This window comes from Sinohyriopsis cumingii, chromosome 1, assembly GCF_028554795.1.
Source record: "Sinohyriopsis cumingii isolate HCF-2022 chromosome 1, ASM2855479v2, whole genome shotgun sequence".
Taxonomy (NCBI): Eukaryota; Metazoa; Mollusca; class Bivalvia; order Unionida; family Unionidae; genus Sinohyriopsis; species Sinohyriopsis cumingii.
In genome coordinates, this window is record NC_142961.1 from 103189079 (window position 1) to 103333257 (window position 144179).

At 35.4% G+C, this 144179-nt stretch overlaps 4 protein-coding genes across 5 annotated transcripts; 3 read left to right on the forward strand and 1 right to left on the reverse strand.

Moving 5' to 3' along the window:
- The first annotated feature begins 12538 nt into the window (after nt 1-12538).
- On the forward strand, nt 12539-81999 carry LOC149807467 (dolichyl pyrophosphate Man9GlcNAc2 alpha-1,3-glucosyltransferase-like). Its single transcript, XM_089966903.1, has 14 exons — nt 12539-12923; nt 37735-37819; nt 40676-40765; nt 44838-44926; nt 47206-47288; nt 51664-51728; nt 55046-55228; nt 55622-55757; nt 63840-63925; nt 65601-65685; nt 71101-71171; nt 73112-73180; nt 73954-74095; nt 80810-81999. The coding sequence occupies exons 1-14, from the start codon at nt 12830-12832 to the stop codon at nt 81089-81091; spliced, it is 1560 nt and encodes a 519-aa protein (XP_089823029.1). The 5' UTR covers nt 12539-12829; the 3' UTR covers nt 81092-81999.
- A 5601-nt stretch (nt 82000-87600) lies between these two features.
- On the reverse strand, nt 87601-97862 carry LOC149807468 (cryptic protein-like). The gene is made up of 5 exons (XM_089966926.1): nt 97767-97862; nt 97408-97466; nt 90221-90296; nt 89640-89788; nt 87601-87925 (listed from the first exon to the last, which is right to left on the reverse strand). Exons 1-5 carry the CDS (start codon nt 97787-97789, stop codon nt 87723-87725), a joined length of 510 nt encoding a protein of 169 aa, XP_089823052.1. The 5' UTR covers nt 97790-97862; the 3' UTR covers nt 87601-87722.
- LOC149807469 (uncharacterized) lies at nt 91867-111198 on the forward strand. The gene is made up of 5 exons (XM_089966915.1): nt 91867-91967; nt 93942-93964; nt 104830-106286; nt 106687-106822; nt 107388-111198. The coding sequence occupies exons 3-5, from the start codon at nt 105645-105647 to the stop codon at nt 107474-107476; spliced, it is 867 nt and encodes a 288-aa protein (XP_089823041.1). The 5' UTR covers nt 91867-91967; nt 93942-93964; nt 104830-105644; the 3' UTR covers nt 107477-111198.
- A 6587-nt stretch (nt 111199-117785) lies between these two features.
- On the forward strand, nt 117786-124734 carry LOC149807470 (uncharacterized). 2 transcript variants are annotated; one of them, XR_016415544.1, is made up of 3 exons: nt 117786-117914; nt 123798-123897; nt 124556-124734. XR_016415544.1 is itself a non-coding variant. In XM_089939452.1 (3 exons), exons 1-3 carry the CDS (start codon nt 122744-122746, stop codon nt 124627-124629), a joined length of 705 nt encoding a protein of 234 aa, XP_089795578.1. In that variant the 5' UTR covers nt 122549-122743; the 3' UTR covers nt 124630-124734. The 2 variants fall into 2 exon arrangements, 1 of the variants encoding a protein (XP_089795578.1); XM_089939452.1 differs by lacking the exon at nt 117786-117914 and adding an exon at nt 122549-123274.
- Nucleotides 124735-144179: the final 19445 nt, after the last annotated feature.

A 144179-nucleotide genomic window follows, 5' to 3' on the forward strand; every position in this document is an offset into this window, starting at 1 on the left:
TTTATGCATTTATTGTATATGTACACAAGGTTAAGAGATAATGGTCCTGGACTTTTTTTTGCAATTTACTCTGGCAAGACTACTGACCCGAATGAATCATGCAATAATATCAACAAAAGGGATCAATATCTCCAACCGGGACGTTAAACTGCACAATAAATATGTTGCTTTCTGTCTGATTACATATGTATTATATAAAATATATGTCTGGAGTTCATGTCTAAAAGTGTATACCTCTGCGTGCGCGACACGCATGCAAATTAGCTAAGCCTACCTCAACCACAATTTTAGATGTGATCTACCAGTATTGTTCATGGGCGCTATTTTGCCAGCAATAATATAATAAGAAAATAAAAGTGACGTGGGTGGAAACAGAGCAGCACAGATGTAATTCTCCTAGCAATTTTGTATTTTGACCATGCCAGCGACTATGGGACAGCATAACTTGTGCCTTTAAATCAATCTTCGTGTCGTTAGTAATGTCGATGACAAAAGTCGTGTGCAATGAAGCTGGTTATTAAAAAAGCAAGTGTATTATGTGGGCGGATAAATCGTATAAATCGTACTATACTTGCATACATAGTTGCTCATGAATGTGAATATCATATACTTGTATGCTCTTATGGTAAATACAATTGCGGGCAAGATCACATAAATATGATGCGTAAATAAGGAGTGTCATATGGATCCATACCCACTGCACACAGTACAGCACGGCGTGTCTATAACAATGCCAGAAGGGTTCCGGCTCAGTCGAATCAGTTAGAACAGAAATTGCCAAGTTTAAGCAAAGAACAACCGTGCCCACACCAACACCGCCTCTCATGCACAAGTCATATAGAAAACAAAACTACTGGATCCGCCCGCTTATTAGTGTGTGTGTGTGTGTGAGAGAGAGAGAGAGAGAGAGAGAGAGAGAGAGAGAGAATTTCTGGAAAAAAATTTATTTGTATACCCATCTGTTGCTACAGGGGCCATCCATTTGGTACGTACGCAAAAATCAGGGTAAGCTTGACCCCTCCCCCCTCCCTGTACACATGCATATTTTTTACACACACACACCTGCGTACGTAAACTCCCCCCCCCCCAATTCTATAGAACGGCCTATATTTAATCCAAGCAGAAACCATAAAGGATTAATAATATTAACATGTTTAATAAAACAGATAGTCCACCGACGTTGAATGTCTGGCTGCATCAAAGAAATAAGCTGCGTAACTTTAAACAGTTTGTCTAGTGTCCGCTAAAATTCAACGCCGACAGGTTACGGATTAGAAAAATTATTATCGAGGTTTCACCCCCACCCCCACCCCTATGCGTACGTACGTTATCAGTAGACCCATCCCTCCATACGCTTGCATATGCATTTGGGTTACTCCCTTTCCCTCTCCATGCGTACGTACTAAATGGACGGCCCCATACGTGCAAGGTAAAGAAAATTACTGCTCAAGGTATCACGGTACCAATTGTTTTTCCATATACCTCAATGCTAATGTTTTGTGAAATAAATATACTTTCTGTCCTACTTGGGCATGCATGTCACACGCTGTCATATAGAACAATGCTAGATTGTCAATTTGACAATGACATAACCAGGTACTCCATTGCATTTAAGAGAGATAACTCTACTGGAACTAGACAGGGGTAAGAGTTATCTAGTCACAACAAGCACATTTTCAGTCATGTGTACCATATTTTAAAAAAATCATAAAAAATACAAAATATGATCTAGATAGAAATTAACACAAACTCACATGTTGCCAAGAGGCTCAACTTTTTTTTAAGCCAAACAGAAAGTACAAGTCTTACATAATGCACCAATTACAGCTAGTTTTGTTCTTTAATTCTGAATACAATGTTCCATACACCTTAAGCTCCGCCCACCTAGACTTGCGCAATTGGTACCGTTATACCTCAAGAGAGCGATACCAAGTCAATACGTATGGTGCACTAACTCACTCAATTTCATTTCCTTTTTATTTCTGTATTAATACTTCTGAGACTGCATATCATGTATGTATATATGTATGTATGTATGTATGTATGTATGTATGTATGTATGTATGTATGTATGTATGGAGAGAGAGAGAGAGAGAGAGAGACAGAGACAGAGAGAGAGACAGAGACAGACAGACAGACAGAGACAGAGAGAAGAAGAAGAAGAAAGGCAGGTATCATCTTTTTCTTCTGTGTTATGTGGCTTTCACAGAAAAAATAATACAAATAAGAGTACAGGTATGATGTGAGCCGAGTCACCAGTGCAAGATATGCTTTTTTCTTTCTTCTCCTGTATGTGCCACTTGTCGAGTGGGATTGATGGTGCAGTTCTGAAATCCAGTGGTTGTGCGCAACTCTTTATTTTTTCGCCTTGCCTTATTAAAAGAAACTGGCCCCAACATCAATGACAGCAACATTATCATTAACAAGAAAAACAAGCCTTCGGTTTCAGATATCTTTGTGATCACAAGTAAAAAAGAATATAAATGTGATATTTCACTTATACCGATCAAGGCATGTTTTTGAAGAACGGAATCAAATTAATCAAGATGGACAGAACATAAGATCTATTTTTTAGCTTGGAAAAGTTGACAGCAGCTGACAACAAGAATTGCAGATTATCTGCCCTATTATGGTAAGTCCCTATCCTTATATGTATTATCTAAACATTGTGCAAACATATCACCCCTGTCGCTTACCCCACTGCACATTCTTCCCGCTTCTTCAACATGAAAAATCTACACACAACTCACCATTAATACATATCAGTTGCCATCTTCACTGGCCAAGGTTCCGATATGTTAATCTTATCTACACCTTGGCATATCGATCAGTTATTTCAGTGCTTCGGATCCTTGACCGCATCTAATCAATACTTGTTAAAAGTTGAACTGTTCCTGCATGATAGAGAGAAGGGGAGTACCGAAGTGGGATGGACTCATTAGTAAGCACTTTTACCCTGCCGGTCCGTATTTGTACAAATACATCCTTTCCCTCAAATAACCCGTAATGGCTTCTGTCTGGTATGTAGTCACACTTTCGAGATTAAATTTACAACGTATCCTTTTAAAATCAATTGCCTCTACCATTTTCGGCCGATGTACAAGCACTGCTGTTTCACGACGATGGTTGATTGACATTACATACTAAGGGAAGCAACTAAGAAATCCAAAAGATGTCTAGGACTTTAAGCACCGAAATATCTGATCCGATCCGTCCGCCAAGGTGTAGATAGGGTTAACATATCGGAACCTTTGCTAGCGAAGATGTCCACTTGCAAATTTCATTTATACTTGTGAAAAGTGATTTGTAGGACATAACGTGGATACATACAGACAGATAGGTAGATAGACGAACAAACAAATGGATAAATAGATACAGTCCATGTAAAGTACGCTGGATTCACCCTTGACGCAACACAAATATAGCCGTCCTCACTGATTCAACATCTACAAATACATACATTAAATTAATCTGCAAGTGTCCACAAAAAAAATACATTAGAAAAGGTTAGGGCTTACTTATGTACTTTCATATTACGAATGACTGACTTTCAGTTTTTAGATGGAAATCCCAAAATAACATAAATTATATTGCTTCTTATAGTATGCCCAACATGTTGTTGTTTGAGGTAATAAACATTAGTCGATGTACTTAAACTGTATGTTAATCTTTTAATTATTCCACTTGTATTTATTTATATATTTTATTGATTTTTTTCTTCATATGTGTTGATGTGGGTAAATCTGACGTCATATATACATGTATCAATAAAGCATTTGTTAATACGATATAGTAAAATAAACAAACAAACAAACAACAGTTACCATTTATTGACCATATTCATGTATTTTATAATACGGTAAGATATAGTTTTGATTAGTGTCAAAGCTACGACCCGTATAATTGGTTAAGTTTACAGTTTCTATTAAGTCTTTGTATCACACATACAAACAGCACGCAAATGCTGTCACACTGTGTGATCGTTATGCCCAAATATATAAAGTACTGATGCACAGAAGGCACGATATAGGTGTAATTTTAAGTTTTGTCGATTGTATTTAAAGAAATGTGTGAATTAAGGCATACCTACATGAGTTAATTTGAAAATCTTAACTTATCGCAGGTGTAAGCTCCAGTATAGGACAAAAGTCACACACTTCTGATTTATAATTCCAATAATTAATTTATTTGCAGTTTGCTTGACAAGCGCGTTTACGTCGCTAATCTGAATATATAATTTGGTACATTTTCCATAGTAAAGGAAGGAATTTGCTATACAACTTTATATGTACACGAACAATTTTCTCGGTCATCAACGCCGTTTATGATGCATCTCAAGATTACAACAAGTAAAACCAGGTGAGATCGGATCCTGGGAAGACAAAATACAAAAACACTGAATGTGCTGCTTATGTTTAGCACAAATTAATGATGATGGAACCTCTATCGCCTTACTTTCTGCTCTCACAACTGACATAAAATGCCTGCATTATGTAATTGCAAAGTTTCTTAGTTTTTTGTTTAATTTTTTGCATTTGATTATATGCCATGGAAAATTATATGTTGGACCTGGCCTTATCCGAAATTGAGCCCATTTTCTACTTTATCTGTATCGCTGATTTTGTTAATTCTGTAAGCAACTAATACATATCAGATAGTTTCCTATAAGTATGGCTTAATTATTATTATTAATGTCTTGTCCTGCATCAAGGACATTGTGTTTACCACATTTTATATTCCAATTGTAACAAAGGTTTTATTTTTATAAACATTAGTAATCTTCTAGAAGGTTAATTTCCATGAGACAATATTGTTTTGCTTAGAAAATGCTAATTGTAACTTGAGGTCAAGTAGAGGACTATATAATCTTGTTTTTTCTTTTAAAAGTTGGTCATTCGTGCTTTAAGATGTGAACATCATCAATTGTATTACTGCTGTGTCCAGTAGTTCATTTGGGATGGAATTTTATTTATTCAGATTATTTACTCGCCGGAAATACAAAGTGCTCATAAAAATAACAGTCTTGGAAATAGAGACCTGAATTTACAGCGAAATTTCAAGTATGGATATATTCTTGGATAATATAAGATAAGATAAGAATTCTTTATTTCAGACTACATAGTCCATACATCTAAATTAAAATATAGATATAAAATAAAACATTGTACACATGAAGGATGTTTTAATTTGGATTTCCACTAAAGTTTATTCAGAACTTTAATCATTAGGACTAACGTTTGTAATTCTACGAGTATCTGCGATTCAGTTCGCAATACCGCTACCATCAATGAATGCATTTATCAACAAGTATGGCTATAAATAGATTTACCAACATATGGGTTGGGTATTTTCAATAGACTAGATATACCGGGGTATCCAAAAATCATGGTTGTATTACAATTAGCCCTACGCACATGAACTCGTGCATTTACTTTTTTAATACCCTGCGGTTAAGCAGTTATAGTGTTTGTTTCTTACATAGTTTCTCACGTATGGCGTGTGAATCATTAGAAAAAATGGTTTTCTGTTTAGGGAAAGCAATTCACAAGTGTTAGTATGGTCATATATATTCGTGGCTTTTTTTTACTCAGTGCATCGGAAACGATTTTGAGCAGAACTGCCCGTAGTATTGACATACCCTCCCGTTTGATTGTATCTCTTAACGGTTTTAAAAACAACCCAAAAATTAAAGAATATACAAAATGCACAAAACTTTGTAATTTTGTTCATTGATTTGTACATTCTAACCGGATTGTAGAGACGAGGTTTTAAGCATTGTCAGCTTGTTGGCATTTCGAATCAAATGGGAGTTACTGTAGTACCATTGTCGCCATGTTTGTTTAGGCGAGTCAGTGTTAACCGTTTTTGATACTCTCAATAATTCCGAACATTTTGAGTTACATATCTTTGAATGCGTATATCAGTTTGTTTTATAAATTTTAAAACTAGACATTACAATTATTGGAAGCAGACGTCACGGTTTTGATTTAAACGGACTGGCCTAGAAACCAGAAAAGGACAGTGAGCAGTTGGACTGCTTGTTTACTTGAAGAATCTGAAACGTAAACAAATTGTCACCGACCTCCTGACGTCATTCGGGTTAGAAATTATAAATTGATGAATGAAATTACTAACTTTGTGCATTTTTTTCTTCTTCATATCTTTGATACTATTCCTTTTCAACGTCGATTGGCGGGTATATACAAACGAGAAGTCTGCGACTATTATAGTTTATTTTCCTCGTGAGATTTTATCAAATAGTACAAATCTATATGTTGCAGTGAATGGCGCACACGCATCAACAACAAAACAACCAGAACAATATGTTTATAAGATTTTTATACAATTTATTTTTGTTTGCCTTCAAATTCCATATATTCTGTGGTGGTTTGTTTTTATTAATAGTTCTGAATGTCACTTAACTAGCACTCGGTGCAGATAGGGGCTATTCGAACTTTAATACCCAAAAAATCGGACATAGTGTCTTAAAACATTTAATGTCATATAAGCATTTAGTGCATTCAGTGAATTCAGGTTATCTATTGAAAGAAAATCTGATAACTAGTGATGCCACAGCGTACATCAGTGTACAGTGAACATCTGACCATAACGATTTGGACGTTTTTGCAGTTCTGGCAGTTCCATAGACTTTCCATGTTTACTTGGGTTGATTGTCGTCCATCTGTTCCAACATTTATTTGTTTGTATGTTCCATTTACAATAATTATCTTCAGTTACTATTTGTACTCTCCACATTCTGTTAATATGAATGTATTGTTATTTTTGTCTTCGATGCTTCAATGACCGGATATTGCTTGAGGGCAGTGTCCGATAAAGTTTATAATTCAATTGAAATTACTTTGCATGAAGGTGATAATAGACTGTGTGTGTGATTTGGATTTTTAACGTAGCTTTAACAATTTTGTCAGTCATATCGCTACGATGTCTGCAGTGTGGCAGTTTATAGTGATGTCTAGCAATGGGGCATCATGCCGCAGGCATTTACCGCAGAAATTTAGCATGATGTCCCACCCAGTCAAATTATCCTAACAGCAGGACGACCAGTCCTAACACTAACCTCTTAATGCTGAGCGCCAAGCGAGGCAGCTGTTAGTACCATTTTTAGAAGCCTTTGGTATGACTCAGCCGGGGATCGAACCCACGACCTCCCGCATCCGAGGCGTACGCTCTAACCACTAGGTCACTGGATCGGTGGAAATGGAAATAATGTACCAGATCAAATAAAAGTTGTCATTACCGTATATCACCCAAGTTGTTGCTCAGATTAAAGTATAGGACTTTCTGAAGATGTTGACCAATCTAAAGGTTTCTACTGGTTAACGACAGGTTCTCGGCTTGTACGAGGAGTACATACGTCAGGGCACTGAGTTGAGTGAAATGCGATATGAATAGGAAAGAAATAATTGTACAATTTTATTAAAAAACAAAAATTAAGAAACAAAAAACAAAAACAAACAAGCATTGCAATATTCCTTCGTAAACCAGCACAATTTCTGTAAAAGTCAACATAAAATTAACGGTAGTACTAAACACTGTAGGAAACAAAAATTACAAGAGTTCTGAGATGCATTGTGTTGGACTAAACAGGGCGATACATGGCGACAGACAATCTGATTAAAATCATATCTCCACAATCTTTCGTGGAGATCGGATGGACTAAAATAAGAGGTCATGTTTTGTTGACTTTGTGGTTCACCAATTAAATCACAACTTTAAAATGTCTGAAAGTGATGCACGTCATTCGGAACATATAAATACTGACGTTAACTCTTCCTAGCACATATTTGCAATGCTTTATCTGATAGGATATTACAAATAAGTGGACCGGAAATTCCAAAGGTCACCAAAACATGAACGTTTATCGGTGTCTGTCAGATCTACACGAATGACTGTGGAGATCTGGTTTTAATCAAATTGGGCGAGAGAAAACATAAATATCCGATTGAACTTACTGCTGTACAGAGACGACTAAAAAATCACAATAAGGGGTAGCTATGCAAACAGCAAGCTTGTACGAGTCGTTATAAAAACCATTAAGATAAGTAGAAAATGTAATAGATCATTTACCACTGATCAATACAACACAGTGGACTTCGACTTGCATTGAAAAGTGCTATTTTTTTTAACACGATAAAAGGGAATTAGGATCATGTAAATTTGTAGAAATTATTAATTAGAACATGAAATCGATAAGCTATAACGTTTATGCTATGAAAAACAGCCTGGTGAGTTAACAAAAGACACCAGCAAAGAACATGACAAACCCAATAAAAAAAATCAAACTTTGTTGCAAAAGCAGCGGGAAAAGTTGAAAACATAAAAGCAGAATTAGTTAGACACGTTATACAGTTGGAGAGAATTTACAGGCAAAGCATGAAAAAATAATTTTGGAAGTTAAAAAAAAATTATTGTTAGGTGAAAGGTGAAACAACTGTTCAAAGAATAGCTTGCAACAATAACTATTGTCCGTAGTTATGACAATATCAACGGTTGCTACAGTTACTGCCGTAGATATTAATATATCAACTGTTGCAACAGTTACTGTCCGTAGTTATTAACTGTTGCTATAATTACCGCGTTTTGTCAAGGATTATTTATGAGCCTTTGAAATTTAACTTCATCATTAATGGCACGGTTTAGAGGAAATTTAAACGAGTCGTTGAATTTCTTAAAATTTTTATCCTTGTCGAGCAATTATGTGTATGTGTGTGTGTGATTTGGAATTTTACGTAGCTTTAAAAAAAATTCAGTCATATCGCTACGATGTCTACAGTGCGACAGTTCATAGTGATGTCTAGCACTGGGGCATCATGCCGCAGACATGTAGCATAACGTCCCACCCAGTCACATTATCATGACACCAGGCCGACCACTCCTAACACTAACCTCTTAATTCTGAGCGCCAAGCGAGGCAGCTGTTAGTACCATGTTTGTAAGTTTTTGGCATGACTCGGCTGGGGATCGAACCCACGACCTCCCGCATCCCAGGTGGTCGCTCTAACCACATGGCCACCGGAGTGGTCAACGAGCAGTTATGTAAAGATAGGAAATACAAACATATATTAAAGAGAAAGTACAAAACCCGAATAGTTATTTCTGCATAAAAGTCACAGCTGAGCTCAAACATCAAGTACATTTTATTGGTGTTCATCATCACTATTTTGGTCTGGTTACGCTAAGCCCACTTTAGGGCAAATAATAATAATAATAATAATAATAATAATAATAATAATAATAATAATCAGTAGAAGAAAGAGCTTATTCAATATAATAACATTTTGTAAAACAAAATGCCTTTTTGTCTATCATCGACTATAAAATTGAAGATAAATTGATTGTTTAAAATATTTTAACGTTCCAGAGTATTAAAAAATACTGTTTAACAATAAAACAAACTACGTAGTGAAAACTTTGTAGGACTTACAGTACTAATATTATATGAAAGGATATGAACCAGAATCGAGATGGGTGCTAAAGATAAAATAGTGTATATACGAGTTTGGCCATGAACAGCTGATAATGAAGAGTACAATGTTAGTTGAAAGAATCTTTGATAGTTCATCTTATTTGTAACTGACAAAAAGAGAGACACTGTTTTATCGACGGGATTGCAGTCCGTTTACAGACGACTTTGGAACACTCATTAATAACATTAGCACCTAATTCTCTATACGTGCGGAATTGAAAACACGTGCAGATCTTTTTTTAATTAGAAAAGAAACATGACGCGGGAGCTATGCCTTTCTCTACACAGAAGCTTGCATCAAGCTTGGTCGCCCTCAGCATAGGTCAAGGGTGGGTGGGGTTGTTTAACGTGACCCCCTCTGGAAATCATACTGCAAATATATATATATATATATATATATATATATATATATATATATATATATATATATATATATATACATAATAAACTGACTACGAACAGTGCAAAACTAGTATCTAACTAGCCTAAGCGCTTTCGACTCTTAATGAGTCTTTTTCAAAGGAAAATACAAAACATAGAAAAGACAAACATATAAAATAGAAAAATCGTTGTCTTTGCAAAACTTTCCATGACTATGGCTTGTTGCGGATGCTGGGAGATATTTTACAGTGACCTAGAAACCGATGAGCCATTGCGACATCTGTTATTTTATGTTAATTTATGTAGGCGCAAATTATATCCCGGATACTTCATTATTATAGTTGTACTTATAGGCCAATGGGTGACTAATAAACAAATTTAGAGAATTATTAAAAAGAAAACATGTCGGCTGTAAAAAGATAACTTTATTTGTGAATGTCTGTCTTTTTCAGGTCTTCTTGGTTCAAATCGCTTGGTTTCAATGTTCTAAGGCGGCCTATCCAGTAAGATTAATTTTCTTTCCTGGTTTCGGAACTCCATTTGGGGTTGTGAGCAATTGCTGTAAGTGTTATATCACTGAAAGTGTGGTCACGGGAGGAGAAATGTTCTGCGACTGGGCTTCTGTACAACTTCTTTGTCATCCAATCAGTTCTATAAATGTTGATCCTTTTGTGTAGTTTTTCAGTTTCTCCGACATACTGGATGCAACAGATCTTACATGTGATGAGATAAATTACATTATCTGTTTTGCACGTTTTGTTTGGACTATGTGAGTGTCAGTTTTTCTCTAGTCACTGTGCTAGAAAATGTCCTGGTTTCTATCATATGTTGGCAGGTTTTGCACCTTTTATCGCCACAGCGGCCAGGTTGACTAGTGTGGTCTTGGATAGTGACTGACATTAGCTTCGCCCTGACACTGACAAGGATGTCCTTGAGGTTTTTTGGTTTCCGGTAGGCTACTATAGGTTTGTTCGGGAGTATTAACTTTAGTGCGTCGCACGATTCCACGATGGGCCAGTGTTTCCCAATGATTTTACCTACTTTGGGGTTGTCCGGATGGTAGGTCAGGATAAATGGTATCCTATCAGCCGTTTCCTTCTCTCTAGATTTTAGTAGGTCATTGCGGTTTGTTTGTTTCGCCCTTTTGGGTTGCCTCAGGTCTTTGTCATAGCCTCGGTAAGTCAAAAGTTTAGATAACTCTTCAGTCCTTTTTTTTTTGGGGGGGGGATATTTCATCGTCGGAGCAAATTCTGCGTATCCTCAGTGCCTGACTATATAGGATGTTCCTAATTACGTGTTTTGGATGGCAGCTGGTTGGGAGAAGATACTGGTGTTTGTCGGTTGGTTTATAGTATATGTCTATATGGAGTTTTTTCTACCAGTCTGGTTGTTGTGTCCAGGAAAAACGTGGTTTGAGTTAGAGACTTCTGCCGTGATTATTTTTGAAGGATGGAAGTTATTTGCCTTCGATATGAAATCATTCAGATTTTCTCTTCCATATTGTCACTTCATTTCTATATCATCGATGAAGCGCATCCACTGGTATGGTGCAAGTTCCACGGATGCTAAGAGTTGACCTTCCAGTTTTCCCATAACAAATATTTGCATACGAAGGGCCATTTTTGTACCCATTGCGGTTCCACTGATTTGGAGGTAGTTTTCGTCATTAAATTCAAAGTTATTGAGTTTTAGGACACGCTCCAGGAGATGGACTAGGAAGTGAGTTTGTGGATAGTCTATAGTTCTTGTTTCTCATGTTTCTCTACACGCCTGTATACCTTCGTTGTGTGGTATGTTAGTATACAAAGATGTGACGTCTAAGGAAACAAGCAATGTATCTGGCAATAATGGTTCGCTTGCTTTGCTTTTTACGAGGTAATCTGTCGTGTCCCGAAGATACGATTGTAAATAGTGGACATGTGGTCTCATGAAATGATCCAAATATTTTGATACCCTTTCTGTGGGATGCCCGTTACCGGAGATTATAGGTCTGCCCGAGTTTCCTTGTTTGTGGATTTTAGGTAGAAGATAAAATCTACCTGCCCTTGGGTTTTCTGGGCTTAAGTAGATTTTCGTTTGCTGGTCTATGTGCCCGATTTGGTACGCCTCGTCAATAATATTTGTGATGGTTTTTGCATATTCCAGTGTTGGATCATGGTCTAGTTTTTGGTAGAACGTACTGTCACTTAGTTGTCTACCTGCTTCACTGATGTAGTCTTCCCTATTCATAACGACCGCAGCGGAACCCTTATCTGCGGGCTTAATTATGATGTCTGTTGTTCTTTTCAGTGATTGTAGGGCACCTTTTTGTCAAGTTAGAGTATCTGTTAGTATGGTTGAAGTGTTGGGAAGTGTCGTTTTCAACTGAGTTGATAAAGGCATCTAGATTTGGAATTTAACTTTTTGGCGGGGTCCAATTATTTTTCTTTCTGAATATGGGTTGGTCGAAGCTTAGCTTTTCCTCGGATTCATTTATTGGCTGCAATGCATATATATTCCAAGTTTAATCACGCAAATGACGCTGAAAGTATGTCACAAGATTCTGTTCAAAACGCTTAGTAAATATTAGCTTCAGTTTCAGGCTGCTTACGTACAGAACAACGCAACTAACTCTCCTGGCCGTGACTGACTGACCCCCTCCCCCCACCCGCAAAAAAATCCTGCGGGCGCCCATGACATCAAGGATGGGTCTATACTGAGGAATATAGGTTTGATCACGAACATTCAGAAGTATTAAATGCTGAAATTGGTAATATCATGGTGTTTCCATAGGTTTACAATGGAAACTGAATTAATACAGTGAGTCTGCAACTGTGAAGGGAGGTAAACAAATTCGAAATGCTTAAACGATTCAGCGTTATAGAGACGCAATGGAGTTGAAATGATAAAAGAAGAGCGTCTTCATCCATGTGCTGGTAATTGTGAACGTGGCCGGCAAGCGCACGTTCTCTTCTCTATCGAATGGCAGCAATGACGGATAAGTTCTTGATCTGCATACTAATTGCATTGATAAATATACTTATAAGGTGGTGTGTCTCCCTAAATGACTACTCGGGTATGTGTACGCTAATAAATGTTCGCTTTGCATGTACAATTAAGTACAGTTAAGAAGGTCAACCCAAATTCCGATTATAGTTCACGGGAAAATTAAGGGTAGATGGCCCAGTGAGAGAAATTCGCATGCGGAATTCTTGTGACAGCTATGAAAAGCATGGCTACAGTAGCTAAGTACACATGTGAAATAAACTGAGATGGTCTTAACGTAATATGTATATTGACGTGAAATAAACTGAGATGGTCTTAACGTAATATGTATATTGACATGTGAAATAAACTAAGATGGTCTTAACGTAATATGTATCTTGTGTTCTACACTCTAGTTTCTCCAGATCATGACCACATCGTTTGTTTACAGCACAGAAGTCTGACGTTTTATCAGTAAAGTACGGCAAAATCTCTGACAACATTAAATCACCCTTTCGGTAATATAAATGAACACAAGGAGTGCAATGGTGACCACAACTCTCCGATCGATTCGACTTTTCTCACACGTCTTTTATTGCTTCAGAATCGCAAGAAGACTGAAAAACTACACATATACATTCAAAAGGCAGTGACGTACCAATGCATAACACTCTGACGACCATCACATGAATCTAATCTGGCGAATTAACCTTTATTTTCATCATTAAGGTCACAAACCCTTCCTATTAGAGTCCACCAGACAGAAGTAGACCATTCTACCCAGCAGTAAATATGCATTAGGGTCTAATAATTGTACCAAACACGGCGCAGAATCTGTGTTATTTTTTAATACTAGGGAAATTTAATAATGCGGTATCAATAGATTAGTTGAATTTGCTCAGAATAATGAATGCATCGTGTAAATGTTGTTTATAGTATTATATTACTACTATTTTCAGAAGTTGTAAATAAAATGCTTTCATTCTGCACATGCATACATTCATACATACGTACATGCATATAGCTGCTGATAGAGTTCAGACTGTCCTTGCATTGTATACACATTAATCCTGATAATTTTAGTATTTTGTGTTACCTGCCTCATCTCTTTCTCTCTCGTGTGCATGGTCTCGTGTGTGTGTTCGTGTGTGTGCCACTGTGACCCAGTTGGTATAGAGTCTGATAAGTAATGCACGGGTTCCTGATGTCTCAAGGCCACCCTCATCCAGCTTGTATGCATTCCATTGGAAAAGCACTTATCTATCATTTTTAAAGATAATGTCGTAGTCCATTTATCTTTTTCAGTTTGCACTTCTTCACTAATGTTTCTTGTTCTTCAATCACCGCTCTGCCTCTCACACACACACACACATCACCATCATAATCAATGGTTAATCAGTGGTATAAAGTAACAGCTATTCTCCTTCCTGCTTTTTTTTTCTCAATCATTATCATCATCTTCATAATAAATAGTACATCTCTCATACAAGTATCATATTTTCTTCTCCACTATTATTTTCTGTTATGAAAAGATATAAATACAAACAACTGATGATCTTACCAGGTGGCAACCTCTAGAAAATCAAACACAATTTTTTAATCTACCAGGTCCATCATCCATCTTTAATATTTGAAGTGTGATGACATCATCAACTGTTATTTCTACTATCCGAACTTTAATTACATATTTCTGTTCTGGAAATTTTTATAAAATTATAAAATGATACAATCTCAAATAAAAAGCAAGCTAAACATTTTATCGTGTGAAATTACTTTCATCATGTTATTCAGCTTGTGGTAGAATGGGCTACTTCTGTCCGGTGGATTCTGATAGCAAGGGTTTGTGACCATAATGGTGAAAATAAAGGTTAATTCGCCGGATTGGATTCATGCGATGGTCATCTGAGAGGTATGCATTGGTACGTCACTGTCTTTTGAATGTGTGTGTGTAGTTTTTCAGTCTTGCGACTCTGAAGCAATAAAAGACACATGAGAAAAGTCGAATCGAATGTAGGGTTGTTTTCACCGTTGCACTCCTTGTGTTCATTTATATTACCTATAAGGTGATTTCATGTTGTCAGAGATTTTGATTTCTTTATTGATAAAACGTCACACTCTTGTGGTTTACAGTTGTCGGCATTACTGATAGACGTGGATACTTGTGTTGGAAATCCTACCATAAATACTTGTGAATTTAATCAAAGATGCATACCATGAAAATAGTCCAACAGTGTAAAACATTAGTTGACTTTGATATACCATGGTCTACCATATTCTCGCGTGTTCAGCAACAATCAAAACGTGAATAAAAGACAATAATTTCCTTGCTAAAGAATGTTTGTTTATTTGTTATCTTTCTCAGATGCTGTATTCAGTAAATATTGTTAATTATTGTAAATAATGATTTTTTAAAATTAACATTGACCAACAAAACAAGTTGACCACATACTGAACAAGGCATTAATATTCTCATGGCAAATAATGTAAGTTCTTTAATCAACACCATGTCACTGATGACATGCATAATCATCCAATTTACCAGTGTTATGATTCTTAGGTCTTAAATTAAGTAACAGAAGAGAACAAGTTCTTAAAATTCTACAAATTATTTATTTCCTTTGACTGCAAAGGAAAAGTTTTAAAAGAACTTACAGTATTGTGAATTAAATTCCAGGTAGTCCTAAGAGTTCTATCACAAGTCCAAAAGCAAAGATTGTTCTAAAGGAGTTTCATTGGTGTTCTGAATGCCAGGATTGAATTTGCTGATGTGCCAGTAGTCGTGCATGTGTTAATGTGCCAAAATTCTTGATGTATATAATGATATAATCCAGAATGTCTTTGAATGAATTCACAGCAATTCCAAAATAGCGGTTTGGTCCTAAATCAATAAGCACTTTGTAATTCTACTAAATTTAAATAAATAAATACATCTTCTCAACTGAACACAATTAAAATTGGTTACACCAAGACTGATGTCAGGAGTAATTTTGAAGAAAACAACATTTATATAAAAAGCTAAGACACAATAATAGAACCAGGATAAGGGTAATTTTCCCATCGAATTTGTGACAACTTGCTTCTAGAACTAGAAAGCCTATGGTTGACATGGAACTCAACATCTTGGACCATGTTTACCTCCAAGTAATAATGATCTTAAAATATAATCTAAACTCATAGACAAATATTATCTGTGTAATATGTTGTTTATAAAATAACAAGGCATTAGTCGAGTAGGCCTAACTCCTACGCTCAATGATGGACACTGGTCAATTCACAATACAAATTAAATATATATGACAACCAAAAAGCTAGAAATTGCAAATTTGTAAAGTATTTACACCTGTTAATCAATGTATCATTAATTTGATATAAAGTTATTCTTGGAAGAGGTCATATGAGTTACTGAAATCATGATTTCTCCTTGACGTCCAAATTTATGAGCAGGAATAATAATTCCATTGAGGTCAGAGATCACATTTGACCCATATTAACATTTAAAAAGCTCCTATTAATCAGCAACTTTAGACACTTTTATTTGTCTGATTTTATGCAAATTATTGATGTTCTGTCAAAAGGAACATGCTTTTTTATAGACTTTGATTGTCTTTTGTCTTTTTGTTAAACAAATATTAAGACTTGCAGAGATTTAAAAATTGTATAAAAGTCTGCTTGCTGCTGATGGAAAATTGCACTTGCCGTTGGGAAATTTGAGCAAACATAATATTCCATCATGAGGAAAAAAATGAGACAAAATATGAGATATTTGAAAGAAATTTGCATTATATTTATTTTAACTTGTGTTTTCTTTTTATCTTTGTTGGCACGTTAAAGACATGTGCCAATGATTAAAGTTATAAAAATATGTATGTAAAAAATATATGTATTGAGATATGTAGACAAGAAAGAGTTAGAATGAAGATACAGTTTGACAAGCAAAAACAAACAAATTATAATGTCACCCTCTTAGTAACAGGGGTTGTTAATTGAATTTGGCTGGCGTTATCTATTGGATGACCTCCCTCGATATGATAGCCCAACGGGAGTGGAAAGATAGAATTTCAACAGAGAATTGGGCAAGACTATTGGGAAGAAATAATGCAATATGAGCCCTCTTAGACAAGAAAAATAACAAAATTTAATCAGTAACAAATAATAGCAGCAACTCCAATTCAATCTAGGTTATGTCAACAGAATTTAATAGCAGTGCCTAATTTGGATTTATTTCATCATAACGAGTGGTCAACGACTGATTGCATCACCTTCCTCCATTGAATGTGTATCAATGTCTTCCTATTCCCTTGAGCCTTCCTATTCTCTACGCTTCATCCATTCCTGGACTTCCTAGTCCTTTATTCTGAACTCGTCACTTCTTTTCTTTCGACTTTCATCTTGGGGCTCCGAGTGGCTGATGGATTACTGCCATCTCACCTCTGTCTGCGTGGGTTTGAGTCTCGGATTCAGCCAATGTGGGTATGTGAGAAAGCTTGCCAGTAGCTTCTCGTGGGTCGGTGGTTCTTTCCGGGGTTTTCCCCGGGTTCTTCCTGCACCATTAATACTGGCCGCCATGTATAGCCTATCATGTGCTGAAAAATGGCGTTAAACCCTAAAACATCAACAACAACAACAACATCGACTTCCATCTTCAGACTGCCCCGTCATGGTCTCTCCCTGGAAAGCTGTTCCTTAAAGGAAAAAATTACTTCTAAATCTCTATATGTACCACTTTCTACCCATACATAAAATTCCCTCACTTACGTTACTCAGAAGCATACTAGCCATCCACACTGCATAAATTCTGAACTGATCCAATACAACATTACCCTTGCTTCACGGCGACCAGCCATGATTAACATGTTAGCAGTATATCTAACATTATCTTATCTCATTACCTATGCTATCACATGCTCTATTACTGTTACATAAAATTCTCAAAATTCTAGCTCACAGGAGTCCCTAACTAACAAGACTATTTAAACATTACAAAATCAGATATAAATATGTCATTATCGTTAACTCATGATAATCAATATTGTCTTAACAGACAAAGGAAATTATTTCATATAACCCTATGAAATCCTACACATATGAAAACTTGGATAGCATGCAATTGTCAATTCTATCAGTAAACTAGTAACTGTAAAATTAAATAGATAAATTGCATAACAACTCTAGCATCAAGAGATCTCCATGAAATTGAATAAATGAAACATAATATGGAATCTAGTCATATCAAACACATTTGCAAAACAAACAAAAATAGAAGATTACATGGAAAAATTAAAATTGTGTACCTTAATGCTGTTCTCTTTCAGAAATTGCGTGTCCTAGCACTAAACCCTGTCTTTTTTTTAAAAGACAGCCACCTGGTCCCCTTTTCTTGTTTAACGAGGAAAGCACTATTCTTTTTAGGCTTCCACGGAGACAGACTATTCTCTCGCTCTCAGGAATTTTAAAACTAAAGAATTTCAGCTAAGGTCATCACTTTAAATTCACATTACTTCTAAAGTGTATGCCTTAATTTACTCTGCCTGATCATAAGCAGCGGTTCCTAAATTATCCCAAGATAATCATTTCTTTTGTCAGATTTTAGACAGACTAGAATCTGTGAACTTTGGTGCATATCAATTTCCCTTTGAAAATGATAATTTGACATGGGTTCCTCTCAAGTGGTTACGGTTGGTAGCTCAAATGTTTACTTTATCAAGACAGTGTAGCAATGCCCTGGTTGAATCTCAACGAGTCATAATTGCTGGCCTTTCAAGTTTTAACACTGATATGGGGTGGGTGGGAGATAAGAAGAAAGGTCTTAGTGACCCTTCACAATGACTTTTCTGGTTTAAATGTGATAATATTTTAATACTCAATGCATTCAACTTTTAAGTTCAATACAATTAAAAATTCGACACTTTACACAAATATATGCATAAAGACAGTTAAATGGATAAGTTGAAAGGTGTTTGGAAATAGCTAGCTTCTTGAGTGTGAAAGAGAGAGGTTTGGATTAATAACCTTGAGCTGAAAAGTTAAACAACCAGTAATAGAACTAAATTGAATTTTAATCGTGTTTTAATATATAACATTTTTCTTGATCTACTCTTCCACTTCACTTTAAATGATCATGCAGATATAAGTATCCATCCAGTAAAATAAAAAGGCAAATATAAGCCCATCACTATATTCCATATATGTATTCCATCACTATGTTCCATATATGTATATCCCATCACTATATTCCATATATATCCCACCGCTATATTCCATATATGTATATCCCATCACTATATTCCATATATGTATCCCATCACTATATTCCATATATGTATCCCATCACTATATTCCATATACACCACTCCCTCAATAACTCGCGCACATCGGGGTCCAGAAACATCGACCGCACTATAAGTGAGGCGCAAGTTATCGAGGGACCTATAAAATAAGCCCAAAACCAATAAAGTGATTGACGACATAACGGAGAAATAAGGGGGGGGTAGGCAGATTATACTGTTGAATACTCACTTTATAATCATTCTGAGATTAACTGTTAATAAATATCTCTTCATAACGGTGTACTTTATTATTTCCTCATAGGACAACATTAATTTCAGGATAAATTACAGTATATTGAGGCGATCATTGAAAACATTATTCCACGTGGTTTCTGTTCGCTTAACATGTGTACCGCTTCACACATTGTGTACTACCTCACTAATTTTTATGTTGAATTGGATACATTCTAATTTTATTGTTTGATCCAAATTAGACGTTTTTTTATATAAAAAGATCGACTCTTTTCGAGAAACAGTGTTGATCGAACGATAGATAGATTTGAATGCGATAGAAGTAAAATGGAAAACAAAAAAAAACAAGGGTTAATCAGTACTAACATATTTAATTGGTCTACAAATTTAAAACAACGTAAATTAGAACAAGTTAATACTTGCCGTTTGTGCCACGCTTGACAAATATCAATTCACTTTTTGAAAAAATCAGTTATTTTTTTTGCGTGTGTGTTAAGTTTCTCTGCCGCCGAGCAAAATCCCTCAGATTTCTCAACTGCATGAGCTTTACGTAGTCAACATTTTGGGTCTCCAGCCACCCTATGGCAATATCAAAATATTTGATTGCTTCCTGTGCAGAGGGGTGGGGGGTGCAACATCTGCGTCTACATCACTTTCAACATTTGTGTTACTCCAGTTAGAATCATCTTTTGCTGCAAATTTGTTCGCTATAGAAATAATTATAGTTTCATCTGACATGTATTCGGCTGTGGGGCAATCATTGTCAGCACAAATCCACTCCTCCATATCATCAAGAGAAACGCCCATCTCAGGACCATGAGTCTGTACAAATTTCTCCCAAACAGCCTCAGCATTAATGACATCAGTTTCACTGAAACATTCGAAGTCACCATCATCGTCGTTGTCTCTGTTACTGTTTTGCTTTACGTCAAAGGCAGCTCCAAGACCCTTAATCCAGCACCCGAGGTCTCTTGTAATCGATTTTTTTTTGTAATGCAACAAACACTTCCCCAAGTTGTTGATCAAAACAAAGCTGGCATGTACATGTAATTAGGTTCTCACAGAAGTACTGATGGGTTTCGATGTGACGGTCGATTGACTCTTTTCATGTTTTCAATGAACAGAATATGTTGGATTATAATGTTTACACTGAAACGGAATTAAAGGATTAGAATATGACTTTCACACAGGAAGATGTTTAATTGGTGTTTATTTCACTCTCTGTTGCCACCTGTTAGCATTTACCAGAAGTTTTCATTGATCGCTATTTCACCAGACTGTTTATTTACAGTATACTGACAACTATTTATCATAAAAACTTACATAATATATGATATCTTTAAACAGAGGTCTCGCTAGGATTTTAAAACTGGGTCTTTCTGCCTCTGAATTCAATCACTAAATATCAGCACATTTTCTCACTCGGCCACCAGTCAAAGCCTTTGAACTAGCCACCTAGCGTTGCATCATGTTTTTTTTTTTTAAATGTACTCTTTTAAAATGGCAACAGTACATCAAAGAGTCTTTCACTCACTGAATTCTGTCATTGTAAATATCAGCACAGTTAACTGATCAACACATTTTCCCACAAAGCAGGTGGCTGAAACAGGACTGGCAAATCTTTGAATTTTCCTGCGCACCTATTACATGCGTACGGAGGACTCCCGCCTCAGTGATTTTCTGCATCCCAGATCAAAAATTGGCATCCAAATACACGTAATTAAGCGTTTTCGAGATCTCTGAAATTAATTCTTCTTTAGAACTTGCAAATTTCAAAATATGGATTATATTTTTACTGGCATTAATCACCATTTTCGATGATAAAACGAGCAATGTATCAAGGTTTAATTTATCAATTCTTATCGTAAATTTTTCATGTTCAGCATATTTTAAAGATATTTTAAATACATTTTCTCTGGAAAAAATTGGGAGCCAAGACGGACACCGCGTTATAAGCGGGATCGCGAGTTATCGAGGGAGCAGTGTATGTATATCCCTTCACTATATTCCTTATATGTATATCCCATCACTATATTCCATATATGTATATCCCATCACTATATTCCGTCTATGTATATCCCATCACTATATTCAATATATGTATATCCCATCACTATATTCCATATATGTATCCCATCACTATATTTCATATATGTATATCCCATCACTATATTCCATATATGTATATCCCATCACTATATTCCATATATGTATATCCCATCACTATATTCCATGTATGTATTTATAGGTTACTGCATTTGTATGTGAAAATATGAACGAGTTTTGGGATGGAATACTGCATGAATTTGTGAGTGTGGTATATCCTTCCGACAAAATGAATTCATATTTTTCCATACGAACGCAGTAACCTTTTTATTATATGCTCATTTTTTTATTCTACCTAAGGTTTAATTATATAAACAAAATACACTACAAGAAACAACGTAAATGAATGAATGCCATATTCCAAACTAAATACACAAGCGCAGATTTGTCATTACACAATGACATCATTATTAATGCACACATAACTCCGCCAAGATAAATTTGAACTTAGTCTCGCGCTCGATATAACTTTCGAAAGAAAATGGCATGTCTAGTTAAAATTGAAATTTGCCGTCATATTGTGAATGAATGCGCATTGCAACAACGTTTCCATTTGATCTGGAATGAATATAATTTGATATTTTGTTTCGATTCAATGAAAGTTTGTGATTTTGGACTGGATTCATCTGTGCAAATTATACATGAAATACATCGGATTGAAGTGGCGCAGGAGAAGCGTGTTTTCGTCTGCAGATGTGTTTCTGTTTCTGTCATTAAATGTTTGAAATCATAATGTGGGAAAAATATTAAGTCTTTCAATTGCAATTTTCAAAAAGACGCTATGGAATTTAATGCTTATTTCATTTTGAGTGCAGTAAGGAGGATGCAGTTGCACTTATCATCGAAGTTACAGCACAATTTCAAAATGTGTAATCCAGATTGAAAACCTATGAAATGGCTCATGTAATTCGGATTTGCAGAATTAAGAAAAAACATTTTGAGGAAATTGAGGATGTAAAACTGTAAGTATATTTTATTTTGCCATTCTTATCACCAGATAAAGAAGACAGTATATCCCTTGTTACTTGTATGTTATTTGTAAGGACCTAATCTTCCGTCTTTCATATAATGTAGCTAGCCTAAATCTGTAACATTGTATTAACGCGCAATGTGCCAAAACAGCTGGTTTTTTTTGCAGTCCACGAAACATGTTTTAGTTCATTCAGAAACAAATTTAAACAACCACAATGTAAAGAGCCTCTTACGTGAGTGTATATGATTTGTTTACAAATCAAAAGTGCTGGTGTCTGCATCATTGTTTGTTTACAATAGAAAATAGTTCCTTTATTCACGTGAATGCTATATGTGTATTGTCACGTGCGTTCAGTATCGGGGAATATTGAACGATTCTGACAATGTAAAGTTAACGGGGGAAAAAAATGAGCATATAATAAATCCCATTACTATATTCCATGTATATCCCATCATTGTATTCCATATATATCCCATCGCTATATTCCACATATGTGTAAGATTTCATTTTGTGTCCACTCACATCTGCTTCCACTTCCACATTAACAATTATCATCTAGTCATATTGAACTTTGTGACATACATCAAAAGCTGACTTTTGAGAATTATTTGAAAACACTTATTTTTATCTCCTTTAAGTCAAAGTTGCTGAGTTTGTATTGTGTATTTCATTCAAAGTGGATTTTAGGCTACTATGGGTGATGAAACGTTATCACCAGGTATATGCAGACATAATCACACAAGGGAAATCTGGATCATAAAACTATTTATAATCTGTTAAGTGTGAAACATAATAATCACAGTGAATATTAGTGGATACCAGGCAGTAACTTGTGAAGAAAACTAAAGATGCATTTCATCATTTAAAAAATATCTTTGTAGTGAATGGAGATATGTGTACATGATTGTGTTTAAATATTAAGAGGAGTTTGCGGTGTATGATTATTATTATTATTATTATTATTATTATTAATTGAAATTTTTATATATTTTGTATAGTCCCATAGGAGAATTACGTGGAAATACATTGGCAGGACAATCTGATCCCAAAGATGCTCAGACAATGTCTTAAGAATAACAGCAAACCTAATAACAGCATTATATAATAATAATTATAATAATAATAATAAATTATTATTATTATTAATTTAAATTTTTATATATTTTGTATAGGATGAATAAACTAATGTGGATGCAGAAAATATTTAGAGTGCATACATTTTAGTATTTACCCTGGAAATTGCTTTTTGTGGATAATAATAATAATAATGATAATAATTTTATTTTCTGAGAATAGTTTGTGTCAGAATCAGCCAGTCTTACATGTAGTCATCACTGGTCATAAAATTTGGAAAAATACATGTATGTAGACTTCCAAAGAACAGCACCAGAGTAAGCAAATGTTTTTTGTCTTTGTTTCTGACAGGAGAATTCTGAAATTGTCACATGCGATTGGTCATATATTAAGTCATTGCTATTGTACCCAAAAAAGAAATATATGATGTTGATATTGTGGACAAAGTTCATTCTTTACTTTAATAATACCACAGACTTGTGGTAGGCAAAACTTTTTTGAGATTTCAGACGTTTCAAATCAGAAAATGGAAAGTGTCCTGTGTATCTGATGGTAAATGTAGAATAAGTCCATCTGATGGTAAATGTCGGACAAGTCCATCTGATGGTAAATATAGGACAAGTCTGTCTGTTCTTTAACTATTACTTAAGTCATATTTACCAAAATTTTGCACCACTAGTCCAAAGGAGGAAGAATGAATACATTTAATTTAAAGTTGCTGAATGGTATTTAACTTGTATCCATTGTAAAAAAAATAATTATGGCACTTACTGTAGAACAAACATGATTCATTTGCTTAAATCAGCATAGGTTTGAATCAACCAGTACTTCCAACAGTTGGAACCAGTATGTCCAACAGTTAGAACCAATCTAGATTTGCATCAACCATGCTTCCAACAGCTAGAACCAATCTAGATTTGCATCAACCATGCTTCCAACAGTTAGAACCAATCTAGATTTGCATCAACAATACTTCCAGTACCAGTACTTCCAACAATTAGAACCAGTACTTTCAACAGTTGGAACCAATCTAGATTTGCATCAACCATGCTTCCAACAGTTAGAAGCAATCTAGATTTGCATCAACCATACTTCCAGCAGATAGAACCAATCTAGATTTGCATCAGCCATACTTCCAATACCAGTACTTCCAACAATTAGAACCAGTACTTTCAGCAGTTGGAACCAATCTAGACTTGCATCAACCATGCTTCCAACAGTTAGAATCAATCTAGATTTGCATCAGCCATACTTCCAATACCAGTACTTCCAACAATTAGAACCAGTACTTTCAACAGTTGGAACCAATCTAGACTTGCATCAACTATGCTTCCAACAGTTAGAAGCAATCTAGATTTGCATCAGCCATGCTTCCAACAGTTAGAACCAATCTAGATTTGCATCAGCCATACTTCCAATACCAGTACTTCCAACAATTAGAACCAGTACTTTCAGCAGTTGGAACCAATCTAGACTTGCATCAACCATGCTTTCAACAGTTAGAATCAATCTAGATTTGCATCAGCCATACTTCCAATACCAGTACTTCCAACAATTAGAACCAGTACTTTCAACAGTTGGAACCAATCTAGACTTGCATCAACTATGCTTCCAACAGTTAGAAGCAATCTAGATTTGCATCAACCATGCTTCCAACAGTTAGAACCAATCTAGATTTGCATCAGCCATACTTCCAATACCAGTACTTCCAACAATTAGAACCAGTACTTTCAACAGTTAGAACCAATCTAGATTTGCATCAACCGTACTTCCAACAGATAGAACCAATCTAGATTTGCATCAACCATACTTCCAACAGATAGAACCAATCTAGATTTGCATCAACCATACTTCCAACAATTAGAACCAATCTAGATTTGCATCAGCCATGCTTCCAACAGTTAGAACCAATCTAGATTTGCATCAACCATACTGCCAACAGATAGAGCCAATCTAGATTTGCATCAACCATACTTCCAACAGATAGAACCAATCTAGATTTGCATCAACCATACTTCCAACAATTAGAAGCAATCTAGATTTGCATCAACCATGCTTCCAACAGTTAGAACCAATCTAGATTTGCATCAACCATACTTCCAACAATTAGAACCAATCTAGATTTGCATCAACCATGCTTCCAACAGTTAGAAGCAATCTAGATTTGCATCAACCATACTTCCAACAGATTGAACCAATCTAGATTTGCATCAGCCATACTTCCAATACCAGTACTTCCAACAATTAGAACCAGTACTTTCAACAGTTGGAACCAATCTAGATTTGCTTCAACCATACTTCCAACAGTTAGAACGAATCTAGATTTGCATTAGCCGTACTTCCAACAGATAGAACCAATCAAGATTTGCATCAACCATACTTCCAACAGATAGAACCAATCAAGATTTGCATCAACCATACTTCCAACAGATAGAACCAATCTAGATTTGCATCAACCGTACTGCCAGCAGATAGAGCCAATCTAGATTTGCATCAACCATACTTCCAACAGATAGAACCAATCTAGATTTGCATGAACCATACTTCCAACAGATAGAACCAATCTAGATTTGCATCAACCATACTTCCAATACCAGTACTTCCAACAATTAGAACCAGTACTTTCAGCAGTTGGAACCAATCTAGACTTGCATCAACCATGCTTCCAACAGTTAGAATCAATCTAGATTTGCATCAGCCATACTTCCAATACCAGTACTTCCAACAATTAGAACCAGTACTTTCAACAGTTGGAACCAATCTAGACTTGCATCAACTATGCTTCCAACAGTTAGAAGCAATCTAGATTTGCATCAGCCATGCTTCCAACAGTTAGAACCAATCTAGATTTGCATCAGCCATATTTCCAATACCAGTACATTCCAACAATTAGAACCAGTACTTTCAACAGTTGGAACCAATCTAGATTTGCATCAACCGTACTTCCAACAGATAGAACCAATCTAGATTTGCATCAACCATACTTCCAACAGATAGAACCAATCTAGATTTGCATCAACCATACTTCCAACAATTAGAACCAATCTAGATTTGCATCAGCCATGCTTCCAACAGTTAGAACCAATCTAGATTTGCATCAACCATACTGCCAACAGATAGAGCCAATCTAGATTTGCATCAACCATACTTCCAACAGATAGAACCAATCTAGATTTGCATCAACCATACTTCCAACAATTAGAACCAATCTAGATTTGTATCAACCATGCTTCCAACAGTTAGAACCAATCTAGATTTGCATCAACCATACTTCCAACAATTAGAACCAATCTAGATTTGCATCAACCATGCTTCCAACAGTTAGAACCAATCTAGACTTGCATCAACCATGCTTCCAACAGTTAGAAGCAATCTAGATTTGCATCAACCATACTTCCAACAGATTGAACCAATCTAGATTTGCATCAGCCATACTTCCAATACCAGTACTTCCAACAATTAGAACCAGTACTTTCAACAGTTGGAACCAATCTAGATTTGCTTCAACCATACTTCCAACAGTTAGAACCAATCTAGATTTGCATTAGCCGTACTTCCAACAGATAGAACCAATCAAGATTTGCATCAACCATACTTCCAACAGATAGAACCAATCAAGATTTGCATCAACCATACTTCCAACAGATAGAACCAATCTAGATTTGCATCAACCATACTGCCAGCAGATAGAGCCAATCTAGATTTGCATCAACCATACTTCCAACAGATAGAACCAATCTAGATTTGCATCAACCATACTTCCAACAGATAGAACCAATCTAGATTTGCATCAACCATACTTCCAACAATTAGAACCAATCTAGATTTGCATCAACCATGCTTCCAACAGTTACAGCCAATCTAGATTTGCATCAACCGTACTTCCAACAGATAGAACCAATCTAGATTTGCATCAACCATAATTCCAACAGATAGAACGAATCTAGATGTGCATCAACCATACTTCCAACAGATAGAACCAATCTAGATTTGCATCAACCATGCTTCCAACAGTTAGAACCAATCTAGATTTGCATCAACCATGCTTCCAACAGTTAGAACCAATCTAGATTTGCATCAACCATACTGCCAACAGATAGAGCCAATCTAGATTTGCATCAACCATACTTCCAACTGATCTAGATTTGCATCAACCATACTTCCAGAACCAATCTAGATTTGCATCAGCGATGCTTCCAACAGTTAGAACCAATCTAGATTTGCATCAACCATGCTTCCAACAGTTAGAACCAATCTAGATTTGCATCAACAATACTTCCAGTACCAGTGCTTCCAACAATTAGAACCAGTACTTTCAACAGTTGGAACCAATCTAGATTTGCATCAACCATGCTTCCAACAGTTAGAAGCAATCTAGATTTGCATCAACCATACTTCCAGCAGATAGAACCAATCTAGATTTGCATCAGCCATACTTCCAATACCAGTACTTCCAACAATTAGAATCAGTACTTTCAGCAGTTGGAACCAATCTAGACTTGCATCAACCATGCTTCCAACAGTTAGAACCAATCTAGATTTGCATCAGCCGTGCTTCCAATACCATTACTTCCAACAATTAGAACCAGTACTTTCAACAGTTGGAACCAATCTAGACTTGCATCAACTATGCTTCCAACAGTTAGAAGCAATCTAGATTTGCATCAACCATGCTTCCAACAGTTAGATCCAATCTAGATTTGCATCAGCCATACTTCCAATACCAGTACTTCCAACAATTAGAACCAGTACTTTCAACAGTTGGAACCAATCTAGATTTGCATCAACCATACTTCCAACAGTTAGAAGCAATCTAGATTTGCATCAGCCATACTTCCAACAGTTAGAACCAATCTAGATTTGCATCAGCCATACTGCCAACAGTTAGAAGCAATCTAGATTTGCATCAACCATGCTTCCAACAGTTAGAACCAATCTAGACTTGCATCAACCATACTTCCAACAGTTAGAACCAATCTAGATTTGCATCAGCCATACTTCCAACAGTTGGAACCAATCTAGATTTGCATCAGCCATACTGCCAACAGTTAGAACCAATCTAGATTTGCATCAGCCATACTTCCAATACCAGAACTTCCAACAATTAGAACCAGTACTTTCAACAGTTGGAACCAATCTAGATTTGCATCAACCATACTTCCAACAGATAGAACCAATCTAGATTTGCATCAACCATACTTCCAACAATTAGAACCAATCTAGATTTGCATCAACCATACTTCCAACAGTTAGAACCAATCTAGATTTGCATCAACCATGCTTTCAACAGTTAGAACCAATCTAGATTTGCATCAACCATACTGCCAACAGATAGAGCCAATCTAGATTTGCATCAACCATACTTCCAACAGATAGAACCAATCTAGATTTGCATCAACCATACTTCCAACAATTAGAACCAATCTAGATTTGCATCAACCATGCTTCCAACAGTTAGAACCAATCTAGACTTGCATCAACCATGCTTCCAACAGTTAGAAGCAGTCTAGATTTGCATCAACCATACTTCCAACAGATTGAACCAATCTAGATTTGCATCAGCCATAGTTCCAATACCAGTACTTCCAACAATTAGAACCAGTACTTTCAACAGTTGGAACCAATCTAGATTTGCTTCAACCATACTTCCAACAGTTAGAACCAATCTAGATTTGCATCAACCGTACTTCCAACAGATAGAACCAATCAAGATTTGCATCAGCCATACTTCCAACAGATAGAACCAATCAAGATTTGCATCAACCATACTTCCAACAGATAGAACCAATCTAGATTTGCATCAACCATACTGCCAACAGATAGAGCCAATCTAGATTTGCATGAACCATACTTCCAACAGATAGAACCAATCTAGATTTGCATCAACCATACTTCCAACAGATAGAACCAATCTAGATTTGCATCAACCATACTTCCAACAATTAGAACCAATCTAGATTTGCATGAGCCATGCTTCCAACAGTTAGAGCCAATCTAGATTTGCATCAACCGTACTTCCAACAGATAGAACCAATCTAGATTTGCATCAACCATAATTCCAACAGATAGAACCAATCTAGATTTGCATCAACCATACTTCCAACAGATAGAACCAATCTAGATTTGCATCAACCATGCTTCCAACAGTTAGAACCAATCTAGATTTGCATCAACCATGCTTCCAACAGTTAGAACCAATCTATATTTGCATCAACCATACTGCCAATAGATAGAGCCAATCTAGATTTGCATCAACCATACTTCCAACTGATCTAGATTTGCATCAACCATACTGCCAACAGATAGAGCCAATCTAGATTTGCATCAACCATACTTCCAACTGATCTAGATTTGCATCAACAATACTTCCAGTACCAGTACTTCCAACAATTAGAACCAGTACTTTCAACAGTTGGAACCAATCTAGATTTACATCAACCATGCTTCCAACAGTTAGAAGCAATCTAGATTTGCATCAACCATACTTCCAGCAGATAGAACCAATCTAGATTTGCATCAGCCATACTTCCAATACCAGTACTTCCAACAATTAGAACCAGTACTTTCAGCAGTTGGAACCAATCTAGACTTGCATCAACCATGCTTCCAACAGTTAGAACCAATCTAGATTTGCATCAGCCATGCTTCCAATACCATTACTTCCAACAATTAGAACCAGTACTTTCAACAGTTGGAACCAATCTAGACTTGCATCAACTATGCTTCCAACAGTTAGAAGCAATCTAGATTTGCATCAACCATGCTTCCAACAGTTAGAACCAATCTAGATTTGCATCAGCCATACTTCCAATACCAGTACTTCCAACAATTAGAACCAGTACTTTCAACAGTTGGAACCAATCTAGATTTGCATCAGCCATACTTCCAACAGATAGAACCAATCCAGATTTGCATCAACCATACTTCCAACAATTAGAACCAATCTAGATTTGCATCAACCATGCTTCCAACAGTTAGAACCAATCTAGATTTGCATCAACCATGCTTCCAACAGTTAGAAGCAATCAAGATTTGCATCAACCATACTGTCAACAGTTAGAACCAATCTAGATTTGCATCAGCCATACTTCCAATACCAGTACTTCCAAAAATTAGAACCAGTACTTTCAGCAGTTGGAACCAATCTAGATTTGCATCAACCATGCTTCCAACAGTTAGAAGCAATCTAGATTTGCATTAGCCATACTTCCAACAGTTAGAACCAATCTAGATTTGCATCAGCCATACTGCCAACAGTTAGAACCAATCTAGATTTGCATCAACCATGCTTCCAACAGTTAGAACCAATCTAGACTTGCATCAACCATAGTTCCAACAGTTAGAACCAATCTAGATTTGCATCAGCCATACTTCCAACATTTGGAACCAATCTAGATTTGCATCAGCCATAATGCCAACAGTTAGAACCAATCTAGATTTGCATCAACCATACTTCCAATACCAGTACTTCCAACAATTAGAACCAGTACTTTCAGCAGTTGGAACCAATCTAGACTTGCATCAACCATGCTTCCAACAGTTAGAATCAATCTAGATTTGCATCAGCCATACTTCCAATACCAGTACTTCCAACAATTAGAACCAGTACTTTCAACAGTTGGAACCAATCTAGACTTGCATCAACTATGCTTCCAACAGTTAGAAGCAATCTAGATTTGCATCAGCCATGCTTCCAACAGTTAGAACCAATCTAGATTTGCATCAGCCATATTTCCAATACCAGTACTTCCAACAATTAGAACCAGTACTTTCAACAGTTGGAACCAATCTAGATTTGCATCAACCGTACTTCCAACAGATAGAACCAATCTAGATTTGCATCAACCATACTTCCAACAGATAGAACCAATCTAGATTTGCATCAACCATACTTCCAACAATTAGAACCAATCTAGATTTGCATCAGCCATGCTTCCAACAGTTAGAACCAATCTAGATTTGCATCAACCATACTGCCAACAGATAGAGCCAATCTAGATTTGCATCAACCATACTTCCAACAGATAGAACCAATCTAGATTTGCATCAACCATACTTCCAACAATTAGAACCAATCTAGATTTGTATCAACCATGCTTCCAACAGTTAGAACCAATCTAGATTTGCATCAACCATACTTCCAACAATTAGAACCAATCTAGATTTGCATCAACCATGCTTCCAACAGTTAGAACCAATCTAGACTTGCATCAACCATGCTTCCAACAGTTAGAAGCAATCTAGATTTGCATCAACCATACTTCCAACAGATTGAACCAATCTAGATTTGCATCAGCCATAGTTCCAATACCAGTACTTCCAACAATTAGAACCAGTACTTTCAACAGTTGGAACCAATCTAGATTTGCTTCAACCATACTTCCAACAGTTAGAACCAATCTAGATTTGCATTAGCCGTACTTCCAACAGATAGAACCAATCAAGATTTGCATCAACCATACTTCCAACAGATAGAACCAATCAAGATTTGCATCAACCATACTTCCAACAGATAGAACCAATCTAGATTTGCATCAACCATACTGCCAGCAGATAGAGCCAATCTAGATTTGCATCAACCATACTTCCAACAGATAGAACCAATCTAGATTTGCATCAACCATACTTCCAACAGATAGAACCAATCTAGATTTGCATCAACCATACTTCCAACAATTAGAACCAATCTAGATTTGCATCAACCATGCTTCCAACAGTTACAGCCAATCTAGATTTGCATCAACCGTACTTCCAACAGATAGAACCAATCTAGATTTGCATCAACCATAATTCCAACAGATAGAACGAATCTAGATGTGCATCAACCATACTTCCAACAGATAGAACCAATCTAGATTTGCATCAACCATGCTTCCAACAGTTAGAACCAATCTAGATTTGCATCAACCATGCTTCCAACAGTTAGAACCAATCTAGATTTGCATCAACCATACTGCCAACAGATAGAGCCAATCTAGATTTGCATCAACCATACTTCCAACTGATCTAGATTTGCATCAACCATACTTCCAGAACCAATCTAGATTTGCATCAGCGATGCTTCCAACAGTTAGAACCAATCTAGATTTGCATCAACCATGCTTCCAACAGTTAGAACCAATCTAGATTTGCATCAACAATACTTCCAGTACCAGTGCTTCCAACAATTAGAACCAGTACTTTCAACAGTTGGAACCAATCTAGGTTTGCATCAACCATGCTTCCAACAGTTAGAAGCAATCTAGATTTGCATCAACCATACTTCCAGCAGATAGAACCAATCTAGATTTGCATCAGCCATACTTCCAATACCAGTACTTCCAACAATTAGAATCAGTACTTTCAGCAGTTGGAACCAATCTAGACTTGCATCAACCATGCTTCCAACAGTTAGAACCAATCTAGATTTGCATCAGCCGTGCTTCCAATACCATTACTTCCAACAATTAGAACCAGTACTTTCAACAGTTGGAACCAATCTAGACTTGCATCAACTATGCTTCCAACAGTTAGAAGCAATCTAGATTTGCATCAACCATGCTTCCAACAGTTAGATCCAATCTAGATTTGCATCAGCCATACTTCCAATACCAGTACTTCCAACAATTAGAACCAGTACTTTCAACAGTTGGAACCAATCTAGATTTGCATCAACCATACTTCCAACAGTTAGAAGCAATCTAGATTTGCATCAGCCATACTTCCAACAGTTAGAACCAATCTAGATTTGCATCAGCCATACTGCCAACAGTTAGAAGCAATCTAGATTTGCATCAACCATGCTTCCAACAGTTAGAACCAATCTAGACTTGCATCAACCATACTTCCAACAGTTAGAACCAATCTAGATTTGCATCAGCCATACTTCCAACAGTTGGAACCAATCTAGATTTGCATCAGCCATACTGCCAACAGTTAGAACCAATCTAGATTTGCATCAGCCATACTTCCAATGCCAGAACTTCCAACAATTAGAACCAGTACTTTCAACAGTTGGAACCAATCTAGATTTGCATCAACCATACTTCCAACAGATAGAACCAATCTAGATTTGCATCAACCATACTTCCAACAATTAGAACCAATCTAGATTTGCATCAACCATACTTCCAACAGTTAGAACCAATCTAGATTTGCATCAACCATGCTTTCAACAGTTAGAACCAATCTAGATTTGCATCAACCATACTGCCAACAGATAGAGCCAATCTAGATTTGCATCAACCATACTTCCAACAGATAGAACCAATCTAGATTTGCATCAACCATACTTCCAACAATTAGAACCAATCTAGATTTGCATCAACCATGCTTCCAACAGTTAGAACCAATCTAGACTTGCATCAACCATGCTTCCAACAGTTAGAAGCAGTCTAGATTTGCATCAACCATACTTCCAACAGATTGAACCAATCTAGATTTGCATCAGCCATAGTTCCAATACCAGTACTTCCAACAATTAGAACCAGTACTTTCAACAGTTGGAACCAATCTAGATTTGCTTCAACCATACTTCCAACAGTTAGAACCAATCTAGATTTGCATCAACCGTACTTCCAACAGATAGAACCAATCAAGATTTGCATCAGCCATACTTCCAACAGATAGAACCAATCAAGATTTGCATCAACCATACTTCCAACAGATAGAACCAATCTAGATTTGCATCAACCATACTGCCAACAGATAGAGCCAATCTAGATTTGCATGAACCATACTTCCAACAGATAGAACCAATCTAGATTTGCATCAACCATACTTCCAACAGATAGAACCAATCTAGATTTGCATCAACCATACTTCCAACAATTAGAACCAATCTAGATTTGCATGAGCCATGCTTCCAACAGTTAGAGCCAATCTAGATTTGCATCAACCGTACTTCCAACAGATAGAACCAATCTAGATTTGCATCAACCATAATTCCAACAGATAGAACCAATCTAGATTTGCATCAACCATACTTCCAACAGATAGAACCAATCTAGATTTGCATCAACCATGCTTCCAACAGTTAGAACCAATCTAGATTTGCATCAACCATGCTTCCAACAGTTAGAACCAATCTATATTTGCATCAACCATACTGCCAATAGATAGAGCCAATCTAGATTTGCATCAACCATACTTCCAACTGATCTAGATTTGCATCAACCATACTGCCAACAGATAGAGCCAATCTAGATTTGCATCAACCATACTTCCAACTGATCTAGATTTGCATCAACAATACTTCCAGTACCAGTACTTCCAACAATTAGAACCAGTACTTTCAACAGTTGGAACCAATCTAGATTTACATCAACCATGCTTCCAACAGTTAGAAGCAATCTAGATTTGCATCAACCATACTTCCAGCAGATAGAACCAATCTAGATTTGCATCAGCCATACTTCCAATACCAGTACTTCCAACAATTAGAACCAGTACTTTCAGCAGTTGGAACCAATCTAGACTTGCATCAACCATGCTTCCAACAGTTAGAACCAATCTAGATTTGCATCAGCCATGCTTCCAATACCATTACTTCCAACAATTAGAACCAGTACTTTCAACAGTTGGAACCAATCTAGACTTGCATCAACTATGCTTCCAACAGTTAGAAGCAATCTAGATTTGCATCAACCATGCTTCCAACAGTTAGAACCAATCTAGATTTGCATCAGCCATACTTCCAATACCAGTACTTCCAACAATTAGAACCAGTACTTTCAACAGTTGGAACCAATCTAGATTTGCATCAGCCATACTTCCAACAGATAGAACCAATCCAGATTTGCATCAACCATACTTCCAACAATTAGAACCAATCTAGATTTGCATCAACCATGCTTCCAACAGTTAGAACCAATCTAGATTTGCATCAACCATGCTTCCAACAGTTAGAAGCAATCAAGATTTGCATCAACCATACTGTCAACAGTTAGAACCAATCTAGATTTGCATCAGCCATACTTCCAATACCAGTACTTCCAAAAATTAGAACCAGTACTTTCAGCAGTTGGAACCAATCTAGATTTGCATCAACCATGCTTCCAACAGTTAGAAGCAATCTAGATTTGCATTAGCCATACTTCCAACAGTTAGAACCAATCTAGATTTGCATCAGCCATACTGCCAACAGTTAGAACCAATCTAGATTTGCATCAACCATGCTTCCAACAGTTAGAACCAATCTAGACTTGCATCAACCATAGTTCCAACAGTTAGAACCAATCTAGATTTGCATCAGCCATACTTCCAACATTTGGAACCAATCTAGATTTGCATCAGCCATAATGCCAACAGTTAGAACCAATCTAGATTTGCATCAACCATTCTTCCAACAGTTAGAACCAATCTAGACTTGCATCAACCATACTTCCAACAGTTAGAACCAATCTGGATTTGCATCAGGCATACTTCCAACATTTGGAACCAATCTAGATTTGCATCAGCCATACTGCCAACAGTTAGAACCAATCTAGATTTGCATCAGCCATACTTCCAATACCAGTACTTCCAACAATTAGAACCAGTACTTTCAACAGTTGGAACCAATCTAGATTTGCATCAACCATACTTCCAACAGATAGAACCAATCTAGATTTGCATCAACCATACTTCCAACAATTAGAACCAATGTAGATTTGCATCAACCATGCTTCCAACAGTTAGAACCAATCTAGATTTGCATCAACCATGCTTCCAACAGTTAGAACCAATCTAGATTTGCATCAACCATGCTTCCAACAGTTAGAACCAATCTAGATTTGCATGAACCATACTTCCAACAGATAGAGCCAATCTAGGTTTGCATCAACCATACTTCCAACAGATAGAACCAATCTAGATTTGCATCAACCATACTTCCAACAATTAGAACCAATCTAGATTTGCATCAACCATGCTTCCAACAGTTAGAACCAATCTAGATTTGCATCAACCATGCTTCCAACAGTTAGAAGCAGTCTAGATTTGCATCAACCATACTGCCAACAGATAGAGCCAATCTACATTTGCATCAACCATACTTCCAACAGATAGAACCAATCTAGATTTGCATCAACCATACTTCCAACAATTAGAACCAATCTAGATTTGCATCAACCATGCTTCCAACACTTAGAACCAATCTAGATTTGCATCAACCATGCTTCCAACAGTTAGAACCAATCTAGACTTGCATCAACCATGCTTCCGACAGTTAGAAGCAATCTAGATTTGCATCAGCCATACTTCCAACAGTTAGAACGAATCTAGATTTGCATCAACCATACTGCCAACAGATAGAGCCAATCTAGATTTGCATCAACCATACATCCAACTAATCTAGATTTGCATCAACCATACTTCCAACAGTTAGAACCAATCTAGATTTGCATCAGCCATACTTCCAACAGTTAGAACCAATCTAGATTTGCATCAACCATGCTTCCAACAGTTAGAACCAATCTAGATTTGCATCAACCATGCTTCCAACAGTTAGAAGCAATCAAGATTTGCATCAACCATACTGCCAACAGTTAGAACCAATCTAGATTTGCATCAGCCATACTTCTAATACCAGTACTTCCAACAATTAGAACCAGTACTTTCAGCAGTTGGAACCAATCTAGATTTGCATCGACCATGCTTCCAACGGTTAGAAGCAATCTAGATTTGCATCAGCCATACTTCCAGCAGTATCTAGATTTGCATCAGCCATACTTCCAACAAATAGAACCAATCTAGATTTGCATCAACCATACTTCCAACAGATAGAACCAGTCTAGATTTGCATCAACCATGCTTCCAACAGTTAGAACCAATCTAGATTTGCATCAACCATACTTCCAACAATTAGAACCAATCTAGATTTGCATCAGCCATACTTCCAACAGATAGAATATCTTTAATATGCAGCAACAAATTTGGATTTCATTGTAACGATGGTCTTTGGCTTCTTCCAAGGAACTTTCTTCCTTAATTTATTGAGCACCAATATTGAATTTTATGCAGATTTTCACATAATTTTTACATATTTTTCTATTTCACATGATTTGTTTCATATTTCTGTTATTTCACATAATTGCTACGCATTTCTTTTTTCTAGATGATTGTTACATTTCTATTATTTCACATGACTGTTACACATTTCTATTATTTCACATGACTGTTACACATTTCTGTTATTTCACATGACTGTTACACGTTTCTGTTATTTCACATGACTTTTACACATTTCTGTTATTTCTACTTTCCTCATGTAGGTGCTGGTAAACCTCCCATGTTTGGTGACTATGAAGCTCAAAGGCACTGGTCAGAAATAACTTACAACATACCTGTGAAGGAATGGTAAGTCTTGATGGCATGCCATCATCAAACAACGATATTTTGTGGATGGACAAATAATGCAGAGCTTTTAAACCATAATAAAAATTAGATTGTCCCTAAAAAGTGGTGTTTTCTTATAAGAAAGGATAAAATTTCTGAGTAATGGTACTTCTACATGCAGTCAATGTAAATCACAATTTTATGATCATACAGATTTTAACAAAACACAAGACAATTAAATTCACAACCATTTTCATGTTAATAGAATTGTGGTTATAGGTCAAATATATTGCCAATTGGAAAATCATGATGTTTATTAAAACTTATAAATTAACATGATGAACTTAATCCATTGTAAAAAAAGAGTAATTTCACAGAAATATTTTAGTTCCTGAGTTTATATATATGTATATATATATGTGTATGTATATATATATATATATATATATATATATATATATATATATATATATATATATATATATATATACAAGGGGGCCCCAAGTGGCTGAGTGGTCTAAAGCTTTCACCGTTACAGATCACTGCCATCTCACCTCTGCGTGGGTTCAAGTCCAAGGCTCGGCTAGCGTGGGTATGTGGGAAAGCCTGCCATTAGCTTCTCGTGGGTCGGTTGTTCTTCCCTGGGTTTTCCAGGGTTCTTCCTCCACCATTAATACTGGCCGCCATGTATAGCCTATCTTGTGCTGAAAATGGCGTTAAACCCTAGAACAACAACAACATACATACATACATACAGTGTGACCCCGCTATAACACGGTAGTTGGGAGCCATAAAACCTGACCGCGTTATATACTGAACTGTGTTATATGCAACCAAGTCAGTTAGCTGAAGAAAATACCCCTCCCCCCACAACAAAAAAATTGTGTGTGGGGGGTGGGTAATAAATGCGGGCAGTAAAATACTTGCTTCGTCGGCACAGTTACCTTCTTGAATTGATGTAGTGAAAACAGAGAAGACATAATATAATAGTTTACTTTATTTAGAGAACCATGAATTGGTACATATACATCAATTCTGTTCATATATTAATGTTTAATGTATAGCATGAATAGAGTATCAATACTGTGTACTCGCCCGCGAACCTCATCATAAACATTGAATCCACAATACAAGTGATTCCATCGAAAATATGCATACACAGCTTTAAAATATTCATTAATTTTGTAACAGGTCATATTGGTCTGAATTCAGTGGAAAAACAGCACAATCACGTAACGAATGACGAAGCACATTTACTTTAAAGTACGTTCCAAGTCGGTAAAAGTTAGTTTGTGTTTTAAGCTGCACTTTACTTTTTGCATACAAAAAGTAAACTTTCACAGCTCAGTTAACGTGTTCCAGTCAAGTTGAAAAATGCAAAAATCCATCAGATTCCATCACTTTTATTTAAGTTTGGTACTGACTTCCTTTGAAGAAAAGTTCTTTGCTGTTATTGAAAGATTGTAGTCTGCTTTCTTTGATGAAGGGTGCCTGCGCTTTTGAAGTCGCCGCTAAAGGACAGCTTTGGAGAACCAAACGAATGCCCATTTCTTATTGTGGCGGCAACATCAAATAATTGTATTGCGTGAGTGAGACTGGTATTTTTTCCATTTGCTGAGTACGTTTTCATAACAGTCAGTGCTTCAAAGGTAATCTGTTTCCTTTGAAATTTCAGCAAACTATTTTATCTGGGTACATTTTTAAAAAGGAATTGGCTGTCGTTTAGACTATTCTAGTTACTGTCCCTCCATGCCTGCTGAATAAACCAATAATGTTTTATTTTTTTTTTTATACATTTGTGGTAGCAGCGTGATGCTGCCTTCCATGCATGTGTCTGAAAATTAACAAAGGGTCAATGGAGGATAGAGACGCATGTGTTCTGATGACAGAGATTATTACAGAAAACGTGAGCATTCTGAAGGATTTAATTCTGAGTGAAACAAAGAGGAATTTTACTTACCATTCACATACAAATGCCAGTCTTTGTAAATATATTAATTACTAGTTAGCGGCTGAAAATCCAATGAAAGATAGATTACGAGACAATGCCTTGTCCAGTTGATCTCCGTTACCAGAAATGCCAACAACAGAAAATCGGATATTTCACAACATACAGAACTCATGCTAGATGTCAGGATAAGCGGATTATGATATAACAATGCACTGTTTAGATGGTTTGTCAGTATGGACAAAGATATTGTTTATGTAACAATAGATAAATTTCAGTGCATTTTATATCCAGTTTGCAACTTCCTTTCATGGGGCCTCTGAAATTTTGCACTTCAAACCAATGGTTGTATATAAAAGTTTAAACAGCCAACAATGTCGCCAACAAATAAAAAAGCCAAGTTTGTGACATTTGCGAAGACCTGCACAATCCCAGAATAAACTTTTTTACGTTTTTTCTTCTTCTTACTTTTAAGAAGAAAAAAATACCTTTTCGTGTACGAGAAAAATACATATAAAATTTCAGGAGCCAAGCCACGATCGTCTTGCATTATTCATACGCGCTCTCTTCCCCAAAATGATAAGCAACTTTTTATGGTTTTTTTGGTACTTTTTAAGAATTTTTTTTTGTGCACAAGAAAAAATACATGTATATGAAATTTCAGGAGCCATGCCACGACCGCGTTATATCTGAATTCGCGTGATAACGGAGCGCATTATAGCAGGGTCACACTGTTATATATATATATATATATATATATATATATATATATATATATATATATATATATATATATATATATAAAACAATGAAATGATTGCATCTTTATAATACTGTAAATATTTTGATTGACTGTTTGTCTTTGTTAATTTGCAAATAATGGATGATTTTCACATTAAAAAATCCTTTGTATTTTCTTTGATTTTCAGGTATACAAACTCTAGTCAGAATGATCTGATGTATTGGGGTTTGGATTATCCCCCTCTGACTGCCTATCACAGCTGGATCTGTGGCTTTTTGTAAGATTGTTTGGCATGTGTATACATATTTTGTACTCCTAGTTCATTACCGTTGAATACATGAGTATTTGTTATATTTATTTCCTCCAGGATCAGTTTTACAATGCTTAAATATATTTTTGCTTACACTAGCAAATTATATGATTTATACATAGCTGCCAACCCTCACAATTTTGGCATGAATTTCACGACTTTTTACATGATTCACGGATTCACGTCACATGCCAAAAAATCACTAATTCCCCAATTCTCAATTATTTTAAATTTTCCTGTTAAATGCTAGTCGTGATATTGGCCATTGCCGAAATGGTTTGGCACTGTTAGTCACGATATTAGTAGAACTATAGCCAATTGGTACCATTAGGCCGGTAGCAAGCATGTTAGAATATTTCAATCTATATGTATAAGAGTAGTTTTACAAGCGCTTTTGAGGGGCCCCAAGTGGCCGAGTGGTCTAAAGCGCTCACCGTTACGGATCACTGCCATCTCACCTCTGTCTGCGTCGGTTCGAGTCTCGGATTCTGCTAATGTGGTTATGTAAGAAAGCTTGCCAGTAGCTTCTCGTGGGTCAGTGGTTTTTTCCGGGGGTTTTCCGGGTTCATCCTCCACCATTAATACTGGCTGCCATGTATAGCCTACCTTGTGCTGAAAAATGGCATTAAACCCTACAACAACAACAGCAACAACAAGAAGTGCTTTTGAAAGAAACCGGGGTCTAACCAGACTTTTTCTTCGCTTATGTGCTGCCAACACTCACTTGAATCACCGTTCGGCATGGCATCTTTAAAACGTTTTCACCACCAAGGAAAAAGAAATGTATTGCATAGAAAGTGACGTTTAGTTTGGAATATACCAAACATTTCATTCAGCCATCAAATATCGATACACATGATGCATTTTGCATACAGTGTGCCACAAATTTTAGCATTGGGCATGGTGGCAGAGACGATGTGAGGAAGCCCATTGGTAGCAACAAGCACATAAAGGTTGAGAAACTACATGATGACAGCTGTTTCGAGTGTTGGAATATGTGAGATTGAAAGATTAGCATATATCATAATTTGCTTGAGTTCAGTTTTCTGCGCATGCACTGACACCACTAATTCTTCACCATTCGACGTTTTGTCTTCTGGATTAATACCATTTCATAATTAAGCTACACTGCAGTTAAAATGTTTTCACCTCCAAGGAAAAAGATTAGTATTCCACAAAAAGTGAAGTATAGATTGGAGTACACCAAATTTGGCCTAGCATTCAGCCATCAAACACTGATGAGCATTATGCTTTTCACACAGTAGTGTGCTGCAAATTTTACAGTTGGGAATGTGCACAAGGGCTGGTATTGTTGCTTAAATTTACATGTCATACATGTACCATGTGATAATATTGTAAGAACATGTATTAAAGATAAATTGTAAGCAATGAAACCAGCCATTGGAGGCATGTGGCAGAACGATGTGAAACAGCACACTGCTATAGCACCCGCAGCAGATTTCAGTTTTGGAGTACTTTAAGCCACCTACTCAAGTCCTGCATGCTACCAATGCTGAAGCATTGTTTGTGAGCTTTCTTGTTGAACTTAATCTGTCTTTCTCAGTTGGAGATCAGCAACAGTAACAGTGAAAGATTATTTCTATTGTGAGGAAAAATAAGACAAACTTTAAGTGCCTCCTTAGGTGCTGAAAATTTGCAGCAATTTTAGTTACCAAGATTAATCAGCAGACAAGAAGCCTGAACTGTTTTGAAAACACATTTACCATGGCCTGATTGAGGAAATAGCATGAAGTTTGTGTATATCAGTACATTTGGTGACCGCTCCAGTGGCCTAGTGGTTAGAGTGTCCGTCTTGGATATGGGAGGTTGTGGGTTCAATCCCCAGCCGAGTCATACCAAAGACTTACAAAAATGGTACTAACAACTGCCTCGCTTGCTGCTCAACATTAAGAGGTTAGTGTTAGGACTGGTCGGCCTGGTGTCAGGATAATGTGACTGGGTGGGACATCATGCTACATGCTAGGCATCACTATAAACTGCCACATTGCAGACATTGTAGCGATATAACTGAAAAATTGTTAAAGCTACATTAAAAACCAAATCACATACACACAGTAAATTTGGCTGCAAATATAGTAGTACATGTAATCAGTGTAAATGATATGTTTTGGTTTTATTTTGGGATTTTCATATAATGCAGTATTCAGCCATTGTATCTGACTTGTTATACAAAGAAATGGGATGAAGAATGAAACTGTAAGGATTGGAAATAGAAATCTGAATGAGGTGAAAAAACAAAATGAGCATGAGAAAATAAGAGATTTCTTTTAAAAATCTGTTTCCATACCATGTAACTGAACCCTTTATCTTTTAGTATCTGTTATTGTGTAGGCTGTTAGTACTCATGTACCACATAGTGCATTTTGCTTTAAATAGAACATCTGGTACTTAAATGATTATGCAAATTTGACTGCCTTCAAAATTTGGAGCTAGGATGTTCAACATAAATTTACTTCTTTTTGTAATAGTTATCAACAGATAGGTTCAAGAGTAAAATCTGATTTTTATGGCTGTATAATTATTTTTCACCAATGAAATTTTATGTGCTTTAAAATCCTGAGACAATTCATTCACTAAATCAATTGAATTTTTGATAAATTCTCAAAAATCAAATGTTGCCTACATCATTATCAGAGACTATATCTGGTTCATTTAAGTCCTCATAGTTATAATTCTAATCAACCCAACTCAAGAAAGTGTTGAAAGAAATCCCTGGCTTCCAGTTTGAATAGTGGAGAATCTGACCCTTTTTTGTGTTAAAAGCAGATTATCACTATATCTTAAATAGTAACCAAGTGATGTGACGTAATGGTCATTTACCTCAGTGACTATACCTTTTTCATTAATAGGGTGTTTTTCTCAGAGGTGGTGCTACAGAAAAATCAGCTCAAAATGACTGATGTTTACTGCAGGCACTGAAACACACTCCTATGACAGTGTTGTACAACTGTCTTAATGCACTTGTATGCAAAATTTGGTCAAGGTGTCAAAAGGTGCTTCCGTTGGAATGTGTGAGAGGCATCTAAAAACATTGGTTAATTAAATATAAAAATAATTTTCAGCTGCAGTTTAAATGTACTTTCAAGTATATAATACTGGTAACTCATTTTCCTAGGTTGTAAGATGTGATCATTCAAAAGGAGAACTAATTATAAGTTAAACTAGAATACCATATATATATATACATACATATATATAGATACATACATATGTACATATATACATACATATATACACAGATACATACATATATATATATATATATATATATATATATATATATATATATATATATATATATATATATATACACATACATACATATACATACATACATACATATATATATATATATATATATATATATATATATATATATATATATATATATATATATATATATATATATATACACACACATACATACATGTATATACATATATATATAAATACATACATGTGGTGTGATGTGATTTTGATTTTCAATATAGCTTTAACAATTTTTCAGTCATATCGCTATGATGTCTGCAATATGGCAGTTTATAGTGATGTCTAGCACTGGGGCATCATGATGCAGACATGTAGCATGTCTGCAGCATGATGCCCCTGTGCTAGACATCACTATAAACTGCCACAATGCAGACATCATAGCGATATGACTGAGGTATTGTTAAAGCTATTTTAAAAATCCTAATCACGTACATACATAACATACATACATACATAGATACATAGAGACACATACATACATACATACATAGATACATAGAGACACATACATACATACATACAGAGACACACACACACACACACACACAAGCTTACAACCCAAGCCCAACCATAAAGTTGCATAATGCACTGGCAGATCTTGGTCAATGCAGTTTGTTAGGAGTAATCAGTTGAGCAAACAAAGTAAACCCTGATTTAAAGCACATTATTTGATGGCTGATTAGGGTCTGTGTTGTTTGCAGATGTACTTGACTAATAAGCGAATATTGAACTCTTTGTTTGCTTGTAGTGCCCATCACATCAATCCAGAATGGGTTGCTTTGAACGAGTCACATGGATTTGAGAGTGAAGGGCATAAACTGTTCATGCGGTATTCTGGTAAGTATGAGATGTTAAAATCGTTGTGTACTAATTGTAGTATTCTTTATTTTTAAAAAATAGCCATTCTTCATTTAAAGGCTGTTGTTTCAAATAATGATAAAATTTGACATTGAGATATATGCTTTAAAGTTAATTTTACTTTCTTGAACTTTTGCTAAACACATGCTTTAAAAGTAGACGTGCATAGTGTTTCATAAAATACATGTAGGACTGTAGAGATGTATAGAAGCAGGTGTCATGTTATAATTAAGGTCTTTATAGTGAGGGTGTGCTGTACATCTCCTAGTTTTATATAAAAATGAAACAAATGAAATCCAAAAATTTGTACTGTGCTTAATGCACGCTAAATATATGGTCTTTAAATATTAAAACCAAAGCATTTTATTTATTTTATAATGTAACTTTTAAATTGGAAACAAAATATAACCACGCAACAAATAACTTAATTCCTGTAGACCTGTGATCATATATTAATTTCAGACAAAAGAACTACAGAATGTTATCATAATTATTCATGAGAAATTATAATGGCATAAAATGTTAACATGTTCAGGAGTGTTTTTAAATATTGCATTTTGGATCCTGAGGAAAAATAGTGTTTACTGACCATTAAAGATAAATATATTAAAATTTACAATCAGCTTTTGTTTTTAGCGTAGAAATAACATCAGCATAAAATATGAGATGCTTAAACCATTTTGCAGTTTTGCTTTTACAAGGTGGAAGGGATATGCAAGAATAAGTAGGACTTGGAAGAGTTTATTTTAATATCCTGTTTTTCAGCTTTTCTTTTTGTTAGCTCACCCGCTCATACAGGGCCTTCCATTAGATTCAAATTTGGAGGGTGAGTTGCCAAAATAGGTACAACAGATGTGGGGCTTGAGGGACCTCCCCAGTGGAGATACAGTTTGTTAGTTGTTGTTTTTTTAAGTAGCCAAGTGTACTGCATCTGTGGTTCTACATCAGGCCTTTATCATCTGCTTTACATTGTGCATGATCTGACATCAATTGTTATTATTTTTTCTCAAAAATCACAGAATTGATTAAAAGCAAAAATGGCAAAGAAAAGGTGTTGTAAGTTTGAGCAAATGATACCAGTCTGCCATACAATACAAGCCACTATTACTAGTAATAGAAATCCTTTAAATATCTCAAACAAATTGCCAAACAGAATATGATCAAATTTGACAGCATCCTCATATGAAGGCCTTTCCTGTTTGTATGACTGATGATTGGCTATTAAATATGGCCGCAGTTACGAAACATTGTAAATCATCAAACAACTACAAAATCAAAATGAAAAGAATTTGACCTTGAGGATCCTCACATGAAAGTTCTTTGTACCCATGATGCAAATTCCTGATCAAATATGGCCTCTATACTAAAAATAGCAAAACCTTGAAATGACTATAAACTATATAATATAATTGAGCCATTCAGTTTGTATAATGGCATGATATAGACATCTTGGCTACAAATAGAAAAAACTCAAAGTGTCATCCATAATTGCTGAACAGAATTTGACAGAAGGAATCCGGACATGAAGGCTGGATTTATACAGATGATGCTGATCTGATATCAGATGTGGCCATCTTTACTAAAAAATTGTACAGTTTTTAAAAATTTCCTTTGAAAAACTGCCAAAGAGAATTTGATGGAATCATTCTGGTATTAGGATCCTGTACATTTGTAAAGATGATGTTGATCTGACATCCGATTTGACTGTTGTTGCTGAAAACCAAAATTCCCACTGAAGTTTTAGATAACTTCTGATAAACAGCTGAAGAGAAAAATTGAATAAATTTGATGAAAGTATCATGACACCATGTCCTTAAAATTTTCTGCAAAGGATGCAGATCTGACATTGAATAGAAAGTCTTTCAACAGATTTTCAAAAAATACTTAAATAAGTTACATAAAATTGTATCCAAAGCAGCCTGACATGAAGGCCTTTCAAGTTTGTTCAGTTGGTGCCAGTCTGCTGTGAGTCACCGTGATATATTGGTTCAGATACCAGTCTTACAACCAGAATGATGCAGGTTTTAATTCTTCCATTAGATCAACCTGGGTAAGTTATTGTGGTGTGTACCGTTTTAAGGCACTTTACTCCAGTTACCTTGGTACTTAATGCCTTCATAATTTGATAAATCTGAATACCAGCATGCATCTTGCTAACCGAGATATCTTGGCTGAATGTAGATACCAGCTAGGTGAATGATCTCAGATCATTGTTGGCCTCCTGTTTCTTCTCATATCTGTAGTGTTTTCTATTTCAGTTATTCTGGCTGATGTCTTGGTGTATTTTCCAGCTGTTTATCTGTTTTTTGATCAGCTAACATCACTTAAATCATCAGATCAAGTATGTATTTAATTGTTAATTAATTAATTGAATTAGTCCACAATGCGTTCAGTTTTTATGAATTTTTTCAAAAGAGAAACGTTGCTTTATTGTCTTATAGTGAGTTGCATTGAGTTTGAAGATTTGTGCTCATGAGATAATGCCTTAAATAAATACGACCTTTGTAAAGGTGTATAATTTTGACAAAAATGAGTTATATTAAAGTCAATTCCACATTTAGAGTTTTGAATAAGAGGATGTAAGGTAACCATTTACATAAGTTTATATCAGCTTTCTTTTAATTAATTAAAATTGCATCCACAGTGATTTTAGTTGTTGGCATAAAGTTGCTCTATAGGGATGAATTGTCTTAAAAGCAGTCAGCCGAGATGGTGACTGTCAGTAAGCACTGTGCTGTGCAGCATTGGTTACTCTATATCAGCAGTTCTGAACCACAACCCAGATTAGGCTTGTGTTACTAGCCTCATGACCCATCACCTTCCACCCGTCAAATGCTAAATAAACTCACTTGGTTAGGAAATGTTAAACTATTAAGGTCAATCTTGGTCACCCACTCAGAACCGCAGATCAAGACAGTTTCTGGTATTTACCCATTGGTTAATAACCACTGCTCTAGATAATTATAAACTATGTTCAGATAATGGTTATTACCTTTACTGGATTTGATCAAAAACTGAAATAACTAATTGACCACTCCAGTGGCCTAAGTGGTTAGAGTTCCTCCTCAGATGTGCAAGATCGCAGGTTTTGAACCCTGGCTGAGTCATACCAAAGACTTACAGAAATGGTACTGGCAGCTGTCTCGCTTGGCACTCAGCATTAACAGGTTAGTTTTAGGACTGGTCAGCCTGGTGTCAGGATAATGTGACTGGGTGGAACATGATGCTACATGTTGATGGCATAATGCCCCAGTGCTAGATGTCACTATAAACTGCTATAGTGATATGACTGAAAAAGTATTAAAGCTACATTAAAAATCAAGTCACACACACACACACACACACACATTTAAACACTATAGCCACAAAACATGACAAAAGATATGTTAAATAATAATGAGGACTGTATAGTGCCTGATCTTTAGAAGCTCTAAGTGCTTTACAACATTAGACAAGACCTATAACATAAATAACATATATAATGATATGATTACAAAAACAAACACCATGAAATTAGAAAACATAAAAAACATGCTGAAAATATTTAAGGTAGGAAACATTATTAGGTCTTTAAGTTTGTTCTTGTAGCTAATATCCTTGGTTTATAATTTAAAAAAACCTATAACTAAACAATTGCCCAAGGGTCAGTCCCTTGCACTATGTGGTTTGTGTTGCAGTGTGTCAGCACATGATATATTTTGAACGAAATGTATGAAACCTAGGTCGAATTAAGAAAAAATATCCTAGCAATAACAACTTTTATTATCATTCTCCAAAACTTTTGGGTACAAATGAGATAAAACTTTGCATTTCAACTTTACCAGATATGCCCGTTGAATAGGTGTCGTGTATTTTTGAGGTAGTAAATCGGCTTGTCCTCAATTAATGATTAGTAAATCAGTTGTTGTCAGTTATTAATTAATCATTTTCAGCAGTAAGTGGGACAAAGTAATGTTGTTGGGTGAAATTTTAAGAAAAATGATCTTTATAAAAAAATTGGTTTGAAAGCAATTGAGTTAATCATGGAAGAATAATCATAATACAAAAAAACATAAGTAAATCTGAACTCAGACAAGACATATTGTTCATTACATTTAATAATTAGGTATGTCAGTGTTTTCTTTTTTGTTATAGCTTGTTATATCTCCATTACATATTTTTAGACTGCTCCATTGGCAGGAGGTTGTGAGTTCGAACCCTGGCCGAGTCATACCAAAGACTTCTAAAAATGGTACTAACAGTTGCCTTGCTTGGCGCTCAGCATTAAGAGGTCAGTGTTAGGACTGGTTGGCCTGGTGTCAGAATAATGTGACTGGGTGGGACATCATGCAACATGTCTACGGCATGATGCCTCAGTGCTAGACATCACTTTAAACTGCCACACTGCAGACATTGTAACGATATGACTGGAAAATTGTTAAAGCTACATTAAAAATCTAAATCACACACACACACATTTTTGTATTAAATTTCACATGTATATGGCCACCATGTTAATTTTGCTGTGTCTAAGGTCACTCATATTTTTTTAAAATGTGTTAACATTTGTAACTGCATGGCTCTACAGTTACACATTGCCAGTGGACAAGTTAAACATAATACAGTATGACCCCGCTATAGCGTGCTCTGTCATAACGCGAATTTGGATATAACGTGGTTGTGGCGTGGCTCCCGAAATTTCATATACATGTATTTTTCTTGTCCACAAATTTTTTTAAAAGTATTATGAGAAAAAAACGTAAAACGTTGCTTATTGTTTTGAGGAAGAGATCGCTTATGAATAATACAAGACGATCGTGGCTTGACTCCTGAAATTTTATATGTATTTTTGTCGTACACGAAAAAGTATTTTTCTCATACATGAAAAGATATTTTTTTTTTCTTCTTAAAAGTAAAAAGAAGAAAAAACGCATAAGAAGTTTATTCTAGGATCGCATAGGTCTTCGCCAATGTCGCAAACTTGGATTGTTTTTCCTTATTGGCTGCAAAACATACCATGTGGCTTTTTTATTAGTTGGTGACATTGTTGGCTGTTTAAACTTTTATATACAACCATTGGTCTGAAGTGCAGAAATTCAGAGACCCCATGAAAGTAAGCCGCAAACTGGCTATAAAATGCACTGAAATTTATCTATTGTTACATAAACAAATTCTTTGTCCATACTGACAAACCGTCTAAACAGTGCATTGTTATATCATCATCCGCTTATCCTGTAATCTAGCGTGAGTTCTGTATGTTGTGAAATATCCGCTTTTGTTGTTGTTGACATTTCTGGTAACGGAGATCAACCAGGCGAGGCATTGTCTCGTAATCTATCTTTCATCGGATTTTCGGCCGATCGCTAGTAATTAATATATTTACAAAGACTGACATTCGTATGTGGATGGTAAGTAAAATTACTCTTCGTTTCACTCAGAATTAAGTTCTTCAGAACGCTCACGTTTTCTGTAATAATTCCTATCATCAGAACACCTGCATCTCTATCGTCTGTTGACCCTTTGTTAATTTTCAGATGCATGCGTGGAAGGCAGCATGACGCAGCTACCACAAATGGAAAAAAAAGATACATCTTACTTATTGGTGTATTCAGTAGGCATGGAGGGACAGTGACTAGAATAGTCTAAACGACGGCCAATTCCTTTTTAAAAATGTACCCAGATAAAATAGATTGCTGAAATTTCAAAGGAAACAGATTACCTTTGAAGCACAGACTGTTATGAAAACGTGCTCAGCAAATGAAAAAAATACCAGTCTCAATCATGCAATACAATTATTTGATGTTGCCGCCACAATAAGAAATGGGCATTCGTTTTGGTTCTCCAAAGCTGTCCTTTAGCGGCGACTTCAATAGCACATGAACCCTTCATCAAAGAAAGCCGACTACAATCTTTCAATAACAGCAAAGAACTTTTCTTCAGAGGAAGTCAGTACCAAACTTAAATAAAAGTGATGGAATTTGGTGGAGTTTTGCATTTTCCAATGTGACTGAACACGTTAACTGTGCTGTGAAAGTTTCCTTTTTGTAGGAGAAAGTGTATGCTTATGAACGCTACCAACGGCAGCTTAAAACGCAAACTAACTTTTACTGACTTGGAACGTACTTTAAAGTAAATGTGTTTCGTCATTCGCTACGTGATTGTGCTGTGTTTTTCCACTGAACTCAGACCAATATGACCTGTTACACAATCATTGAATATTTTAAAGCTGTGTGTGTACATATTTTCGATGGAATCACTTGTATTGTGGATTCAATGTTTATGATGAGGTTCGCAGGCGAGTACACGGTGTTGATACTCTAGTCATGCTATACATTAGACATTTATATATAAACAGGATTCACATATATGTACCAATTCATGGTTCTCTAAGTAAAGAAAACTATTATATTGTCTTCTGTTTTCACTACAGGTGTATTTCTCATTTAATATGCATCAATTCAAGACGGCAACTGTGCCGACGAAGCACGTATTTTACCACCCGCATTTATTACCCACCCCCACCACCAATTTTCTTTGGTGGTTTTTTTTTTGGGGGGGGGTACATTTTCTTCAGCTAACTGACTTGGTTGCTTATAACACAGTTCGGTTCATAACACGATCGGATTCTATGGCTCCCAACTACCATGTTATAGTGGGGTCACACTGTATCATGATTTCGCTTCCATTTAGTGAACAAGACTTTGAAAAAATGACAATATGTATTATTTTATTTTCAGGTGAAGGGAGTGTTTATGATGCTGCTGTACCCAGGCTTGATACTAATTGATCATGGTCATTTTCAGTATCCTTTCTGTTGCATTGTCTGTGAACAATAAAAGGACCACACACAATTTGCCAGGTTTAAACTTTAACAGGAATACATTTGAAAAGGCTTACTTTATTTTATGTCAGTTGTTCATACAACATAAAAAAAGAGCTTGGAGCAGCTTGGATGTTGGTACGACAAGGTCCTTTATTCTCAAAATGTTTGGAAGATGAACTGCAGGATCAAAATAAACATCAAAAAATTTAAAATTTAAATTGCTCAAAATTAGAATTAAATTACAAATGTAAAACTTTCAGGATCTTTATAACTTTGGCTTTTGTTTTCTAAATTTTATTGTTAGATATAGGCAGGGTACTCAATTTAGAGGATTTGACTCTGAGTTTCTGAGTCACAGAAAGTTTGGAGAATATGGGATCTTGTGTCCCCATCCTAATCCTCTGCTTTTCATGTTGAGTGATATCTGTTAATCCAGACCGTGAAATCTCTTTCACTCTCAGCTAATCAAGAGGACAATGTCTTATGTGATTGGGTGAAACAAAATCTCTAGCACAAACCTAAACTCAGAATGTAAGACTACACTGCTCATCTACCATAAAACGTTATTGTACTCTGAATCTTGCTAAAAAAAAAAATCTTCTGTCTAATGATTATGATGCATCTATTTTAAGTAAGATTTAGCTGTTTATGTCCACATTTATTACTCAAAATGTTAAGTAAAGTTTTATGTCTGGACTGGTCTTTTAGGAGGGGAAAACAGGGAAACCCAGAAGAAGGTGCCCACTTTAAATGACCTTTTCATGTGCTGGAACCAAGAATCAAACCTGGGACTTGAGAGATGTAAAGCAACTGTGTATCCAGGCCCCATGGTGAAGTAAAACACAAAAGTGAATGATCAAAGATTTTGGTTAATGTTTGATGTGATGGTTATTCCAAGTCACATTATTTAGTAAGCACAAATTTTATTGAATTTGGTTATAAAGCTATACTTTAAAAAAGATGTCCATTTCCAGAATGATATAATAAAGTAATAGGCACACGTTACATATTTTAAAAAATGTCACTAATTGAATTAATTGTATATGTTCAAATTTTATGGTGCTAAAATATTGTAATTTACAGCTTTTCAAAATAATTGTTTCATCAGTTGTGAGGTAAATTACCCATGAAGAATTGGGTTTTCCTCCATTTTGATATCTTTAAAAGAAGTACTGAGATTTTACAAAAGATTTTTGTTCTGATTTGTGTATATTAGTTTTATGTAGAGATTTACTGTGATCAAGCAAAACAATAGGTTCTTCTGGTACATGGCAATCTTTAAGTTTAAAATCAGCTGATGTCATAAAACCACATGTTTGAAACTAGCTGGAAATGGCCTGTTGAAGTAATAATACACCTATGTCTGTGATGTTTGTGTATTTATATACTGTTAAATATGTGTATGAGGAAGTAAATTGGATTGTGTAGTTTTGGCATATTTGCCTCATTTCAAGCTATAAAATGTATGTTGTGAAAAACGTGTGAAAATGAAACTGTTTAATTTAAAATACTTGTTCAAATCTATTTCCAAAAGTTATTGCATCCAGTTATGAAATTGTTTTAGCCAAAAATTTTTATCTTAAAGATAGATTTTTAATGAACAATGTTTGAGCATAATGATGAAATTTAGTTTGAAACTATGAATACACTAAAATCCATATGAAATGGAAAATCCTTCCAATATTTGGCAGAATATTTACACAAAATTTTCTTTAAAAAAGTCATACTTCAAGAAACTCTTTATTTCTTTCTGAGAGAGATTGCTACATTTATATGCCTTTAATATGATAATGTTAAGAATCTTAATTTGAATTGTTAGTTAGTTTTGCCTAATCAACAAAAAAAAGGAGAATATTTAGCTGAATTGTTCAACCTCCTCACCTTTTCATTTTTTTCTTCTTTTTTTTTAAATCGTTGTATTAACTTGGGACTGAGCCTACTGGCAATGGGGTGTCTGATATCCTCAGCCGTTGTATATATAATTTTATTAGCCTGGGACTGATGCTACTGACTGGGGTGTCTGATATCCTTTACTGGTATAGATATGATTTTAATAAGTGGTTACGGACCCTGCAGGCAGTGGTTTACTGATATCATTAACTTGTGTAGATATAATTGTTTGGCCTGGGATGGAACATATAGGCAGTGGTGTGTCTGGTAACCTTAACTTACACAGATATAAATAAAATTAGCTACAGGGTACCTGTTTAGTTCATGAAAAAACAAAAGCAAACATGTTCCCAAGTTCAGATCAAAGATTATATCTGGTGACATCAGGAGCAGGCGAGACACAGAATAACAAGTACAGTTCAAGGCTCGTTTCATGTGACATTGATCCATCATAGACTTCCATCTCCAGATCTTATATTTCCAACATGTGCAACCATTTGGCTATGTATGTCAAACAGTTTCATTATTGTCTATTTATAGTAACTGTACATGACACTTTTCTAAGAAAACAGACAGGTTTCTTGAATATGAAACAATGTATTGCAGATTCATTATAGTTCGATACACAATTAAGTAGCAGACCAGTCTATATTGAAAAAGACATGGCGCCAAATATTAACTGAAACAGGCTTTATTGATAAGACTTGTGGATGTTATATGACTAAAAAATGTTAGAGGAGAGAGAGATTTTGTTAAATTGAAGAATTTGTTGCATCAGGAAGAGGAAAAATTAATAGTGCTTTAAAAAAATTGAAAGTGGAATTCTGCAGTGATGTAATACAGCATTCAGAATTTGTGGACTTGACTCTATGTCCTTTCAGCAAATGTGTTTTAGACTAGTTAAAGTGAATGTTGTGTATAAATAATTTACCATTTTGTTTTGTGTCTGTATTCTTGTACTAATCCACATGGAGTTAACCAATTTGTGACAAGAATTTTAACTAACTGCAGATCCAGGTAAGTAGCAAAAATAAATGTAAGTTTTTCATATGGTTTTCAGTAATTATGGTATGCACTACATAGCTGAATCTTTTTATGCTCAGATAGCACTTTTTTGCTACTCGTATTCATAATAATTACGCTTATACTTCTCGGGTGTGTGTGACATGTATGAACTTGCAACATGCCAGTTCAGGTTCACATTTGATATAATTTTCCTTTAATCAGGTACCCAGGTAACCAATCATTTTGATCAACAGGTACCTGGATGATTTTTTCTAAACTTTTGACATCTTTAGCTAGCCGTTTGGGGTCTGATATCCTAAACCTGTGTAATTATAATAATTGTATTAATAAGTTAATGATCCTGTTGGCACAGGGATGTCTGATATCCTTAACTTGTGTAGATATAATTGTATTAGCCTGGGACTGACCCTGCTGGCAGTGGTGTGTCTGACTAGAGGCAGGGACCTTGTAGGATCCATTCTATTTTGCTTGGCCCTCAACTACAAACAGATGGAGCTGTACCATGCCTTTCCCTTCTTTTCTTACCTCCTGGGATCTTGTTTTGCATCAGCAAAGGAGAATTGGTTTGTTGAATGTTTTTACATTTATAATAGCATGGATTCGCTAATTTTTTATGGGTTATTGAATTTCATGGTTTCAGACCTCAAATTTAAATCTTCTATTATGTTTATCTGCTTATAAATAAAAGAAAAATAATTTGCATTTTAGTGCTTTCTATAATCCAAAATGTGGTTACCTTGCTAAGACCCTGTTAATTTTACCTCCATATTTTCTCTGTGTACATAGATGGCACATAGGTGAATGCATCTAACATGGAAATGACAAGTTTAGACTCTTTTTCTGAGATGATCATTGGAAATATTCATAGCTATGTGTTGTGTATCCTATCAGATAAATATATTCTTGTGTTTTATTGATGACTTTCACATGATTCAAAATCACAATAATTGTTGCAGGTTCCTTAAGCTGGTGAAAATAGGACTGGTTGTCATAGCAACATTTGTAGTTTGCTGGTACCCATATCTAAGTGATATAGAGTCAGCTTTGCAGGTTCTACATCGGGTATTTCCATTTGCAAGAGGTTTGTATGAGGTATGTAAAACCATTCACTATTAAAATATAACATTATTGTGTATACAGTTGAGTCTTATTACAATTTTGTTTATTCATTTTTTATGCCATATTATTACCTTATCGCTGACCAGGGCACAGATTTCCTGATTACTAACCAATGCAGGGCTTTACAATATTTAATATTGCCAGCTGACAAGAAAATTCAACTTGCCTATGGGATATTTGAGCTTGCCCTAAAATATGCCAACATAATATCACAACTTGTATATAAAAAAGACAAACATATACAGTGTGACCCCGCTATAGCGCGCTCCGTTAAAACGCGAATTTGGATATAATGCGGTCGTTTCATGGCTCCCGAAATTTCATATACATGTATTTTTCTTGTGCACAGATAATCTTAAAAAGTACGAAAAAAACTGTAAAAATTTGCTTATCATTTTGGGGAAGAGATTGTGTATGAGTGATACAAGCTGATCGTGGCTTGGCTCCTGAAATTTTATATGCATTTTTCTCGTACACGAAAAAGTATTTTTTTCTTCTTAAAAGTAAGAAGAAGAAGAAAAACGCATAAAAAGTTTATTCTGGGATCATGTAGGTCTTTGCCAATGTCGCAAACTTGGATTGTTTTTCCTTAATGGCTGCAAAACATACCATGTGGCTTTTTTATTTATTGGCGATATTGTTGGCTGTTTAAATTTTTTTATACAACCATTGGTTTGGAGTGCAGAAATTCAGAGGCCCCATGAAAGGAAGCCGCAAACTGGATATAAAATGCACTGAAATTTATCTATTGTTACATAAACAAATTCTTCGTCCATACTGACAAACCATCTAAACAGTGCATTGTTATATCATAATCCACTTATCTTGACATCTAGCATGAATTCTGTATGTTCTGAAATATCCGCTTTTTTGTTTTTGACATTTCTGGTAACGGAGATCAACCGGACGAGGCATTGTCTCATAATCTATCTTTCATCGGATTTTCGGCCGTTCGCTAGTAATTAATATATTTACAAAGACTGACATTTGTATGTGAATGGTAAATAAAATTCCTCTTCTTTTCACTCAGAATTAAATCCTTCAGAAAACTCAGTTTTCTGTAATAATCCCTGTCATCAGAACACCTGCGTCTCTATCATCCGTTGACCCTTTGTTAATTTTCAGACGCATGCGTGGAAGGTAGCGTCACGCTTCTACCACAAATGTAAAAGTAAAATAAAAGTAAAAATACATCTTACTTATTGGTTTATTCAGTAGGCATGGAGAGACGGTAACTAGAATAGTCTAAACGACAGCCAGTTTCTTTTTAAAAATGTACCCAGATAAAATAGCCTGCTGAAATTTCAAAGGAAACAGATTACCTTTGAAGCACAGACTGTTATGAAAACGTACTCAGCAAATGGGAGAAATACCAGTCTCAATCATGCAATACAATTATTTGATGTTGCCGCCACAATAAGAAATGGGCAATCGTTTGGTTCTCCAAAGCTGTCCTTTTGTGGTGACTTCAATAGCGCATGCACCCTTCATCAAAGAAAGCCGACTGCAATCTTTCAGCAACAGCAAAGAACTTTTCTTCAAAGGAAATCAGTACCAAACTTAAATAATAGTGATGGAATCTGATGGATTTTTCTATTTTCCAACGTGACTGGAACATGTTAACTGTGCTTTGAAAGTTTCCTTTTTGTAGGGAAAAAAGTTTATGTTTACGAATGCTACCAACAGCGGCTTAAAATGCAAACTAACTTTTACTGACTTGGAACGTACTTTAAAGCAAATGTGTTTCGTCATTTGTTACGTGATTGTGTTGTTTTTCCACTTAATTCAGACCAATATGACCTGTTACAAAAATAATGAATATTTTAAAGCTGTGAGTGTGCATATTTTCGATGGAATCACTTGTATTGTGGATTCAATGTTTATGATGAGGTTCACAGGTGAGTACACGGTGTTGATACTCTAGTCATGCTATACATTAGACATTTATATATAAACAGGATATACGTATATGTACCAATTCATGGTTCTCTAAATAAAGTAAACTATTATATTATGTCTTCTCTGTTTTCACTACAGGTGTATTTCTCATTTAATATGCATCAATTTAAGATGGTAACTGTGCCGACGAAGCACGTATTTTGCCATCCGCATTTATTACCCCCACCCACCCCACACAATTTTTTGGTTTTGTTGGGTTTACATTTTCTTCAGCTAACTGACTTGGTTGCATATAACACAGTTTGGTATATAACATGGTCGGGTTTTATGGCTCCCAACTACCGTGTTATAGCAGGGTCACACTGTATATGGGATATTTCAAGAAAATTGTGTTATATTTATTTTACAGATATATGGTTTTTGTTTTCTTTTTAATGTTGTTTACAGCTTAAAATCAGATTCAAGTAATGAAGTTATAAAAAAAGATGTATGTGAAAAATACAGGTAGATATGTAGAGAAAAAAAGGAATGATTAGAATGTATTTGCATAATAAATTTTCTCTTGTTGTGCTGAACTAACATTGAGAGAAGTTTATTCTTTTAGTAGCGCAGTCATGTTCCTACTGATTACATGGGTAGAGTAGGATACTCGACATTTCTTCATCATACCTATTCTGTTAATATAATGTAATAATGTATTTGCTGGAGACACATAATTTAGTATACTACATTTCGCAAATAATACTTACCTGATCACAATTAGAAATAGTCCCTCCCACACTTCCCTGTAATGTGAGCATCCTTTAACATATCACTCAAGTAAAAAAAACTGCTTCAAACTGGATATGTTTGTAGCCACTAGGTGGGTAGAAAGAGATGTTAATCCATAAGAGTTATTTCCCTTTGTCTGTTTATGTAGAGGGAAGAAGTTTTTCTGACTTACCGGAAGGGCTTGGTTCAGAGGTAACAAAGATAGTTATCCTAATGTAGTATGATCAGGTAAATATTATACAAGAAACATAATTTACTAAATAAATTTGCTTTCCATCATTTTGGACTGTAATGATAGAAAGTAAATATTCCTCTTGCTTCAGGCCCAAATTTCTTTCTGTAGGACATTTCTTCACTGAGATTCAAGTTGGTTGACTATGCAATGCATGGCTAATGTCCACAGTGTATGTTCATGAATAGAACATAAAGTTATTGGCATGGTTAAAATTTTTGCCATTTTCCCCAAAATGAGCACAACATCTCCATATCTGAGATGGGGTTTCCATACATTACAAGGGTTTAGGTGGTGATACAATTAAACTTTAAATGCACCAGTTCATCCTCTCAAAACCTGTATAATGGTTTTCTGGTTGGAGTTGCCGCAAACTCTTGGGTAAATGCAGCTGTCAGACTTTTTACCAGATTTTCCTTCCCATTTTCATGCATGCATCTAGCTATGCAGTCAGATAAACTTTGCTCAAATCATGGGATCTGATAGGATCTTTCCTGTAATTGCCAGTCCTGTGGAATCAAATCAAGGGATCTGATAGAATGGGTCTTTCCAATAATTGCCAGTCTTGTGGAATCAAATCATGGGATCTGATAGGATCTTTCCTATAATTGTCAGTCCTGTGGAATCAGATCATAGGATCTGATAGGATCTTTCCTATAATTGCCAGTCCTGTGGAATCAAATCATGGAATCTGACAGGATGGATCTTTCCTATAAATGTCAGTCCTGTGGAATCGAATCATGGAATCTGATAGGATCTTTCCTATAATTGTCAGTCTTGTGGAATCAAATCATGGAATCTGATAGGATGGATCTTTCCTGTAATTGTCAGTCCTGTGGAACCAAATCATGGAATCTGATAGGATGGATCTTTCCTGTAATTGTCAGTCCTGTGGAATCAAATCATGGAATCTGATAAGATGGATCTTTCCTATAATTGTCAGTCCTCTGGAACCAAATCATGGGATCTGATAGGATCTTTCCTATAACTACCAGTCCTGTGGAATCAAATCATGGAATCTGATAGGGTGGAACTTTCCTATAATTGTCAGTGCTGTGGAATCAAATCATGGAATCTGATAGGATGGATCTTTCCTGTAATTGTCAGTCCTGTGGAACCAAATCATGGAATCTGATAAGATGGATCTTTCCTACAATTGTCAGTCCTCTGGAACCAAATCATGGGATCTGATAGGATCTTTCCTATAACTACCAGTCCTGTGGAATCAAATCGTGGAATCTGATAGGGTGGAACTTTCCTATAATTGTCAGTGCTGTGGAATCAAATCATGGAATCTGATAGGATGGGTCTTTCCTATAACTGTCAGTCCTGTGGAATCAAATCGTGGAGTCTGATAGAATGGATCTTTCCTATAATTGTCAGTCCTGTGGAATCAAATCACGGAATCTGATAGGATGGGTCTTTCCTATAATTGTTAGTCTTGTGGAATCAAATCATGGGATCTGATAGGATCTTTCCTATAATTGTCAGTCCTGTGGAAGATAGATTTACTGTCCCTTTTTTTGCTTTGAGCAGTTTTGAAATATTGAGACAGGAGAATTTATTAATCCACGATGACTAGAACTTTTTCTGTGCACTTGATAAAGATCATACAGGCAGTTTTTCTTTGAAATAGGTTCCTTAGATTTGTTTGTGGAAACTTAGTGAAACTTTTTCAAACTACATGAGCAATAATGAAACCTAGATGTTTTGTAATGATTTATTATACTCACAGCTGACTGATTCAAGAATAATTATTGATGCATTTTACTTAACAATTATCATCTGGTCACATTGACAACCTGACTTTTGAAAATGGTTTGAGAGCGCATATTTGTAATGATTTAATTATTTTCCAAATGGTAATTATGGAATGATCTCCATAATTATCGTGTAAAGAACAGATGATAACACCATTTGTGGGTGCTACATGATTGGTAAATCAGTCACACTTTTAACAAAATCCAGAGGGTTAATTGTTAGAAACGTGTACCTTTTATTTCCAAACACACCTGTTGGAGAAATCTTGAGTGTTATAACTAAGTCACCTTGAAATTGGTGACATGCATCAAAATATCTTTTGACAAGCCAGTTGTTTAAGTCAGCAAGATCACAAATTGCCAGAGGTAAGGTTTGGACTTGAAAGTTGGTGAATTTCAGATACATAAAAGTATTCAAGATTAAAATGGAACTAATAAATTCAAATATTTATTTCCAATTTGAAACAACTTGCTTTTAGTAGTAAATATTCACATTATGTTGTAAATATTCATATTATCTTGTAAATATTCACATTATCTTGTAAATATTCACATTATCTTGTAAATATTCACATTATCTTGTAAATATTCATATTATCTTGTAAATATTCACATTATCTTGTAAATATTCATATTATCTTGTAAATATTCATATTATCTTGTAAATATTCACATTATCTTGTAAATATTCATATTATCTTGTAAATATTCATATTATCTTGTAAATATTCACATTATCTTGTAAATATTCATATTATCTTGTAAATATTCATATTATCTTGTAAATATTCACATTATCTTGTAAATATTCATATTATCTTGTAAATATTCACATTATCTTGCCTGTGTGAGAAAATGTAGGACTGATTTAAAATTGATGATGAAATGGAATGACAGACTTTGAGAACATATCACATGAAATAAAGGATTGATATATGTAAAGAAACTAGGCATTTATGTAACAGAAGAATGTACTTCATATAAACACCAGAATAATTTGCTAATATATATTCTGTAACAAGATTGCAGGATATAAAACATTGCAGTACTTAATATGACCTCTTTATCTCTCAAGTTTTTTGACTTTCCTGCAGGCAAGTACTTTGCAAACTTGTGCTTGTCAGGGCCAAATTCGAGCTTGTCCCAGGCCTCAGGCAAATGAATTTTTTTACCCTGCAAAGCCACACATTATAAAACTTTTCAAATCTATGGGTATGCATGAAGTGAGTTTCCTTTGCACATCTTTTGGCTGTTTGACTTTGTATGACAGGTTCCATGAAATCTACTGCAGTTCATTCTGAGGCACACTTACCCTTATGACATTGGATTCAGGGTGATAATCATAGAAAACTTGCTCTAAGGCTGTGGTGAAAGTTCTGTCATTGCTTATATTTCCTAAACTCCATGCTGGATTTTCTTCATATTTTTGATGAATTGTTACAAAGCATTCAGTAGTACATGTACCTACTCCATTGACATTGGGATTTGACAGTCATTGACGTTAGGATTTGACAATTATTGACATTGGGATTTGACAGTCATTGACATTGGGATTTGACAGTCATTGATGTTTGCATTAATGTTTTGGTTCAAGGTTTATTCATTTGATTACATTTTTAAGCTCCTTCAAGGATTTGTTTCATACATATCTCCCTCATTGTAATGCCTTCATTATAGTACAATTCTGTATAAAACAGAATACTACTATGGACAATATGACCGATATTCAACATTGAATTGCTCTGACATTTTGTTTATATCTCTCCAACCCACAACCTCTCCCCACAGGCAGTTTTCAAATTTTGTATCCTTCTCATTCTATTGTGGTTCAGTACACATTATTTTTAGCAGGTATGAGCATCAAGTACCTTGGTATAATGAATGAGAACAATACTTTCATGAATCATTATGAAGTTCATTCGGAGTCACTTTTTTTTTCTTGCTTGCACCTATAACCTGGTGGTCAAAGGCACAGTCATGGAAAATTTACATTAGATTTTTTTGGTAAAAGGTTTTTTTATTTGCTTATATTTCCTAAATCTGTTGATGAATTTTATTCATTTTTTGGACTAATCATTTTGAAGTCAAAACAACATGATCACTCAACCTTTTAACCATGGGGTCAAGGTCACATTTTGCATAAATGTTTCAGTTGTGGGGTCAACATGCAGGCCTTGGTCTTTCAATTAAATCTTCATAAAGTTAAAATGTTTCAAATTGGAGCTTGAGTCTTATGCTAAAAGTGAGAAAATAGAGTCACCTTGTGCTGCTGCCACCAAAATGCTTGACCTTTTTTTGCATGTCTTTGAGGGCAAGATGAAAACTTTTTGATGTATTTTGTGCCTGTGCACTTTTCTACTTAGAAAAATTTTCAAATGAAGAAAAACTGTACAGATTATGTAAAGATTTGGCTGTGTCAGATATCAGTGAAATCCATAAAAGTATGGATTTAACTGCTTGCACAGAGGTCATCTTGATTAGGTCATGATGAACATAACCTGTAAAAAATTGAGCTTGGATAATCTTTTGCTGGAGTGGTACTACAGTTGTGGAAACAGGTATTCTTGAACACACTGCACCAATAGATTAACAAAAACTATGTGATTAACTCATTACTTGTATTGGAAACAAGCATTTTATTTGCTTATTAACCAGGAGCTGATAAAAACTTGAATCTTGCATCTTTCTGTTCTGGGATTTTTGAGAATTATGGAATTCATATTGTATTATTTTCTTGATTAAAAAATTTGTACCCAAACATTGTTTAGAAAGGCATTTTATGCCAACTCAGATATGAAAATGATACACGTAATTTGTACAAACTCAAATATGAAAGCAGTACATATTTTTAAGTGTGTAAATTTGTACAGGTTTTACAGTAATCAGTTGGTGTCCCTGAGTGGCCTAGTGGTCTAAAGCGCTTTCCGTTACAGATCACTGCCATCTCACCTCTGTCTGCATGGGTTCGAGTCTTGGATTCGGCTAATGTAGGTATGTGAGAAAGCTTGCCAGGGTTGGTGGTTCTTTCCGGGTTTTTTCCGGGTTCTTCCTCCACCATTAATACTGGCCACCATGTATAGCCTATTGTGTGCTGAAAAATGACGTTAAACCCTACAGCAACAACAACAGTAATCAATTATGTTGTTTTGGAGTATTCAGTATGTGCTTGCTTATCATTGAAGTCAAACTACAAACTACATCACCTTGTATATGATTGCTTATTGCACTGACAAATCTGGGTCTGTACAGTTTGTTAGGAGTAAGCCATGTAGAACAAACAACACAGACCCTGATCTGCTGGCACATCAAGCAATGGTAGATTAGGGTCAGTGTTTAGGCAGCCATATTGGGTGACCAATATAATGCATTTGCTACCCTTTTTTCTTTTTTTAGGACAAAGTGGCAAACATATGGTGCAGCTTAAGTGTCATTATAAAGCTCCGACAGTTGTTAACTATGAACCAGATTGTCATCATGTGGTAAGTATACTCAAAATATGCTCACCATCAAAGATGTCATGGATTGAAAACAAATAAATTTTGAAGGATGTCATTGATTGAAAACAAATTTACAAGGATGCCATGGATAGAAAACAAATAAATTTTGAAGGATGTCATGGATTGAAAACAAATAAATTTTGAAGGATGTCATGGATTGAAAACAAATAAATTTTGAAGGATGTCATGGATTGAAAACAAATAAGTTTAGAAGGATGACAAGGATTGAAAACAAATAAATTTTGAAGGATGTCATTGATTGAAAACAAATTTACAAGGATACCATGGATAGAAAACAAATAAATTTTGAAGGATGTCATTGATTAAAAACAAATAAATTCAGAAGGATGCCATGGATTGAAAACAAAATTTAGAAGGATGCCATGGATTGAAAACAAAATTTAGAAGGATGCCATAGATTGAAAACTGAATTTAGAAGGATGCCATGGATTGAAAACAAAATTTAGAAGGATGCCATAGATTGAAAACAAATTCAGCATGAGGCTTTTGAATAAGAAGACCTATCATCTGTACTTGCATTTAAGTCAAGTCCAGCTGTAGATAGTGTTCTGCCATAGCATAATATGCCAGCAGATCGGGGTCTGTATTGTTTATTCCACAGATTACTCGTAACAGACTTCATAGACCCATTACTGTTAGCATCATGCAATGGCATATTGGGATCTGTGCAGTTTGCAGTTGGACTCTGCTTATAAGTGAGTATATGTGGGTGGTGAATTCAGATTGTTAACATGTTCTTATAAAATTAAACTTATTATGAGCCCTACATGACTTAAATTTTTGCCCTTCGCATATTGATCCAAACTTTCTTTATTTCTGCTATATCGGCAAGGCTATCCATATCATAAGGGATAGCATCCATTGGTAGATTATGAGGCACTCATTGATGAAAAATTTTTTTTAAAAAGTTGCTACAATCAAGAATATTCAATTACATACAGAAAAATTATTTGCAAGCTAGTTGAATTTACCAAAAAGGGAAAATTCTGCAAAATACAGGTTGATAGTTATTTAGTTTATAATTATATACAGATTATCGTATGTACTCGCCACAAGTTGAATCATACTGCAAACTGCACAGACCCAGATCTGTCATTATAAAATATGCCAGCAGATATGATCTATGCAGTTTGTCAAGAGTAATCAGGACAACAAACAAGATAGACCCCGATCTGCTTGTACATTATAGAATGATCTGGATTTATGATGTTTTCAGTTGGACTCGACTTATAAGTAGGAATAGATGGTATGCTAAAATTTGATTCTTCATAACAGAAGTAATCAAACAAATGAAGCAAATTCTATAGAACTTTTGAATGAAATCCACTCAAGAAATTCTGTTCTCAGAAAAATGCATTGTGTATTCCAATGCATTGTGTTATCCAGTATGTTGTGTTATGTTGTGTTATCCAGCATCTTGTGTTGTCAAACATGTAATCCAGTGCATGGTGTAATCCACATTCAACCATTTATTTTTAGGAATGTTGAATAAACCATGCAGTCATATTAAAGGAGAAATAATTTGATTGATCTCAATCAGAAGACACCAACATGATTTTAGCTGCTATTTACTTTTATACAGATACTTTGGTGGCTTTTTGCCATAGTTATTTTTTCCTGTCATATCTTTTTGCAGTTTGGTTACCACATTTTTGGCAGTACTTCCGTCTGCCATCAATCTTATGCTTAGGCCTAGTATAGACCGGTTCAAGCTGGCTTTGGTGAGTTTAGTATTTTCAGTTTTAAATTTATATTTATTATGTTTAAAATACAGCTTTCATTGCCTATATCTCATATGAACAAAACAGAATTCAGCTTTAAGGTACAACTTTCAGTGCCTATACCTCAGTGTACAGCTCTCAATGCCTATATCTCAGTGCACAGTTATCATTGCCTATATCAGTGTACAATTCCCAATGCCTATATATCGGAGTATGACTCAATGCCTGTATCTCAGTGTACAGCTATCAGTGCCTATACCTTAGTGTACAGCTCTCAGTGCCTATATCTCAGTGTACAACTCTCAGTGCCTTTATCTTGGTACACACCTCTCAGTACCTATATCTCAGTTTTCAACTCTCATTGCTTATATCTCAGTGTACAACTCTCAATGCCTATATCTCAGTGTACAGCTATCAGTGCCTATACCTTAGTGTACAGCTCTCAGTGCCTATATCTCAGTGTACAACTCTCAGTGCCTTTATCTTGGTACACACCTCTCAGTACCTATATCTCAGTTTTCAACTCTCATTACTTGTATCTCAGTGTACAACTCTCAATGCCTATATCTCAGTGAACAACTATCAGTGTCTATATCTCATATAAAGATGTATGTTAAGAGACAAATGGGGAGATTTTTTAATCACTTTCACATCAGCAGCAATGATACAGTCATTGTCATAGACATTCTTAAAGTCCAGTAGAAAGAAAGGTATGTTTTTATGCTGTGTGAGTTCTATCTTGGGTGACTTGTTTATTTGAGCATTATGGTCAACAATGCTAAGTTTTGTGTGAATGTTTATCAGTGTCAGATACATGAGTTGTAGTGACAAGATATGAGTTGTAGTGACAATCATATGAGTTGTAGTGACAAGATAGTGACAAGCATATGACTTGTAGTGACAAACATATGACTGTAGTGACAAGCATATGACTTGTCATGACAAGCATATGACTTGTAGTGACAAGCATATGAATGCAAGTGAGATGTCAGGTTCTGTGGAACATTTGTTTTGCCATCCCTATGAAAATACATGCACTGCCATCTTTAAATTTGTAAAAATGTAAAATTGAGAGTGCAGCATATGAAAATAATTTAATCCAGTTCAAGAATGAGTGTTCAGCCGTCATTTTCTTCGTGTTTATATAGGTCATATTTGGGCAAAATTTTCAAAATGCAAATTTTTCATGCTCTTTGTTGAACATGGTGTTGATGAAAACAGAGTCAGTGGTTTCTCTAACTGAATTCCCAACAGGTATCATTGAAATTATTCACAGGTTAGCTTGTCAGAAATTACTGACATCATTACCTCCCTTGAATTAGGCTTGATTTGTTGTTACATATGATGCTAGGATAGAATGATCAGACCAGCCTCTAGTGTGGAGGTATATTGACTGCATGGTTATTTCTAATACAAAATGACAGATTTTGTACTGTGTGCTATCACAAATTGCGATGAGAAACAGAACAGGCTATTGTGTTCCTGTTAGCCCTACTGGTCATAAACCAGAGAAGATTATAAAATGGCCTGTTGTCCATTATCTGTCTGTCCATTGGCACAGATTTCCTATCACTGCTCCTCCTAAACTACTTGGAGGATTGCCTTGAAACTTTATGCACACATTAATATCAAGGTTTTGTAGGCTTTGAATACAAGTTATGCCTCTCAGACGTCCAGTAAGGCTGCCACAGTGGCTTTCTTGAACATATTGTTATCACTAGTCCTCCTGAATGTAAAGTCTTAGCATACTGCATAGTGTTGATATGACTTCCAGTATAGCCATTACAGCAGCTATCTTGAAAATATTGTTTTTGCATCGCATCATGAACAAAATCTTGTAAACATTGTTCTTCCTAAACAGAAAGTCATATCAACATGTGTTTTCACCAAAAGACTGTTTATCAAACTCTTGTGTGTCATAAATAAAAATGATGCAGTCTGAACTCCATGGTAGCCGTCTTAAAAATCATGTTATCGTTACATCTCCTGGAATGATTTCTATTGACATAAATTTAATCAAAAGACATTATAAATGAGAATTTTGTCAATCTGACATCCAAATGGCTGACATTGCAGCCCTCCTGGAAATCTTATTATTTTTCATCCTCCAAAACAGAGTCAGATCAGTATGGGGTTTTCACCAGAAATCGTCTGTGTCTAGAAACTCATAAATGAAAAGTATGCTGATATGATACTGTATGTGGCCACCATAGTGGCCATCTTTAAAACTTTGTTTTTGCTACTCCTCCTGAATGGAAACCCTTCTTGTGACATCAAGGTGGCCATCTTAAAAATTCCGTATTGCTCAACAATATAAGAAATGTTTTCCACGTTCAACAATTAAATGAAGAAAGTATACTTATCTTGGATTCTTGAAGATTCTGTTTGGTCAGTAGAACATCTGTCCCTAAAAGGACTCAGTAGAGCATCAGTCCCTAAAAGGACTCAGTCGAGCATCAGTCCCTAAAAGGACTCAGTAGAGCATCAGTCCCTAAAAGGACTCAGTAGAGCATCAGTCCCTAAAAGGACTCAGTAGAGCATCAGTTCCTAAAAGGACTCTTGTTTGATTTTGAAATGCAATAAATAGAAATCTTTCAATTATACTTTGTCAAACCAGGAAATATTTTGAAGAGCTTTCCAGATTGGCCCAACTGGTAATTCTGTTTTTTTTCTCCAGCATATTACAAACAATGAAATCATCACAAACCCTTTTAAATATAGAAAGACATTATTATACATATTGTCCGGGGGGGGGGGGGGGGGGAAATGAGTGAGTAAGAGAAAAGAGAAGAATATATGAAAAATAAGTCATCTACTTTACTGAGAACAGAAATTCGAACTGCAGACTACTAATTGCATTAAACCTTTGCTTTATGGATTTATGATGGAAAAATAAGAGCAGTAAATATCAGAACATTTTGAAATATCTTAGGAAATAATGGATTACATTTAGCATATGCTATTTCAAAGAACAATTTATTTTTGAAGGTTTATTGTTGATAATTTTGATCAAACTAGGGATATGATGTGTTTATTTTATGAATATTTCTTGTCTAAAGATTAGAAAATACACAGAAATGTTACTTTTGAAGGCACTTTATTTTTTTCTTCAATCTTTCCATTTAATATTATCGTTTGTTTTCTTTTCTCTGAAGCTATTGATGTCAATATCGACTGTGTGCAGATACATATACTAGTGGGGACTCTTACCCATTTTACCACTGCACCAGGTACATATACTAGTGGGGACTCTTACCCATTTTACCAGTGCACCAGGTACATATACTAGTGGGGACTCTTACCCATTTTACCACTGCACCAGGTACATATACTAGTGGGGACTCCTACTCATTTTACTGCTGCACCATGCTCTTGACATACTTCCTTAGTCCCTCCATGCATACATTGACCAAGATGTAATTTCTTTTGTACATTTTGTAGATGGCATTGATTTTTTACAATGCATTGTGTCTGTTCTTTGTTCTTAGCATGGAATTGGGTCAAAACACTATCTGTGCATGATAGGCGCAATAATTCTTCACTGAATATTGTTATACAACTTTTTTGGGCTGATAGCAGCACAACGTAGATACAGCTCCAACCTTGTTATAATGCACCTCATTATAATGTGATTCATGTACTAATGTGGACATCATGACCAAAATCATACCAATATATAACAGTAAGGGTTTAAAGATAAAAGGGTGAAACTTAGTCTTATGTCCACATTTCCTTTAAAAACACTACAAATTTTGTTGTTGTTGTTGTTCTGGGGTTTAGCGCCATTTTTCAGCACACGATAGGCTATACATGGCAGTCAGTATTAACCCGTTACCTCATGCAAGCTCCTTTGGACACCTCTACTCCATTCACATGGAAGCGCCCTTTGACATCTCTACTCCATTCACATGGAAGCACCTTTTGACATCTGCTGTAAACATCAGCCATTTTAAGCTGGTTTTCAAGGCACCACCTTCGAGGAAAGCCCCCTATCAAATACTACATTCATTTCTGCGAATGACAATTACATCAGATCATGTGGTCACTGTAATCTACACTCTCCAAAATGGAGGTTGCAGATTTCATTCAGTACTTACAAAGTTTTCATGATTAAAATCACAATTACGAAAGCTTCAATAACTTGGGTAAAGGCTCTGATGTCGATGTAGGCAGCAATTAGTTTTTATAAATTACCAAATTCAGATGACTTAGTGATGTAGACGTGGACAAAAAACTTGTAAATTTTGAGTATAAGAAATGGCAGCTACAATTGGTCATGCAGTCTCACTGACTTGACGGTGAACGAGTTCTCTCAAGATTTTAAAGCACATAAAAAATTCTTCCGTGAAAAATAATTACACAGCTATAACAATCGGACTTTACTCTTAAATTTTTCCACACATAATAGATGTGTACCAAAAATGTAAAATGGTTAAAATTGCTGCTAAATGTAACATACACTACATTGCTTAACAGTTAACAAGCAGGCCTATGTGTATGGAGTCGAATAGGTAACAGGTGTTCTATTTATAGTGTGCTGCACTTTGTAACTATGCTCTATGAGGTAAAGGGTTAATGGTGGAGGAAAAACCCGGGAAAACCCCAGAAAGGACCACTGACCCACGAGAAGCTACTGGCAAGCTTTCTCACATACCCACATTGGCTGAATCCGAGACTCAAACCGGCACAGACAGAGGTGAGATGGCAGTGATCCGTAATGGAGAGTGCTTTAGACCACTCAGACACTTGGGGCCCCCTACAAATTTTGATAGTGCATGCTGTTACATGATTTTGTATATTATGCTCTACTCAATACATCATGGTTCCATATAAATCACAGTACTTGGTATAACACAATCAGTAGTGATGGACCCCAACTACTGCATTATAATGAGGGAGAGCTGTATGTGGTTTAGCCGTTTTAAGACCATTTACTAATTTTATCTTCTTTCTTCATTTTAAAAAACAAAACATTTTCTTTATTTCACCATCATTGAATTATGTAAGAGCCAAGAATTTATCTTAGCTTTTATGTTTACTGTTTGTTTTGTGGATGTAAATTGTTTTTTTTCCCCAGATGAAGAGCTTTATTTGGCTCGAAATGTTGGGAAACGTTTCTGTCTGCTCCTTTGTCAGTTTGTATTTTTGTGTGTCTGTATAATTATTTTGTGCTTCATTTTAAGGTGGTATACTCTATTGCTGCCATAGATGTCATAATAATGAGGGAGTGCTGTATATATGTACTAGTGTTTTAAAAATAAAAATTCATATTTGACCAGTCAGAACTTGGGACAATTCATTAATCAGATATAAGTCCAGCATAAAAGTCAGATTTCAAGTACTGTCTGTTAATTCCAGACTGAACCAAAGAGTTCATGGTTCCAGTGATAAAAATATTTGTTGCTTCTTTTGCAGATTAATTCTTCCTTGGCATTTTTCCTTTTTTCCTTCCACGTGCATGAGAAGAGTATACTTATTCCAGCTATGTAAGTGTTCCACTCTTTATAATGCAGGTATCTCCCAGCTTGCACAATTTCAACTTGCACGAATTTCACATTAATGCAATTTCACATGAATTTTAAATTTAATTTTTTATGTGAAGACTAAAAAAGACTAAAAGTTCAGTCCAAATGCAAGAGACCCTGGTCAGCCATTGCTTAATGTGCCAGCAAACCAATGTTTGTTCTACTGATTACTCCAGACATTCTGCATAGAAACAAATCTGCCGGCATATTATAAAATGGTTGATCTGGGTGTGTGCAGTTTGCAGTTGGATTTGACTTGCTAGTGAATATAAATTACATGTGAACAAATTCACAAAACGAAAATGTCTATTCAGATTGTTTTGGATGCATGACTTCTTAAATCATCTGCCATAAGCTGTTCAACTTGCATAATTCCGACATTAATTATATCATGATATAAAGAATCAGCATCAGTGGAATGACTTAACCAGTCCAAATTTGAAACATTCTAATGTCTGTAACATCCAAAAACTAGAAACTAAAAACAAATATTAACACTAGCACTTTCTTTTATTTTCTGAAATTTTACTGTATTATGTTGTCTTGTGCATCTTTTGTGATATTTTGCAAATTCTAGGAATGAGGTCATAGATGATCCTCCAATTTTATTGAGTACAATATACAAATATGTTTTTACATACACAAAGACCCCCCACCCACCCGTAGTATGTGTGTGTATGTGTATGTGTATATGTGTGTGTGTATATATATATATATATATATATATATATATATATATATATATATATATATATATATATATATACAGAGGGGGGGGGGGAGAGATGCCCGGGGGACAAAGCTATTTTCAAAAGGGGGTTGGGTGTGTGGGTGTGTTTTTAAGTTGTATTGCTACAGAGTGTTCAGTGTGGCAGTTTATAACGATGTCTAGCACTGGAGCATCATGCCACAGACATGTAGCACAATGTCCCACCCAGTCACATTATCCTGACACCAGGCTGACCAGTCCTAACACTAACCTCTTAATGCTGAGTGCCAAGCAAGGCAGCTGTTACTACCATTTTTGAAAGTCTTTGGTATGACTCGGCCAGGGATCGAACCCATGACATCCCACATCCGAGGCAGATGCTCTAACCACTAGCCATCAGAGCGGTTTCTATTAGCAATATTACCATCATCCTAAAAATCCAGCAGAAAACAGTCTAAAAATGTATCTGAAGTGGAATTGTTTCAAATTTAGTATGCATGTGTACTGTTAATGCTATCAATTTTTTTATAAAAAAATACCCTACATCACTGTTTCACTGAAAACATTCATAATTTAAATTGTTGTGATTTTCTAACAGTCATTGGATTACCCTTGTACTGCTTTAATTATCTAGGAATTAATTTTTTCTTTTCTTCTTGTGGACAAAAATGGGGGGGGGGCTTCTATTAAAATTAACTATGGTTGATATATATATATATATATATATGGCATTAAGATGTGCAAAATGTTTTTGCTTACAGTGACCTTGCTGAAGTTGGAAGGTATTTAATCTCTCCAATCTCCTTTAGGCAGCATGGTTATTAGATTATCCTGAACTTTTAATATCTTATTTCTTGGCAGAAGTAAGATTAGTTTTTATTAGTTTCCACAGAAATATATCTATGGTAATAAGAAGTAAATTTATATCCAACCTCAGGGAATACTTCTTGCAACAGTTGACATTTTTATTTGTTGAAAAGACGTACACTAATATCCATCCTGGTATATTGAATGGTCATTTTGACCATTTTAATATCAGTTGCATATAAATTAGGAGAAAGACTCAGCACAGATAATATTTGTAACCATTTAATCTTATCAGTTGCCAAATTATCTTTGACAATTTTTATTCTTTATTGTTAGTGATCTTTATTTCTATATAAAACTATACTAATAATGGCTGTGTTTACAGAGCCGTGTGCCTTTTTATTCCTGAGCGGCCAATGTCCAGTCTCTGGTTTTTGCTGATATCCACTTTCAGGTAAGGAATTAAACGCATTTTCTATTCTAAATCTCCCTTTTTTTTCCTTCATATTTCAATCCTCTCCCACTCCACAAACTTTGTTGTTAGGGTACACTGGAATCAGCTTGTCTGTCCATCCAATATAAAAAAAATATTTATACCTCCTCAACTTTTTAAGATATCTAAATGAAAATTGGTATGTTTTTGTGTCATAGCTAGATCATTGTGGTGTTGATATAATATTCAAGGTGGCTGCCGCAGTGTCAATCTTGAAAATCTTTTTTATTCATTCTTTGAAAGCCTGAACTTTAACAAAAAGGAATAGAGTTTGATTCAGCATATTTTGCACATCTCAGAACTCTTGTAAATGAGTTTGATGACCTTTAATTGACATTGGGGTTATGGTCTCACTTACTAGATTTTTTTTATTATTGTTGTAGTTTCTCATGAAAGTCTGAGATGGTTTCAATTGAAAAGAATAAAATTAGGGATGAAAAATATTCCATGTGGATTCCTGTAACCTACTTTTAACCTTTAGAGTGTCAGACCCTTCGGGGACTCTTGTTAATATATTATTTCATTTTTAAACACAGAAAAAGCTTGAAACTTGAGTCTGTTATTAGATTGCCACTGTAGGAAGTGTTCAGATGTTTTTGAGTTTGAATCAGTCCAGTTGGGGCAAGACATCAGTGGTGGTGGTTGTGTGTGTGTGTGGGGGGTCAGTCTCTCAAGGTCAAATATAATGAGGTTTGTTTAAGTCCAATTTATGTTTATCATTATTTCTATTGCAGCATGTTGCCACTTCTGATCAAAGATGGGTTGCTGATTGCCTTCATTGCCTTGATGCTTATCTACTTTATCCTGTATATGTCAGCATTTCCCATGTCAGCCACTGGCAGCGAGGCATGGTGGCTAAAACTTTGTAGACTAGTGGTAAGTGACTGCAATGTTTGCTTCATTTGTGTGTAATGTGAAGTCAAAGTTGGCTTCATTTTTGTGTAGTGTAACTGCAAAGTTTGCTTCATTTGTGTGTAGTGTTACTGCAAAGTTTGCTTCATTTGTGTGTAGTGTTACTGCAAAGTTTGCTTCATTTGTGTGTAGTGTAACTGCAAAGTTTGCTTCATTTATGTGCAGTATAACTGCATAGTGTGCTTCATTTGTGTGTAGTTTGACTGCAAAATCTGCTCCATTTGTGTGTAGTGTGACTGCAAAATTTGCTTCATTTTGTGTGTAGTGTAACTGCAAAGTTTGCTTCATTTGTGTGAAGTGTAGCTGAAAAAATTTGCCTCATTTGTGTGTAGTGTAAGTCCATCCATCAGTTCATTTGTGACAGAGCTTGTCATCACATCACTTCTACATCCACGCTAGTAATGGGAATCAGTCAGAACTTCATGATCAATAATCGATTCCACTTAACCAACTGATAATCGATTATAATTGGTTACTAAGAGCAAATTTAAATTTTGTTTGTTATACAATTATATCTTTGATCAAGAGTTCAGAATATTAGTAATCTCTTTTTTTTTATCACATGTATACTTTAACTAGTTAATAATATTACATTTTTTCTGTTGTATGTTATTTTTGTTCTACAGCTTTGTTAAATGAAAGCAACATTTATGTAACAAATACTGCTGCAATCCCCCAAAAATCTTTATTTAGATGTGATGCGTTTATAATTTAAAATACTGAAGGACATGGTTTTCTTGTTTGTTATTGCTTACAAATACTACAGATGATTTTGCATTTAAACTGAAACAAATCATCAAAATGTGTTAAAATTTATTAACTCAACAATTTAGCAGCTTGATTATGTAATCTTGACTGTATGTTCCTAATTATGAAATTTTGCACCTATGGAACATCGTATGGTTTTATATTTGTAGTTGTGAAGGGAATAAATAATTCAGATCAACTTTAGAGGCTTGGATTTTTACTAACCTTGTGCTTTGCATGCAGCAAAAAAGAAGTAGTCTACCTTTACACAGAATCGATTATGGAGTTTCACAATAAATTATCTTATTGGTTCGCTCAACCAGCTGATGATCGATTATAATCGACATTCGGAACAACACTAATCAACGCTGCCAGAGAGGTTTGTTTGAGACTTTCTAAGCTTGATATGTGGCTGGTTTGGATGCTTGAAAATGTAGTTTTTATTTTTGTCATGCCCATTTTTGGAGATATTTCTGGAAGCATTGTCAACAAGGGGTAGTTGGTGTACTCAGTTCATCTCTTCCACATTGCTAGGAGGATTATATGAAATTTTCTAGGCTATGTGGTTGGTTCAGATATTCAAAGGTTTTACACATTTTTGAATTTTTGTTTTTCTTTAGCCCATTTCTGGGTAAATTCTTTAAAAAATGTCAAGAATGGTGGTGGTTTTGGAATTTGGTTTGTCATCACTTCTTATCTCATACCCCCACCCACTACATAGAGGATTTCTGAAGCTTTATAGGCTATGTATCTGGTTGGGCAGTAACGTTTGTTTTCTCTTTTTCTGTCTCATTTTTTACAGGGGCCCTGGGTGGCCAAGTTATGGCACTGATATTTACATATGTGTCATACATCTCACCTCTGTCCACATGAGTTTGAGTGGGTTGGTGGTTCTTCCCGGGGTTTTCCAGGGTTCTTCCTCCACCATTAATACTGGCCGCCATGCATAGCCTATCGTGTGCTGAAAAATGGCATTAAACCCAACAACAAAAATAACAACATGAGTTTGCGTCTCAGCTCAACCATTGTGGGTAAGTGAGTAAGCTTACCAGTAGCTTCATGTCTGCGGCATGATGCCCCAGTGCTAGATGCACTATAAACTGCCACACTGCCAGACATTGTTGCAATATGAAAATTGTTAAAGCTTTGTTAAAAATCCAAATCACACTGCTCTTCTGCAATAAATGGACCTGATTTTTACAATATTTCATGTTATTGTTGTTGTGTTACTGCTTCTGAAACTTCTGCTTGAATTAAGTTCACACTGCAGTATTCTGTTCCACAGGGAAGTATGTTTCTGCTTCGATAAAATGCTTAAAATATGGTAATCCTAGTGTTTGGCCACAAGACCATATTTCCATCCATTTGTCTAGCCTTCTCTCTAGCATTTGTTTGTACATCTAGTTTGTCATTAAATTTGGCAACTATCATGGTCGACACCTGAAAATGCAGATTTTGACAAATCATTTTGTGCCTACAGCATTTAGTAAGAATTATTTAGCATTTATTTCATAACGATGTATTACACAATCTCATTTGTGCATCTTGTCCCAGTTTTTACCAGTTACCATGAAAATGCATAAATATTATGGACATCGCATAAAAGATGCACATATGGGCAGATCACTTTTTTCTGCATTTTTTGTTAGATGTATTGCTGTTTGTGTCATTTAACTGTCAATGGTATGATCTTGTTAGTGCAACTTGTCCTGCAGTTTTTGATGGATTACTATGAAACTTGGTAATGACTAGTTTACACACAAAGATGCCAAGTTATTGGTCTCACATATATCACATTTGCTCCCACTGATTTTCTTTGAGAGTCATTGCCCTTTTTGTGTTGCATAAAGTGTGTGACAGAAACTCGTTAGCATAGCTATTCCTCTAATTTTTGATGGATTGCCATGGAATTATGAAATATTTTTGGTCATTACATGAAGCTGTTTGTTTTGACAAAATGACCATGCTCCTGGAATTTTTTTTATAGTTATTGCCTTTCTGTATTGTAACATAATGCAGTTTATGGCACAATATTGTTAACTCAACTAGTAACATAATGTTTGATGGATTGACATGAAACTTGGTCCATATGGTCATTAACAGAAGATGTGCATTATCAGTTAATAACTTTGCTTCTGCAGTTTATACAAGAGTTAGTGCCCTTTTTGTTTTCCTAATGCAATGTATGACACAATCTCATTAGTGCAGTTTGTCTTGAATTTTTTTTTATGGATCACTGAGAAGTTTGGTATGTAGTAAGGTCATCATCTAAAGATGCACAAACTGACAATCCTTGTGCTACACTTTTTTTGTAGGAGTTATTGCCTCATTTTTTAGCAATACTGATCTTAGATCAGAAGATTATATAGGGTGGGCTGTTATCCATCATCATCTGTGTGTTAGAATAAGTTTATCGTCACTACTTACATGTAAACTATTTGGAGGATTGCCAAGAAACTTTACACACACATTCATCCCACGGTCTAGTTCAGGGTCTCTGGGCTCCGAGTGGTCTCAAGCGCTCACTGTTACGGATCACTGCCATCCGTCTGCATGGGTTCAACTCTCTTTGGTTTTTCCTCCACCATTTATACTTGCCGCCATGTATAGCCTATCCTGTGCTGAAAAATGGCATTAAACCCTACAACAACAAGTTCAGGGGTCTCAAACATGCCACCCATATTTCCTGTCACCCACAATGACACAACACCTGGCGTTTGTAAAATAATAATGCAAATTCTTTCCACAAGTGATTCAGTCCTCTGTCAGATGTACTAGTCCTCACATGACCGTTGTGGCAATTTGAGTTTGAGATTCTTGATCTTGTTGGTCCTGTAAAATAATGGTGCCATTTAGAATTGCATAGCAGCCATATTGCAAATCTTATCAATACTCCTCCAGAATGGATGGTCATATTAGCATGGGATTTTCACCAAAACACTCTTAATATTTAGTGGGTTCTATATGAAAATGGCACTGATCTGAGATCCAGTATGGGTACCATGGTGGCCATCTTGAAAGTAGTTATTGCTATCCCTCATGAGCAAATGGTTGATTCAACATGGACTTTTACCCAAATACTTTTTACTATATGTAGTTAGTTCTGATCGAAAATGGTGACAGTGTCCAACATGGCTGCTATGGTGACCATTTTTAAATGCTTGTTATTGCTTTTTCTCTAGAATAGATGGTTACATCAACATATAGTTTTCAGTAATAGATTTCTTAATATGTAGATGGTCCTTGATGAAAATTATGCTAATCTGACTTCCCGTAAGGCCACAATTTGTATTAGTGATCATCCTCAAAACTTCTTGCAATATATAGTTGGCCCAATATGAAAATTTTAATCTAAAATCCAACTTTGTCTAGCTTGAAATTTTTTATGGCTGTTTTTCTTATGAATAAATAATGGCATTAGCGCTGACATATGTAATCCTGAATGAAAATAATGCTGATCTGAGATACAATATGGCAGCCATAGTGGCCATCTTAGAATCATTGTTTTCACTATTCCTCTTGAATGAACGATAAAATTTGAATGATGTTTTCAGTAAAATACTTATTGTAATATAGCCTGAATGAACAAGATGCTAATCAGACCACTAGTATTTCCTTGATTGTGTAGAGTTTGAAAATTAGGTTTAATTGAGCTTGGGGGTTCAGTCAAACATCAGTGCTTGCATTTTAGTCTTTAATTGACCTTGGGGGTTCAGTCAGACATCAGTGCTTGCATTTTAGTCTTTAACTGAGCTTGGGGGTTCAGTTAAACATCAATGCTTGCATTTTAGTCTTTAATTGACCTTGGGGGTTCAGTCAGACATCAGTGCTTGCATTTTAGTCTTTAATTGACCTTGGGGGTTAAGTCAAACATCAGTGCTTGCATTTTAGTCTTTAATTGAGCTTATGAACACATTGACTTACACATATAACAATGAATAATGATCCAGCTTGGATTCAGATATTTTTCAATAAACAAGTTTCTAGTCAGAATTTTAATATTGATTTGAAGGTCAAAGGTTCTGACTCTGGTTTTATCTGTAATGGCTTTTGAGCATGATTACATAAACAAGTATGAAACCAATTTGTAGACATGTAAGAACATGACATTAAATTCTAGTTCAGTACCTTGTATTTTTTAAGTACAGTGGCCTGTGGATACAGAAACTCAGAATTTTGGATTTAACCAAACTTAGCATGTGGGTAACTCTTGACAGTATATGAGAAGAGTTCAGTGATCTCCACTCTATAATATGATGTTCAAGGTCAAAGGCCATAGCAGGTTTTATGCGGCCAATATCTCATCAATATAAGAAAATATTTGTATGCCTCACAATGACAGTGTCACCATTGTCCTTCCGTCTATTCATTTATCTTGATTAACTTTTGCATATAGGTCATTTCAGGCACTGGTGCCCCACCATGGAACATTTTCTGGGTGTTGCCAGATTTGATATGTTGGGCTTTCCAAAGAATATCTGACACAGTTTCAAGACAGCAGTTGATAAGTATAAAAGATGGGAAGAAACAGACTTGGGGTGAATTGCTACAATTTCTTTTTTGGTCAGCAGAGCATTAATCCCTTCTAGAGACTCTTGCTGCAGTTTCATTTTCTCGTCATTGAACTTGAAACTGAAATGCTGACTCAGTTAATAACCATGGTCCTGTATATGATTTGCAGTTTTAAATATACTGCCAAAATCAGAATTACATTGAAATTTTTTCTAAAAATCTCATGATTTTTATTATTCTGCCATCAGTGTCTCCAGATGCCATGTTTTATATAACAAAAGCAGTCCTACATTGCATGGTCATGGATCTTCAGCTACAATATGGAAAGTTGCAGTGGTTTAGTGACGAGTGTACTGGACTCAAAACTGAAAGGTCGTGGGTTGAAATCCTAGCACTGGACCATTCTGTGTCAGTTACTATGTTGTGTCCTTGGGTTAGGCACTTATCTCTGATATCCTCAGTACTAAATAAACTACTTGTGTTGCTGTGCTGTCAATTACCAGACCATACCAGACCAAAATGACTAAATATGAGCTTATTTACTTTACTTAATAGTTTAATATTAAATAGTTTCTGGAATGCAAAATAAATAGGACTTGATTTAAAGTGTTTAATAAGTATTGGTTATTGATCTGCATGGAAAAATATTCATATTGATGAGCTAACTGATTGGGCTGCCATAACATTGAGTCTGTATTAATATTTTTTTATACAAATTCAATAGTATATTTATTATGTACCATCAGCCAATAAACAGCAAAATTAAAAATCATGAAACTCATTAAAACCTAACAAATCTTTTATTTTTCCTGTGAATGATTTTAAAAGCCTGCATCCATTGTACATTCTTGATGAATCCAATTTATGATTACTTCTTTGTGACATCATATAAAAGCAGTAACATAAATGGAGCTGTTGGATTTCACTGCTTTCAAAGTTTACATGGCAACAATAATACTACAACTGTTTTTCATTTTTTTATAATAATACATTGCCATTGTTAGAAATGGGAGTCTGTGTTTTCGGTGCACAGCTCATTATTGTGCACAATATTTGATATGCCCTTTCCAGCAGCAGTTTCACCAGTTTTCCAATTTTATTTTTTCAGCAAAATTGAAACTGGGATTGTCAGTTAGTCAGTAACCACTGCCCTCTTTACACTGGCTGCTCTACTGACAACTGAAAATTCTTCAGAAATATAATATCTTGATTTTGATTTTCCATCAGTAGTGTTTCCATACATCATGTTTTCTGTAAACAGTAGTAGTCCTACATCACATTTAATGTGCATTGGATTTCAATAATGTAGCCTCATCAACCTTTAGTATGGGAAAATAGTGTGTGATTAATTTAGTGCAGGTGGAATGGAACATGGATTTAAGTATATAATAAGTATAATTCTTTTCATTTGCCTTTCAGTTTTATCTCTCTTTGACTGGTGCAATAGCTCTCACCATTGCAATGGTAGCAATGGAACCACCTCCACATCTTCCGGACTTGTTCCCTGTCCTTATTGCAGCATTCTCTTGTGGACATTTTGTGTTGTTTTTCTTGTACTACAACTATCTACAGTTAAGTATAGGATCAATGAAGCCTTCAGTTAAGGAAAAGGAAAAAGAAAAGGTTCAGTATTTTCCTAAAGAATCTTCTAAGACTGGGCCTCAAGATATCAGTCATTTGGTTCGAAAGAAGAGAATTTGAATGGGCAGGACCTCTGCTAACTCAAAGTGGATGAGTTGAGGAATGCTGCACAAACCTGTAACCATTTTGTAAGGAATGCAATTATAATCGCAAGCATTGCCATTTGTGTTCATGATGCCAATTAAGTCTAGGTATTTTCCATACTGATGGAATATAAATATCAGGGCTGTGAATGTATTTATTTTCGTAGGTATCAATGTTTGTGGTTTTGGAGAAAAAATTATATTTTTGTCAGTACATGTACTTAAATTAGTTGATTGAGTAAGATCTCAAAATGTTCTCACATCATTGTTCATTTTGTTGTAAAATTGTTACTTTGCAACAATGACAATATCTACAAAAATTGGTACCCATGAGTATACTGACCATTTTTTGACTCCTGGTGGTGGAGAGTGCAGCTGAATGTAGTTCAGTGGACTGTATCTGTGAAAACCCACTATTTCTAGCTGTACTTCTCTCACCAGGTGTAACTTTTCACTCAACTCCACACAGGAGTGGATTCTCTCTGGGCAGGTGTGGATTGCCGCTATAATCCTAAAGGACGTACTGCAGTTAGTAGCAGTCATGGGTGTAAATCAATTAAGTCTGTAACCCAACAGCACAGTGTAGTTCAGGCCAGACTTCACTTGTAAGTCCTTGAGATTTCAGTGTGTAGTGGGGTGTACTTCAAAGGATATTGAATGGACATTACTGAAAAATGGTCAACACATTTTGTGCATGCTATAGTGCCTTAAGAGATATATTTAATGTTAGAGAAATGTCTTAATTCTGCTTTGAAAAATAAAACTATACTGAAATATGCCATTTATGATGTATGCTGAAATTGGATTTACTGTAAAATGCCAGTTCTTTAGAATATTCTCAGGTCATAATACCATATTTATCTAGTTAGTTACATATCAATTTGAGGGGCCCCGAGTGGTCGAAAGCGCTCTTCGTTACGGATCACTGCCATCTCACCTCTGTCTGCGGCGGTTCGAGTCTAAGATTCAGCCAATGTGGGCATGTGAGAAAGCTTGCCAGTAGCTTCTCATGGGTCGGTGGTTCTTTCCGGGGTTTTCCGGGTTCTTCCTCCACCATTAATACTGGCCGCCATGTATAGCCTATCGTGCTGAAAAATGGCGTTAAACCCCACAACAACAACATATCAATTTGAAGAAAAAGTTTTTCGTTGATGTTTGATAATTCTCTGTTAGACAGCAACTGAAAAACTAGTTGTATAAAAATCATCCACTGCACATCGATATTATGTGATATTGCGAGACTAATGCAACATAATGTAGTTGTCCATTTGCTTTGTGTAATTTTACCATATGTGCCTTCATAATGACATGTTTACAACCAACATGCCTATGCAAACAAGCATTACTACCATGAATTATCAATATGTCTATACTACTAAGAATTACTAACATGTCTATACTACTAGGAATTACCAGACTGCCTATACAACCAGTAATTACCATCATGTTTACACTTCCAAGAATTAACCAGACTGCCTATAAAACCAAAATTTACAAACAGGTATTTACTATGAAGAATTACCAGACTGCCTACACAACCTATAATTACGAACATGTTTATACTACAAAAAATTACCAATATGCCTATACTACCAAACATTACCAACATGTATATACTACCAAGAATTACCATGATGTCTATACTACCAGGAATTACCAAACTGCCTATGCTTCCAAGAATTACCAGCCTGTCGATTCTTCCAAGACTTACCAACATGTCTATACTGCTAAGAATTACTAACATGTCTGTACTACCAATAATTGCAATCATGTCTACGCTACCAATAATGACCAGATTGCCTATACAACCAATAATTACCGACATGTCTATACTGTCAGGATTTACCAGACTGCCTTGGCATCCAATAATTACCAACATGTCTATACTACCAGGAATTAACAGACTGTCTATGCAACTGATAATTACCATCATGTCTATACTACCAAGAATTACCAGACTGCCTATACAACCAATAATTACCATGATGCCTATACTACCAGGAATTACCACACTGCCTATACTACCAATAATTACCAATATGTCTATACCGCAGAAATTACCAACATGCCTTTACTACCAAAAATTACAAGCCTGTCCCACCTGTATACAGTGTATATTATATTTGTTTTCTTGGTAAGTTTATTGCATTTTTCATTATAGGTTTAGTTCAGTTGATGGCTTTAAGAACTATATCAATAAACATTCCTCAGGATTTCATAGAAGTTATTATTAAAGATATTTGATTCACAAAACATTAATTTGATTGCAGCAATACACAGGCGGCACATGCACACTCTTTACTGATATTGAGGAAATCGTGAAGGTATTCTTATTGTAATTTTCTTTCATGCCAATGAAATGTAAGTGAGATAGAGGGTAGTACTTAAACATCCAAAATGAAAGCTACTTTCTTACTTTGTATGCAAACTTTCTACATTTAGCTCAGGACTATTTTAGGTATTGTTTTGAGATACATTTCACAATAAACGAAAATGAAGTTACGGTAACCTACTTCAAGCAACTATGGTTTCAGAATTTTCCTTTAGGTTTATTTCTGAGACACTCTTATACATGTGTTACAGTTTTTTGTTGTGCATTGAGATTTCAGGTATTGCTACCCATGAAATTTGAAAATGGGTAACGGTGACCTAGAAGACTTAAATAATGATGTGGGATTTTTGGGGCAATTTCTTCACATCTTATACTGTTTCATGCATATACACATGAAATTTCATTCTTAAGAGAATTTTTAAAAATGTTATCAAACTTTTTTCACATTTTTCAACTTTAGATGTCTATTTACAATGTTTGAATTCTTGCTGAGGGGTCATGGGTGGTCTCCCCTTTACTTTACAGCTTACTCACATCTCACCCTACAATATTTACAGGAATTAGCATTATTTAAGCAAGTGAGACTTATTATTCATGAGCTTTTATGTGTAAAAATGTTCTTTACTTAATGTGGCTGAACCACATATGATTAATCTGTCAAACCTTTTACCAGTGTACTTTGTAGATGTGAAACAAATATGGCATAATGTTATAATGGGATATATTTTATATTTTGGACATGTATGATTATTTACTTTATGGATATTACTTGCAATATTTGAATTGTAGGAGACTAAAATGGAATGAAGTTGAGAGAGGATATAGGATTTTGCCTGTTCATTTGTATGTTGTCTTTTCATTGGTTTGTTACATATACACCTTTGGAAATAGGCATGTGGATGTATTGTAGGAAGAACAAATCAGCCATATTAAATCTGGGTCAGAGTGACTTAACTTTCATGCTTGAGTGACTTTGTTATTGTCAGCTGCTTTCTTATTACACACTCAATATCTTGAGCCATGCTTTACATATACTTTGGAATGTTAGTGTGCAGATATATCTTGAGAAAAGTAACAAAATCATCCAAAAACTTGGTCATTGTGACCTAATTTGTATGATTTAATGAGTTTTATATCTTCAACTGTTTGTTCATTACACACTCAATATCTTGGACTCTGTAAATCAACATTCTTGAAATTGGTGTGTAGATACATCTTGATGAAAATAACACATCCATACCAAAACTTTGTCAGTTTGACCCAATTTTCTTGTTTCATTGACTTTTCAGGTGTTGATTACAGTTGTATTATATTGGACTACTTCACCAATAATCATGAATACTGACTGGTTAATGTTATACATCTTGACATATCAAAACTGGTGTTAAATTGGTATGTGAATATATCTCAAAGAGAGAAACTCAAATTAAGCCAGAAATTATCATTGCAACCTCATTTTCTTTGTTTGATTGATTTGATTGTTTTCCTCTATGCCTATCAATATTTTGTTAACTCTTGTGCTCCTATAGGTAAGGGGATTCAATTTTACAAATTGTTATTTTATTTTAGTTCTAGTCACAAAGAATTAATTGATGGGGTGTCATCATAAGTTATTCTTTTATGTTGTACCCTGATAATTTTTACAGTTTGAGTTTTCAGGCAAGGACTTTTTAAAATCTTTTATGATGAAGTTGAAATATAATATATCACGGAGAAAAATGTGTTGCAGTACAAAGCTTTTCTTGTTGTTCCTACTAGTAATTATTTAGTTAGCAGAATTTTAATAATAAAGTTTTTTTATACTTCACAATTACCTGGTGTTTTTTTATGAGGAGGAATAAATGGTGGTTTGCTCTGTCTGTCTATTGTTGGTCAGAAATTTATGCATTTTTCATTTCTATGTTCATATTTATGAAATAGTGTCAGAAATAGTTCATGAGACAGAGTGAAGCTGGAGTTCACACAGATTTACATTGCTGACATGACATCTGGACAAGATGCAGAGCTTTGAATTTGACTTTATGTTCTTTATTTCTTTTGGTTTTTACGGCACGTTCGGCACATTATTGACTGTTATGCAGAGGAAATGGGAGCTTACTGCCTTTTATAGAAATGCACAGAATCAGCCAATCCCATGTATTGTGTCTTTTGCCAACATTTACTAAAAAGACACTGAACCAATTACTGCAAAAGTTGGCAAACAGACCTTTCAGATTCATACAAATCATGCTGATCAATCATCATCAGGTATAGAGACTTCTCAGAAACTGCTCAATATAAGTTGACCCAAAATATTGACAGCATCCTTGCATGATTGATGTCGATCTGTGATTATATATATGCAGCCATTATTCAAAATACATAAGCCTTACAACAATTTCTCAAAAATACTCAACTGAAGGTATTCCAACCTAAGAGCGCATCCTAGCATGAAAGCCTTTCAAATTTACAAAATCATGCTTATTGGGCATCAAATATGGCCACTGTTGCTAAATATAGACAGACCTTATCTTTACACAACTTGTTGTCAAAAATAAACTCAGCAGAATTTATCTGATGAATTGACTGTATTTTATCATGAATTCCTTTTGGTTTTCTCGATGATCCACCACCAGATATGGCCACCATTACTAAAAATAGATTATCTTTTAAAAAAAGATGACTTCTTAAAAACTTGACAGCATAAGTTTTGTCATATTTGTCATAAAGCATCCTTCAATGACGGTTTTCAGAATTTAAAACTTAGGTAGATCTGAAGCCATTTTTATCGTTATTAATAAAAACTGGAAGATGCTCTAGTTACTTTTTCACAAAAACTGATTCTCACAATTTTAGCCAATGTGACAGAAAGCATCTTGATGTAAAGGTCTTTTAATTTAATTCTGATTGTGCTCGTTTGTCATCAAATATGGCTGAAGATATTTAATGTGTAGAGACCTTTAAACAATTTTTTTTTTAAATGTATCCAGTTAAAGGTATTTGCAGAACTTTGGCAAGAAAGCATTATATTAACCCAGATTTCTTGGCCAACTATTGTTGTATTTTACTTTTAGGCAGGTGTCAGCACACTACATTTGTATTTGACTTTGTTTAGGTACCCGCCAAGTACTATTCTGTTTGACTTTTATATTAATACCAGCCACATTTATTGTTCTATTTGACTTTTAAATAGATACCAGCCAACTACTGTTGTATTGACTTTAAGATAAATACCAGCCAGATGTGGTGTTTTGTATTTTACATTTAAGTAGGTATCAACACACTACAGTTGTATTCGACTTTGTTTTAGGTACCTGCCAACTACTATTCTATTTGACATTTATATTGATACCAGCCAGATGTATTGTTGTATTTGACTTTTAAATAGACACCAACCAGCTACTGTTGTATTGACTTTAAGATAAATACCAGCCAGTTGTGGTGTTTTGTATTTGACTTTTAGTTAGATAGTAGCCAGGTGTGTGATCTCAGGTGTTCTGAGATTATTACACTGAGATAATTCAACTGCACACAGATCTAAAGATGCACGAGTCAAAGTTGTGTGCAGTTTAAAGAATAAATCAGTGTAGAATAAAAGAAAAAGAGTGTGAAAGATTGTGTGCCTTGTACCTTTTTTATTGCAGGTAATAATTTACATGGAATGACAAATTAATACATGACAAGTACATGACATAAAAGTATTGCATAATTTTAATATTGCACTCAATATGGCATCTTCTCCCATCATAAGGAAATATATATATATATATATCTACCAGTAAGCCGATTCCTGATCAGCACCAATAGATCGTTATACTTATACAAATATCATCAGTTTATTAGAAAGGTTTCTAAACCTAGGAAACTTCCATTTATATCCAACATGGAAGTCACTATTTCATAAAACCTTTGTGAATATTCATCCTTTGTATTAAATAAAGCAACCTCTGTTATCCATCTGTTTTGTAACCATTGTTATCTCATGCATAACTTGTCATCAAACAGTAAATGCTTTATTACCCAGCAACAACTTTTATCCATCATTACTAAACACTCTAACGTCCCTATGATCGAGTAATAAAACATTCATTGTCCAAAATCTAAATCTCTCTTCTTTTGAACCATGAAATGTCGGTTAACTAATTGTGTACTGACAGCTGTTTTCGAACAGTAATTTTTGCAACCTTCGTCATTCGACATGTGACCTTGTCTCTTGATTGTGCTCAGTATAAGGTTACCGTCTCCTTTTTCATTTATTAGGTTTGATTCTCGCAGTTTTCACAATCAACAATTGGTTTCAAGAATCCACAAAAACTGTATAGACAGTTGAAAAAATTAAGAGTGTCCAAAAACAATGTATGTGGGTCCTTCGGGCAACATTGTGGTCCTCTTCATACATGTAATAGTATTCATAATTATAGTCTGGGAGTTCTGGGTCCACAGCTTCGCCTTCTGTATAGGTAGGGTTTTCCTTATGGCCTGTTTTCCATTGCGCTGTTTCTGAAATTTAAATTTTAAATTCTAAGTGCTACTTATAAGGGTAAAGATGAAACTAAGAATCCATTTAAAAACTGAACTCACCACTTTTACATAGATGTTTGGAATATCGAACAAGGACAACATAATCTGGCCAACAGGGGCAGCCAATCTCATGGCAGATCATGAACTTAAATGTTGACACAACCCCATGGCCGCCAAGGATATGTGACATGTATGTGCCCGCTTGAAATCGTTATGATGTTCGTACAACAATGAAAACCATGTTCACTTTTAACACTATAAAAGGAAAGGGCAGAGTAATAGGATAGAAAATAAGGAAATGTATTCTATCACTGGAGTTGAATTAATTTTGTCCTGTGACGAAGCAGATCAAAGTACTTTTTCCATTCTCAAAGAAGGCCAAGAAATGGTCAGGTGAAAGTGCTCAAATATAAACTACAAGTTTTTGTTATCAAGTAAAGATTAGCACTGACTTGAGGGTTGACATTTTATTCTCCTACACATACACCACCTACCCACAAAAACTACGTAGGTGGGTAATTCAGAAAGTTGATCAATCTGATTTAAATCAGATCTTCACTACCGTACTTTACATAGGACAGTGGAGATTTAAATCAGTTCTTCACTACTTTACATAGGACAGTGGAGATTTAAATCAGTTCTTCACTACTTTACATAGGACAGTGGAGATTTAAATCAGATCTTCACTACCCTACTTTACATAGGACAGTGGAGATTTGAATCAGATCTTCACTACCCTACTTTACATAGGACAGTGGAGATTTAAATCAGATCTTCACTACTTTACATAGGACAGTGGAGATTTAAATCAGTTCTTCACTGCTTTACATAGGACAGTGGAGATTTAAATCAGATCTTCACTACCCTACTTTACATAGGACAGTGGAGATTTAAATCAGATCTTCACTACCCTACTTTACATAGGACAGTGGAGATTTAAATCAGATCTTCACTACCCTACTTTACATAGGACAGTGGAGATTTAAATCAGATCTTCACTACCGTACTTTACATAGGACAGTGGAGATTTAAATCAGTTCTTCACTACTTTACATAGGACAGTGGAGATTTAAATCAGATCTTCACTACCCTACTTTACATAGGACAGTGGAGATTTAAATCAGATCTTCACTACCCTACTTTACATAGGACAGTGGAGATTTAAATCAGATCTTCACTACCCTACTTTACATAGGACAGTGGAGATTTAAATCAGATCTTCACTACCCTACTTTACATAGGACAGTGGAGATTTAAATCAGATCTTCACTACCCTACTTTACATAGGACAGTGGAGATTTAAATCAGATCTTCACTACCCTACTTTACATAGGACAGAGGAGATTTAAATCAGATTGGAAAGTTGATTCAACAAAAAGATAAAATGATCAACTGAAATTCGTAAGTGGTGTATGTATAGTCCAACCAGTCCGCAGTCATTTATTTCTGATGCTTGATTGTTACAAATGAATAAGTACTTGACATGTAGATTTATTACCACTAAAAAGATGTAGTGACTTAGGGTTGTCTTATATATTCAGGGAACCGACATACTTAGGCTAAATCACATACCATGGGTAGGTGACCATTAACACTCAGCCTTGATGGAACCTGGCACTGAACCCAGATCCCTATGGTGTCAAGCTATCAATACTATATCCTACTCTTGCAAGATTACGCGATAAATACTTACCACAACCAGAGTATCTGTTTGGAGAGCAGATCATGTTTCCATCATAACACTGGCATGCATTACACCCAGCCTTAATCCATGTGCCATGGGGGAGTGTGCCACACGTTCGATACAGCAACTCCTTCTCGCAGTAACGCCCATAAAATCCACTGAAATGGATAGGCCACGAGATATAATACATGTATGTATATATGTATGTGTATATATGTATGTGTATATGTGTGTGTGTATATATATATATATATATATATATATATATATATATATATATATATCAATGAAGATTAGACTGCCATACATGGGGTTTTTTTAAGCCATTAAAATTTGTTACATTTACAATTACCTGTTTTTAATACAAGACCTAATGGCTTCTTGTGATAAGTAACAGTCTATGTTAGACAGGTTTTAAATTATACCAGAAAAAGCCAGATAAATTGTTGTAAAATGTTATCATTGTTTCCAGATATTTTAAACATGGTGAAGATTTTATATATTTTTTTTTACAAATTCTGATCATAAAACTTCTTGTCTTAACTATTTTCTAATGAACAAATTTATGTTTTCAATGCATAACAGCTTACCCTGTACAGTGGCAGAAACTTCCCATGATGCACATTCCACCATTTTCACAGCAACTTGGTTCTGCATTTGCTTTGCCTGAAAAGCATTTTAAAGAAAATTTAAATTTCATTTTCATATTAAAAATGAAAATCAGATTCATTTGCTGGATAAAATCTAATTGAATAAAATCTAATTGAAATCAATAGGATAATTGGTGTTTCGTTCTAGCCATTACAAGCAAGTCGAAAATTAGACATCCAAGCAAGAGGACCTTAAAAAAAGGAAAAAGATTCGATCTAAATGCAGCACTCTTCTTGACCATATCTCAGGGGAACCGTATTACTTCAGTTCGTCGAGCGCCAGGCTCATAATACAAGGGTGTGGGGTTTAATATCCACTAAAGCCAGCCTGGGTCCGCAGTTAGATCCCATTTCTTAGCCAATATTGAGTTAATTGAGAGCGCTCTATGTCTGAATTAAACCATTGATTCAAAACTCTTATAACCATTTTGATTCTATACTTATAACCATTTATAGTTTTATTTAATTTTATTCATAAGCATTCTCCTCAAAACTTCCCCAGGGAAGAAGGACAACACCATAACAATTACTCCATCAGTCAAAATCTTTCATGCCCCACCCCAACTTCCTAATATTTCTAATCGTACATTCTTTATGAACTTTACCTTGTACCCATGGGCACTTGCAGAATTATTTTCGGGGAGGGGCATCTATTAAGTTTTACAGATGTAGGTTAAAACATTTTGAAGGTGAAATCCGGGAAATGGTGGTGGCAAGCCCCGACCCCCACCCCTTGCCCCATTGTGCAGGCGCCCATGCTTGTTCCTAGAACAACATAGTTCCTATTTCTGAGAATAATGGTGTTTCTTCCAAAGGTTTTTCTTGCAATTTTTTTTAGTTTTAGAACATTTTTTAATCAGTATAACATGGATAATGCTGATGGTCCGTTAAACCCTATACATACATAAATACACACACACACACACACACACACACACTCCTCTTCCAAAGTTCTTAAATACTGCATACAATCTCTCTATAGCTAGGAGCTTTTTACATGGGGCAAGTACTTCATCAAAAGCTCCTTGTCTTAAGTATCTCGGTTAATAGAAACACAGTGTTGTATAAAATATGTGACATGAATACAGACAAATGGATTGGCTTTTCATCTGCAATCACAGGGGAAGGGATGCATGTAATGTTTACAGACCAATTAAGTACGTTGAAGCTATAGCTTGACAAACTTCAGCTAGTTTATTTACAGTGTTCCAGCTTGGAATATTTGGCGAGGGGTGGGCAAGAGGGAAACTATTTATGAGAAAGGCACTATTTTTAAATGCGACCTTGAGGCGGACATCACCAAGATGGGTCACACCTGGAGTCGGCTCGAGGGGATGGCACAGGACAGAAGGAATCGGGTCACAATTAGTACTCCCAGTTCAGTATCCACGAATGTAGTTCTAGTCTATTTTTAGGACATTTTACCTCTCTCATTTTGGTGGTGCTCGAAGAGTTACATTTATGCATTTTTGTAGCGATTTAAAGGTAGTTGTTTATTTTTGAGAATATGAGCTCAAGGTGTGGTTTTCCATGTGTATTCGGCGACAGTGCACAGTGAGTAATATGGCTTTGGTGATGATCCGGAAGTGAAATCTCTGTTTACATACTGCTCTGTTGACAGTCCAGCCTTTCAAAATAATGCAGATCAACCATTGACAAGAACTTCACCGTGAAGGCATCTTTGAAGGTATTTTAGATAAACATATGATCTGTACAGATTGTCACACAGTGGAAATGTCAGTATTGAGAAACAAATGTAGAGAACATATAGTAAAATTAATTGTGTTCTGTGTCTTGAAGCCTTTGGCGATTTTTTGTGGGCGGCCTATACCCAGGCAGGGGTGACGGGCAAAACTGTACTGAGCTATTATCAAAATTAGAGGCAAAAGATCATTGCTAGCCCTAAAAGAAAAAATATAGGACATTTTTATATAGAACGTTTTAGGGACTTAAACATAATCAAAATCACACTTGCATGCTTATCCAAACAGACAATAAACATACAAATTACATGAATTTTGCTGAATAGACACGATTTAAAAGGTAGTTTAGTGTCCTAAAAAGAAAGAAACATGAGGACGTAGACGGACATGAGGTGTTTGTAAGCTGAGCAAAAAGACCGAGGCATTCAAAGCTTCGTGTGGGGTGGAGAGCGCCTTCATTTTGTCACGTTTAACCACCGCCATATTGAAAATAATTTTTGGGTACTGTCTTTTGGGATCATCTCAGTACAAAAATGCAGGGGGCGAAATTGAATCTCAGAATCATAGTATAAAGAGATTTACTTTTTGTGGCGTAATATTTTTGAATGTTACTTGAATACGTGTCCGTAGACTTGATGCAGGTTCCATGGGAAAGCAAATATTAGATTTCAAACCAAACACCACCCCCACCCCCGTGACGACCATGGTTTCCTTCCTGCTACACGATGTATACTTTGGTACTACAGATATCTTATTTTTTTCTATTTGATCATTTTGTTTCTGCACGTTTCTTTATTGAGACTCTTTGGATATACGTATTCCTAAACCCGAGTTGGCAATAAATTTGGGTACAATGATTTTCCACGAAACAAACCATTATCCTAAATTAGTTTTCATTTATCAGTCTTGCTGATAAATGGTTTCGTTCACTTAATGCTAATGATTGAACGCCACTTCCAAACATTAGAAAATATTATCGTTACAATAATGTTGTTGGAGCAATTTATATTTTGAGAGGCCAACCCAACAGGATAAGCTCCCGCTTGCTATAATAAAACAGGTGTAGTTCTAAGTGCTCTAAAAAATAAATGAATACAATAAGTAAAAAAGCATTAAAACACCGCAGTAACTTCGGTTTTTGTGAAGTGGTATTAGTCCATATGCGTTTTAGATTAACAGAGCACCAACTCGCTTATGAACAAAGTTGGGTTCATACAGGTAGGTGCAGGTGTACATACGGATTAGAGGAGTATTAAGGGATATGTTTATTTGATTTCTTGGTTTACATTTAGGTGCAGATAAAATCGTAATGCGGGACGTCGTTTGTGGCCTACAGAGAACATTCTGATAATTACTTTGTGTTAGCCCTTTCGTTTCTTAATTGCATATTTTTCAATTGATACGGTTCTTGCATTAATGTAAGTAATGTGACATACATTAAAGAAACTTTTACATGTACATACCCTACTAATTATATTTTTTCATTAAGTTTCTGATTTGTTTTAATCGTACTGTTCTCGTACTTAATTGGTATGAAGGTGTTACTGCTGCTTACGACCACCATCACCACCTCTACCACCACAACCGCTACTACAATAGATAATTCCTAATTAATATTGCATTTATTTTGGCACAGAGAGGAATAAAGGTGGGATCACATCTCTTGAGAGTTTAATTTATAGCATTGTTTTTCATAATACCAGACATTTTGGTATTTTTATGATCGTATCAGTACTTGCCAATTTCAAACTTCATCCCGTACCTCTACCCCAATAAAATTGTCAAGACAGCACACGCTGAAGGTTGGTATACGCGTGTACGTGTGCCATTGCTAGATAATGAAAGCTATCCCTTAGGATAACATTGTTAGCCACGAAAGTTTCATTGAGACGGATATTTTATTGTGCTAAACCTTTATCGCAGAGTTTATGTGTATAAGCGCTATGTTATCTTTTTAGGGGATCAACTTTGGTCACTGCAGGTAAGTTGAATTCTTACAAATTTATTGAGGATTAAGACGAATTTGGAGGATTTGCACTTTTGAATGGGAAAGTGTCAATAATAAAGTATGAAAATCATGAACATGCTGCTGTTGGTGTTGATGATAACAAGAACAATAATAACAACAGCAATAATAACAATATTGATGATGATGTAATTAGAGTGAATAGAGTAATTATACAGTTGTCGTTAAAGGATGGCTTTAATGTAAATGGCCCAATAACATTCTAAACAACCATACATACACCTTCTTTCCCTCTCAACGTCCGCTGAACACATAAACTCTTCATAGGGACCTCTCTCTCTCTCTCTCTCAGTTTATATGATAACCTTAATTATTTTAATTATAAACAATTATAATCTGAGACTTGAAGGTTCTTATCCTGCATAATTATGTATATCAGCTGGATTGTATAGTAATTACCATTTAATAAATTTGTTACTTCTCTTTTTGAAGCTCGAGTATTTGACAGCTAAGCAGTCGAGTACTTTTACACTATTATCATTGTCCTAATATCGCAATATATCGGCCGGCCGGATGAACAGACGGACAAATAGAAAAGGTGACCGCCCTATTTATAATAATCATTTTATTTTACAGCGCCTTATGGTACGAACAACATTTGATGTTACATTGTTAAATCAGAAACGTTTTATTATATATATATATATATATATATATATATATATATATATATATATATATATATATATACACACACACACACACACACACACACACACACACACACAGCATAAGCTTACATATATTGTGCGATCTGCTCTTTGGCAATACTCGTATTATAACCATGTTGCTTTGTAAATTCAGTAATATTTGTCAGCAAACTTAGCAAATTATTATGTTCGTTAAAGTTCTGTGCCTTAAAGTAAGTTTTGTTAAATCTGAACATTGATGACTTCAAGTATTTGTTTTTACAAGTACATTAATAGTAATACGAATTCCTAAAAGTTTTCTTCGGATTGTTTGGTTTTAAATTAATAAGATTGTTATAAGACAGGTGTTAATATTTTTCATAATACGGTCTGTGTTTTTGTAATATATAAAAAGTTCTAAAGTAATAAAGTACGTAACAGTTAAAAATCGCTGGAAAATAAACTATTATCATTACCCCTGCCATCAGTTGATTCCGCACAGTGTTGTCTGACAAGGTGTTCTAATGTAAACATACACGTATATGTCTGTCCCAGACCGCTTGTGACTTACCAATAACTTATGACTCAAGGATCAGTATCGACCTTTCATATGTTCGTCCATCATGCATAGATCACAAACACAACTGCCCCATTGTGCGAGGTGGATTCTTCAAAGTCGCTAAAAGTCATGTTTTGCCATAATCTTACAGAGTTGTGATAGACAAAGTAGTGTTTGGCAAAGGTAAAGGAATTAAAGTAGATTAAGAGAGGTGGGCTATTTGTTAGATAGATAAGATGCGGGGATACATGGGTATCACTCTTTCTCCCAGACACGCCAATTGCGCTTCGGACACTATGTACCGGGCGATGTCGCCAAGAAGGTACACAGAACTGTTGGTATCGGGTGTTGGTTGGGAGAGTTATCATTACCGCCTGCTCTCAGTGAAGTGTTAATATCACTCTTCCTTTCAAATACCGCGGTTCATACAGAAATTAATATTTCACCGGCAAATACAAAGTGAATAGAGTACAAGTGTTATCAGAAAATACCCACATATTCCCGAAACTTTATCTCAACAATTTTCAATATACCATTGTATGAGAATGAATTCACGATTCTTTCATAATATATCATCGAATTTCTCACGCACTTGCAAATACATTTTCCAGTCACTTTGAGTATGACAGGGTGAGGTGATAAAAAGGGATTAATACGATTCTAATTTAATTTATAATTCCTGATAAAATTAGCAATTTTGTTAGCCGTAATGATATCAATGAACCACTAAAATGATTACAAGTGCCGACAAATTTTCACTCGTATGGCGAACACACCTTAAACATAACATCCAGCATCAAATTCGTTTAATTTTTCACTTGCTGTTATACTAATTTGTTACCTACAGAGATCAAAACTGTGCCTTTTGATCAAAGTGCTCTTTTGGGTGCGTTATACTTCGTTTGATCGTTTAAAGAGTAAATTGGGATTAAGACAACAAAGAACAGTGACAAAAATCACAGCGGTATTGAGGTAATAGCAGCAAGTCCGTCCAAAATAGTAGCTGTACAATCAGCCGAGAATTTTCCGGTTAAAAATGCTATATGTCACCCATCTAAATGACAACCCAGCTATCACCTCTCTATTTGTTTTAAGACTGTGGCCAGAACGAACACGTAATTGCTATGCTAAAAAGTGATATTTTGCCCTACACCAGAACCAGAAATGGCAACAAACTACTGTTATGCTTGCTGAATTGAACAAACAAAATAATTTAGTTATTCTTCATTACTCCGCATACTATTTTTAAAACCACGTGCCAGTTATGTACTGTAACTAATTTTAACATCATTTGGTCATATTTACTGCATGACGAATGTGATTGTATTTGCTAATCATACATTCTATACTATAAAGTCTACTATGTTGTTTTGTTGAATAAAATAATAGTCCAGTTAAGTACTGCAAACTGCATTTTACAACATCATTTGGTCTCACTGACTGCCTGATGAATTTTCAGATTCCAACAAAACGTAATTTTGTATTGATAATCCTATAGTCTGTGTATTTAGTGTTTCTGTTATAATTCACATCCTGATTATTATTATTTGTGTGTGTGATGGGGAGAAGGCATTAATTAGCGTTGCCAGTTACCCAGGTCAAACTCTGCCAAGAGGTTGCAAAATAAATAAATAAATAAATAAATAAATAAATAAATAAATAAATAAAGTATTTGGTTGGTATAAATGTCACCCCAATTCTGTCCTAAGCTGGATGAAGACTAAACTTACACAAGGAAAATACTTTTCCATAACTATTTTACACATATATTGATACTTTCTTGCGTGGGGGTGGGGTGGACATTATTTGTTATCACGCACAACTGGCCAAATTGATTTTTTTTTAAATCCTAGATGATGAAACGATAAGGAGGTAATAATTTGTTGAAGAAGCTAAAACATTATCGTTTAGGAATCAGACATTCCCTAAATTGTGACCAAAGTCTAAGGTTTGCTAGGGTCTTATTGTTCACAATCGACTTTATCAAAGCTTTGCTTTGAACCATCTCCAAAAAGAGTGTTGCTTCCTCACTTATTATTCAACAATTTTATTTCAGTATATATGCAGATATAGTAGTATATTCATGTATATGTTAAATTAGTGACGATTTCTTAATGCAGCATCGCAACGTCCAAAGTTTGTGGAAAAATATGGACGGGATGGGGGAGGTTAGGGGCGAACTGTACATAAATGTGAAACAAAATATTTACCTTGTGCCGATAAGACTGCTTCCTTCAAGGACATAAACAAAAGCACGACGGAAAGGTGTCTGTAAAAAAGTAGATAGTTTACATTGATAAAGGGCTTACAGAGATTTTAAGACAAACAGAACACAGTATACTACTTACTATTAGACGTTTCACAAATGGATACCTACTATGACAATTGATTTTAAATATTCACTGTTACTTAACAATAGGAAATTGTCAAAGGAAATACAAAACTGGTGTCCATCTTACAATGTCATAAACCATTTGCTTGGTTAATTATTTTATATAAACATGCATGTGTGTGTATGTGTGTGTTTGAGAGAGAGAGAGAGAGAGAGAGGGAGAGAGAGAGTAGTTACCTTATTAATACTTTAGTGTTCATAGTGGTGTTCCGTTAAATATATCCCAAAATGAAAAGATCACAACTATTATTGATCTCTCTTCTGCACATGAACTGTACCCGATTAAAGCAAAATACATGTAATCGTTTACTTTATAGAGCACGTGGACTGAGACAAGAATAGTCTTCGTGACAAGTTGCAGCGATCTGATTGGTTGACGCTTGTTTATATTACCTGGTGGATCAGAGATCCGGTCATGCCATTCTACACGCTAATGAGTTAATTCGAGGTCTAATAGAGTTTGATAATTGCGGTTAATTATTATGTTAAGTAATTTGTGACTATTTCAACTATATGACACTAATTAGAAAGTGTCTCTGTAATATGACTTGAGTAGTAAACGAAACAAATATCATCAATGTCTGACTGGTATGGTTAGTAATAGTGTCTAACAGACCGACACATTACACAATGATCATAACACTCAAAACAAAATGCGTACGCTCATATTCAACAACTCAAGTAAAACACCATGTCTACCCTCTAAATAATACAATTGTAGTTTCATATGTATGTAGTTGATGTAACAAAAAATTAAATGCACCCGATTCAAAAATAGTTATTTGAAATTTATATGTTGTGCTGATTATGAGAACAATGTTTTGCCCAGGTGCTTGAAACAAAGAAAAAAGGAACATGGAGTCAAAACGCCAAAATGAAACATGATACCGAAACTCTCTCAATACAGCAAAAGCTGGCATGTCAGGAGAGTGAAATTTCTACAAATCTATTAAATTGCGTGCACTCCAAATCTGGTTTCGAGACCATCCAACTTTAGAGCTTGACGATTATATTCATTCTGTCTTTGAAAAAGTCTGTTTTGGTTCAGATGTAAATGAATTTAAATACCCCTCTCCTGGCCTGATTTTTTATTAAATTTGGTTTAGCTGAATTTTGTTGAGAGACCATCTTTAGAGAGATGCACATGCCTTTGACTTATTTATATCGATACTGACCATAGTGATATGTTTAAATCATATTTTATTCACATAATTTTCTTATCATATTTATACAGTTAAATCAATATTTATTTATACCATGTCCTTACCATAACGATACACTTAAATCTTACTTTATTAATACCGTGTCCTTACTATAATGATACACTTAAATCACAATTTATTTATACTGTTTCCTTACTAACAATATACGATTTAATAATACTTTATTTATACTGTGTCCTTTCCATAATGAAATGATTAACTCATTATGTATTCATGCCGTTTTCATTACATAATGAGGCGATTAAACCATACTCTATTCATAACGTTTCCCCATCCATAATATGATTACACCATACTTTGCTGATACCTTTTCCTTACCATAATGATACGGTAAATCATACTTTCTTCATAACATTTCCTTATCGTAATGATACGGTAAATCATACTTTCTTCATAACGTTTCCTTATCGTAACAATACGGTAAATCATACTTTCTTCATAACGTTTCCATACATTAATGATACAATTAACATATGCTTTATTCATAATGTCTCATTAACATAATGATACAATTAGAAAATACTGTATTTATAATTTTTTTTAAACCATAATAACACGAATAAATTATACTTTATTAAGAACGTTTCATTACCATAACGATAAATTTAAATCATAATTTAGTCACATACTTATTGCCATGTTTTTGTGTGCCCATAGATAAGCACTAAAAAGATATACTCATATCATGAGCAAAGCACTACAGAATACGTCTCAGTAAAATGCATAAATGGTGCACATAACTATCGGTGAAAAGATAATAAAAATACTCGTACAAACAAATGAACGCGCAGGTAAGACTTCGAGATTTGTCCTTTTACGAGAATTCTTCGTTCTTTATATTTTTTGTCATGTATGTATGTATGAATGTATGTATTGAAAAGGACAGAACATGACTATCTAGAGTGACTTTGCGGAAGGAAGACGAATACAATACAGGCCAATATGACTTTCACAGCTACTTGTGATTTTCACAGTATTATTTCAGAACTCAAGTTTAAAGGTAGGAATGACAATAACGTGCTACGTATACCTAGGGTAAATTTGAAATGTGACAAAGCAAAGGTATGATTATTCTTGAACAAACTAATTTTATGTTACGAATGACTCTGAATGCAAGTGAAATTGAATTAAAATTACTAATCGGTTTCAATACATACATACATACATACATACACACACACACACACACACACACACACACACACACACACATATATATATATATATATATATATATATATATATATATATATATATATATATATATATATATATATATATATATATATATATATATATATATTGGATAGCCCTGTCAACCTTAAAATGATTTAATATTTTTTATCGCCAAAATAATTTCATTTATGGAAATACGTGCAAGATAACCTACGTTCGGTTTGAATTTGTTTCGTTTTTGTACAAAAAAAATGAACCTGTACAAATGTCACTATCAAATTGTTTTATAGATGGGTCTTGATAAATAACAGTTTATTTTCTTGTTATATACTGAAACAATTCCACACACGGAGCGAACACAAATATTTTCAGTCTCTTACAGGCATTAATGAAATGCGCCATTTGTGTGAACAAGTGTATATTTTGGAGGTCAAAATTATTTAGAATAGTCAACGTAATCTTCTAAAATTGACACATAAAGTTTAGTTATTGCTGATTCATTTATCAAATATAGGTTCGTTAATGGATTTATGTGCGCAGTGCATCATGCAAATTTACCATGCGACTTGGCACGCGCCATGAATATGCGTCGCAAAGTTTTTATAAAGAATTAGGAAAGGTGAAACCATACAATGGTCAATCCAAACTAAGTTTTTGTAAAGAATTAGGAAAGGTGGAACCATACAATGGTCAATCCAAACTAATGTGATTTTTAATTAGTCCTGTTTTTGTTCAGCAATCGTTATGGACCGGTCGTTTAATTAAAAAAAAAGTTTAAAATGGGGCAGCTCCTGTCTTTGTTATTCTTTCTATCTGCATTAGGTTTCAAAATCTACGCACGTTGGCACATCCTCTATCGACGATTATATCAAATGACATACTTGCTATTTTTGATGGCGTTCCTTGCGATATTTATAAATAATGGGCCCCACAAAATACATTAGTAAGCACGAGAGAACTTTTTAAATGCTTATCTAGATGAGAAATTCGAGGTCAAGAGACGATACATTTGTGCACGCGACATGTCGTCTGTTTATGTGAGTCTGGTACTGCAAAATAATTTGTACCGTGATATCGCGCGTTATTTCTGAACGTACCCGCAGTACGTACCATGGTATACCGCAATTATAAATAGGGACCAACAGTTTAATGTTCTTAGTCAGGGGCCTGACGTATTTTTTCTTTAATTTTCGTCTGTTAGTAAATGGAAAAATATCTTGCTCTAATCTATAGCAGAATAAGAACGTATTGTATCTGTGATATTATGTGGAGAAATACTAATTATGAAAGAAAAGAAGATATTTCAGTTCTATATTCCGTCGCTTTCTTCAAAGATTCCTAAAACAGGAAACCGAAATTGTGGTATTCACACACTTATCACAAGAATAATGTATATTGTCGCACACCTATGAGGCAATACGTTCGTGTTTGAAAAATACTCTAATGTGATTCTATACAGGCCATCCAAACTCTTACTGTGGAACTCATTTGAAGTGTCATGGCATGATTATATCCGTATTGGAAGAGTAATATAATTTTATAATTGTAAATAATTGCATTAACTAATTGGCAAGATTTACAATGACATGACACTGGGTTATGATACGCCTGTCTGCCGAAGTTGTACAAATCGAGAATAGCATACCATTGTGTTTGTAAGGGCAATAAACTACACTGTAAACACCACTGGAAATATTATCTGATTTCTTCTAGTCCTTATATCCCCATGTATGGGATAGAAAGGAACGTATTCAAATTTCTCCTTAACATGTACTCTTCATTAACTGTATATATGTACTAGTAATATTATTTTATAAAATATTTACACTAGAATTTACTCACAGACTGAGTTCGTATTTGAAGCTATAAATTACATTTGCAACATAATGATTAAATAAAGTTTGTATTCTTATCTCTTTTGTTCTGTTCTGTATTCTAATTCATATTGTTCAAAGTTAATATACGTAGCCATTTAATTCTTTTTATCTGACCATCGTTCCTGTCATATGTTCTTCTAGCTTTAAAAAAATGATAAGATGGAGAAAAAAAAACAACCTATGTTTGATACCAAATTTAAATATTTATTAGTATCGTTGTTGTTATCATGCTCGTTATCTTTTCATTCAGTCAAAATTTTTGATAACACTCACAATAACGACCACTCCGGTTGCATAGTGGTTAGAGCGTCTGCCTCGGATGCGGGATGTCGTGGGTTCGATCCCCGGCCGAGTAATACCAAAGACTTACAAAAATGGTACTAACAAATACCTCGCTTGGCGCTCAGCATTAAGAGGTTAGTGTTAGGACTGGTCGACCTGGTGTCAAGATAATGTGACAGGGTGGGACGTCATGCTACATGCAGCGGTCGTTAATGACCAGTTGGTTAATTCAAAACAGTTTCAAAAGGGGAAGCTCCTATGTTTGCTATTCTTTCTATCTGCCTTTTTGTTTCCAAACCAACGTACGTTGATGCATCCTTTATCGACGTTTATATCAAAATGACCAACTTGATTTTTTAAAATGGCTTTCCTGGCGATATTTAATGGGCATACCACATATATTAGTAAGCATGAGATAACTTCCAAAATGCTGATCCAGATGAGAAATTCGCGGGCATGATACGATTTTGTCACGGCATATCATCTTCTGTTTATCAGAGATGGGTACCATGAAATATTTTGTACCGCGATATCGTGCATTATTTCCGAACGTACCGCAATACGTTATATGGTATACCGCAACTGTATTAATGACCAACAATTTAATGCTGTAGGTCAAGGGCCTGATACTTTTTTGTTTCATTTTCGTATGTCAGTAAATGGAAAAAAGATTTTGCACTGATTAACATAGCAAAATAATAGCATATTATATCCATAATATTATTTGGAAAAGAATATTAATTAACTTTAAATAATTGTCAAGAAATTATTTAAGCTCGAAAGAGAATCATAGTCTCCTCCCCCCAAAAATTAAATGTTCAGTACCTTCAAGTAAATTAGTTTGCTATGTTTTATGTTAATTGTTGTGTAAGTTGTAATCTAAAAACTGTTGACTAAAGTGGGATGATTAAGCTTAGACTATAGCTGATCCTGAAAAAGACATCATGCTGAAATTAGACATCATGCTGACATTAGACAACATGCTGACATTAGACATCATGCCGACATCATGCTGACATTAGACAACATGATGATATTAGACATCATGATGACATTAAACACCATGCTGACATCATGCTGACATTTTTAGACAACATACTGACATTAGACATCATGCTGACATTAGATATCATGCTGAAATAATGCTGACATTACATCATGTTGACATTGACATCATGCTGACATTAGACACCATGCTGACATTAGACATCATGCTGACATCATGCTGACATTAGACATCATGCTGACATTAGAGAGCCCATTGAAAAAATGCAAAGTGTTTATAAATAAAGCCTTCAATTTTCTAGCTACAATATTGATGCAAACAACGGGGCATGCGATCTATCACACACACACACACCCACACCCACACAGAGCGAGAGTAAATATAAAACACACTCAACAAACGAGAAACTGTTTAATGGACTTGAGAAATATCGTAACGTTCAGACAGAAATCAAGCGCCGTCCTGAAAATCCTGGGATGGTTCGTAGATCTACAAAGGAATACATATACTTAACACATTCACACACGCTAGTAAATAACCTAAACATGACCTAAAGAAATGTTTCCGAAAGTTCGATTGGGGCCCGAATGTTTTGCAAAAACTATTTTGTCATGAATATTTAAAACACGCCGTTAAAAGCATTAAGGTCATAACAAGATTCCGTGTGACTTAACGAAGACTCACTTACTGACGGAAACTATTGACGATCGGTACAGGAAAAGAAGTACCGATGTACGTACCACACACACACACACACACACACACACGTAAACCTGTAATACTGCGCATCTCAACTGTTTAAAGTGTTACATTTAACTGCACTGAACCAAAAAAAAAAACTCTCCAATATGGTTTATTCTAGTATCAGTAGTGGTCACTTTGGTTATCTCATTATTATATATGATTAAATCGCAACAAGCCAATAGTTACCCGAGTCACACGAAACACGCGCAGTGGTATTGCCATAAATTTATTTTGCGTGAGTTATTGATAACTCCATGTATGATAATATATCATATTTGCTAATGGTTTATATATTGTTGTTATTGAAAGCAGTCTACTTCACTTTTAAGGAAGAGGAGTAACAACTTTGTCAACCACAAAGTGTCCTTTTATTGGTTCTGGTATTGGCTTTACAACAATGACGAATTAGGAGTTTTTGAGTTCATCGTGGTATAAATTCTTAGTTTCATGCAGCAAATAACACACAGGAAATAAATTAGCACACGTGATCTGAATAGAAGTTCAATACTGAAAGCAAAGGATGTGTACGCTTTTCGGACATTCCTTCATGTACGATATTCATGTAACATAGCCAACTCATTATTTTCCAGACTCTTGAGTGACAAATTTTCATTTCTTAAAATCTATTTTCCTGTTCATTAACAGGTTAGGCTACATACAGCGGCTATTTCCAAATGAACTGAAAGCAATCGTTACATGGTTCAAGTGATGGGGTCCATTATAGTTAAGTATAGGAAGACATCGACCCTGACAGTTACAATTGGGATGGTCGGGTCTATCTCCCACCAGATCGATATATCCATTTACCTATAATTTTAACTTCTTTCATAACGAGCCGCGTTGAAATTGCTGTAGCCCTAATGTTCTTTTAGAGATTTAAATCGTTTTGTTTTCTGGTCATCTTTCCTCTGTACGAGATTACTTTATTTTAGATTGTGATCATCCTGATGTTCAACTGGCAAGTGACTGATTCATTCGGAATGCTTCTTACTTCAGCTTGTGAAATATCGTCCACTTCAGAAGGCACGTCAGATACTGGTGGGTCAGTGTGTTCGGTGTCCCCATGCGTGAATTTAGCGAAACGTTTCAAACTTCTGCCATTTCCGACTCAACAGTTGAGTGCAGAATACAGGCGGCACCGCAGACCAAGATCCATTATAAATGCAACAGTTGTTCCAGATTTAGATCAAATCTAGTGAAAGAAATATATATATTTTTTTAAATTACGAAGATTTTTTTAACTGATTCCGTCAAAATCAATTTATTAAATTTTTATAATAAAACATAAACCCACCATTTTTATTTCTTTTTAAAAATTGCGGAGTGTATGCCTTCGGTTTAATTGTTAACATTAGTTTGCACGTGACTATTAATAGACGTTGATACAGTTTATACAGAAATAAACATAGCTCAGGTCGACGTGATCACATGGTCATGTTGTCACTAATATAAATCTTCGCAACATTTAGCAGCTAATGTAATTGCAGTTATTGTCAAATAGCAACATTTTGGTTACATTATTACACTGCATATTGTGCTATAAATTCAGCATTTGATTTTGAGTATCGTCATGGTTTGGGGGTTTCCTCGACAATTATGTCATCTGTGGTTTTCCCAACAAAGTTATAACTACACCATTATCCATGGATGGGTTCAGTGAACACAATAAAAACATACTATTACCGTGTGGAAAATAGTAAACTCGTTAAGTCTTCAGGCCACCAAGACATATTCATCTGTGCTTCTCATGGGACAAATTGTGGGTGTACCGTTTAGGGAGGAGAAGAAGCTAAAGAAGTTAACTCGCAAGTGGGGGAGATCTCACCATCCTGTAAAAAGATCAAAGAAAGAAAAGGCCCGTCCAAACTTTGACAATGCATCGGAAATCAATGGTCTGTTTGATTGCGTATTACAAAATCTCGATGATAAGCCCAGTTTAAACAACTTAAATGCAACGATGAAGATGCTCAAGGAAATTGTACTTGACATTCAAAAAATATTTGAAGAAATGAAAGAAAGTAAAACCATTTCCCAGGCGAAAACTGAAAAGGAACTAGGTGAAGCTGGACGTCAAAATCTCCTTCAGGAAACTGAAGATCAGGCTGGCTTTACAAATCATGAACATGTTGGCAATCTACGAAGAGATTGCAAAGAAGACTCCAGGGCAGTCTTGAATAAGGATGACGCCAGTGAAGATCCACCTGTTAGAGAAATTTCTCCTCCGATTGCGATCAATAAAAACAGAATCAGAAAATTTTCAGGAGAAGTCATCTTTGTGGGAGATAATAACACTTATCGGGTAACGGAAGCTGATCCAAGCGGGGATCTGGAAAAGGAAGCTGCTGACAAGCTGATTGAGAGAATGAGAAAGGAGTTATTGTTCTCGAAGGTGAATATCTTTCATAGTTTAATAGAAATTAAAATGATACGAAGCTGGATTTGAGAGAAGAAACATACTATTAAATGGGCAAAGCTTTTTGAATAGGAAAAATCTTTTAGGGTAGAAATACAATGACGACTGCGACACAGTCTTGTTAAAATAGAAAATTAATTCAACTAAAAAGGGATTCCTTCGAAACATGTAACACGTAATATTGCACATTACCTACTATTTATTACATTAGAAAATGTTAAATCTAGTAGTGTGCGTCGGTCTATTCATTGTTAAATTTTGTGTCTTATTAAAATTATTCATTAAATGTAGTCCAAGTGATATAATCTTTTTATGTATGCTGCGTTCGTTAATAATCATCACCATTCTAGTTTGCTCATCTTGTTTTGACCTCTAGATGTCAAACAGGAAACTGAAGCGCGAAAATGGGATTCTTAGAAGATGGAGTGCTAACAATGCGGACATAGGAATGGGATCGGACATAGAAATGGGATCGGACATAGGAATGGGATCTGTTTACCATGCTCAAAATGGTAAGAAGATCTTGCACATCTTAGTTATTGAATCATAAATTTCTATTTACAGAAACGCAGGTGTTAACTTAGACTGCTAAAACGAGATTTACACCAATCTTCTAAACTTTAAAATAATAGTTTAATACCATTCGATGAAAGTATTGAACAGGTATAAATACACCCCGTGAATGGCTGAATATTTCGACAGGTTCACCTTACAATGGTTGTACTGCTTTGTGCAGTTAACGTTGAACTTATAGGACCTCTTCACTCAAAACATTCATATTCCGTCTAGAATTTGTTGAGATGCTCCTAATGTTGAGACTTATTTCGTATATATATAAATAAATACGCCCGTCTTTATCATTTTTACTCAGTCGCAAAATAAATAGTGTGGATAAATGTCACGTATAAACACTCAACCGTACCGATCACATTCTCAGTGTATTGTCCAATGATGTGTGATGATTAGATGTAGTTTTATATAGCATCACCCAACAAGACATCTTTTAAAAAAAGATAAATAGTCTTCAAGAAATAAATGGATTTAACCTGTACTGATTCCAATTTTTGTACATTACAGATCGACAACGTTATTCATCACAAAGGTCCAACAGCTTGCCGCAGAGTGTAAGATCTCGTTACCAGTATACATTCTATGCACAGCGATAACTTGGCTAAAATTACAGGAAGAAGGTTGTAAAATTCATAAAAATGAACTTTACGTTTGGTTTCATGTTAAATGTAATTTCGAAACTCCTGGATTAATTTTAAACATTTGCTTGCCAATGCTAGAAAATATTCCACTCACTTAATAAATTTAATTTAAAATGAGCACTCCAGTCTTCTTTGGAAAAGGGACGACGACATATATGTTGTCCAAACTACCAATAAACAGATGAAAAAGAAAGCAACTTAAAGAAAAAGGGGAAAAAAAGAAGAATGTAACGAATATTGTCATATTTATATATCGCCAAGTTTGTATTTAACGTTTTACTCTGTAGGGTTTGAAGCGGTAAATCCCCTGTCTTTTGGATCATTAACTTTCACTAATAAGCATATGCAATTAACGAAATCACATGAGTAACTTTGTCTTTTAAAGAGAGGACAGTCGATGTCTTGGGTTTCCAATGCTTGGTTACATTTTATAGCTGAGTAAATTTTCATTGTCTGCACATAATTGGAAACACCTGTAGAAAATATTAATTGATACCCTTTTGCACGCCTGTATACCATGAATGTAGTTGTTACTTTGAAACTTTGACTTATATATACACACACATCGAAGTAGTGTGTATTTCTAAGTAGGATTGTTAATCCAGTTTCATTGCTGGGACACATTTGTATTTTTCATTGGTAACATTTATCTACACGGATAATTTGTTTATATGGTAAAGATATTTAATTCATAATTAATGAGTTTATTTAATATAGCTATAATTTAGTTTGCATGTAATTGCTACGCATGCTGTCATTGCAACAATTTGTCAGTTGCAACTATTTTTCCATGTTTTGGTTATTATATGTTATCTCTACGCGTATTTTTTTCTCTCCATTAGAATGCATTTGTTTATGTTTCAAGATGGCATACTGTTATCAATACTGAAATTATTTGTAAAATATTAGTGCATATATTAGTTGCGATTTATAAAAGAAATGCTTCCCACTAACAATATTTAAAACAAATTTTGTTGATAAGAATGCACAAACTTCTTGCGATATTTATTCCTGGATATTTTCGTAAGAAGCACGTAATTATCATGCTTTCAGGTAAATGCAGGTTGTGCTTTGATTGAAACTAATTTGTTTCGAAAATATTTCATAGTTTCGAAAGGAACAGCCATTCCAGAATATGCTATTCGAAAAATAAGTTTGTCGGCATAAAATAAAGTCGAAAACTAAATGCATGTACTTTTAACACTTCCATCGTTGCTGGCCATGAGCATATATTATTTTGAAAGCTGGAATTTAGAACTTTAAGAATGCTGGCAAATATAATAATAAATATTATGCATGTAGCTATATTAATATTGCCATGGACGAGATATATGAAGGGTACATGATTACTTACAATTTAATACAAGGTTTCTTTTAGCGTGACGGATGTCATAATTGTTTATCATAGCAACATTGGCAATATAACAGTTAAAACATTTATTTTGTTCAGAAATAATTTTAATTTCTCGACCAAATGCGTCGTTCAAAAATTTGCATTGTTCTACAATATTTCCAGGCAAGTCCATTTACAAGGAAACATCCCAAAAATGTTTGTTTTCTAAAAAGTCTAATTTTGCAAATATTTATATTTTTTTTTACAACGCTTTAACATACGTTAACTGGAAATTTGTGCGTTTCTCTGAGCAGGTACGTGCTCATAGAATTTAATTATAAGTACACGGCAATGTGCCACAATGGAATCGAATATATTTTAAGGATGTATTTAATATACGTCACAAAGTATCAGCATGCGAATTTTTGATATACACAATTGGAATGACCTTCTGGCAGCTGAACAAACTTCCATGAATTAAAAAAGCTATTTTCCAACAATCCTATATTTCAGGGGTGCACATCATTTTTCGGCCAAGGGCCATACTGCATTTTCCAAGACCATTCGAGGGCCGCAAACACTAATTTCTTTAATATAATTACTGTTCACGGGTCAGATTTCTGTGTTGTTTTTATTTTCCCTGAGGGCTGGACAGAACACGTTCGCGGGTCGGGGGGTTGTGCACCCCAGCTATATATGTTGCTTAAGGTTTTTATTCTACAGAATGTTTCCACGGAAGCAAATCCAAAGTATTTTCACGAATCTCTTCAAAACAGGTTGACGTGTTTTGATAATGTTTAAATCGAATTCGTGTGCAGCGTTGCTGTTATGTCATGCGGTCAGTTGCTTGGTTGTATGTTTAAATTGCTCTTTCGTATTTGTCTCTGTATCACGGCTTTGAATGTTTTTTAAACTGCTCGCTTAATCAAAGTGTAATTAAGACTAGTAATTATTGAAACCTTTAAAGAAATTATATTATGAATACTATTCATACATTGGTTTTTTAAAATATTTTTTATATATAAATGTTTGATCCTATGTCCCGTTATAAATAACATTTTATGTATTGGGTTGCATCAAGTTACATTGCTAAAGTTACAGATTTAATCAATCAATCAATCAATCATCATGTCAACACACTATATTTTCGACACATACACATTTAGTCAGCAGTCCGAAAATTACCATTACGGATACTGAGGCTTATACAGGCACACGTATATATCTATGATGACAGTGTCACACATTTTATTTAAGACTGACGTTTTAAAAAGTGTATTGCTTATAATGAACAACCCCAACAAACAACAGAAGCAAATGATATTGTTGTCGTTTTTCCTTGATAATGTATTGTATTAAAATGCTTAATTCTTGCATTTTGTTGTTGTTGTTGTGGTGGTGTTATGGTTGAACGAACTTTTTTAGTTCCACAGTAATAGCTTCAATGTGCACACATGGAGATATCTGTAGAAACCGGCCGAGAAATGTTTTCTTTTTAATGCATGTATTTGTTTTGCCTTGTGTGTTTACTAATGGAACATGGACTTTTGGAGGATTAGATGGGAAATATTTCAACGGAAGGAGATCAGAATTGTACACATTTCTTAGTCAGAGAATGAACCAATCTTTTCACATTTCGCTTTTGCATTGGACAAAAATCACCGTTATTAACAAGTTATCACCGTTCTGGACAACTTATCACCGTTATTAACAAGTTATCACCGTTAAAGATAATAGTTATTAATATACCTAAAAATAATGTTTGGACACCAGCCAATTTTAAAATATCTGATTTCTTCACCCATGAACGGCGAGGATAACGCCATACGTAACATTTTTAAAACGTTCGACCAGCAGGGTTTAATTCCTGTAGTTAATTGCTTATTAAATCATCGTTGTATACTTAGAGGCCATTATCATCACATGTAATAACTTATGTACCTGACGTAATTAATTAACTGCAGTTGTTCATTTTATCTGTGATACACTGCGTACAAGCAGGCAATTTAACACGCTTAGATATACAGTCTGTGATAATTTCGGTATGCTTATAAATTTCATGAATAGAGACCGAGAAGCAGCCTGAAAACAGACTTATACATTGAAAGTTATACAAGGACTTGCCGGGATTCAGAACCAAAAAGAACCGATATATAATTCGACGACAGATTGTTTGCCAATCTATATTTCTGTTCTTGTAATTCTTTTGACGAACGTTACTTATTGATTCTCCGTGAATAGATGCATGCATTGCTATTTTTTTATCTTTGCAAATCTTGTATTATGTTATTTTTTTATTGACTGTTTATGAATAGTGTTGACTGATTAAAAGGATGCACTCAAAGTCTTTGAGTCATGTTATTTGTATCACACATGTATGTATTAGTATGACCGTGATATTGTTTTTTTTTTTTGTTTTTTTTTTTTTTTTAAATAATTATATTCCATTGCTTTGTACCTTACATGGATAAGCAGAAACTGTCACAAGGCCAGAGAGCAAGAATTATTTATAAACTCTTTGAGATGAGAAGCATGCTAAGTTTTATTTTATTTACGCTAAATACATGACTTTAAATCTTAACTCAAAGGATCTTGACAACAGACGCTCACTGTTATTACGACACACCTACTTCCCGTCAAAACAGTAACCGACTTACTCGCACGTAAGTTGATTCAAATTGCAAACAACAAAGATCCTGATATGCCATATCATAAAGCACCTGCAGATCATGGTCTATATTGTTTGTTGCACTGATTACTCATAAAAAATGCACAGAACCAGATCTGCTGGCACATTATGCGACGGGAGATCTGGGTCTGCGCAGTTTGCAGTTGGACTCGTCTTTTAAGCGAGTAGAGACGGTAGACGCAATAAATCTAGTGAAACTTAATTATTATGTTACTTAAATTGTTGGGGATTTTACTGTATTTTAAATTTATGCGGGACTCATCTTTTCACATTAATCCATTTTAAGATGTATAAATGTTGTGTAGAAAACATACCATATGTACTCGCTTATAAGTCTATTCCAACTGCAAACTGCACAGTCTAGTCCAACTGCAAACTGCACAGACCCAGATTTGCTGGCGGACAATGCGCTGGCAGATCTGGGTCTGTGCAGTTTGTTCGAAGCAATTCGTAAAACAAACAAGATATACGCAGATCTGCATGTACATTATGCTACAACAGATAGGGATCTTTGCTTTTTGCAGCATGACTTAACTTATAAGCGAGTACATACGGTAAATAAAACAGTAGAATTTTACAGCAGAATATTACATCCTGAGATTTTACGCACTCAAGCAAATTTTTTTTTGTTCTAAATTTCCTGTCTCAGACACATAATATATGAAATATTTTCAAACTAATCTTATGATCTAGTGTTATATTTAATTTTGGTAAGATAGAGGTATGTGTTATGTAAAAAAAAAATACATTCATAGATACACATATTAGTTAAGGACAGTGCGTACATGATTGTTATACTAAAACGAAAAGGACACCTGTACTACCTAGAGGACAATTGTATTCTTTTCTTATTCACTATCACGCAGTAAAATATAAAATGGCATGTGCAGCATATCAATTTTCTTAGTGTAGTTCGAACACGGATAGAAATGATTTTTCTTTTCAAGACAAAATATTTGTAAAACAGCGAGTTCGGCAGATATTCACATCTTGGACTTATGATACAAAAGACCATTTTTTGGTCCTATTATAAGGGCATTTGCTTCAGTTTAGTCACGAAAATTCCCCATCTTACTATTTGTTTTAAATTTGACGCTTACCTAAGTGACGCTTGAACAAACTACATTTATTTAGTGGAGTAAAAACAATCTCTATTGAAAGAGTCCATACCGTGTGTTAATCAATAAAAACGCTGTATAACTGACAAAGAAATAACAGAGTGATCTTTTTCTATCGATTACAGTTTTAGTTGCACTTGTTCCACAAAAAGAAATACTATATTGACAACTTACTTTTCGGATATCTGTTACTCAAAGCTATGGAAACGGAGGAAAATAGTTCACAATATTAAAGGAGTACAGTGTTATATATATATATATATATATATATATATATATATATATATATATATATATATATATATCTGTTTGTATAAAAAGATCGGTGCCTGTTATAATTTAAAGAGAATAATTTGCAGTTGCAAGTCTTTTCGTCGCTGTTATTTTCAACCAATAAATTCAAAATTCTTTAATTTATACTTGGCATGACATTTGCATACCTATATTCAGGATCCGGGTCCATTCTCACGAAAAGCATAAGGTAGAATGCTTACTCAAACTAATATAGTGTTTCCTTTCAAATGAATCAGTTTCTTCGTCGATACAGTCGAGTAGGTAAATAGTAAATTTTAAATGTTTTATTTCCACCATCGTGTCAGTTGTTGACAGTCATACATTGAATTTTAGTGTGTACTCAAGTTAAAGAGAGGGTAAGGGATACTATTACCCTCCGTCTGAACATGTAAACATTTTGAGGGGCCGTATGGTTTTCTGTCCAATTCTTCGAAGTTGCATGTGTTTTTACTACCCAAATGTATGATCAGAGATTAAATGCATTATGAATGTCAATATTGTAAAAAAGATATGTCCGTGTGTGTGTGTGTGTGTATGTGTGTGTGAGTGTGTGTGTGTATGATTTAGACTTTTAACGTAGCTTTAACAATTTTTCATTGAGGCAGTTTATAGTGATGTATTGCACTGCGGCATCATGCCGCAGGCATGTAGCATCATGTCCCACCCGGTCACATTATCCTGACACCAGGCCAACCAGTCCTAACACTAACCTCTTAATGCACCGCTCTGGTGGGCTAGTGGTTAGAACGTCATCCTCGGATGCGGGAGGTCGTGGGTCCGATCCCCGGCCGAGTCATACAAAAGACTTAGAAAATGGTACTAACAGCATTTGAGCATTAAGAGGTTAGTGTTAGGACTGGACGGCCTGTGTCGGGATAATGTGACCGTGTGGGACATGTCTGCGGTATGATGCCCCAGTGCTAGACATCACTATAAACTGTCACACTGCAGACATCGTAGCGATATGACTGAAAAATTTGTTAAAGCTACGTTAAAAATTAAAATCACACACACACACACACACACACACACACACACACTTAATGCTGAGCGCCAAGCAAGGCAACTGTTAGTACCATTTTGATAAGTCTTTGGTATGACTCGGCCTATGATGAATCCGCCAATTTCCACATCAGAGGCGGACGTTTCAACAACTAGGCCATCGGAGCGATCAGTAAAAAAGGTTGTTGTTGTTGTGGGGTTTAACGCCATTTTTCAGCACGATAGGCTATACATGGCGGCCAGTATTAATGGTGGAGGAAGAACCCGGAAAACCTCGGAAAGAACCACCGACCCACGAGAAGCTACTGGCAAGCTTTCTCACATGCCCACATTGGCTGAATCTTAGACTCGAACCGCCGCAGACAGAGGTGAGATGGCAGTGATCCGTAACGAAGAGCGCTTTAGACCACTCGGCCACTCGGCCACTCGGGGCCCCCAGTAAAAAAGGTAAGCAAGTAAATAAATACATACATAAAAAGTCTATAGAATCTTAGACAGACAGGCACGGAACGATAGCGGATATTAAAATTTTAAAGTCATGGGGATTTCCGCTAAATGAAAAAAAATGTAATCTTCCCGTTGTAGTCTTATCAGATTTAATGCCAGTCATCAATTCTTCACCCGCATTATTGTTATTGTTAAATTATTATTATTATTATTGTTATTATTATTATTATGCCGCTACACAATTCTCATGACATCTTTCCTTTAAAACCTAAATGCATAACTCTGCCAGGATATATTTTCTTCAGAACATCTTATAAATGGCGTTGATGTTTTTGGTCATGTTGTGTTGCCGTCCTTTGTTCACAAGTCTCGTGTTTTGGCTAATTAGGCGCAGCACAATATACATATTGGTTGTCTCGTTAAACAGAGAATATACGGTACATAACCGTGATCGTTCAGCGGAACAAGTATTTTTTTTTTATGGATATCTGGCGCACTGTTTTGCGAACATATATGTCCGCATATCTAAGTGGGTCGTGGAATGTCTTCCTTATTTCTGTTTGTTGTTTCGTCATTAAGATGGTTTCCAAATTTCGTTTATTAGGTTCACACGTGTCTTTTGTTTGTTGCTTGTAATTAACTAGTGAACAGGAGTTATATTACGCATTATACAAGCTGTTCGTGTATTTCCTAATTTAATTTGTAAAGGGTGAACGCACACACACACACACACACACACGTATTTAAATTCTTTGTAAATTTTTATTTTGAGAAGCCTGTCTAATTATATATTTTAAGGAAAGATTTATGCAGATAATAATCAGATGAGTTTGTGAATATGAGGAATATACAATAAGATGGCATATTTGACAGTTAATTCACAGACATGAACTTATCCTGTGATAATCTTTTTGGGATGATTTATGCCATTTCTACCAGTATATTAATTAACTATCAAAATTTTTATATTAGTAAATAATTATAAAGGTTAATAGGGTGCAAACGATTCGAGTACATTAAACAAGGTACATTTACAGGTGAGGTATATGTATTAACATGCAGAGGAAATATATGTCAAGATATATTAATAATAAATAGATGGTAGTTGTCGCTCAGACGAATCGATACAGATCAATGCATTTTTTAACCAAATCTTGTAGGTGACGTTAATTTTTCGTCATGCTGTGCTTCCGTCCTTTGTTCACAACCAGCTGGTTTGGTTTCATTACTGCTACAATATTTTATCTCTTGTCGTAAATTCACCCTAGTGATTCTAACATGTGTGACTCCAGACCTTTTCATAGATTTTGTGTTTAGTGTTTGTTATTGTTGTTGTTGTGTTATTGTAGGGTTTAACACCAGTTTTCAGCACACGATGGTGCATAATGACTGTTGAAGATGGCGGCCAGTATAAATGGTGGAGGAAGAACCAGGGAAAACCACGGAAAGAACTACCGACCCACGAGAACCTACTGGCAAGCTTTCTCACATACCCACATTGGCCGAACCCGAGACTCGAACACACGCAGAGGTAAGATATGTGTGTGTGTGTGTGTGTGTGTGTGTGTGTGTATAAAACAAGCCCTTGAAACAAATATAAATAAAGAATAAACAAGTATACAAAAACAAACATGAATAAATGCCAAGCGTCTGTGTAAATGTCTGTCCTAAAATCAGAGCATACGTTTTATACGATCTACGAAACTTGATTCCAAAAACTAGATCCCTGTGAAAACTTGACAACAAAATATGAAAAGCCCACATATACCCATATACACTGTGTACAGGGTTACTCAGACAATTTTAGCCCGAGCCAACTGCGCAGTTTGTGTAAACAAATGTATATGTATGGGGTCAGCATGATTTAGAGTTGTTAACCTAACTGTTTTAAAATAGCGGGGTTATGAATCATATCTCTTGCTGATTAATTTGTGTAATAATGTATCTATATTGACTTATGCGCGCGCATCATTTACCACGCGACTTGACACGCGCCGTGCTACTTAAGGTGCGTTTTTAAGTACTTTATTGTTCAGCAATCGTTTGCACCAGTCGGTTGATTCAAAACAATCTGAAATGTGATGGCTGATGTGTTTGCTTTTCCTTCAAATTGGCACCTTAATTTTCAAAACCTAGATACGTTGATCCAATCTCGATTGATGCGTCAGTGGTTTTCCTTGTAGTATTTATGAATATTGAGCCCAAATAGAGTTTGGGGGTGAGCACGAGATAGCTTTTCTCGTGAACACCAAAATGAGTGAGTCGTGTGCAAAAGACGATACATTGTGCAAGCAACATACCATCATCAATTTAGAATGTGCACGATGTAATTTATTATTTGGCCAGATTTATAAAAATAAATTTGTATACGTTTGCTCATAAATCACATTCATTATATATTTCACTGTACCGATCAAGCACGCTCTCCGATATGGTGTGCCTGGTATCAGTAGTACTCGGATAGATTATTTCGTTTATCAAATATAATTTCGTGAGATACTGGTAACTAAATAGTTTTCACTTTTAGCATATTACTGAATGTTTCGACTATATTTGTCACTGAAACTAGTTGTGAGATAGAAAGACCCACCCCCAACAACAACACAACAATATTGTAAATCATGGAGTGTCCTTCCACTGGTTCTGAGACTCGTCAAAGGCAGTGGCCATGGTCTATTGTCGCAGTCAAAGTGGGTTGGCTTTACAACAATGTTAAATAACAACGTTTTGGTTACAATAGTATATTGTTAACCTTTACTCTAGAAAAGAGAATAAATGCATACGTAAGTATACTAACTCCAACAGCTCCATGCCTATGTATGTATGTATGTATGTATGTATGTATGTGTGTGTGTGTGTGAGTGCGTGCGTGCGCGCGCGCTCGCGCGTGCGTGCGTGCGTACGTGCGGTGTGCGTGCATATGTATGTATGTATGCATGTATGTAACATAGCACCAGATATCCATTTAAAAACTAATTGATCATACAGTTATATACCTTACATTCGCTATTTAATGAAGGAACAATATTGTTTTTTGTGCTGCTGCCGCTGCCTATAAACAGCTCAAACAAGAGACTTTGAATGCCCTAAAAACTGTTCGGATCAATTACTAGAAAGTCTTCATACCGTCCCCTTTCACCTCCCACGTTAATGAGCAGCATTAATGACATACTCTTTAATCATTACTTGTCCATCTGGACTCGGTTCAAAATTGATACCTCTGGATATGTACCCGCTGTTGTAGTCCCAGTCTATTTTTAGAGGATATCTTCCTTCATTTTCGTGATGATACACGAGTTAGACATTCTTGGTATTGATCTAAAGGAAATTATTTATTTTTTAGAACATGAGCATGATGTGGTTGTCTGTGTGTGTTTTGGCGCCAGTGCACAGTAAGTAATGAGGTATTGTTGCTGGCCCGGAAGTGAAATCTGTCCCTAACTGCATGTTGTTGTATTTACAGACCAGTTCTCAAGAAAACGCCCGATAACATATGACAAGAACTTCACTGTGAGTTATTCTTTGAAGATATTTTATATTAAGACATGATTTATTTGGATATGGACACACTAGAAAGTTCCGTAGTGACCAACAAATGTAGGGACTATATAGGAAAATTAAATTGTGTTCTGATCCATCTCCCTTTGATAAATCATACTTAAATTCCACGTTGAAAAGAAACATTGGAGTAATTTGGGCAATTGAGAGCTATATTCATTAGTACTTTTCTTCAGAGAGCACACTTTTCCACTTGTGATCAACAAAAACAGAAACGGCAAATATGAAGCAGGAGTCATCTTTCTAGAAGATAATAGCCCAATATAGTGGCGGACGGAGAGTAAACCACACTTAGAATATTGTCAGCCTTTTCTGTCGCTACATAGGGGGTACACTCCGCCAGAAGCGAATCACAAAACCCATGAAATTGCTGTGTATTTATACATTTAAATGTTTAATGAAAAATAATTTCCCAGGTTTTCATTACTGGTTATACAGGTCATTTTAAAAGACCTTATACATCTGAGGTATTGTAAAAATAATTTTTAATTCCCTTTATTTGTGGGGTATGATTGATGTGTGTAATCTGGACTATAGAGTATACAGCTTGGCCTTACTTCTGATGTACATCTATTTTGTAATTCATTCTTTGCACTTTCAGAAGCTGGTATTCTGTAGTCAGGTTAAATTCGTTTTCCCTATTTTAATAAATTACTAAAGATCGTTTTCCCTATTGTAACAACCGCTAAAGATAGTGTACTTTAGATTAATTCAGGCTAATTGTTCGAGTACATGGGAGCAGCCATTTTGGTTTGCTGAGTGCTTAGATCAAATCCAATTTTCACAAGCACAATATTCAAAGAAATTTCAGACACATCACATGAAAGTAACAAAGAGATATGCCAACATTATCTCCACCGTTTGTTGCAAAGCGAATAGCTTGACCTTATACCAGTCACTCCCAGAAGTACGTAATATCTGTAGAGCGCCCCCTTTTGCCTTGACGGAAATGGCCGAGCGATGTTCCCATTGAACTTAATCGAGTATACAGTTATCTCCCTTACCCTATCGCGAAGTACACTATACAATGCACATGCATACAAAGCTTCACAAAGTTAGTATTAACTTACATATTACGTATAAATTGTACCTGTAATTAAGTATCTACTCAAAATAATTTCAATGACTTCTTTGCCTCAGAGTGGCTAAATCAGTTCCGGTGGGTACTCAATATTTTCTATCGTTTTGCAATTTTGCGAACACCTTGCTGTCAAATATGTAATTATGCACATATACAAATAAAGTGAAACCTAGGCGTTGTTATAGGGGACACAGTGCGTGTATCTATATTGAAAATGCCGCCTAAGCAAGCAAAGTTGCCAAAGTCCACTGGACTCTGAACTAGAAACCATGCAAGTAACTTTCGATCATACTTCATGAGATGAGCGAAGAATCGTACAGAAAACAAATAAATACCATTCAAGTAGAAAAATTACAGAACAGATTTAACATGGAAAACATTTCACAAGCTGCATGAGACGCACGAAAAAGATGGCGACCCACCGAACAAACAGAGAAGTCAGAGAATTAGGGAAGTACTTTAAAACAAGACGAATAGAAACCAATGAGGATCCTTGCTGGCATGTATCTACAGCAAAGGAACACAAGAGATAGACATGTCGGGGATACCCAGGGGAAGAGTACCGGCAGTATCTGCAGTTATGGTTGCAGGAACAAATTTATTCAATCAACCCGAAGGGATATCAAGGATATATTGTACGCCCAAAATAATCCAAGCCTGTACTACCATTTGGAGAACTGAATATCGCGGGGGGAAGCAACAGTTAAGGAACCTACACCAATTCTGCGTAAAATATTAGAACAAACTGGAGAATTACATCTGTATGATATAAATTTAGAAATATAATTGGATCCTACTGTTAAAAAGTTCGAGTAAAAACTGAAAATAGGAGCAATTTCATCAAGATTAGCAACAATCCCCCTGACATAAATTATAATGGTACAAGAATCTTGGAGATAGAAAAAAGTAAATTAACAGAAGTGAGAAAGGCGTTCTTTTTACACGGATTTTTGACCAAATCGTGGTATAAGGGGTGTATCTTCCACAGGAAATGCGGCAGATGCCAACAGACTGGACATGCACCGCATAAATGCCCCAAAACCAGGAGACAACAACCGGAAACAAAGAACAGAGTGAACCGAGAATACCGAGACAACAACAACAGCAAGCATCCGCAAATAAACAGAGAAAGAAATGCAAAGTCCAAAACAACAACAGCAGTATAAGCAAAGAAGAGGAAAACAATCCAGCAACAACAACAACAACAGCTAGAACAACAACAGCAAGCATCCGCAAATAAACAGACAGAGGAAGAAATGCAAAGTCCAAAACAACAACAGCAAGATAAGCAAATAAGAGGACAAATATACAACAACAACTAGAACAACAACAGCAACAGCAAGAAGATCATATACAGAAATAAACAAAAGGAGATCAAGAGACGACAATAGAAAACAATGGATAGAAAACAACTAGAGGGAGAGAACAACAAGTAACTGCAAAGAAGCAACCACATGAACAACTGCAAAATCTCCAACATCAAAAGCAACAATTCCAACAACAATTCCAACAATTCCAACAGCAACAACAACAACGACAAGAAAAACCTCAACAAGAGCAAATAAACATGATTAAATAAATATCTTTCAAATGCCACTTACATCAGCAACAACCCAAGCAGGGAAAAATCAGGAACACACACTATCAGCAAATCCACCAGCTAAGACCAAAACAAAAACAACAGCAGAACAAACAGTAACGGAAAACAGGGAAGTAACAAGTAACCCTATGCAAATGAACGTACCAGAGAAAACTTCACAAGGCGAACAAAATAAAAAAAAAACAACAGATACCAAAATCATCAACAACAACGACAACTGCAGAAACTTTAGACTTAAAAAGAGAAAGGGACAGAATCAGGAGAAGAGAAAAAAGAAGACGACAGAAAGAAGAAGAAGAAATGAGAATGGCAGAAGAATACTTCCTAGAGAATGATTAGTGTTTATATTAAAATAATTGTATAAATCAAAATAACCTTTTTGAAAGAAAAAAAAAAGAATCATAATAAACCATACAATATAGAAGCAAGTACAATACAGCAAACATTTACAACTATGGCAGGAGGGCCTCCCTAACTGGTTTGCAAAGATCAAACAAGAGAGCACCCTCCACAAAAAAGAAAATGTCTGACCGATTTCAAAATATATTTCCATCTGTAGTGGAAGCGAGGTAACGACAGGGGTGGTGGCGGCGGGTGCAGGGGGGGGGGGGGAGGGCGACCCATGGGAAACCACATGGTATATAAAAATATATACATACACATTAAAACATACAAACATATCATCCCGTACTTTATTATGGATAGAGTCGCAAATGTAAACCCTTTTTTATCCAATATTTATAAGTAAAATAGATGGTGTATATATGTGTATTGCGTATTAGAATTTATGTTAATATCAAATCTATTGCTGTAAATTTGTTGTCTTTTAAAAGCCTCTGAAATGCAAGGAAATTTACACGGAACCTAAAGTATAACGAAAATTAATAAAACTGTTCCAGGAACCATCTTCATTTCGACATATACGTAGGGAAAAAGAGAAGACTGTCTTTAATATTGAATGGAATATGAGCTGCAATTGCCGGTCCCTTTGCCATTAATATCTTGGAATCGTACCATAACATTTGTTTCATTCCATACTTGGCATGACATTTGTAGAAGAGTATTCCACAGAAAGGGACCATTGTTTATGATACTCCTCATGTTATACCTTAGAAATATTGTTTCTTTTGATTCACTAACTTTCTCTTTTCGAAATAATTATTACAGAAAGTAAATGCAAATTTCAGATCTCTTCTATGTCAACCACCTTATCAATAATTGAATGTTAAACATTTAAATTTGACTGTGCACTCAAGTTGACGAGACTGGTAAATACGGTTCAAAAACATTTTCATTTTCTAAAATGCTTGACGGGTTTCAAGTTATTGTGTGTCTAATGCTTTAAATTTGTATGTATTTTTACTATTTAAGTGTACCAAATTCGAAGGAAAATACAAGGAAGGTGTATAAGAAAGAAAGTACGCACGGAAATAAATAAATAAGTAAATAAATAAATAAAGAGAGAGAGATGGATGGATAGATAAACAAACAAGATGATCCAACTGAAAGCACTAACGAAACCTTAAAACAAGCAATAGACAAGTATTAATCTTATCTTTTTAAATCAATCATAAATTGCTAACATTGATTACATAAATTTATATCGCACATTACGTTATATACATTAATATATATATATATATATATATATATATATATATATATATATATATTATATATATATATATATATATATATATATATATACATAAAGCACTCTTACATGGGGTTCCCAGACAATTACATGAACTTTGAATTTCTATAATTATCCTCTTATGGGTTCAGTGATCTTGGACTGTGTATAAGAACTAATACGACTCGAAACAAAGTTGTAGAACCCTTATGTGTTGAAACCTGCAAGATATTCACTGGAGTTTCATTATAATGGGGCAATCGATGAGCGAACAGCTAAAAGAGGAGACAAGGCCCAAGAAGAATACTCGCAAAAGAAAGAGACTTCACCAAGTCTTGAAAATATTAAAGAAAAAGGATACTCGATCAAACATAGAAAATACATTGCAAACCAATGTACTATGTCAATACGTATTACAAGAACTCGACAATGGGCAGAACTTAGACAAGTTAATTAATACGTTGAATATGCTGCTAGAAAAGATACTTGACCGGAAGAAAGAGGCTGAAGAAATTAGGGAAAGTAGTTCCGTTCTCCAACGGGACAAAGAAGATAGACTTGGTGAAGTTGCCAGTCAAAATCTCCTCGAGGAAAATACAATTTTAAGTAGAGACACACACGATGTAGATAATGACACTCAGCAAGATGGCATACAAGATTCCATTCCTAAGGCTGATTCTAAGCTAGATTCGCATTACAAAGTAATGTCTTCTCGACTCGTGGTTAACAGTGACAATGTACAACATGGCATAGAAGATTCGCATGACATAGAAGATTCCGCCACTAAGGTAGATGCCATAGAAGATTCGCATGACAAGGAAAATACTTTTCCACTTGTGATCAACAAAAACAGAAATGGCAAATATGCGACAGGAGTCATCTTTGTAGGAGATAATAACATTTGTCAGATTAATGGAACTGATCAATTGAGAAATACGGATAAAGAAGCAGACGACAAGCTGATGGTAATCATGAGAAGAAAAATATTTGCCCTAAAAGTGAGTATCGTTCAGTGTTCAAATGTACTTAATTTTTTATGACTTAATATACGGTATATGAGCGAAAATACATACATGGACTGCGATACAAAACCCAATAAAAAATTCGCACGATGCATCTACAAACGTACTGAGTGATACTATTATGAGAGTCAAGCGGATGGAAGTCGCTCAGTAAGAAACCAATTCCTTTTGTTTTAGCAGGAATATGTCTTGTAGCTCCTAATTGCTCGTACTAGCCTCCTTCTAATTTACCCAACTACACTTCTGTTCCAAATTTCGTTGACGATATTGAAAAAAAGTCCTGAAGAGTCTCAGGTCCTGATTTTATATTTTGGAGGCTCAAAAGAGTTCTTTCAACAGACCAGTCATTTTATAGGGTTGATAAAGTTAGTGCGTCTTGCGTTCACATTCTCATCATAATATCAACTTAACGATTTTGTTTTCAAATCTTTTTATAAATTATCATAAAGTACGGAATAGCATTTCACAAAGTCCTCACTGGTTTTGTTTTAATATTCAGACGTCGAATATGAGACTCGAGCTCGAAAATCGGATTCTGAGAAGAAGGAGTATTGACACTGCAGACCACGGAAAGAAACATGAATGTCATTTGGAAACAGGTAAAAAAAAATATGCATTGTTCATTTCTAATTATAGTATCTACCAAGACATTACCTCTTCTTTAATTGATATACCGTTGAGTCTAGGTTTTAATAGTTCACAGCTATCACTACTTGGAAAGTTCGGTAGGACATACCGGCCTCAAATAAGATATTCACAAACAAGATAATGTAAATTTTGAAAACAATGTCCAAAGATATGGATTGCAGTAGAAATGTTTAGGCGCCGATCTTTGAAAATTTCTTTGAAGGAAGACAATCCCTTTCAAAGGTGGGCAACATTCTTTTTAGTTCTATATTTTCGAATTACTTCTCTTCTGTAGAGTAATTTCTTTAATGATCAAAGAAGGTTCAATGGATTCCATCATTTTATTAGTTCAAATAATAATAATAATAATAATAATAATAATAATAATACTTCAAATGAAAAAAAAAAAAAAACCAGTATAATCAGGATGAATCATTTATAAATATGAGACATAACTTAATTGCAATAAATAGGAAGTGGAGTGGTGTTTTCTGAACTTTAAACAAAATTAAATGACAGTCTCATGTTTCGTCTTGAAAAACTACGGAACTTTGTATCCACTGTGCAGGGAAAACACACATCTGATTTCCTTTGAGACAATGCAGTATTTTCAACTGTTTTTAATTACAGGACGTCGATTTTATCCCTCACAAAGGTCAAACAGCTTTCCATCAAGGACTGTGAATACATGGTGTCTGCGATAGTGTGGTCAAAGTGGCAAAGGGAATGTCGGGCGACAAATAATAAACTTTGAATTCACCTCAAAATTGGATACTAACTTGATAGGACAGCTATTATGAACACGTCTGTTCTAGGCATGAGATTGGTTATATATATATATATATATATATATATATATATATATATATATATATATATATATATGTGTGTGTGTGTGTGTGTGTGTGTGTGTGTGTGTATATGTATGTATGTATGTATGTGTGTGCGTATGTATGTGTGCGTGTCCTTTGAGCACATTTTGTGTCATATCTTGACACTAGTCAAACGTGCTAAAATCATTACCAACATTTTTCTGAGTGCTAGATATCCAGTAATTGTCTGTTGGAAGGAACATTATGCTATACGATTGGCAAGACGCCATAAAAATCAAAGATTGAATGTGTCAGATTTTAGTAGTTTATTGTTCTATTTTTCACATCTTGCTACCAAATCGATAACGCACTGTACATACCAAAATGTTAGAGTAGTCATCCTTCCATATCAATGATGTCAAATAATTGTGAAGTCTTTATTATGTCGACAAAGAAACATAAAAAGCTTTTATCTCTTTTTTTTCTGCAAACAATTAGACAATAGTGTTCCTATATGGTCAGCGGATTGCTACACTTTTATTAAAATAAATGACGATTGGTTATAGATTTGAGTTTTATAATCAAAAGGCTAAAGGCTAACGACTAAAGGAACAGAAATGACTAATATTTATGTGTGATTTATTAAATATATCGATTTTTTAAGTAATTGAAACTGTTGATAACTGTAGTGGGCTTTTTCATCGCTTTTTCTCTGGTTTTTAATACTGTTTGCATGCTAATTTTGCTTCTTGTTGATACTGGACTGAAAACGTATTTATAGATCGTGCAAATGTTGTTTTTTCACGCATACTTCTGGCATATTTAAGAAACAGAGCTTTTACTTTCCATGTCAACATATCGATTGTCCTTACAAACTGGAGAATTGATGGCTATATGCTGTCAGAACAGAAAAGGAATAAAAAGGCAAAGAAAAGTAACAAACCATATCATTTATAAATTTTTCTGTCGCTTTGACCAAAATTCAGACGTATTATTCGGCAGGATTGAAACTAGAAAAGTGAAAAGTCCATTCTTCTGAAAAAAAACTTTTACTGTCAACCAATTTTAATCACGGAAGTACATGCACACCCTATATTAAAACGACCACATTCATTGTCATCGGATCACGCCAGTAGGTTTCATTATATAGATGTATAATGTTTCATTGCCGCACACATATGATTGACAGGGGGAATGGAAACACCTGTGCAAACCATTGGTTACTCCTTTCCCTGCACTATAGACCATGACTGCCTTTATTTGATATATTTACCAGGGCGTGTATATACATATATCAAAATCGTGTGAACTGTTACATTATTATTATTATTATTCCGATTTAATGTTGCAAAGGAAGATATTTGGTATCAACCATTCAAATGGTGCATATCCGTTTATCACAATGATTTTTTTTTTAATATAAAAAAATCTTTTTTAAGGATTTAATAATAACAATGCACGATATAACAGATCTTGCTTAACATAAAGGATGTATTGTTTTTGCACGTGTTTATCAGGATTGTTAAAACCATTTTATTTTCTCATTAATGTTTTAAGGTATATAGGTTTGTTTATGTTAAGATATTATACTTGTCTTAACACTGAGATTTCATTAAATATCTGTATTAGTCCAGGCTAAGCAAGGAATCAGTCGTAATTAAAAGGCTCTGCCCACACAGATATTGCCAAGGATGAATTTCGAGTTTGCATTACTTCCAGAGTTTAGCTAGACAAGACATGAGCGGGCAACTAATGAACTGAAGCATTCAGGTAATGAAGGCTCCAAATGCATATACGCACAGTTCTATGAGGTGTGTACCGGTGGCTTCTGTTGGATCCTAGTACCCTCCCCCCTCGGGCAGGCCATTCCGACCTGGGGGTGGCTTGCTTTGAACGAAACTAACTGCTGATAAAATTCGAATTTATATTAAAGAAGAGTCATCACCAAAACGCACATAACCAGTATTTTAATACGTATAAAATAAGGAAAAATAATGTCATCTTTTCCGGACAGTTCTTTTATTTAGGGGCCCCGGGTGACCGAGTTGTCTAAATAGCTCGTATTTACCGATCACTGCCATGTCTCATCTGTACGGGTGGGTTCGAGTTTCGGGCTCGGACAGTGTGGGTTTTTGAGAAAGTTCGGTGGTTTTTATCGGGGCTTTCCCGGGTTCTTCCTCCACCAGTTATACTGGCCGCCATATATAGACTATCTTGCGCTGAAAAATGGCGTTAAAACCCGAAAACAAAAACAGCAACAAGTTCTTGTTTTACAAACATATTTGATTTTGTAAGATAGATATAGAAACGTACAAACGCTTGCAAAACATGTGAATATCCTCTGCGTCGTTTTTGTAAATTTGACATGGGCGTAATATTTCAAAGTAGGTGTGGAAGATGACATCCACTTCAATGCGAGTTTTCCTTTTGAGAGACTGTAGTCATAACTGTATATTATAGACACTTTGAAAATAAAATGGTGGAAACATTTATTTAACTGAATTGTCGAGTTGATTTTCAAGCTGAAATATCGCTTACAAAATCTTTATTTTTTTAAATGATTCCCATGCAATTCACTAACCAACCCAGACTACAGAAAGATAAAGTTATAATAAAAATAGAATTTAATAAAATTAATACTATTTTGTTATGGCAATTGAACAGGTATTAATTTGTAATTTCTGTAATTATCTTAATGGGAAAAGCCTTAGAACATTGAGATAGGTCATTTTTAAAATAAATCTATTTTGACGTTCTTCGTAATATATTAGCAGTGGTCAACGTAACTGAATTTAAAACATATAAACATGTGGTATAAAAATATCATGATTTTTGGGGAGCTTAACGAATTCAGTAGAATTTAATAACTTAATTCTCAATAATTATATTCATCCATTGAGCAACTTAATCGAACGTATTTTCACAAATCTCATCAACAACAGGTGCTTCTATTTTGATAAGTCTTTGATCGAATTCTTGTACAGAGGTGCTTTTACTCCGTGTTAAATTTAAATAATTCTTGACTTGTCATGTGATAATTTGCTTGGCCATATTACTACATGGTCATTTCATATAATTTTATATGTCATGGCCTTCAAGTTGTGGAAATAAAAACTTCATTCAATACTGATTAGGCTAAATACTCATCTAAAAGCCTAAACATTTGTATATTTTTTACTATTCATTGTTACGGTGCTTGATCTAAATAAAGCTCATTTTTTCCAAACGAGTTTTTAAATTGTAAATTTTTTATTATAAAATGTATTTATTAAGTACTGATTTGAATGAACTTTTTTCCAATGAAGTTGCGTATTGAAGCAGTACATTTCGACAAATCATGGACCTATATTTTGGAAAAACACTTTAGTGATCTTGAAATAATCATCACAGAATGTATGGCATTTACAGTTATCTGCATATAAATGTTGATAGTGGTGTGCCACCTTGTCTTCAACCCATTTATTAAAATCTTTAGTTCTATTTTTTTATTGTAACACACTCCGCATTATTGTGTGTTAAATGCATTTTTATGAAAATTTTAACTTTTATCAGTGTAATTTGTCAGTTCAAAAGCAGCATTTTTATTATACATATTTGGTGAAATGACTAATAACTACTTTGTGACGCATATATTGGCCATATAATAGAGAGTTATGCATGATTCGTTTCATGTAGGAATCTAGGAATCGAATCCACCCCACATTTCATGCACGTGAGATATAAACCACTCGGCCACATGCTCATTCCGACAAAATGAGGGAACAAGGCCGAAATAAAGTTCCGAATGTTCACGGGAACCATCTCGCTAGGCTGGTAGTTCAAGGTGTAAGGCAGCTATCTCGCTAGACTAGTGGTTCGAGTTTCACACGAGCTATCTCGTTAGGCTAGTGGTTCGAGTTTCACACGAGTTATCTCGCTAGGCTAGTGGTTCAAGGTGTAAGGCAGCTATCTCGCTAGGCTAGTGGAATTAAGATTCACCTAAAAGTACAAACGAAATTCTGATTGCAAGCTGACATTTATATACCAAACAGAGTACCACTGTAACAGGCTGGGCGCTGTAAGACTTTTTCTCAAACCTTCAACTATAAACCATACGATTTTGAACGGGTATGCCCTAACATTTATGAAAAAATAAAACAATGACCTTGCACTTCCTTGACAATTATAATTGCAAAGGTAATTTACTATGCTAAGATATGAAATCTGAATTAATTTTAGTATTCAGATAGTTTTATGAATAGAAACCTGGAGACAACTTGGACACGGACTGATACATGTACGCATGAACTTAATGGTACTTTGAACCGAAAGCTACCGACATATCGTTAGCCATCATTCCGTAGTTTTCACTCGAGGTTCCTCTGCTTTAATGGAACAAAGATACGCTAACAGATTAACTATGATCTAATTTTGGTATCTAGATAGTTTCAGAATAGTGACTGACAAACAATCTGAAAACGGACTGATACATTTATCCATGGACTAATTGGTACTTTGAACCGCAAGTTACCGATATATTACTGGACGGCAGACCGTAGTTGTCACTCGAGGTTTCCGTGCTTAAATGGAACTAACCTTTACTAAGATACGAAATATGAGCCGATTTTGGTGTTCAGATAGTTATATGAACACACACCTAGAGACAACTTGAACACGGACTAATAAATTTATCTATATACTTGTTGGTACTTTGAACTGTAAGCTATCGTTAGACAATAGACCGTAGTTGTCATTCTAGGTTTCTGTGTTTTAATGGAACTTTATGATGCAATGGTTATTTATTGATATCTGTTTTATTTAAAAATAAATGTCTCGCACTGTTTTTGTTGTTATGTTAATTTTATTGTTTGCTCATGGATATTATTGTTTAAATAACAAATATGAACAATTAGGTATCAAGCATATGTGATTATTTTTATTTATAACATATGTTATTAATTTTTTCGCGCATTAAAATATGAATGTGAATCTTTAATGTATAAAGATTTACTGATAAATATATATTCAAAATGTGTTTCTTTTAAATACAGAAGTAAGAGATGAAGTGATGAAGAGCCAGAAAATAATTTCTTTTAAATAGCAGCATTTCATTTCTATTTTGCACCAAATAAACGAAAGAAATTTAATCATGCTTCACCTCACTCATGCAGTGACCTTCTTCTAAACTTTAGAAACATTTTTATTTTCATCCTCCTTTCTCCTTCTTAATGTTGTAAGTACTAGGTCTGGTGAAATTTAAGTTCTTCAATAGTATGTCATATGACTAACGATTGTAGTAGTATATATCTTGAGAGTTCTGGCGCAAAATAATATTTTACAACAAAACACTCGTGTACGGATAAAAGACAGTAGTATAATAATAACTATTTTAGACCTCGGTTACTGCTGTTCTAAGTCAAATGCTTCCATGCCCCATTCTTTTTTCCTCACATTACACACGAGTGTCGCGAGCCCGCTATTGTAACTCGCACGTGAGCCACCCCAGCTAAGTTACAACGAGGTGCCCCAATACAGCGTAATGCCAGAAGAAAATCATTGGGAGTAGAAGGCTTCAAGTGGGCCAGTAACCGAACAGACAGCTATTATCGTTCTACTTGTGGTTTGAGACCAACCACTAAATCCCAAAACATAGGTTTTAAGCACACGAGTGTCACCGCGTGAGCCCTCCAAGCGAAGTTCAATGAGCCTCACCCCCTTGTTGGGTAGATGATCGATATACATTACCAAACATTTACTCGATTTTCACTGCCTGTAAATCAGTTACCTGTTTTGGGTCGCTAACGCCCGGGTTCCATATCTCTGTTCGTGGGCGTCGGTTGTTTTTGATTTCCGCCAACACGGTTTCGAACTCAACCATGCTAATCGTGTTATCCTCAGTAGCCATCGAGTACAGCTTGGTAATTGTATTGAGACTTCTTTGTGCTGCCGCGAGAAGTACTGAAAAAAACCTATTCATAAATGCAGCCTGAGATAAGTTTGAGGGAACATGATGGAAGGGGGTGGGGGGGCTCTACAAATATTACGTACTTCCGAGAAAGTGACAAGTGTAAGGTGAAATTGTGTGCATTTGCAACATGCATAGTGTTGAGAATGTTGGCATACCTGTATGCTGCTGTTGCTGAAATTTCTTTACATATTGTACTTAAGTACGCAGCTGACCAAAATGGCTGCTTGCATGTGCTAAAAAAAATCAGGTACAATTAGTCTAAAATAGACTATCTTTAAGGGTTATTACAATAGACAAAACAAATTTTGCAAGAGTAGGCAATACTTCCTTCTGAAACTGCAATGAATTAATTACAAAATATATAAAAGGGGCTCTAGAATCCAAATTGCACCCATCAATCATACAAAAAAGAAATTAAAAGTGTTTCTTTTTAAAAAAGTTAAGATAGGAACGGTCTTTTTTTAAATAGCCATGATAACCAGTGGGGAAATCATGGGAAATTCTTTTTCCTTAAAAAAATCTAACTCTATGCAAATGCGCAATTGTAGAGCGCTACCTTAAATCAAATATGTGAAATTCTTTTTCTTTCAAACTCTAACGCTATGCAACATGCGAAATTAAAGAGCGCCACCTTCAAACAAAGATGAAAATGTATGCAATTTGTTTCTTTGTTTCATATCGTCATGTATGATTTTCTCGGCATGCAAATAAGCTAAATATGCTTAACTTGCTATTGTTACACACTATGCTTTGTGTCAGTATGTTGCGTGTGCAATTACTGGACTTATGGGGAAATTACAAGTCTTAGAACACAGGAGTTAAGTCAAATCAAATTTTTAAAATGTCGCATTAAGTGAATTAATAATAAAGCGCAAATGTTTATTTTCATTCGTTTCTAATGAAATTAAGGAAAAGAAATGATAACAAAGCAGATTCGCTTTCTTAGTGATAGAACGATAAACAAATTTGTTACGCTTGATTGCTTTGTTGAGCACGTGCAATGCGCATCTTAAAATAGCTCGCTTTTTATCATGGGGGGATGAAATTGTTTGGGACATTGGTACTAATGAGCAATATTCTGTGTAAACAAAAACAAGAAAATTATTCAAAAGGACTCCTTGGAGGCTGCGACATAAATATTTCAGCTATACAACCAAAATTAAATCATACAATATTAATACCTGTGTGGTCTTTACGTGAGCGCTCGACAGATAGTACATACTTCCTAGAGAGGGACAGGTGTAATGTGAAGTTGTTTGCATTTGCAACATGCACAGTGGTGAGAATGTTGGCATACCTCTACGCTGCTTTCACGTACTATGGCTGTACTGTCTTTACATACTGTAATTGTAGACACTTTACTTGATCTAAGCAAAACCAAAATGGCTGCTCCAATGTGCTCATAAAATCAGCATAAATTAGTATAAAGTTGACTATCTTTGGCGGTTAATAAAATTTGGAAAACAAATATTGCAAGAGAAGCCACTACCACGCCTTCTGAAGCGCAATTATCTACGGGGAATCCTGGGAAATTCATTTTTCTTTAAAACTTTAACCCTATGCAATATACGAAAATGTAGAAAGCCACTTTAGTTATGTTATTAATAATGAGATCGCGAAGTATAATTGCTATTCAAGATTGATTTTTTCAGGAGCGTCACGCAAACGTTCTTCTAAACAAATACTCTTCTTTTACTGGTACGACTGCGCCAGCGCCTTAAGTTACATACTCATCAAGTTCAAGTGCCGGTGTAAGCTCGTTTGAGTCAAAATGGTAAAGATGTCGAGGCGTTACCATGAATTGGACTGAATGATTCTCGGTCTTGTCAAATCTAAGTTGATGATGCCGATATACCATGTGAAGGGAATCATGGCTTTGCGTTCATCACGCGTAAAGAGACCTTGACTGACTTTGTCATTATGAGTAAATCAAAATTAGTCAATGGACGCTCTTCCATGGTTGCCAACGGCGAGTCCTTTCATAAGTCGTAACTGGTGACCAAAGATCTCTGACTGAGGGTATTCTGCAAGTTATACCGGGCAGCAGAGGAGCTTTCCTTTTGTACTTGTCTACGAGACGAAAAATCAGCAGCCTTTTTTCATGGCCATTCCCGATGCTGTTCCGACGGCCAGCTTTTGCAGTAGCCACTAACAACGCTGGAGTTTTTGCGAGAAATGGAAATATTCCACCTTTTTGGCATTTTCATCACTTCCGACTTGGATATCTTTAATGTCACTGAGGTGAGATGTTCTATTGCTCTTCTGCATTAGGCTTAATCAAGCTTTATTTAGGTTAGTCGGAGACTGTTCCATTGTGATCCCGCAATCGTTTCGTATTTCGCTCTTTGTGATATGGGATTTTCAGATTATGTTGAATTTGCATTTGGATGTCTTTTTGTCATTGCTATCTTTGCATCGTAAAATCACACTGAGTGAGTGAGTGATTTGGATTTTTAACGTAGCTTTAACAAATGTTTAGTCATATCGCTACGATGTCTGCAGTGTGGCAGTTTATAGTGATGTCTAGCACTGGGGCATCATGCCGCAGACACGTAGCATGATGTCCCACCCATGACATCAGGCCGACCAGTCTTAACACTAACCTGTTAATGCTGAGCGCCTAGCGAGGCAACTGTTTGTACCATTCTGATAAGTCATTGGTATGAATCGACAGGGGTTCGAACCCACAACCTCCCGCATCCGAGGCGGATACTCTAACCACTAGGCCACCGGAGCGGACTACAACAGTCGGAAGGAAATTGTAACGGAGAGGCTATATAAGTAAACAAATAATAATAGAAAATATGGAGACATAGATAAATAAGTTTATAGAAGAACAGTCACACATAAGGACAGTCATACATACACAGACGGATATGTATATATATACACACACACACACACACACACACACACACACACACACGGTGTTGATGTCAGCTTAAACAAATTTTTCATTTTTCTTATTTCATGTCAATCAGATAAAATTGTCGGACACCTTAATATGGAAAAGTGCTTGAATTATACGCGCGTCGTACAGGGTTACTCAGACAACGTTTGTTCAAATCAAATGAGCAATTTATGTAAACAAATATATTTATATATTTGTGGTCAATGTGTTTTATAGAGGTCAACGTAATCACCTAAAAATAGGTTCATACCAATTTTTGCTGATTCATTTACCAAATAAAAGATTTGCAAAATTTATACGCGCATCATAAATTTGCCACGCGACTCGGCACGCGCCATTGACACGATTGCTAAGTTTTTATGAATAATTATGAAATGCGAAACCCGACCATAGTTGAATCAGAATAAGGTGTTTTTTTGCTAAGTACTCCTTTGTTATTCTGCAATCGTTATGCACCAGTTAGTTCAATTTGAAATGTGGTTGCTCCTTTTGTGTTGTTCGTACTAACTAGAACCTTACTTCAAAACTCAGGTACGTTCATACTTTCTCCGTCGAAGACCATATCAAATAATCTGCTTGCTTCGTTAATGGCTTTCCTTGTGATATTAATTAAATAATGGACCCCTTAGAGCTTTTTGGTAAGCAGGAGATAACTCTTGTTTATGCAGATCTAGACGAGAAGGCTGTAGGTAAGAGACGATACATTGTACACGCGACATTCCATCGTCTGTTTATAAAGTGCGTGGTATAATTTAAGGAGTCATGGTACTAATTCAACTCCCATAGTAAACATATGGAAACACCATCATATTCAAAATTCAATAACCTAAAATGTTTGGGTGCTGATGATCAGACTTACATTTCTCCATGCCCAACTATCCTTTGTGCAAGCTTCTGTGTGGAGAACACCATATGACCCGCGGCATCTTTTAAATCTACATGTGCATGAAACACATGTTATTGATTCTACACCAAATGAATCAGGTGCTACTTTCATTATTGAGTACTCCTAAGTCAAGCCTTTAAAAATTACATCAACAGAATTTTGTCTATATTTTTTAAAAATTGCAGATAGGATAAGCTCTCAAAAGATATTTTTACAAAAATTTTAATTTTCATTATTAAGCAATTATGGACCACCAAACCCGTATATACTCTATTATTTGTTCATCCATGTCTAGACTAGTTCACAGTTCTTCCGTATAATTAGTACCGTGTGTCCTTAATACTTTTACGTAGGTCTTATTCACATTCGGTATATCTTTGACTTCACTGATATTATGTACTCGAGTATCAGTAGTGCCCGGATGGATATTTATCAAATATGATTACATATATACAGCCAAGAGTTAAGTGAATACAACGAACCACGCGAGGTGCTACTGCCGTAGGTTCATTTTGTGTGAGTTATTGATAACTTCATGAATATTTAAAACTTTTAACATATTACTTAATGTTATGTATATAACTCGTATTTAAACAAGTCGTTAGGAAAAGACAACTTTTAGACCAAAAAGTGTCCGTTTATTGGTTCTGTGATTATTCAAAGGCAGTAGTGTTGATCCGTTGTGGCATGGAAAAGGGGACTGGCTTTACAAGAATGACTAATGCCAAATAACTTTATTTTGGTTACTGCCGTTTGTGTTGCTACAAAATTATTTTTGCACGTATTGAAGCTACTCACAGTCATCTTTGGAAATTGGTAATTTGCTTCTTTCATTTTTTTGAAATTTCTATTTCCATTTGTATTGATTAAAATAATAAAAGACACTGATGATTTAAACAAGAAATTTGGTTTAAATGAAGAAAGTAGAGCCCGATCAACACTATATGGTTAGCTTCTTGAACACTGGACGTGCAGTTTATTAGGTCATGGGCGAGTATATTAAAATGAATATACTAAGCGAAATGAGAAACTATCAAGAAGTATTTCAATCAATTCAATTTATTTAGAGTTCGTTGATATTGCTGCGTCCCATAAGAATGTTTTATCCTCCAACTATGTCTGTTTCTTTCCGATGGTCGGTTTGTCAGTATATTTTACTGTTATTAACAGGTCAAATGACATCGTCGCATGACAGAGACGACAATACCCTACACTAGTTTTTCAGGGATATATATATATATATATATATATATATATATATATATATATATATATATATATATATATATATATATATATATATATATATATAGAGAGAGAGAGAGAGAGAGAGAGAGAGGTTTGAGGGAGACATACCATAAGAAAATTTCTTTTAATCGTCCATTCCTGTTTCTCTGGTAGTCGATAAGTCTGCTGCCTGACCCACAAAAAACTGAGAGGAAGAGCGGCATTGTGTCATTCTATTATTTAGAACAAAATAATGATGTTTACATTTTAAAAACAGAAAGAAGAAAGGCAATATATAGATTACAGTCTGTCACGTTTGCCTGCCCGCGATTACGTAAGTCAGGAACAAAGGAATGGGTTAGCGCCATGTGTATGTAGACCTTGCGTCTATCGTAGCGATTCGTGTTGTACAAGAGCCCACATCGTTAGGTGTCAAAACTAACATGTAGACGTTGGAAGCTTTCTTCTAAGAACAAAGGACCCTCGATGCTGTTGTAAATCTCCCCGCTTTGACAGATGGCCTGAGGCTCGTCAGTTAAGTTCAAACGACTGGGGTAGAATTGATATCCAATCGGAACTGAGGAGGGGGGGCATCATTTCGAATCAGAATTTAACAATCATTAGGGCTGGGAACGAATTAGTCATTGTGAAGCTTCGTCCTGAGAAGTTGTAGCAATAACTCCGAGGAAGCCACTTGTAAATTGGCGGGAAAAGAAACCTTGGTACATTCAAGGACAGAAAGCTTCGTAAAGGTCAGTGAGTTATTTGCTCGATTCTTGCAGAATGTTACGGCATTGTAATTGTAATTATGTATTGTATATATTTACTTACTAGAATTGTTAGTACGTCGAATTACCTTTGTATTGTTTAATTTACATGCGTACCTGAGAAATGAGCTATGATTATGTAGATTGCTAGCTCGTAGTCAGAATTAATATTGTAATTCGCTATCTGGTTACTTCGTGGTAAACTAGTGTATTTATTTATGTAATATTCTAGATTTTGCAATTGTTGAATTAAATTGTAACTTTGGAAATGGTTGCAGTGTGTAAATTTAAATAATATGGATATTTGAATATTTGTGTACACTTGTGGGAGTGTAATGTACAGAAATGCGTCTGACTTTTGTGATATTGTTCAGAATAATGAGATTAAAAATATATTGATGTGACGCAATTTAGTGATGTCTGTATGATAAGTAGGATACCGCTCTTTATTGCAACGTTGTTTTTATAAGAACGTGTGTGGTTTTCGATGTGCACGAATGCGTGACCGAAGATGAAGATAACCTCTGTCTGATGATTAATTGTTGATTAAATGTGAGCGAGATGGCTAACGAAACATTCTAACGTCCTTGTGTTTTTCGCAGGAAGCTTTTGGGGATAGAAATACCGGGTAGTCAAGTCCCGAGTCTCAGAGAGACAGGATAGAACAAGGCAGTAGGCAGAGAACAAGCCTAGTTGCTAGAGAAGGAGAGAGAGAGAAGGGGTGGAGAAAATGAGACAAAGGGGAAGAGGATAGGAAGAATTGCAGTACGAAGAACGCCGGAATTAGGAAAGGAATTAGCAGAGTAGAACACAAATGAGTAGAAACCAAGTACAGGGGAAAGCCATCTCACACTATAATCACGTGATGAAATAGGTTGTTACATGGTCGAGAGGAAGGAGATTGGTTGAGAAATTAATATCGTTTAAATTGTATTAAATTGTTATTCTTTTGAATTTCACCTTTGTGTTCTTAATAATTTAATTGTCGGTATTGCTGACTGGGGGCTCGGAGCTTTGCCTCTCTCTATCACTAATTTTCCTTCCTACAAAAACAAGCCACGGTGGTAATTCCATAGTAATTCAAATAAATATTGGGAGCACCCCACCCCAACTCATAACAGAGCGTTCGTAGAACGCCACACAGTCTATGTGTGCCTCCTATCCAAAATATATACCGTACGATCTAGACAGGCTAGTGCAACCCTCTATCATTGGTGTTGTGAATTCTGGAGATAAATCCCATGGAAAGTGTACACATACCCTTACAACGACCATTCTTGTAGGTTATCTGGTGGAAGTTCAAGATCGAGGGTATTCTCCATCTCAAATTCTTTTTCGTTTTCACTCCAGAGAGTTGAACATTTTGTTATAATTTTTTTTTTTGTTTTTGTTTCTTATGAGAGAGAGAGAGAGAGAGAGAAAGAGAAAGAGAGACCAGAGGTCATTGCGTACAGCCGGGTCGGTTCTACTCGGACCATCGGGGCAATCCGGACACTTTAAAATTCAGCGTCAGATATTTTGGTTGATATGCAATTACTTCCCGTCATGCACTCAAAATATAATTATACACTTCCTCATTCCATTCATGCAATTTCACCATTAGACCGTATGTGAATTTACCATGCTATCTATACAGTTATTGGATAACTAGTTAGGCTTGAATGTTATTACACATGTGCTTATATGCAGTGAGTAAACATTTAACCAACCATCTTGAAGCGTTTTTTATTTATGTCCACTAAACACTTCATATAGGCAGGTCGGCTGTTAGAGAATGTGAGGTGTTGTTATGGTATCATGTATGACATATATTAAAACAAACATGAAGTTTTCAGAAATTCACATATTAGTCTCTTCTCGGACATTAACTTGGAAATAGAATGCAAAGCTATCGGAAGCATACGATATTACCTGCGCAACGATTTAAGATTTTGCTGTGAGGAATCAAACGTTAGTGATGTTTAGCATTCTCAGTTTTTGTCATGATTTTGTGTTTCTTATGACAGTCTTTGTTCTATGAACGTAAACGATGTAAATAGGTCCGAGAAGAAACATAACAGTTATATACACAAGCACAAGGTTTTAATCAGGGACGTCATTTCAACTTTTTTCGGGGCGGGGGGCAATACTTGGGGGGGGGGGGGCAAAACTGACGCCCTTGGTTTTAATCCCCTCTACAATAACAGTATTAATCAATACCTGAATAGACGTAACTAACTGTGCTGATTATTAAATTATTTCAAATTCATTAATGTTTAAAATTATTAAAAAATTACCACAAGTGTCTGATATTACCCGACATTATGTCTGGTTTCACCCGAAACCGTCCGTTTCGACTCGACGACAGGATAAACCCAAGGAGTGAAAAATCACGTGATCAATGTTGATAAACGTTGGAAATACTTCTGACCATCAACAGCTGCTAAAAAGTGTTACTGCATGTGTTTGACACCTACATGCCTGTGAAGTGTCGAATTTTGAAGTACAGAAAATTTAAAGTTGAATGCATTTAGCAATTAAAGTTTTCACAGTTAGGCCAGAGAAGTCTTTGTGAAAGGTCACTTGAACTTTCGTCGTTCATCTCCCCCGCCCCCCCCCCCCATGTCAGTGTAAACTTCAAAGGAACAATATTTCCGACCCAGCGAAATTGACCGGGGTATCTTTAAACGGTCCTTAGAAAGTAAACATTTGAGCTACCAACCCTAACCGCTTAGTAGGAACCTATGTCCACTTACATTTTCAAAGGGAAAATTGTCACGCACTGTCGTACACAGATTCTGACCTGTCTAAATCTGATGAAAGAAATTATTTTTTGGGAAAGATTAGGGACCCTTGCCTACGATTGGGTGGAATAAATAAATGGGCGTACACTTTAGAGCAATTTCACTTTAAAGTGACGACCCTAGTGTAAATTCTTTAGTCTGGAAATTTCCTAGGAGGCTACACTTTGTCTCGCCTCCGAGGAAGCCCAAAGAGTAGTGCTTTCCTCGTGAAACAAGAAAAGTACCAGTGGTCGTCGTGTAAAAGGAAAGGCATGTTTAGTGCTAGGACGCACAAGTCCTGAAGGAAAGAAAGAAAAGAAAGAAAAACAGCGACAAGGTTCTCAATTTTAGTTTCACTTAATATTATATTATTTGATTGCTTGTTTTTTGCAAATGTGTTTGCTATGACTAGGTTTCCATATTATGTATAGTTAATTCGCATGACAAGGAAATTACTGGAAATGTGTTAATGTTAGAGTTGTTATACTACTTACTTTATTCAATTTCATGGGAATATGTTGATGCTAGGGTTATTATGTAATATATTTTGTTCAATTTCATTGAAAGTGTTGATGCTAGAATTGTTATGCAATTTACCTTTTTAATTTTACAGTTATTAGTTCATTGGTAGAATTGATTGCATGCGATCCAAATGTTCATATGTGTAGGATTTCATAGGGTTATATAAAATAACTTCCTTTGTTTTAAGGACGATACAGATCATCGTGAGTTAACGATAATTACCTAATTATATCTGATTTTGTAATGCTTGGATAATCTTGTAGTTAAGGAATGCCTTGAGTTACCTTTCTTTTTAATTTCATGCAATAGTGATCGAACATGTAGTAGCATATGTAAATTAATACGGTAATGCTTAGTAGTCACGTGGTAATTTAAGACTTGCCATTGGAAGCGAGGTCAATGTCATACCTTACTAAGTCAGAATTTACGCGGTGTCTTATTGGGTAAATTTGTCCTTTAAGGAACAGATTTCGGAGAAGAACAAGACAGTTCGAAGACAGGAGTATGGAAAGGAGAGAAAGAAGGACGAAGTCAGAGTAAAGGGACCTGGAAGTCCATGAAGGGTCAGAACTTAGAGTTTGGAAGGATGCACTAGGAGACGTTGATACATGGTCAAAGTGAATGAAGGCGATGCAATCAATCGTGGATATTGCGCTCTTTCACCTCTCGTTATGATGATGTGATAAATCCAAACTGGGTACACCTGTTAAATTCTACTTATATAATCTAACTTGAATTTGAATTACCATTTTAATTTGTTCTGATTAAATTTGTTATTTTCTTGTCAAAAGGGGGCGCGTATTGTTTATTTCTTCCCAGCATTCTCGCTCAATTCTCTGTTGAAATTCTATTCTTCTTTCACTCCCGCCGGGCTATAATATCGAGGGAGGCCATCCTCTGGATAACGCAGCCAAAACCCAATTAACCCACCCCTCTTTATAAGAGGGCGACGTTACAATGCCTATAAAAAGTATGCATGGCTTAGACGCCTGAATACCCCTGAAAACTCTATTCCAGGTTTAATTCATAATTCATTTAGAAAACCGGAGTTATTAATGTTTTTCTCGTTATTTTCTTATGACAACAATGAATAATAAGTTGACATTTATCACAGATCGAGAGAATATAGAAGTAATACCCAACTGTCGAAACCATACTTTATATGTATATTCATACGTCATGAGGGGCCCCGAGTGGTCGAGTGGTCTAAAGCACTCTCCGTTACGGATCACTGCCATCTCACCTCTGTCTGCATGGGTTCGAGTCTCGGATTCAGCCAATGTGGGTATGTGAGAAAGCTTGCCAGTAGCTTATCGTGGGTCGGTGGTTCTTTCCGGGGTTTTCCCGGGTTCTTCCTCCGCCATTAATACTGGCCGCCATGTATGGCCTATCATATGCTGAAAATGGCGTTAAACACTACAACAACAATATACGTCATGAATATTTCACAGTTTGTTATACTAATAGTTGTTGTTGTTGTAGTTTTTAACGCCATTTTTTTATTATATGCTCATCTTTCCCCCCGTTAACTTTACATTGTCAGAATTGTTCAGTATTTCCCGATACTGAACTCGCGCGACACTACACATATAACGTTCATGTGCATAAAGGAACTACTTTCTATTGTAAACAAACAATGGACGCAGACGCCAGCACTTTTGATTTGTACACAAATCATGTACACTCGCGTAAGAGGCTCTTTATTTTGTGGTTGCTTAAGTTTGTTTCTGAATGAACTAAAACAGATGTTTCGTGGACTGCCACATAGCAGATGTTTTGGCACATTCCGCGTTGATACAATGTTACGGATTTAGGCTAGCTACAGTATATAACATACCCAAGATAAAGTCCTTACAAATAACATACAAGTGACAAGTCATATTTATAGGTTACTGCATTTGTATGGGAAAATAGGAACGAGTTTTCGGAATGAATACTGCACGAACTTGTGAGTGCAGTATATCCTTCCGACAAAACGAGTTCATATTTTCCCATACAAATGCAGTAACCTTTTTATTATATGCTCATTTTTTTATTCAACCTAAGGTTAAATTATATAAACAAAATACACCACAAGAAACAACGTAAATGAATGAATGTCGTAATCCAAATTAAATACACAAGCGCAGATTTGACATTACAAACTGACATCATTATTAATGCGCACATAGCTCCGCCCAGATAAATTTGAACTTAGTCGCGCGGTCGACATAACTTTCGAAAGAAAATTGCGTGTCTAATTAAAATTGAAATTTGCAGTCATATTGTGAATGAATGCGCATTGCAACGACTTTTCCATTTGATCTGGAGTGAATGTATTTTTGGTATTTTGTTTCGATTCGATGAAAGTTTGTGATTTTGGACTGGATTCATCTGTGCAAATTATACATGAAATTCATCGGATTGAAGTGGCGCGGGAGAAGCGTATTTACGTCTGCAAATGTGTTTCTGTTTCTGTCATTGAATGTTTGAAATCATAACGTGGGAAAATATGAAGTCTTTCAATTGCAATTTTCAAAAGAACGCTATGGAATTTAATGTGCATTTCATTTTGAGTGCAGTAAGGAGGATGCAATTGCACTTATAGAAATTACAGCACACTTTTGAAATGTGTAATCCAGATTGAAAACCTATGACGTGGCTCATGTAATTCGGATTTGCAGAATTAAGAAAATACATTTTGAGGAAATTCAGGATGTAAAACTGTAAGTATATTTTATTTTGCCATTCTTATCACCAGATAAAGAATACAGTATATTCCTTGTCAGTCGTATGTTATTTGTAAGGACATGATCGTCCGTCTTTTATATAATGTAGCTAGCCTAATTCCGTAACATTGTATCTACGCGGAATGTGCCAAAACAGCTGGTTTGTGTGTGTGTGTGTACAGTCTACGAAATACGTTTTAGTTCATTCATAAACAAATTTAAATAACCACAACGTAAAGAGCCTCTTACGCGGGTGTATATGATTTGTTTACAAATCAAAAGTGCTGGTGTCTGCGTCTTTGCTTGTTTACAATAGAAAGTAGTTTCTTTATTCACGTAAATGCTATATGTGTATTGTCGCGCGCATTCAGTATCGGGGAATACTGAACGATTCCGACAATGTAAAGTTAACGGGGGGAAAAATGAGCATATAATAAACTCTCTTCTTTAGCTGGTGATAAGAATGGCAAAATAAAATATACTTACAGTTTTACATCCTGAATTTCCTCAAAATGTATTTTCTTAATTCTGCAAATCCGAATTACATGAGCCATGTCATATGTTTTCAATCTGGATTACACATTTCGAAACTGTACTGTAATTTCGATGATAAGTGCAATGAAATAAGCATTAAATTCCATAGCGTCTTTTTGATAATTGCAATTGAAAGACTTCATATTTTCCCCACATTATGATTTCAAACATTCAATGACAGAAACAGAAACGCATTTGCAGATGTCAACACGCTTCTCCCTAGCTTATTAAATCTCATGTATATCATGTGGAATCGTCACATACAAATCCAGTCCATAATCACGAAATTTCCTAGAATCGAGAAAAATACCAAAATCTATTCATTCCAGATCAAATGGAAAAGTTGTTGCAATGCACATTCATTTACAATATGACTCCAAATTTCAATTTTAACTAGACACGCCATTTGTTTTCTCAAAAGTTATGTCGAGTTCAAATTTATCTGGGCGGAGTTACGTGCGCAGTAATAATGTTGATTTGTGTAATGATGAATATGCGCTTGTGGTCTAAGGTTGACATTGCCCGGGGTGGGAGTGGGAGACAAGCGCCCCAATCCTCCAAAATGCCCCATACGGCCTGCGTCTCTTACTGCCTCTGACAACTAAAATCCAGCTCCTGGCCTTCGCGAGTGGCTTAGATTTGAAGCCCGGCAGACCATGTTTTCTACTAACAGGAGAAGGGGTGAAGGCGGCCCACTGGCGCCTTAAAACCAGTTGCTTCGGGTAGATGGGACTCGTAAACCTTGGATGGTAGCTCATCTAGGAGAAGGAAAACTCCGATTCCAAACCTCTGCTGCCTTGTGGCTATACCCACTCATGGGAAAGGCTAAGGGAGTAAACCCCGACAGAAAATCCGGAGATGGAGTCCCTAAGGCGGTATGACATTGACTTCAACGTCATTCCGGCAACTCCTGCGATGCCGTTGGTGCCAAGCTGTATCGGCATTCGTCGTTCCCTTGGGCACACCAGCTGCGTGGAGAGGGGGGATCTGCTGAATGGGCAACAGCTGATTCTCCATAACCACCCTGCCCAGGCTTCATAGCTCCACTGGAGAGGACACTCCAGCGTCGTCGTACGGCGTCGGCACAACACGAGAAGTAGCAGTTTACCGGTTCTAAGTCAAAGCTCGATTGGCGTAGAGCTTGGCGCCAGGGGTTACTTCTGACGGTGGGAGAGATC

What these genes read in the sequence shown, in the direction of transcription:
- LOC149807470 (XM_089939452.1), top strand. Translation starts at nt 122,744, where the DNA reads ATGCTGCTAGAAAAGATACTTGACCGGAAGAAAGAGGCTGAAGAAATT. An exon ending in GAAAAATATTTGCCCTAAAA is followed by an intron (nt 123,275 to 123,797) that starts GTGAGTATCGTT and finishes TTTAATATTCAG; the next exon opens with ACGTCGAATATGAGACTCGA. An exon ending in TGAATGTCATTTGGAAACAG is followed by an intron (nt 123,898 to 124,555) that starts GTAAAAAAAAAT and finishes TTTTAATTACAG; the next exon opens with GACGTCGATTTTATCCCTCA.
- LOC149807469 (XM_089966915.1), top strand. Translation starts at nt 105,645, where the DNA reads ATGGGACAAATTGTGGGTGTACCGTTTAGGGAGGAGAAGAAGCTAAAG. An exon ending in AGGAGTTATTGTTCTCGAAG is followed by an intron (nt 106,287 to 106,686) that starts GTGAATATCTTT and finishes TTTGACCTCTAG; the next exon opens with ATGTCAAACAGGAAACTGAA. An exon ending in TGTTTACCATGCTCAAAATG is followed by an intron (nt 106,823 to 107,387) that starts GTAAGAAGATCT and finishes TGTACATTACAG; the next exon opens with ATCGACAACGTTATTCATCA.
- LOC149807467 (XM_089966903.1), top strand. Translation starts at nt 12,830, where the DNA reads ATGGCAGCAATGACGGATAAGTTCTTGATCTGCATACTAATTGCATTG. An exon ending in CACTTAAATCATCAGATCAA is followed by an intron (nt 47,289 to 51,663) that starts GTATGTATTTAA and finishes TTTTATTTTCAG; the next exon opens with GTGAAGGGAGTGTTTATGAT. An exon ending in AACCAGATTGTCATCATGTG is followed by an intron (nt 63,926 to 65,600) that starts GTAAGTATACTC and finishes ATCTTTTTGCAG; the next exon opens with TTTGGTTACCACATTTTTGG.
- LOC149807468 (XM_089966926.1), bottom strand. Translation starts at nt 97,789, where the DNA reads ATGAACACTAAAGTATTAATAAG. An exon ending in AGCAGTCTTATCGGCACAAG is followed by an intron (nt 90,297 to 97,407) that starts GTAAATATTTTG and finishes AATGCTTTTCAG; the next exon opens with GCAAAGCAAATGCAGAACCA. An exon ending in AGTTTCTGCCACTGTACAGG is followed by an intron (nt 89,789 to 90,220) that starts GTAAGCTGTTAT and finishes TATCCATTTCAG; the next exon opens with TGGATTTTATGGGCGTTACT.